Source organism: Rosa chinensis, chromosome 4 (genome assembly GCF_002994745.2).
Source record: "Rosa chinensis cultivar Old Blush chromosome 4, RchiOBHm-V2, whole genome shotgun sequence".
Taxonomy (NCBI): domain Eukaryota; kingdom Viridiplantae; phylum Streptophyta; class Magnoliopsida; order Rosales; family Rosaceae; genus Rosa; species Rosa chinensis.
Window position 1 is genome coordinate 66,952,350 of NC_037091.1, and position 131,828 is coordinate 67,084,177.

The 131,828-nt window shown below is 40.6% G+C and overlaps 17 protein-coding genes and 1 long non-coding RNA gene across 28 annotated transcripts; 12 read left to right on the forward strand and 6 right to left on the reverse strand.

Annotated features, from left to right (window-relative positions):
• Nucleotides 1-3,019: 3,019 nt before the first annotated feature.
• On the forward strand, nucleotides 3,020-4,887 carry LOC112197727 (protein ASPARTIC PROTEASE IN GUARD CELL 2). The gene has a single exon (XM_024338531.2). It carries the CDS (start codon nucleotides 3,174-3,176, stop codon nucleotides 4,629-4,631), a length of 1,458 nt encoding a protein of 485 aa, XP_024194299.1. The 5' UTR covers nucleotides 3,020-3,173; the 3' UTR covers nucleotides 4,632-4,887.
• A 1,246-nt stretch (nucleotides 4,888-6,133) lies between these two features.
• Nucleotides 6,134-13,726, reverse strand: LOC112197065 (helicase-like transcription factor CHR28). 7 transcript variants are annotated; one of them, XM_024337598.2, is made up of 14 exons: nucleotides 13,580-13,666; nucleotides 13,324-13,371; nucleotides 12,703-12,915; nucleotides 12,417-12,615; nucleotides 12,133-12,323; nucleotides 11,776-12,054; nucleotides 11,016-11,087; nucleotides 10,856-10,933; nucleotides 9,846-10,746; nucleotides 9,277-9,407; nucleotides 8,361-8,582; nucleotides 7,563-8,141; nucleotides 7,058-7,267; nucleotides 6,134-6,576 (listed from the first exon to the last, which is right to left on the reverse strand). In XM_024337598.2, the coding sequence occupies exons 3-14, from the start codon at nucleotides 12,811-12,813 to the stop codon at nucleotides 6,472-6,474; spliced, it is 3,078 nt and encodes a 1,025-aa protein (XP_024193366.1). In that variant the 5' UTR covers nucleotides 12,814-12,915; nucleotides 13,324-13,371; nucleotides 13,580-13,666; the 3' UTR covers nucleotides 6,134-6,471. The 7 variants fall into 7 exon arrangements, with proteins under 7 accessions (XP_024193366.1, XP_024193362.1, XP_024193363.1 ...); XM_024337594.2 differs by having other exon boundaries at nucleotides 12,703-13,050; XM_024337595.2 differs by having other exon boundaries at nucleotides 12,703-13,055.
• Nucleotides 13,727-23,462: 9,736 nt separating this feature from the next.
• Nucleotides 23,463-25,308, forward strand: LOC112197314 (high mobility group B protein 7). Its single transcript, XM_024337934.2, has 8 exons — nucleotides 23,463-23,752; nucleotides 23,920-24,002; nucleotides 24,092-24,146; nucleotides 24,233-24,340; nucleotides 24,432-24,489; nucleotides 24,579-24,623; nucleotides 24,740-24,823; nucleotides 24,931-25,308. The coding sequence occupies exons 1-8, from the start codon at nucleotides 23,631-23,633 to the stop codon at nucleotides 25,024-25,026; spliced, it is 651 nt and encodes a 216-aa protein (XP_024193702.1). The 5' UTR covers nucleotides 23,463-23,630; the 3' UTR covers nucleotides 25,027-25,308.
• Nucleotides 25,309-25,492: 184 nt separating this feature from the next.
• Nucleotides 25,493-28,400, reverse strand: LOC112197311 (MDIS1-interacting receptor like kinase 2). Its single transcript, XM_024337931.2, has one exon. It carries the CDS (start codon nucleotides 27,532-27,534, stop codon nucleotides 25,669-25,671), a length of 1,866 nt encoding a protein of 621 aa, XP_024193699.1. The 5' UTR covers nucleotides 27,535-28,400; the 3' UTR covers nucleotides 25,493-25,668.
• A 238-nt stretch (nucleotides 28,401-28,638) lies between these two features.
• LOC112197312 lies at nucleotides 28,639-30,258 on the reverse strand. Its single transcript, XM_024337932.2, has one exon. It carries the CDS (start codon nucleotides 30,004-30,006, stop codon nucleotides 28,792-28,794), a length of 1,215 nt encoding a protein of 404 aa, XP_024193700.1. The 5' UTR covers nucleotides 30,007-30,258; the 3' UTR covers nucleotides 28,639-28,791.
• Nucleotides 30,259-30,618: 360 nt separating this feature from the next.
• Nucleotides 30,619-37,486, reverse strand: LOC112197310 (protease 2). The gene is made up of 11 exons (XM_024337929.2): nucleotides 37,012-37,486; nucleotides 36,637-36,920; nucleotides 36,323-36,517; nucleotides 35,659-36,005; nucleotides 34,874-35,165; nucleotides 34,242-34,400; nucleotides 33,061-33,426; nucleotides 32,457-32,522; nucleotides 32,197-32,245; nucleotides 31,440-31,563; nucleotides 30,619-30,872 (listed from the first exon to the last, which is right to left on the reverse strand). Exons 1-11 carry the CDS (start codon nucleotides 37,313-37,315, stop codon nucleotides 30,782-30,784), a joined length of 2,277 nt encoding a protein of 758 aa, XP_024193697.1. The 5' UTR covers nucleotides 37,316-37,486; the 3' UTR covers nucleotides 30,619-30,781.
• Nucleotides 37,487-37,711: 225 nt separating this feature from the next.
• On the reverse strand, nucleotides 37,712-42,747 carry LOC112197313 (phytochrome-associated serine/threonine-protein phosphatase). Its single transcript, XM_024337933.2, has 10 exons — nucleotides 42,514-42,747; nucleotides 41,747-41,893; nucleotides 41,579-41,646; nucleotides 40,841-40,898; nucleotides 39,786-39,896; nucleotides 39,602-39,652; nucleotides 39,043-39,186; nucleotides 38,860-38,955; nucleotides 38,700-38,771; nucleotides 37,712-38,146 (listed from the first exon to the last, which is right to left on the reverse strand). Exons 1-10 carry the CDS (start codon nucleotides 42,592-42,594, stop codon nucleotides 38,063-38,065), a joined length of 912 nt encoding a protein of 303 aa, XP_024193701.1. The 5' UTR covers nucleotides 42,595-42,747; the 3' UTR covers nucleotides 37,712-38,062.
• Nucleotides 42,748-48,529: 5,782 nt separating this feature from the next.
• LOC112196770 (G patch domain-containing protein 8) lies at nucleotides 48,530-51,564 on the forward strand. Of its 2 annotated transcripts, none has more exons than XM_040517820.1 (7): nucleotides 48,530-48,721; nucleotides 48,807-48,860; nucleotides 49,382-49,501; nucleotides 49,897-49,974; nucleotides 50,070-50,123; nucleotides 50,507-50,627; nucleotides 51,172-51,564. In XM_040517820.1, exons 1-7 carry the CDS (start codon nucleotides 48,668-48,670, stop codon nucleotides 51,300-51,302), a joined length of 612 nt encoding a protein of 203 aa, XP_040373754.1. In that variant the 5' UTR covers nucleotides 48,530-48,667; the 3' UTR covers nucleotides 51,303-51,564. The 2 variants fall into 2 exon arrangements, with proteins under 2 accessions (XP_040373754.1, XP_024192966.1); XM_024337198.2 differs by having other exon boundaries at nucleotides 48,534-48,721; nucleotides 49,870-49,974; nucleotides 50,507-50,626; nucleotides 51,174-51,496.
• Nucleotides 51,565-51,747: 183 nt separating this feature from the next.
• On the reverse strand, nucleotides 51,748-58,145 carry LOC112196769. Its single transcript, XM_024337196.2, has 10 exons — nucleotides 57,829-58,145; nucleotides 57,038-57,272; nucleotides 56,818-56,904; nucleotides 56,494-56,666; nucleotides 55,874-56,013; nucleotides 55,491-55,668; nucleotides 54,810-55,398; nucleotides 54,106-54,218; nucleotides 52,791-53,031; nucleotides 51,748-52,177 (listed from the first exon to the last, which is right to left on the reverse strand). The coding sequence occupies exons 1-10, from the start codon at nucleotides 58,008-58,010 to the stop codon at nucleotides 51,947-51,949; spliced, it is 2,169 nt and encodes a 722-aa protein (XP_024192964.1). The 5' UTR covers nucleotides 58,011-58,145; the 3' UTR covers nucleotides 51,748-51,946.
• Nucleotides 58,146-58,168: 23 nt separating this feature from the next.
• Nucleotides 58,169-60,243, forward strand: LOC112196771 (mitochondrial intermembrane space import and assembly protein 40 homolog). Of its 2 annotated transcripts, none has more exons than XM_040517821.1 (4): nucleotides 58,169-58,347; nucleotides 58,821-58,852; nucleotides 58,966-59,091; nucleotides 59,825-60,243. In XM_040517821.1, the coding sequence occupies exons 1-4, from the start codon at nucleotides 58,242-58,244 to the stop codon at nucleotides 59,855-59,857; spliced, it is 297 nt and encodes a 98-aa protein (XP_040373755.1). In that variant the 5' UTR covers nucleotides 58,169-58,241; the 3' UTR covers nucleotides 59,858-60,243. The 2 variants fall into 2 exon arrangements, with proteins under 2 accessions (XP_040373755.1, XP_024192968.1); XM_024337200.2 differs by having other exon boundaries at nucleotides 58,186-58,347; nucleotides 59,743-60,243.
• Nucleotides 60,244-62,127: 1,884 nt separating this feature from the next.
• Nucleotides 62,128-65,148, forward strand: LOC112197362. The gene is made up of 6 exons (XM_024337993.2): nucleotides 62,128-62,680; nucleotides 62,764-62,862; nucleotides 63,101-63,278; nucleotides 63,703-63,800; nucleotides 64,412-64,473; nucleotides 64,635-65,148. The coding sequence occupies exons 1-6, from the start codon at nucleotides 62,237-62,239 to the stop codon at nucleotides 64,735-64,737; spliced, it is 984 nt and encodes a 327-aa protein (XP_024193761.1). The 5' UTR covers nucleotides 62,128-62,236; the 3' UTR covers nucleotides 64,738-65,148.
• A 144-nt stretch (nucleotides 65,149-65,292) lies between these two features.
• On the forward strand, nucleotides 65,293-68,521 carry LOC112197361 (lipoyl synthase, chloroplastic). The gene is made up of 5 exons (XM_024337992.2): nucleotides 65,293-66,216; nucleotides 66,364-66,521; nucleotides 67,564-67,735; nucleotides 67,901-68,011; nucleotides 68,246-68,521. The coding sequence occupies exons 1-5, from the start codon at nucleotides 65,713-65,715 to the stop codon at nucleotides 68,318-68,320; spliced, it is 1,020 nt and encodes a 339-aa protein (XP_024193760.1). The 5' UTR covers nucleotides 65,293-65,712; the 3' UTR covers nucleotides 68,321-68,521.
• Nucleotides 68,522-73,850: 5,329 nt separating this feature from the next.
• On the forward strand, nucleotides 73,851-74,267 carry LOC112199818 (DNA-binding protein HEXBP-like). The gene has a single exon (XM_024340779.1). The coding sequence runs from the start codon at nucleotides 73,851-73,853 to the stop codon at nucleotides 74,265-74,267; it is 417 nt and encodes a 138-aa protein (XP_024196547.1).
• A 4,769-nt stretch (nucleotides 74,268-79,036) lies between these two features.
• LOC121052669 lies at nucleotides 79,037-79,942 on the forward strand. The gene is made up of 2 exons (XR_005809760.1): nucleotides 79,037-79,199; nucleotides 79,654-79,942. It is a non-coding gene; the product is annotated as an uncharacterized LOC121052669 (long non-coding RNA).
• A 1,148-nt stretch (nucleotides 79,943-81,090) lies between these two features.
• LOC112197359 (pyruvate kinase, cytosolic isozyme) lies at nucleotides 81,091-84,922 on the forward strand. Its single transcript, XM_024337989.2, has 4 exons — nucleotides 81,091-81,299; nucleotides 81,377-81,678; nucleotides 82,328-82,789; nucleotides 83,772-84,922. The coding sequence occupies exons 2-4, from the start codon at nucleotides 81,421-81,423 to the stop codon at nucleotides 84,582-84,584; spliced, it is 1,533 nt and encodes a 510-aa protein (XP_024193757.1). The 5' UTR covers nucleotides 81,091-81,299; nucleotides 81,377-81,420; the 3' UTR covers nucleotides 84,585-84,922.
• Nucleotides 84,923-86,757: 1,835 nt separating this feature from the next.
• On the forward strand, nucleotides 86,758-90,575 carry LOC112197360 (alpha-galactosidase 1). Its single transcript, XM_024337990.2, has 15 exons — nucleotides 86,758-87,220; nucleotides 87,792-87,850; nucleotides 88,031-88,087; nucleotides 88,187-88,221; nucleotides 88,317-88,420; nucleotides 88,544-88,619; nucleotides 88,717-88,775; nucleotides 88,902-88,967; nucleotides 89,058-89,141; nucleotides 89,289-89,353; nucleotides 89,460-89,542; nucleotides 89,641-89,731; nucleotides 89,815-89,864; nucleotides 89,951-90,091; nucleotides 90,183-90,575. Exons 1-15 carry the CDS (start codon nucleotides 87,006-87,008, stop codon nucleotides 90,273-90,275), a joined length of 1,278 nt encoding a protein of 425 aa, XP_024193758.1. The 5' UTR covers nucleotides 86,758-87,005; the 3' UTR covers nucleotides 90,276-90,575.
• Nucleotides 90,576-104,986: 14,411 nt separating this feature from the next.
• Nucleotides 104,987-107,460, forward strand: LOC112197363. The gene is made up of 6 exons (XM_024337994.2): nucleotides 104,987-105,319; nucleotides 105,413-105,665; nucleotides 105,806-105,865; nucleotides 106,752-106,873; nucleotides 106,972-107,043; nucleotides 107,168-107,460. Exons 1-6 carry the CDS (start codon nucleotides 105,045-105,047, stop codon nucleotides 107,268-107,270), a joined length of 885 nt encoding a protein of 294 aa, XP_024193762.1. The 5' UTR covers nucleotides 104,987-105,044; the 3' UTR covers nucleotides 107,271-107,460.
• Nucleotides 107,461-109,095: 1,635 nt separating this feature from the next.
• LOC112197356 (katanin p80 WD40 repeat-containing subunit B1 homolog KTN80.3) lies at nucleotides 109,096-117,604 on the forward strand. Of its 3 annotated transcripts, none has more exons than XM_024337985.2 (19): nucleotides 109,096-109,236; nucleotides 109,360-109,534; nucleotides 109,707-109,837; nucleotides 109,939-110,056; nucleotides 110,233-110,459; nucleotides 110,637-110,739; nucleotides 111,939-112,009; nucleotides 112,146-112,220; nucleotides 112,291-112,434; nucleotides 112,531-112,762; nucleotides 112,950-113,465; nucleotides 114,276-114,335; nucleotides 114,415-114,530; nucleotides 114,815-114,949; nucleotides 115,488-115,562; nucleotides 115,711-115,823; nucleotides 116,602-116,718; nucleotides 116,843-116,911; nucleotides 117,055-117,604. In XM_024337985.2, exons 2-19 carry the CDS (start codon nucleotides 109,507-109,509, stop codon nucleotides 117,116-117,118), a joined length of 2,394 nt encoding a protein of 797 aa, XP_024193753.1. In that variant the 5' UTR covers nucleotides 109,096-109,236; nucleotides 109,360-109,506; the 3' UTR covers nucleotides 117,119-117,604. The 3 variants fall into 3 exon arrangements, with proteins under 3 accessions (XP_024193753.1, XP_024193752.1, XP_024193754.1); XM_024337984.2 differs by having other exon boundaries at nucleotides 109,101-109,260; XM_024337986.2 differs by having other exon boundaries at nucleotides 109,101-109,260; nucleotides 117,058-117,604.
• Nucleotides 117,605-131,828: the final 14,224 nt, after the last annotated feature.

The window sequence follows — 131,828 nt, forward strand, 5'->3', positions numbered from 1 at the left end:
ATCGAGGTCGGAGGAGGTCGAGGTTGCAGGTATCTGGGCAACGACCTCACCTGGAACTGCAGGTTTCTGGGCAGCGCTGCAACCACGTCGCCGGCGACTCCACTGACTGCAAACCGGTCCGTCCGACCCCTGGCCTCCTTCCGGCAAGCCCCGCCACTCCGTCGCCCCCCGAGCTGAGCTGCAGCTTCGACGTCCGCACTTTAACAACAGTGCGGACATCCTCTTTGGAACGGCTCCGTATATATATATATATAAATATATATATATATAGAGGCCCGTTCTGAAGCGGACGTCCGCACTTCGCTAAAGTGCGGACGGCGATGCAGCGGAGGAGTTCCAGGGTGCGGCGGCGGCGCGCGGCTTGCAGGAGGCAGGCCGGAGGCATCTTGGACTGTTCTGGGCGGAGTTCAAGGTCGGAGGAGGTCGGGGTTGCAGGTTCTGGGCAGCAACCCGACCTGCAACTGCAGGTTTTCTGGGCAGCCCTCCAACGACGTCGTCGGCGACTCCACCGACTGCAGATTGCTCTGCCTGACCCCTGGCGTCCTTCCGGCAACCCTCGCCACTCCGTCGCGCCCCGAGCCGAGCTGCAGCAGCGCCGTCCGCACTTTAGCGAAAGTGCGGACGTCCTCTTTGGAACGCCTGCGTATATATATATATATATATATATATATAACCTCAGTTTCTGTTGATCGAACAGACTCTGGCACCAAATTGTTCACACGCCACTCTAGCTAGTTCGTCTATTCAAGCTATAGCTATTAGCTACTGCAGGTGGTATGCGAATCAAAATCAGTACTCAATTCTTTTGATCGGTCATTATTTGATATTCAGAATTTTGTGCTTGTGAAGCATGCCGGAAATTATTGTCTGTTTCTCACGTAGTAAGCAAGTATCCCAAAAATCAAAAAGAATTACTGAGTAAGCTAGCTAGCTATACGAAGTCGACCTTATTCTGATGAAATATATTACCTCAAATCTTAATTGGAAGATATTGTACATTCAAAAGCTAGAATTGTACGTGCCAAACCCCAAAAGAAAAGAGTGAGCTCAGCCGCCATTATAGATGTTAGGAAAAAAAAAGAAGATTATATACTAATACATTAATCGTTGCTTTTAAACTAACAATCCACTCATGAGGGCGAAAGGTGGTGGCTATTTATCGTATTAAATCAACTTCAAATGTTTGCTAGCTAGCTGGAACGTAGTTAACTAATCCATGTAAAAAAAAAAGAAGCTGAGCTTTTCTGAGGTAGCTAATTTGATTTGATTACTTCTTTATTGCTTAACTTCTAATCCTTTTTGAAAGATTCTGCACTCACGTTAACTCTCGTGGAGAACTGAAAAAGAAGAAAAGAAACCAAAACCCGCACCACTCTTGCGCAGAATGCTTACCAGCCTCCGCCACTTTCTTCAACGCAATTGCTTATCAAATAAATAGACCAAGTATTGTTAAATGACATGATTTGACCTATCCTAAATAACATGATAGCCAAGGATCGTTGGAAGAGATTAATTGTGGCAGGTCTAAGTCATGTAATTAAGAATTGAAGCATATCCATGGGTTATATTACAGTATATCATTTTCACTAGCTATATGGAGTGGCTAGGTTAGCTTAGCAATGAAAAGTAATCTTTGTAACAAGAACAATCAAATTTATAGAAACACGCCCTCATTTAAAATAACAAAGGGAAAGGCTGAACTTTGATAAAAGGCTCGAAGGTTGGTCTTACTATATCACTATGTTTATTAGTAGTGCACGTAATCTTTGTCTCTGTATCGAAAGAAACCAATAGAAAAAGGAAATCAGCATAATGAATCAATAAAACTTACTTTTAAGTCGACTGTGTGTGTATGCATGTGTGTGTGTGTACATGAGTGGGGAGAGAGAGACATAGAGCCTGAACCCCAGATTACAATAAGCATAAAGAGAACATCCTAAAATAATACCAAGATTCTCTACAATATCTATATATGATTATATTATAACAAGCACTAATTAACAAAAAGTGCACGAATAGTTACTCCATTTACTTTGACATAACGGTGACATACTGGAAATATAACTCTATAATGAAAAAACATCATTACAAATAGCACAACTTTCCCACTATATATATACACGTATAGATATGTACTGCGACTTTTTTAGTCTTGGACTCTTGGTTGTGACTCTTTAATTACCAAGGATATCAAGCAAGTATTGATACTTTACGTACCGACAACGATCGTGGACTATAATATAGTACTGCTTTTGGTTTGGAGTACGTACCGCTTCTGCTTACAACTTCAATATGAGGTGCACTTTAATTAAATTGCTTAAGTTGATAGATGGATTGATATTTTGGTGAAATATCAGTGCTCCAAAAGGGCAGAGGAAAATAAAGTTGAAGAAATAAAAGAATAGTGCTAGCCAAGCAGACTCCAGGCCGATCGAAAAGAACCACTTTAGCCTTCATATTCAAAAGCCTAGAGGTACGTTCTCCTATTAAAAATGACCCTTTTAGCAACCATACGAGGCTCGATCCTCGTTCACATTAATTATTAGGTTTACTCCTTCCACGACTATAAAGAGGAAAACAATAGTTGTCAAGAGGAAAGTCCAGACCAACTCTTATAGGAAAGAGCTGGATAACTAGTTACAGCCTAAACCCTAAGAGGGTTCATTTGGCCGGCAACTGTTTTTCTAGGAAGTGTATTTGCTCGATAACATTTCAGCTATAAGAGCGTCTTTTGGATCGGAAGTGGATAATTAGCATACTAGTGTAATTCGTTAAAAAGCAGTTGAAAATAAGAAGTACTTATAGAAACACTTTCAGCGCAATATTAGACTAGGAAAATAAAAAAACACTTAATTTGAAAGCAACCTGACAAACAAGCCCTTGATTGAGAGGAAATTTCGCATTCATCAATCCGAAAACAAAGACAAAAACATGAGGACAGGCTAGTGATGAATTATTATTCCAAAACCCCTTCCTTTCACCTTTTCCCCTCCATAATACCTTTATATATTCCCCTAAACCGAAACCGAAACCAAATTCTAAATCCCACCCCACACTTAATTCCAAACCTTACCCTCTGCAAACTCAAAAGTTTTTAGTAGCTAGGTTCCACTTTTCCATAATATTGAAGTGGGCGGCTACATTAATCCAAAAACCATTGCACCTGGGAAGCCATGGAGGGGATACTATTACTCTGCGTGGCTCTAGTCATAATTACAGGTTTCGGTATTAGCGGCACCGCCACCACCATCACCACTTACCCCGATTTCCAAGAGTTGCACGTCAAACAAACAATCGCTTCTGCTTCTGCTGCCACCAAGCTATACAAGGAAGAAGATGATGATGGTGGTAGCGAAAGCGGAGGAGCAAGATGGAAGGTGAAGGTGGTTCATAGAGATAAGATATTCCCGCAAGCGCCATACAACAAGAGCAGCGGCAGCAATTCACATCATCATCATCTGTTTCATGCACGCATCAACAGAGACGTGAAAAGGGTTGATAGCCTTATGCGTCGCCTCGGAAATAGTAAACTAGTCGTCAATTCCGCCACGGACTTTGGAACGGAGGTGGTTTCGGGGATGGCGCAAGGCAGCGGTGAATACTTTGTTAGGATCGGCGTTGGCAGCCCTCCCAGAAGCCAATACGTGGTCATTGACTCCGGCAGCGATATTGTGTGGGTCCAGTGTCAACCTTGTAGCCAGTGTTATCAGCAGTCCGACCCGATCTTCGACCCGGCACACTCTGCTTCTTACTCCGGCGTGTCTTGCACCTCCACCGTGTGTGGCCGCCTCCAGAACCCGGGCTGCCACGCAGGTCGGTGCCGGTACGAGGCTTCCTACGGCGACGGCTCCTACACGCAGGGCACTCTCGCCCTCGAAACAGTCACCTTCGGCCGCGCTCTCATCCGCAACGTGGCCATCGGCTGCGGCCACATGAACCGGGGCATGTTCGTCGGAGCCGCAGGTCTTTTGGGCCTCGGGAGTGGGCCCATGTCATTCGTCGGCCAGCTGGGCGGCCAGACTGGCGGTGCATTTTCCTACTGCTTGGTCAGCCGGGGTGACGTCGGCGACTCCACCACCGGCTCACTCGAGTTCGGGCGTGCCGCGATGCCCGTGGGTGCTGCGTGGGTCCCTCTGATCCGGAACCAACGGGCCCCGAGTTTCTACTACGTTGGCCTCGCGGGCCTTGGTGTCGGAGGCATGCGGGTCCCAATATCCGAAGACGTGTTCCGGCAGACGGAGCTCGGTGACGGAGGCGTTGTTATGGACACCGGAACGGCCGTCACCAGGTTCCCGACGTTGGCTTATCAGGCATTCCGCGACGCGTTTCTTCAGCAAACCGCAAACCTCCCTCGGGTCTCCGGAGTCTCCATCTTTGACACGTGTTATGACCTGAACGGCTTTGTGTCGGTTCGGGTACCGACCGTTTCCTTTTATTTCTCGGGCGGGCCCATCCTGACCCTTCCGGCAAGGAACTTTCTGATTCCGGTGGATGACAAGGGTACGTTTTGTTTGGCATTTGCTCCTTCCGCTGCGGGGCTTTCCATAATAGGGAATATTCAGCAAGAGGGCATTCAAATCTCATTTGATGGAGCTAATGGTTTTGTAGGATTTGGACCCAATGTCTGCTAGCTAGCTCCTACTTATTTTCTAAACTTCAATCTTGGATGATCATATATTTATATATGTATGCTAAACTAGTATAATTAATCGACTAGCTAGATATTACAAATTCATATGCATGAATTTTGGTAGCTTAATTAGGTAGTTAATGTTCATATGTATTAATAGCTGATGCATATCTAGTATCAAACCGCCAACGACCGGCGAGCAAATAAAACGTTCATCAATGTAATGTGAATCATGTGGCTTTTGGCTCTTCACTTTTCACTTTGACTAATTAGCTGGATCAAGATGATGAATGTGCAAAAATATTCGGTTTATTACTTTATCATGCATGCTCATGATTTTCCTCAGATCAAGAAAAACGCAAAGCAAAGTCTCTTATTAAAAAAAAAAAGGATGATGTAAAAGGCTCAAACATTCCCAAAAGAAAATTGAAGACGGTCAAAAGATTTCTTTGCTGTGATAAGGTCCGTCATAAACACATAAACGTTCTAAGCATGCTAACGAAGATGGATCCAAGAGAGCCCTTTACATTTACTAGAGGCTATTTCTTGGCGGAAAGCCAGTCTCCCGATGACCCTGCACAACCCTAAACCCTCGTTTTATTGTCTCTCAGTCGTATATATTGAATCACGACTCCAGGCAAAGCTGCAGTAGTGGTGTGGTGTTCGAATCATGATCATGAGCTAAGGGAGCCACCACCGTTTTGGACATGTGAAGCAATCAATCAACACTTCTTTTGGTGTTACCCTAGTTGGAGTGCATTCAAGCAATGGCTTTTACAAAGGCATTGCCTTTTTCGTCTTTAGCACCATCTGTGATCAAATAAGGTCACTTTTTGGACCCTTTTTCAAATTCCGGAAATTAGCAAGAAAATTACTACTTTGTATTTCGACTTGGAGAAAAATATACTATTGATGTTGATTTACTGGGTCCCTGGCTTAGATCACTTTGTATAATAGGTCCACACAGGTCAGAATTTGTTGGTCCAAAGTAAAGGAATCTGTAAAAGCAATATCATTGACTGATTGTGAGCTTACTCAGAAATTAGTATCGGGTGGAATATACATACAATTTTTTTTTTTTTTTTATCAAATAATTGTATTTATACGGAAGAAGTTATAAGTAGTACCTCTAGAGGTTAATGCTCTCAATGGTGAACCGACCATTTGATATAAATAATACAAGCATGGCCACTTACAGACCACTTATAAGTTATATAACAAAGGGTCTGAACATAACTTCCTAATAGAGCTATTAGATCTACGACACCATGAGGCAAGAAAGACGGTCACACCAACCAAAACGACTCAAAATCCAACTAAGTGACAACATCATTGGTAAAGAAATGTCGGCATACCAACAGTGTTCAGCCGGGAGAGAGAACTCTATTTGTGTTTTTCGCTAGGGGCGTTCTATGTGTTTTTCGCTAGGCGCGTTACCCGCTTAACCAGAGCCATTGCTCACAAGTCGCACCCAATAAATCGAAATAGATGCAAACAATTAAATTAACTGATAAGGAGCATTATTCTATATATTCACAAAGATGAAGGGAACGGCAATTACATAATCATCTTGTGTACAATAAATATGGATTAGAATATTTACAGCCGCCCAATGCTTGCTATCCCAGCAGTTGGTGGGAACAAAATGCCTTGTTTCGCCTAGCAAGTCAAAAATTGATGCAGGTTATCACGCAAATCTAGCTACACCCAGTCCCTTCCATGAGGAGCTCTGCCTCTACTTTCACATATTTAAACTACGAAATTTGCTTCTAGACAAGGCTTTGAGCAAGCACAAAAAATACTAAAGCTACAAACACGAAAGTGAATGCCCTGGTTGTGTTCTAGACCATAAATAGGTATCTGAGATCCTCAACTGTCAGACGAGCTGCAGAGCCCCCACTATTGTCTTCACCAAAAGCAGATGCAACCATTTTTCTCTTCTCATCCTGCAAAAACAAAGCATAAAGACAAGTTTTCATTCTGAAATAGAAGGACAATTGGTCAAATCACTTTGTATGTTAGGACTTGGGAGTATGAACATATCCCCCTTAATGTTAGGATGACATTTAACAATAATAATTTAGATCCTTTTGAGTTCATTTGACTCCACGCTAAATTTCATTTGTCTTCATCATTTTTCCCTCATCATATTTCTACCTCTCCTCTATACATCCAATGCACTTGTACTTTTTAGTGAATCATTTTCTATTTGAACTAACACAAAACTAGACATTATAGAAGTTGATAGCAAAGGATATAAGAAAAACAATCAACAATTTGTTAGTCCTGGAATTCAATTTTGACACTAGACAGAGAAATACAATCTTTTTTTGTATCTGATACGATTTTAAAGAGCTCACAAGAGAAGCGAAAGAAAAAAGAGAGAGATCAATTCTGGGTGGCACGACTAGTAAGTAAATATCATACCTGTAGAGCTAATATCCTGTCCTCTACTGTATCCTTAATAGTAAGTCGAGTTACAGTAACAGGCCGGGTTTGTCCAATTCTATGTGCCCTATCAACAGCTTGATCCTCAGTTGTTGGATTCCACCAAAGATCCAAAAGGATAACATGACATGCAGCAACCATGTTTAGACCAAGGTTTCCTGCCTTTAGTGACATAAGCATAACAGTGACCTGCAACAATTACGATCTTGAACTTAGTTGCCAGATTGAGGCAGTAAAGAAGTTAATCATTAAGTGCTAAAAAAATTTCTCATAACAAAGTAGTACAGTTTACACACATTCAGTCAAGTGATATTCCAATAATCTCAGATCCATGGATTGGCATTCATAAAATACTAAAAGTAGCATAATTAGGTTCAGATTTCTAACTTGCCCATTTAAGAATAAGAAAAAGAATGATGATGGGAAGGAAAACATTTAACCAGTCATGAACTATTTCAGCAATTATCAAGGTAACGACCAAAACCTCAGGATCAGTGTTGAATTCTTTGACAGCCCTGTCTCTTGATGTCAGAGTCATTGTACCATCAAGCCTTCTGTATTGTATACAGTACTCGTTCATTGCATTCTCAACTAAATCCAACATCTTAGTCCATTGGGAGAAAATGATTGCTTTAATTGGTCCATCATTTGGCGAGTTTGAAACTACGGTTGTGCGCTTTACAACATTGATGTCTGAATATGGGTTTTCATTTTCAAAAGAAGAGTCTCTATTGCATCCTGTAGAATTATATTGCTCCAAATTTGGGCTGTTTAACCTGCAGTGTGACTGTATTATCTCAATAACAGCTCTGACTTTAGATGAAGTGTACTCATTCTGTACCACTACTGGTTTCTCAATCAACTGAGAATTCGTTGAACCACCATCAAGATCCTTAGAGAGGCAACTTATTAGAGTGGATTCGGAGAAAACCACATCAGGACCGACTTGTTTTTTGCATTCAATTGCAGGGCACATACTGTCATCACCAGTCATATTTTCTGACACACACTGATGGCAGAAAACATGGCCACACATGGTAACAACAGGGTTCTCAAGTACATCCTGCCAAGATCATCAAATACCAGAAGAATTAGATAGGACCCCCACATTCCCACACTTTTCTTTTACTATTCTGACATTGCAAAGAGAGTAGCAAAGGAAAGCAACTGTTTAAAGTTGAAGCATTGTCGTCTAAAGACTTTTTACTGAAATCAATACATTTGCATCTATCTCTAGTTTAAGTAGTAATATCCAGCAAGGAAAAGTTTCAAGAAAGCTCACATTGCATACACGACAAATGGCCTCGGAACTTTCCAGGGCATTCAATAGATTGATAAGCATCTCTCTAGAAAGTGTACTTGCCATAGCCACAGAATCTTTCCCAACGCAGTCAGTGTCATATCCTTTAACAAGTAGAGGGTGATCACAAGCCTGCCGAAGGCGCAAAAGCATCAAAAGAATATTTGCATAGTTTTGATTTACTGTGCCAGCAGCAGCATATGCCTGCAAGAAACAATAGAGTTCAGCATCAGAATATCTATAAAACAGCAAAGAATCTTCAACAGGACCGGGGTTGGTTATAACATGGAATTACAACTGTAACATTTCTCAATAGATATATCAACACAATTCGCAACAGGTATTTCAGACTTTTTACTGGCAGATTTAAATTATATGAAAGAAAAAAGGGGACATTATTTACTTCCGTTCTGTCCTACTTCAATAATAATAAATAGATGCCAATGCTGTACCATACATATGTCTTGATGAAAGTCTTGAACTAGTTGACACAAAACTTATACAAATGAGGTTACTATCAGTTGCAAAAGGTGTCTGACCAATAATATTTCAGTTAGAGCATCTGCTTACTGGTCATTTCTACAACATCACTTGTACCGTACGAAAAAAAATAATAATAATAATAATTAAAAAAAAAAAAAAAGAAGCTAAAATCTGTTGTCCCAAACATTCCTTTTAACCTAATTATTCTTGATTTTGAGAGTATCTTGTTCTGAGGTGATACATGGTTTTGCTTTTCAGCTATTGTTATTGTCCACTTTCAACAAGTCACTGGATAATCTATCAAAGAGAAACAAAAACTTCATCTTCTCTCTTCAGCAGACAACACAGAAAAAATCAGATGGATAGTCAGATTCCACCACCTCAAGCAGAATAAATAAAATAAAAGGCAATGCACCTTGAATTGAGAGCGTGAATCAGCTTCTAATTTGGTATAGAAGGCCCTCTCCTCAGACGAGAACTCCACTTTACTCAGGTTAATTGTTTTTGGTGGTAAATTAATTATAGGTTGCCCATCAATCATTGTTCCTGCAAAAAAAGAAATGATGATCAACACGAAAGAGTTCAACGAAAGATAAAGTACACAAGCACATTCACATTCACATTCTTTCACAGCATTACAGCAATAACATTACAATTTATAAAGAGATCTTAAACCTATAGCTGGGGAGGGAAAAAAAAAGGCAGAGAGAGAGAGAGAGAGAGAGAGGGTAATGGCATGAAGGAAGGGAACAAGATCCTCTTTCTCAATATTGTATTCCAAGATCTAACAGGTAGGGATCACCTACTTCAACAAGGGAAGTCACATATACCCAAAGAGACAAACAAATTGGAGAGTCATGTTATATCATACACATTAGTGGGTAATATTGGAAAGCATCCATCCATTCTTATAATGAACATGTTAAAAAGCAGAAATAATTACCAACTATCCAGTAAACCAAATAACAAGGACAAAGCATTCACCTTTTGTCCGGCGCAGCATAATAGCTCTCAGAACAGCTTGGAGCTTCTTGTAACCTTGGAGTGAATTTCTGGATATTGGAACCTTAATGGTAGTGTAAAATGATTTATACACAGCGTAAGGATCATATTTCAGAAATCTGAAGTAACTGTATAAATCATCAATTGCATTTTGTATTGGTGTACCAGATAGACACCATCTTCTTTTGGCTCGAAGGCTACAGCAGGCCCTAGCCACTTGAGTTCTGTGATTCTTAATGGTTTGCGCTTCATCTAGTATCACCCTAAACCAACCGACCCTTGCAAGTGGCCCAGAACCACAGTCAAAAGGGGAAGTGTCAAATCCTTTCCTACCTTTCTTTCCCTTCTTACTAACAATAGAAGCCTTTTTCCTCTTCTTGTTGACAGAAAAATCAGAAGATAATCCATACTTTTCCACATTTTTTTCATCCCCTTCATCCTCATCAACTAAAGGTTGTTTTGGGACTTCATTAGTTACAATAGCATATGTAGTGAGAACCACATCATAGCCAGCAAGCTCTTCGGGATTCCTTGTTCTGCTGCCTCCATGATAAACAAGTACAGACAATTTTGCTTCCTCTGCAACCTTCTCATCCAGCTCCCTAGCCCACTGTCGAAGAACACTTGCTGGACAAACCACCAATGTACCAGCTGCTGGCCTCTTCTTTTTGAATGGCTGTGCAGAGGTACTAGCTTCTGGAGTTGATTTAAGATCAGATTCTTCAGTGTTGTTGACTTTATCCAAATCGCAACCACCATGGTCCTCATCATCATCCAAATTCAAAGCTTCAGTTTTATTGTCCAAGTGTTCAGGTTTTGACTTCGATTGCAAAGACCTCTGCATTTGTATAAGTGCAATCATTGAGATTGTCTTACCAAGGCCCTGTAAGAGAAGAGCATTAAGAATCCAAGTGAACTTACAAAATAAATTTTGTATCCAAGTTTCAAAGGATAGGCAAGAGCTACAGGTCATAAGAATATTCTTGAGAAACCTGATCATCAGCTAAGATTCCACCTAGACAATGCAAGCTTCTGGTTTCCTTCTGAAGCATCCATGCCAAAGCAATTTTCTGTGAAGTAGAACTGATTTAAGTTCAAAAACATGCAAGGTGAAAAATGACGGAACCAATTCTAATAAACAAAGAGGAACACCTGATGTCGTAGAAGAGAGACCGACAAAAGACCATCAGGTAAAGTAGCTTCAAGTTTTGGTTGATTAAGTTCCTGCAAAACCAAACTTCTTTAGGACTTCAAATAATATCATAGGCGTGCAGCTCAAGGGAAATGTTATTAGCACTCCGAGGAAGTCAATTAGCACTACTCTGATCTCACTCTGTGAATGTCTAGAAATAATAAAAGATTAACTATGCAGTGCAGGATGACTTCCTGGGGAGCCAATAACAGCTCCCCAATCGAGCATGTACATTTTACATAATTAGAGCAGACCATGTCCATCAATAGAGCCCACAACCAGCTCTGGCCTTATCTTAGCCAGCAAAATGAAGATCTCTAATCACAAACGAGCCATTAAACCACTAAGTCACTTATGATAGCGTAGATTACAAAATAGTCGAATTAAGAGCATCTCCATCAAGCTCCCTAAATGAGCTTCTAAGTAAAATATTAGGGAAAAGTTAAAAAAATCTGCTCCAGTCATGCTCCTAATATATATCAAAACCTCTTGAAGCTCCTATATCTGAGAAGAGATGGCTACTGGTGAAATAATCAATGTGTTATTCTGTGTTTCATATTCAATATGCCAAATAATTATTTTGGTATATAATTGCTGATTTAAAGTAACGAATTAAAAATATTTATAACTCCCTAAAACAACATTGCAATCATCTTTAAAAAAAAAGAGAGAAGCACGCATGATTGGAGATGCTTTAATCTATTGAAAAGCAAGAGATACCTCTAGTGCCGCTTGATATATCAGCCTCTCGTCACTGTCAGCAACCCTTTCTTCACCTATTCCCGGAAGGTATTGAGGCTCACTTGAACTAGGAAATTGGGAGTTAGACGATGACTTTACAAATGGAGGCATTCTATCATACATATGTTCATCATTCCCCCTGATTGAATGGTCTCTCATAAAACCCTTGTTGGTGATATCACGGAACTGATTGTGGGCCCTGTTATCTACTGCAGGGTTTAGAGCCTGCATAGATAATGGAAGGGTCCTCTTTAGGGCCTGTCGAAGTGAAATATTATTAGTATCTGTAACATAAATATTAGCAATTCAAGAATTGACGTTTTGACGCTGACCCACATTTCCATTTTGAGAGAAATACGTAGAACTATCTGCTCGGGCAACCTGTCGATTTGACGCTCTTATGTCACCACTTGAACTGGGATGAAACTTATCTAACACTTGTCTGTGGTGATTATAATTAGGAGATATTCCATTAGAAGTATGTGCTCTTCTAGGAGAAGGCACCTTTCTAGACTTGTCAGCATAGTCTGCAAAATTGATCGATCATGTCATATGATTTATGGTTAATACAAATCAATTTAAACATGGGAAGGCTCTACAAACACAAAACCCAAGCTAACCTTTACTCCTTGAATTTGAACCAGAAGCAGATGCAGAAAATGAAGGTGGAAGAGTTCTTCTACCAACAGGCTCTATCTCTTCTAAATCACTGTCAGATGAACTAAGATCTATATACGCCGTTTGAGACATGAAGGTTGAAAGTTGATGCTCCCTTTCTTTAACCAGTTTAGAAAGATAGTTTCTTGATTGTAAGGCAGTCTGGAATTGAAAAAGTATTGTCAACATCTCATTGGGCAGCTCCATAATCATAGGATGTAAAAATGTAATGTATATAAACAAACTCACCACATCTGTGCAATGCTTCGATATTAAACTGCCAATCCATCCACGTAAGAAAGAGCAGCATCTCCAAGTGGACTGAAACAAATCATGAAGGTGATCCACATCACCAAACATCTAACCAAACCACATCCCCCTCCTCCTCTGGAAACAGCAGATTAAGGTGTAGGTGCAAACTTGATTTTGGAACCCTGGTACAGGGGAAATAAAATAATAGGGCTGCACAACAATCGATGCGAGTTACTTTATCTAGTTTCCTTGTGTGAAATGATAGCCTTGATGATGGTTATATGCAAAGTGCCAAAATACTGACTCGTACTAATGCAAGAGCTGTTGGATCAAATCCTAGGAAGCCTATCCTACAAATAAACTTGATATAATAAGGTATCACAGAAAGCAAGTCTAAAGAGGAAGAGATCAATTATCACAGTTCCAAAGACATTCAGCATTAAGCATAAGATAAATTAAGTTGTTCTGTTTTCGCATTTATCTCAGAACTACTGGTAAATCAAAGGCTAACACTTTATATTAAGGAAGTAACTTGTCAAATCGCATTACTACACCTACTTAACGATGGAACGACCCACTTGATCCTTTCACGATTTTTCTTAAAACTACACTCAATACCTTCAAGAATTCAACGATTGCTACAAAATTTGTAGACATATATTGTAACTGGGAAGAAAATAAAGGTTAGACCCAGAAGAGAATGATGAATTGCAAAAATAGAGCATGGAATCGGTGACGGTGACCCTAAAAAAAAAAAAAATACAAAGTCATCGGTGAAGACGAAGACTCTTGGGTTGAATACAAAGCTCGCGATACTGAACCCAAGTTTGAAACTTTAACATCGAAACTGTAAAATGCAAAACGAAAAGCGTACCTGCGAAGCTGTAATGTCCGATTATCTCTCCTAACTGTTTATAGGGTTTTTGCTGGGAAGAGAGAGACTCAGAGCCAGGTATCCAACGGTGGCGTTTACAACGATGGAACAGATCTTCTAGTACGAGACTAACACTATAAATTTTTCTTTTTCTTTTCTTTTTTTTTTTTTTTTTTTTTTTTTTTTTGTTAAAAAACTGCAAAGTATTTTGAATTCTCAATTTCTGCTAAAAATGTCTCAAAAAAAAAATTGTATATATACCTCAAAAAAATGCTTTCGCCAAGTTTATTAAAATTAAAATGAATTTTAACAATTTTTTTATCGATTTTATTCAATTTTTACTTTTTTTTTTTTTTTTGAAATAGAAGTTGAATTCATTAAATCAACAGTCAAATGCTAAAGTCCACTATAACTTACATAAGCAAAACTCGACAAAAAATCCGAACTAAATTATCTAAGCTAAACCAGATCATTAAAATCTCTAAGACGCTCGCTTTTATGCTTGTCACTAGAAGACGACCTATTCTTACTACCAATAGGTAGCCCTCTCTTTCTCTTCATACTACCAGAATTAGCCTCTGCCTGCAGTACCAGGTCTAAGCCAAGGTTTTCATAATCCAGAATGAGGTTTCTCTTGCCTACAGCCATACCAACTTTAACTTCTTAAGGGATATAGTCAAGCCATCTTCGCGACCTCGACTTTTGCCAGTTAGTCGCTCCGAAGTTCCAACTGTTTCATGAAGGTCATGCACCGCCACCTGCTGCTTCTGCTTCGGAAACAAGACACCCAATGAGGGCTCACCAGCTGGACCAGGGACTGGAGACCGAAACACCAACGAAGGGCACGGGGTAGAAACCCTAGCCCTCATACCAGTATTGACCCCGCTGTTGCTAGCAGTGATAGAAGTTGACCCACATGTATTCCTATGCACCAGCACGCCACCACTACACGCCTCTGATACCATAGACTGGGACCCAGAACAGTCCATCCAGCACCGTCATCATCCTCATCCAGCACCGGCCTTGAGCATGACAGTCCCACATAAGTTACAAGACCACAGTTTGAGCACTGCCCAAACAGTTTGTCATACTGAAAAATGCATCGAAACTCAACCTCATCCTCCACCAAATACCATCGCTTGAATGGCAAAGGCTTGTTAAGCGGAATTTCAACCATAATCCGGAGCTTCCCGACCTTCTTGGCATTTTTATCGATATCTTGGAAGTCCCTTAATGTGTATCCTATCATAGTCATGACTCGTTCAGATCAGAACGCCGGCGGGATCCCCTGAAGGGTAATCCAATACGACGCCATAGTCAAGGTAACTTTTTTAACCGGCATGATGCCATCATACCAAACCAACGCGACCGGAGCATGGTTATAACCCCATGGCATACCTCGCCAGATCCGAACCCTATAAGCAGGATCCGACAGCGTGAAGAGCACCCTCTGCTCCTCCACTTTCTCCACCTGCAACGCTCCATTAATCCTCCAAGCGTTGCGAAACACCCCTATGAATGACTTGATGTTGAAATCACGGGCTGTGAGAAGTTTGCCCACGAAGAACACATTTGCTTGTCTCAAACCCTGGCCTTGTGTTGGGCGCAAATCGATCTACCTCTTGCCTTCAGCAATAGCAAGAGAGGAGGCTAGTCTAGCAGCGCCAAAAACTTGTTGTGAAATTTTAATTAAAACTCGCAAGCGCACGAATCGTCGTTAGTATAGTGTGCAAGTACGAGGTCGTTCCAACTAAGAATTGATAATCAATTTAAATCTAACTCAATTAATCAAAACACAAAAACACATAAACAATCAAACTAAAGAAGATATGGTTTTGAGGTTTTTGACAAAATAAATAATGTGAAAATTAAATAAACAAACAAATAATGATAAAACCTAAGGTTTCAGAATCAACCACTAACAATCCTATTTATGTTTCAATACAATTAACAGATTCTTTTGTTTCTCTAGATGATAATTCCCGTATCTAAGTCATTCTCAGATACTCTAGACCATAGTTTTCCTTAAGTGTATGATGCTCTCCCTCTCGGGTAAAGATTTTATATCCTAACCATGCAGTTTATCCTTCTCAGGTATAAATTTAACATGCAAGACTCATTACGCTTTAGAAAACAAGGGAATCAAGCAAACCATTAGTCTTTCTCAAGTAATAATGTAATTTACCACACTTAATCACAATAAGCTAATCAAATTATATTGCATCTCTGCTTTAAATTTGTCTTCCAATTACTATATGCAAAGCCCCAAGGTGATCAATCAAAGAACTTAAAACATAAAGCATCAATTCAAATAGTGATTAAGCATTCATCATAAAGAAACTATAAATCCATCAATAAAACATCAAAGTACATAAACAATCATGATAAAGCATCATCCTAACCCTAAAAAAGGTTTAACAAAAGATAACTAAGTAAAACATAGGAAAAACGTAAAAAGAATGGAAAGGGAAAAGAAGGGGAAAGATGGATGAGTTGTCTCCGCTCCTTAGGCGTCTACATTGTGCTCCGAGACTCTTCTAATGTAAATTCGTGCTCCCTTATATAGGGAAGATTTCTGCTCATCTTTGGCTTCATGTTTCCTTGTAAGACTTGGGTTTAGATTCCTTTCTACATTTGAAATGGGAAAACCTTGAAATATCTCCTGTAGAAGTAGGAATACATGCACTCTTTGAATTATCATCTGAATTAACTTCCTTGAAACATTAGGATTGACTATCTTGTGCCACGAAACTTGAGTTCTCCACGAATGGTTGTAAATTCCCGAGTAGGTTTCCTGTCCGACCTATCTTCACTCAAATAATCATAACTTTCTTCAGAAGTATCTAAATCAAGATCCGTCAAATTCTACAGAAATTAGACATCCGTAGCTTTCCATGCATATTAGGGTCATTGTCTGATTTGATCTGAGTAACTCCTAGTAATTCGGCGAAGTTGGGTGTTCTGCACAGACAAATTATGGGACGTGGTATTGCAATAACCTTTCAATCCTACTTAGCTCATTCTAGCTTCTTTTCTTATTTCTACGAAACAAACCTACAAAAACACTAAAACATGTAAATGAATCATAAATAAGGAGAACTAGACATAAAAACCAAGATTAAGAGGCATAGAAATATAGGAAAATATGAGCACATCACAGCCATGACATCAATAGAGCTCATCTTGTTGACAAGGAGAAGCAAAGAAATTGAAACCCTAACCCTAGTTTGAGAGAGAGAGAGAGTTGGCGGCTCTAACTTAGCATTAGAATTGTTTGTTTCCTGACTATTTGTTTAATTATGATCAACTTTTACCTCATGTCATAAGAACATCTTTAACAATACTAGCATAAGTTGTTTATTTAATTTTGGAGTTATTTAATTTCTAATCTCTTGCGCTTAATCAAAAAATGTGGGTGTGGTGGGTAGTATGCTTGTTTGAGGAGTATGCTAATGTAGTGTGCTTTATGTAATGGGTTCCCTATGCTATTGTAGTGTGCTCTATGTATGGTCCTCTGGGCAAGTCGTTATTGCACTGCTTGCTGGAATTCATAAATTGATGACCTTTTCAACTCAAAATATATAAAAAAAAATACTAATCATTTTTTAACTGAAATAGCTAAAAGTTAATTTAGCTAGCCAGTTCTAAAAAAATCATATGAAGTAAACTTTTTTTTTTTTATGCATTAAGAAAAGAAAAAAAAATCCTCAAAAATAAACTCAATCGATCATTAGGGCAATTAAAAATGTACTTGCCAAAATGTATTTGTTTAACAAAATTTAGTGAACAATTAAGACCTCCAATTAGTGATTTTTTTATAAATTTATACTTAAGATCGTATAACTTGAGGGAGGTAAAATATTGAAATGGCTTTAATAAAAAAAAATGTAAATTAATCAGGAGTTGGATCAGAGGAGATGTAGTCCAATTTGTTCAAGAAATTCCCTCGAAAACAAATCCACTTAGAATGGTGGATTTGGAAAAGGCTGAATTTGATTAAGTCGACAAAGGTGACCCAATCTATTTGAGAAATTTCTCAAAGTGGATATGAAATTCGGATAAGACGAAATCAGCCAGCATGTCAACTGAATCCATAGAAAGTGGGAAACCATCCTCCACATGATTCCTAAGTCTGCGGGTCTAAAAGACAAACCCAGTTTGTGATGTTATGAATTCACTAACATGTGACTTGTAGAATTTACACACCACTACGCGCATTAGCCAAGATATCAGCTTAAACTCACTTATAAATATCTGGTAAGATGAACAACCAAGCTAAGCAATTAATATCAATTACACTTACTACCACTTAAACACTCACTAATTTAGGCATCAGAGAATCTTTTATAAGTACCTTACATGGGGGTGGAAATTTCAGGAATGGTTTTAGTCACAAAATGGACTGAAAGAAAAGCAACCCAACTTGTTTAAGGAAAACTCTTCTAAGTGAATTCCTCTAGAGATCAATTCAAGTAAGGTGAAATCCCTTTAAGGCGGATTCAAGTGAGGTAAGTTCCCTTGAGACCAATCCAAGTAAGGTGAAATCTCTTCAAGGCTGATCCAAGTTAGTGAGGTAAATCTCCTCGAAGCCAATCCAAATAAGTAAAATTCTTTTAAAGCCGAACTAAGTGAGGTAAATCCCCTCGAAGCCAATCCAAGCATGGTGGAATTCTTTCAATGCCAACCTAAGTGAGGTAAATCCCCTCAAAGACAATCCAAATAAGGAAGAATTCTTTCGAGACCGACCTAAGTGAGGTAAAATGAAAAGACAAGCCAATCTATTTGGGGAGCGCTAAGAAGTTCATATCCCATTTAGGAGAAATCCTCTCGAGATGGATCTAAATAAAGCCAAACTAGTTAGTGGAAATAGTCAATTCAACCGAATCCATAGCAATCAAGAAGCACTTCCCACCATTGTCTTAAGAGTGGTGTAATGGATCCACTGACATATGACTTGCAGACCAATCATATCACTATGCACATTAGTCGTGATATTCACTCAACCTCGCCTATAAATACTTTGTGAAGTGAAACATTTGGGGTAAGCAGTCATTCCCATTTATACCTTCTACACCTTAGACAATCACTGACTCAGGCATTGGAGTATCTTTTCCAGGTACCTCATTTTTCTTCCAATTTGATTTAATTTGGCTACACCGATCCAAATTTCTAGAGCTTGAAGACATTGACCATGAAGCTTTCACTCTCACTTCAATCAGTAAAGTAGGTGAGGAGATTTTTTATTAAATTTTTCCGCATCAACAAACCCCCTCCCCCAAATCTTCTAAACTAACTTGCCAACATCGATCCAAATCCCGACGGCGTCAAGACAACCTCTTGAGTAATAAGTCTTCACTCTTACTCTATTCAACAACAAAGCAGATGAGAAGATTTTTTATCGAATTTTTCCTCACCAATATAACTATTTCTTGGAGTTTTTATTTTATTATTATTATTATTTTTATAACTGATCACATTGGATATTTCTAGTAGACTAACTATTTCAACAAAAAGTCAAATTTTTTGACTAATTACCATTCCAACAAAACACCTCCATGAACGTCAAATTTAACTTTTGTTAAAATCTCTGCCTAAATTTAGTTAGAGATGAGAGATAAAATAATAAAAAAGTTAAACAGTCGCATGTACCATTCTTTTTCGTTTATCTTAGAAATAGCTAACATTGTTAATTTTTTGAATTGTTTAAGAAGTTTCATGTTAAGTTAGACTAAAAAATGTAATAATTATTTCTTCCCAGTTAGTCATCTAATTGTGAGAGCCATTATCCGCTGTGGACACAACTCCTATACCTCGTCCATCACCATAGATGAATCTACAGGTCTTGGCCTGCCATCTTTTTGTTTGTTTTCTTTCGCTGGGGCTGATGATTTGTGGTGTCAGCTGTTGCTGTGGATGAGTTTCGATGGAGGTTTTACTATAGTGGATGTGATAGGAGCATAAAATGTGACAAATATAATGTGCAATCCTTTTCACTTAGTTATTTTCTTTAAAAAGTCAGTTTTAACTTTGTTTTCTTTTTAGGTAGTTCGTGAAGCAATTCAAGAGAAATAGGAGCTTAAAGGGAGCAACGAAGCCATGGATTATGAAGTACTGATGCAAAGGACCAAGATTGATCAACCTTTTGGCTGAAAATTACAAGGGAAGCCCATGGAAAACGTTGTGCAAAACAGTTGCTGCAAAGCAGGAAACTGCAGTTTCAGAATCAGCTTTCTGGGAATGGTTTTGAGGAGCAATTCTTGCATTCTGCCAGCTGCACCTTTGCAGAAAGGGCCCGAGATCCTTGAAGACATGATGTTATACTTCAATAAGAGCCAAAGAACTGGTAAAAAGTGTCAACGAGGCAGTAGGAAATCAAGCTCAAAGTAGGCTTCCCGATAAGGCAGAAACTGTCAGCTTTTCACGAAGTTTTTTGAGAGATCATTTCCGACGACTTACTTGGAGTTTTTTTAGAAGATTTTTGATCATTCTAGAAGATATGATCATAGAACACGTAGGAGTCAAGAACCATCCAGAAAAGTGGCGAGAGAAAGGCGTTCCTTGTCCAAGAAGGAAGCTTCAGAGACAGAAATTGAATCCTAGTAAAAACATGGCAGTTTGGCAAAAATCTTCTATGGACGGATTTTGGGTACATTTTTGGAAGGTTGTTGATGCTGCAAATTACAAGGAGAGTCCTAGAATGATTCCTCAAGATTTTGGAAAGATTACTAAGGCTTGAAAATCATTTAATTGTGCACCAATTAAAGGAATCCCCAAGCAACTATGGAAGGTCTTTAAAGTAGAATTGGAAAAGGAAACTTGGGTTGTGCTCATCATATATATAGAGGCTCTGAACACGTTGAAAACCACCACCCTACAGCGCCATCTTCTGTCTCAAACCCTAGTACACAAAGTCTTGAAATTCCCAAGTCCTCCAAGAGCAAAAACCATGCACACCATCATCCATGTTCCATCAAGTTTAGCCGTGAACCATCTTGAAGGAGTGCTTACGTCCAAGGCTGCCTAAAAGTGAATTTGTGGCTCTTATACCCTCCCCTTTTACGGTTTTTATCCTCTTGTAATTCAATACTCATGTTTTTATTTGTTGAATTTAAGACGATGTGTGACTAGTCACTGTTTGTTAGGGGCGAGGTTTGAAGCCCCAATTATGTAGAACATATATTTGTTTAAATTTAGTTTCTTGATCTTTGGTGTGAATTGGTTGTTTATCTCTGCTTGATTGAAAACTTTTGCATGTGTGTGTTTTATGGCCGCAAACATAGGATTTATGCATGTAATTGGAGCTAGGTTTAGAAAATAATTCACCTAATCATCTTATTTTCTAATCCACAAGTATGAAAGGCTTTGGACAAAAGCTGATGTTTTAAACAACCAGAAGAGCATGCTAGGTAGGCGTTCCACACTAGACTGCAACTCTATAACCAATTGTTTCCATGAGATCTTAATGCTTCAAATATGTTGACACTATACATGTTGTTGATAGGATAGCGTTCTATACCTTGATTGCATGTTTGATAGGCTTAGCTATTGTGTGTTCACGTAGACTAAGTAATTAGGGAAACATTAATAAGGGACATGATCTGCTCCGACTTGTTTCTTGGTTGGCTTCTGTTCACACCTTAGTAATTGAAACTAGATTAACTTAACATTGTTTGGAAGTAATTGGTGGTGGATTTCCGAGTCTCCAACATGTTCTCCATCTTATTTTCTCAAAACCAAAAATTAAAATCGTTTTCCTTTTGTGTTCTCTTTTATTTTCATTAAAAACCAAAAACCCCAAATTATTGTTCTTATTCAGGATTGCAACGCACCCTTCTATCGCTTTCTGTTTCCTGCCATCTTTTTCTCTCTTTTCTAGTGTTTAGCGTTTTTCTTTAGTGTAATTTCATATTTTGTTATTTGTTTTATGTATTAATTAGCTTAGTTTTCTTTTGTGTGAATAATTTGTTACCCTCAATCTTTGGTATCAAATGATCCTTACTCTATATTGTTAATGACTACATCTTGCAGGGTTAAGTTGAGCGTCTAATTTGGGCATATCAGGATGAACTGGCGTCGATCGTCTTCTGGTGTTGGCATGAGGCTAACCGTCATGGTGGTGCGGGTTACGGTGGAAGCGACCTCAGGGGATGCGGTATCTGACATTTTAGAAGGCTGGAAACAAGGTCCTTCGATTAGATGTTAATTGCTTGGTTGTGTTTTGGTTACGACTTAATGGTTGTGATGGAGATGCAATTGAGGTAGAGGTAATGTCGGACTCGTCTTGCATGCGGTGGAATTGGGTGGTAAGCCACATGTATCGGGTCTGGAACCAGAGCTAGAGGATCTATATTAGGCCTCATCATTTAGCCCTTTGACCCTAAACCCGCCCGACCCTACCCTTTCTCAAATAGGGTAGGGTAAGGGTCATGCAAATGAAGCCCGGCCCTATCCTACGGCCCGGCCCTACCCTACGGCTCGGCCCTACCCTAAAATTTATGTATTATTTTTATTATTTTCTATTACATAGGTTTTGTTTTCTTTAACTATTATTTTCCTTAATTGTTACACAATAATTAATATTGATAGATTTAGAGAGATAGTTAATTAAATATAACCACCTTAACTAAATTAATAAATGTTATAAGTTGATTTCTATATATATGTGTGTGTGTATTAAATATGATCAACAAAAAACAATGAGTCTTGTATTACCTATATAATCATTTAGCCACATTTTGAGGAAAAATACAATGTTTTTTTTTTTTGGTTATACAAAATAAGGCCATTTTCGGCCCATTTTGGCTCAATTAGGAAGGCCGGCCCTACCCGGCCTTTTTTTCGGTCCTAGCGAATCGGGCTTTTCGAGTGAGTAAGGGTTAGCATATTTAAGCCCTGGACCGACCCTAAATTTTGTTGATTTTGACTAGGTCAAGCCTGATCCAACCCTAAGCCCTAAAATTTAGGGTAGGGCCGGCCTGATGACCCCTAATCTATATTTAGGATCCGAGCAGGTTGTGGGCTTAGAGTCTGACCCACTCTCAATGTTAGGCTTGGACTCTGGCCCACTCTTTTTGTTGGGTTGTTTTTCAATTTTTGGAATGGCTTGGGGCCCCACTTGTTATTGGTATTGGATTTGGGACCTGGATTTATGGTATTTGTTCGTGAAAGATCATAGGTCAACATGGCCATGTTCTGACACCCTTAGTTGGTTTTGATATTTGGGTGGAAGATTGCCTCTATTATGTGTTGAATTGACTTTTGTCATTTTATGCGTTGGATTTGCATGGATAGTCAAATCACCGACTACCCAGTTCACTGCACGGTATATGTAGTGTAAAATCAGCTATGCGTTTAGACGTTATTGCTCTTACTATATTAATATTTCCTTGTATTTTTTTGCATCTTTTTCTTTCGTACTGTTTATTTCTTCCTTGATGTATTTTTTCATCGCATCGTTGTATTTTTCAATTTTAATAGCGGAATGACCTCATTTTACTTAAAAAAAATGCTAGCACTATTAGAACAAAAGTTAAAAAGACAATTTGACTCAGAAACTTTACCACGTACATTGAAGGTGAGTTTCTGATGTCTTATGAGTTCATACCAAAAAAAAAAAAAACGAATGCTAATGCTTGGATTAAAGGGGGGCAAAAAAAAACCAAAACAAAATGGGCCGCAGAATAACACCGAAAATGTGGAGAAGCCCGCTGTAGATGCATGAAAGAAAGAACTTGATGGCATTCTGAGTCCAAAAGGCGAAGGCTTGTTGGGTACGAAAAGCCCAAGGCGGAGACGTTAAATCTAGACCGTTAATAGACACAGAGTGGGGAAAGCGCGATAAGAGGAGTGTATGGATCGGCGGGAAACGAAATAAAAGGCGGGTCCTCAAAGTCGAATGAAATCCCAAAATTTCCCTCTCTGGGTTTTGTTCCAAATTCAAACCCGAATATGTATGCATTATATATAAGCTAATACCGGTGGCTTCACTCTTTTAAGGTATTTACAACTAAGCATTGATTCATAGTGATAGAAGAAAAGGAAGAGTGAAGAAATGGGAAGCGGGTCAATCAAATCGAACCCAACAAGGTCGAGGAAGAGGGTGGAGGCCACGGCGGAGGACTCGGCTGGGCCTTCTCTCCTTCGCGGCAAAGATGGCAGTGCTTTTGCCAGATGGTATTCACTCTCACCCCCTTATAATAATAAATAATTATTGATTTAGCAGAGCTCATGTTTGCTTATATAAGAAAGTAATTGATCAATTCAATGATATAGATCTGGCTCTTACTATCCAGATGGGTACCTTACGTAGTTAGATTAATCAAATTCATTTGCACTTGCAGCGATGGGTGCCAAAAGAATGTCCCAGTGGCGCTCATAAGCTTTCACAATTGTAGCCTTGATGCCAAAATCAAGACCAACCTGGGTGAGTTATTTGGATTCCTTCCTTGTATGTATGTATGTATGTATGTATTCAGTTTGCCTGTGAGCGTTGCTTATTATTTTTATGTTCAGAGGCTCAAGTCGTGGAAAAGCCCAGTGAAGTGACTAAGAAGCCTCCCACAGAGAGGTATGATTCCTCATGAATTTCCACTTGCTTTTTGGGGGGTTTGGTGGATGTATGTATCTTCTGATTTTGATTCCTTTTCTGTGCAGGAAGAAATCGTCACAACCAAATGCCAAGAGAGCCAAGACTGACAAAGTGAACAAGAGCAAGGATCCAAATGCACCCAAGCGCCCCCTCACTGCCTTCTTCCTTTTCATGTAAATCTCACTAAACCTTTTGTCTCCTCTCTGTGTAGAGTGTAGACCCACCAGTATGTGATGAGAATGTCTGGTTTTGCATATTTTTCAGGAATGATTTTAGGAAAGCCTACAAGGAAGCTAATCCTGATTCCAAGGGTGTTAAGATGGTAAACTCTCCTGCAATTTTGCACTTCATTATTGTATGTCATTGTTGGAGTATTTGGGAACTTATTTCGATCCTCCTAATTGAGTTTAGGTTGCAAAGGAGGGTGGTGAAAAGTGGAATCTTATGACTGATGAGGTTAGTGTCTAGTTATTGCTTCTGGTTTCCTTGGCCTCAAAACTGAAAACTGTTGGGGTATCAGACTGGAAATCATCAATCTTGTATATTCTCAATCTTTCATATCATGTGTGTAGGAGAAGAAGCCTTATATGGACAAAGCTGCTGAGCTTAAAGATGAGTACAAAAAGACCTTAGAGACTGAAGCTGATGATGCTGAAGTAAGTCTCACTATTGTTCATTCTCAAACCAGTCTGCCATTCTTTGATGTATTATTCTGGTTGCTGTTTTCTTATTCTTGTTTTGAATTTCTTTTGTGGTTATTCAGGGTGAGGCTGAAGATGTTTCAGAAAAGCAAGTGCCAGAGAAGGAAGTAGAGGAAGCTTCAGAAAAGGAAGTGGAGGAAGCATCAGATGGGGAGTAGTATATTTTGTCTTCTTAAGTTTAATGTCTTCTGTATTTGAAAATGAGTAAAATGCATGTTTGGGTGCTCGTAAATTCTTAAGCTAGTATTGGTCTCCTACTCAAGGGTTATATCATCTAGTCTAGATAGTTACTTGGGCTGCTCCCTGAATCATTTCTGTAGTCACTTGATTCCTGAATATTGCTCATCTTTTCCATTGTTTCTTGGCTGCTAATTTACTAGTTGGCATTTCATCCAATCTCTCTTTGTATGTAATGGCAGTTTTGTTAGTCCTATGCTTTATAATGGAATGTTTGGGAGCTTAACTTGCATCAACACATGGATTGGAATCATTATGAAAAATGTCTGTTGCCATGACGCGATCATATATTTTGATGCAAATTGAGTGTGATTATTTTAGGTCATGGTCACTCTGCTGGCCCCTTATGGGGCATTTCGTGAATCAAATTATTTCTATATTTATTCTCCTCTAATGTTTGGAAACAATTTGTCTTAGATTTTCCTTAAATTAAATGAAGAGATGAAGGCAATGAATAAGATAGCTATAAATATGGATAACAGTTGACTAGCTCTTGCTTATATCTCATCAACAAGATGCTCCAATAGTACTGTGCGCAAATCTTGGGCAAGTGAGTCAGCATTTTACTGGCTCATTTCTATTTCTGGAGTCATTCTTCTCTGCTTGTTATTTTGATTCTTTCCTCTGCAAGGTGGTAGAGGCTTGCCACATAAGCACAAATTGTGGAGATAAGCAGCTGCAGGAAAAATGTTGAATGGTCTCCCTTCTGGGATCTCTCCACATAACTTATTTGCCCTGAAGCTTGCATGTCTCAGACCTTGAATACCCAACAAGCTTGTTGGGATTTTTCCAGTGAGTCCATTGATGGAGAGGTCAAGCCATTGAAGTTTCCCCAACAAACCCAAACTTGTGGGGATAGTGCCTGTTATCTGGTTTCTTGAGATATCAAACCTTTCGAGTTGAATCAGGTTTGAAACTGAAATGGGGATGTGACCAGCAATCTTATTGCTTCCTATGTTGACTACTTTAAGCCTCAAGCCTTGTCTAAACTCTGGAATGCCACCTGAAATTTGATTGTTTGATACATCTAAAACCTCCAAAAAGCTAAAGCTGCTTCCCCTGTTACTTAAGATCCTCGAGAGAGATCCAACGAGCTGATTTGAGTGTAAATCAACTAGAGAAATGGTGTCTGGCAATTTAATTTCTGAAAGGTCACACTTGAGTTGATTGTTTGAGAGCTTGAGGCTCTGCAAGCTTGACATGCTAGTGAGGTTGAGCTTTGGAATTCCATCAGTAAATTGGTTATGCGACAAGTCTATGGAGTTCAAAGACTCGGGCTTTGTGAAGCTTGGGAGGGTTCCTCTCAGTTGACAACTGGCAAGATGAACATCTCTAAGTTGCCGGCTTCTGATCCAATCTGGAACAGTCCCTAGACTGAGATTGTTGTAAGAAAGGTCTATTGACAACAGAGAAGGGATGCCCCTAGCAAAAGTCTCTGGTAAAGGACTTGAAAACCCATTTCTGGATAAGTTGAGGTGCCAAAGGTTCTGCAAACTTGAAATGGATGCTGGAATATGACCGTTAAGGTGATTATTGCTCAAGGAAAGACTCGTAAGGGATTTGAGGCCTCCAACTTGGACCGGAATGATCCCTGTCAGTTGGTTATGGTCCAAGGACAAGTCCAAAAGGTTGGGCAAACTGAAGAGGGAAATAGGCATTTGACCAGAAAATTGGTTATTGGAGAGGTCAATGAAGGTAAGGTTGTGAAGATGCTGCCCTACAAAACTTGGAATGAGCCCAGAAAACATATTGAAGCTGAGATCAAGATACTGCAGAGCATGAAAGTTTTGAAAAGTGGGTGGAATTGGACCTGTGAGGAAATTTCTTGCTAAGTTGAATTGGACAAGATTGGTAAGACGCCCCAGGCTTGGCGGAATCTGACCCCTGAAACGGTTGCCAGCGACTGTGAGGCTCTGGAGGGAGGACAAACGGCCTAAACCCGAAGGAATGTTCCCTTGGAGGGAATTGTCCTCGAGGGCCAATTGGGTGAGGTGAGCAAGATTGGAGAAGGTGTCGGGAATTGGACCTGTGATTTGTTTCAAGCCACTGATTACCATTACCTCCAAGAAATTCAAGTTGCCGAGAGAAGGGGAGAGAGTGCCCTTCATGTACCCCCTATTCGCAGGGCTCTGCAACTGCAAGACAGTAACCCTTCCAGCTGGGTTACACTCGACACCTTCCCATCCTCCTGCGCAGCAGTCTGTGCCTGTCCATGAAGATAGAATGTCGGTTGTGTCCTTGACGATTCTGACCTTGAAGCTCAGAAGGGCAGCTCTATCTGCTTGTGAGCACACACCTGCTGCTGCTTCTTCTTCCCTCCGCCGCGGCAACGATGAGGAAGAGGAGGAGGAGGAGGAGGAGGACACTGACAATATCAGCAGAAGCATTATTACCCATCTCAGGGAAGTCAGGCTCAGAACAAGTAACATTTTGGAGTGTAGAATATCGATATCAGGAATCAGGAGAGAGAAGAATTTGCAGACAAAGTGTCATGCAATGGAAGGGAAGGGAAGGAGTTAAGTTGGGATCTGAGCTGACAGAGCTAGCTAGATGGAAAAACTAAAGTTGCTGATGGAAAAAAGCAGCGACAGAGAAAAGTAGCAAAGCGAACAAGAAAGAAACATGGTAGTGTGGGTTTGGTTTGTTATATTCCTTGTGGGTACTTCACTTCACTTCACTTCACGTAGGGAGCAAGGGTTAATGATGAAGATTACATATGAGAAGGAAGTGTGTCTGAGGCTAATTATAATGTGGTTGTAAGACCCTCAACACTTTTGTCTCATATTTATAGTAACAATATGTGATGATAGAGTAGAGTAGAGGTAGAGTGGAGAGCAGAGCCGGAGCTCAACCGATTTAAAGAGATTCACATGCAAAATCGAATTGTGACCGTTTGATGATCACGAGGATCCTAGTCCCAGTTTGAACGTTGGAGCGCACTATATTCAAAATCTATCTGCTACCTTGCTTTACTTTGTTAGTTTGGTATTCAAACACAAAGTGAGAAACTGAGAAATTGCTACTTTTGCTACCCTTTCGTCCACAAGTTTCATGCCGCCGACTGATCCTGGGCCTGGGCCTGGGCCTGCTCTTGGGGCAGGCCACGTAACGGTGTCGTAAATAAATTTGTCACTTAATAGTATGAAAAGACCATATCTAATTGACTGCAGAATGCTCGTCACGAATGGTCATATGGTGGGGGATGAAGATGAACCTTTTGGAAGAAGTTTGTCAAATTTGATGTCTGCAATTTTCTTTTATTTGACTTACTTGGCTCCTTTGTTTTGTGGCCGATGACTTATTAGAGTGCATGTTTAGTCTCTACCTGTGCAAGACTTTGTTTACCCAATTTCATGTCTTCTTTCAAAATCTTTAATTTAAATCACTGTTTCTTCTCGATCACTTCCCAACTCGATAAATGTTTGAAAAGTGGTTGCAATCTTGTCAACACATCACTCACTACTCGCTAGCAATGAGGCTAAAATGACAACTTAAATGACAACTTAAGGCACTGGGTGTGGACCAACACAGCAAAATGCAAATGGGACCTGGCCTGATGCATCATATATAACTACGCAATTATTTCTTACTAACAGACGAAGAAAAAAAAACAGAACTAGACACCAATATTTATGGATTGATGTTGACTTATTCATTGCCAGCTACTAGCTAGCCAAGCCAGGTAGCTACTCGACGAGGCCCAAGTTGAGAATGCCCCAGGAAGTTTGAGGCCATGATCTTTCTCGGGCCTTCATCAGCAGAACCCTGGCCCAAGCAATCCATCCTTGCCAAGACATCCTCTTGTCCCAAGAACTCGCCCATTCCAGCAGAAGCCTCAGCCCTGTCTCAGCTTCTTTCTCAGCCTCCTCATACTTTCGCTGCGTCAAATAAGCCTGACCCAACACCACATGCGGCTCTCCGATGAAAGGGTTTTTCTCAATGCAACTGTTGAGCAGTGAAGCAGAATCGTGGGAATCAGAATCACAGACAGCTTCCCAATAGAGGTCCCTGGCAGCTAATTGCTCCCCAGCATCCAAAACCCTGGTGCAGTTCTCAAACACTGGCGGCACCACGAGTTGGAGATTTTCATCTCGAGAAATGTTAAGGTTGGCGTCACCTCCTCTCTCCCGAATAAACACTTGTTCCTCCCTGACGAGGAGTGTGTAGAGTGCAGCCATCCTTGAAATGGAGTTCATCCAGAGCCCCGGCTTGCCATCGCCAGGCCACAGAGCTCCATACTTGTTCCCAGTGAACTCGAGCCGCCCGTCTCCGTTGTCAAACAGCGCGTCCTGGAAACCAAACAGTTGGTCGCTGAAATCTGCCATGGTCATCATCACAAACGTCGCGACGATCCTCCTCGAAACCAACACATCTTCGCCCGTCTTTATGTGCTTCACTCTGATCCCATCAGCAGGAACCAGACTCTGCACTTTCTTCCTCCAGTTGCAGTTGCAATTATCATCAGAATCTCCAGAAACAGCCGCTTCGGATTGCTTGAGATGGTCGCGGAGCTCGTCGTCGGTGTAGTGGAAGAGAAGGTCATCGTGGATGAGTGGCTGCCTTGGGACGATGCAGAACAAGTGGATCAAGCGCTCGGCAGCCTCCCCGACATGGCGGCGAACGACGTCGCGGCCGGTGGAAGGGTCGAATATGGCGAGGTTGACATAGGAATTGGAGTAAGCGGAGTGGAAGAGGCCGCAGAGGCAGACGGAATCAGGGGCCTTCCATATTTTGAGAATGCGGTAGATGTCTACCAGGTGCTCCAGAAAAGTGCCGTGCTTATGCCAGCACTCTCCGGCTCCAACAGACTGCAACACTTTCACAAGTGAAGGCAGATTCTTGTCGATCGACTCCAGCTCACCGCGCAAGAATGGACGGGCAGACTCTAACAGCTTTCCCATCTTATCTTTTTGGTTTCAAGAGACGTCCCAAACTTGTAGTGCTTGCTCCTCGTGACCAAGTTTGACTGTGAATGAAAGACCCACTCTCCTGTTTGGAGTGGAGTTCCTGCTGTTGTTCTTTTGCTAAAAAGATGAGATGTTCCTGCTGTTCTTCTTTTGCTAAACGATAAGATGTTATCCTCAACGAGACCGTCTATTCTTGTGAAGTACTTACGTATTCGTTCTTGTTTGTTGCACACACGTGGGACATTTCCTACCTCGTGTAGCTTGGATAAGATTTACATTTTCATTCGTTTACATGTATTGATTTGCTAATCAGTTGGTAAATACGACCAAGCTGAGCACGATGAACTCCGGCCTGATTCGGCAAACGAATCATTACACGCCAGTAATTCGACAAGAACAACAAGGCTTAAGAGGTTAGAGCCCAATAGAAGCAACAAGAAGACCAATGAGGTATGATTAGAAGAGAGCCCCATGGGGGCTGGGCCGCTGGGCACAGTCGGCCTGTGGAAAAGGGACCTCCAAATCCGCGCAGGAGCCATATGAGTCGTATGACAGCAAGAGTGTACTTGGAGGTGGAGTAGTAGCCTAAAAAACAGTAAGAAGCAATTTTCCAAAACTTACAATCTTTCATTCGGATCCCAGATTTCAATTTTTGAGAATTTAAATCTTCACTATTGTCCTAGTAAAGTTAGGCGACAGAAAATGTCACCAAGAACATAAAAGCCAATTCAAACTTTCAAACACAATAATGTTACATAATTTGTAAGAATTATTTCTTCGCAGACCCTAGGTCAGGAATCAAATCTAGAGCCTTCATAATGAAGGAATAAATGAAGGCATCTTCTTGAAGCTTCTCAAATCTGTACCAAACAATAATGGTTGAAGAAACCAGAGTTAGTTCAGAACAACGAGCATACTGAAGTACTTCAGTTCCAATTTTTTTGTAATGACAAATAAAGTGAACATGCAGAAGTAGGCTACCAGCAGCATACACAAATCTAGCCTTTCATATTGGGTCTCATAACAAGTTGAGATTTACTTAGTAATCTGGATACTAGAAGTAGAAATTCAGTCTTATAATAGGTATTCGGAATTGCCATGACAATTATGTTAGAAAACCTTGATCCATATAATAAACTTTAACACATACAAAATTCTAGAACTTTGCACACAAACTGTCTTCAAATATTTAACAACGAAAGGTACCTATAAGGAGGTCATTATTGTTATTATCAGAAAAGAAAGAAGTTCATCTTGACAATGAAAGGTAGATATTAGTCACCTAACATGCTGCGGTTTCGTTATAGTCATACTCATACATGTGCATACTAAGATATTGTTATATCCAAAAACCAAATAATAAAACATATCAAAAAGAGAAGACTACCGGTGAATAGCTTCAAGTATGATAACCAAAAGAATATTACCTCCCTGACTTTGAAAAATGCCCAGCACCCAGTTCACATTTAAACAAAAGGATGTTCTTATCAGTCTTCATATCTCTTAATTTTGCCACAAATTTAGCAGGTTCCGAGTACATAACACGAGGATCTGTTTCAATAAAATCCAGTATTTCAGATGGATTGGTATCAGATATGAAATAGGAGAAGAATACATCAGTTAGATGTGATATAATTATTTGTAATCTTCTTGTCCACTATAAAGGGAAGCCTCATCCATGGGATCAGACCGTCCAAGAAGCCCCATTCTCAGATATCTAAGCATTATTGTGCTGAGTTGCTGAGGAAGAGTACTATTATGTTGCATTTGCAAACAAAACCTTATTTTTCAGTTTTTTCTGTTCCTTTTTTTAGAATTTTCTAATCCATGTAGTTTCCTTCTGTTTAGCTTGTAAGGTATTTATACTCTATATAAACCGTCCTAAGGTTTGAATATAAACAGTCCTAAGGTTTGATTAATGCATCACATTATCTCCCCTAATTATCAAGAGACCTAGTTTTCTTAAACAAAAAAGAGTTCCTTTTACCATACAGCAAGTATTATGTCTCAAGTGTAAAGGAATTGTCTAAGGAGGATGTCCTCTTTCAAAAAAAAAGAAAAAAAAAATTACTAGATTATGGGATATCTCCAAAATGTATAATGTGAAAGCGAATCATGCCTTGCATTCTCATAATGAAGAAACTAAAGTTCACATGGGCAAAAGTGTTAGGATCTTGTGCCTACCATTTAGACCAGCAGTAACAAGAATGTTTGGATAATTTTGAGCCTTAACCTGCATGAAACAATGCCAATAGATCACCATGGTAACAAAAATAACTGAAGCTTACAATTCATGACATAGAAGTTTGAGGTGATTTTAGCTAGTAGAGGAGAAAATAAAATATCACTATTCTTCTTTTTTAAATATAAAAGAAATGGGAAACATACTTCAAATGATCATACTATGATGCCAAATGATAGTGAAAAAATTATATTGTCCTCACATTATCAACAGGAGAATATGACTTCATGTAATAGTAGAATTCTTCTCTACGTGGATCACCCCATTCCTGCAGAAACAGAATTTATCAGTGGATAGGTGAATATAAAAGCCTGCAACTCATAAAGACACTAGCAGCAAGCCCAGAGACTGCAGCTGATGAGAGCTGATTGAAATTTATAAGAAAATGGGGATATAATTTCAACAAACTGTCCATTGTTTGATGAATTCAATGATTAAGTGATCTCTAATTTGATTGAGTCTTTGCAAAGACAATCTTTAAAGAGTAATTTAGAATATGAACAGTTCCGATCATGGAGCTATGCCACGCGATGGAAAAACTAAGAGAGTTTGGACTTGTGTCCAAATTGATTTACTTTCCTGTTATAGGTAGATGTGTGAAACCAAAAGGTATTTTAAAAGTGTTTGTCAATAGAAGTCCACACAAAGAACCCATGAAGCGCAAAAAAAGAAAATTACATATAAAGTTACAGGATCTAAAATTGGAAAGAATATTAATAACCAACTGTTCCGATATAATATCATAATCTCTTTCAATCTGAACATATAGCTTTTAGTTTGGATCTCATAAGGGAAAAGAAGAGTACCTCCCACTCTGAAGTTGTGAGAGGGATTGTTGGGTCAAGCATTGTAGTCAAAACATCAACAAAAGGCACTCCAGCAACAGCAGCTTTGAACAAATCAGGTCTCATATTAAGAACAGCACCAATGAGCAATCCACCAGCACTCCTTCCATCTATACTTAATTTTTCTTTTGAACAATATTTCTTTTTGATCAAATATTCAGCACAGGCAATAAAATCTGTAAAAGTATTTTTCTTCTTCAGTAACTTCCCATTCTCATACCATTTCCTACCCATTTCACCACCGCCACGAATATGAGCTATAGCATAAATAAAACCCCGATCCAACAAAGACATCCTTGAAGCTTTAAAACTGGCATCTACGCAGATCTGTAGACAAGATAAGACAGGAGATTTAGAGATAAAGGATTCCAAGTGAAAAACAAAAAAGAACTTCCCACCAAATGGCTGCAAGGATATTGCCTCTGCTGTAATTTACATGTAAGCACTAAAAGCGTTAATCAATTATGAATATACAACTAGACATACATGCAATCAATAAATAAAGACAACTTTAGCAACCAACTAAACTAAATTCTCCATGGTTTACCCTGAATAAATGCAACAACTTGTTAGTTGTTACAAGTTACACTAGAATGCTGTTAGTTAGATGCCAGAAGAGTATGCCCAGACTTCTGAGCTGCCCACACTGTGCCTTTAATTAGGATTTTTAACTTTTACTATAAAGAAATAATAATTCTAAGGATTTCTGCAAACATATACAAGACAAACACCTGGACCAGTGACAAACTTCAAGATAGATAAGAATTCCTAAATTATGATCAGAATTACAGATCACATGCCAGAGACAAAAATTCTGCATGACCATAGCAAGAAAACTTTTAAGCTTTTCAAGGAGACGCCTGGGGTTCAAAAGCATACAATTTTCTCTTCACATCAGTACTATAATGCGGGAATGACTTCAAGGGCAAAGATGGTTCGGATTAGCATTAAGATCTTCAGATGCCATTTCTTAATTGCCCACTTAAAAGTCCTCATTTTGTATTTATGAAGATCTTGCATTTTGTCTTTAGGATATATGCTTTTCAATATAACCAGACTAAAAATACAATGATTGCAGTTTAAGAAAGTTAAAGAAAGAAAAAAGAACTGTGCATATTTTAATATATGAATTCTTTTGTTACCTCGTAAGAACCATAGCCATAGAGTAGCAATGGATCAGATCCATCAAGCTTTATAATGTCCTTCCTGTAAACAATTGATATTGGAATCTGAGTACCATCTGGAGCACTAGCCCATTTCCTTTCAGTAACATACTTTGATTCTTCAAAACCTCCCAAAACCTGAGAATACAATAGACAAAATACTGAATAATACAATGGGACTGCATTATGATATAGAAATTCAAGTCTAATTAACAATAAGAAAGGGGCAACAATAGACCAGATGTCAATTATCTTAGAGTTAGGACAGTGATTTACAGCCCAATCATTTCCCTAACACTTGTCTTTCCAACTCTCTCTGTCTCTCACATGGGATGAATCCCATTGTATAATGGATCTTATCACAGTGACAATATTGGGATACAAAGAAATAAGAAAAGTAGTTTAAGTATCTACCAATAACTTCATCAATATTCCAAAACGAAATGATAACAGCATTGAATTGGAAGTATAAAAATAAGACTTTATAATAATACGACATTGTAATTAACACTTCCGGCGGCCAGGATTTAATTTCTACTTTCCCATCTAATCACATTATTAAACCAATAACGTAAACAAGGCACAATAGTAAAAACCAAAATGCTACTTACAGTTTCAATCTTTTTCAAAACAGAAATGCCAGTCTTCATATCATAATCATATACAGAGGGAGGTGTTTTCATTGAGCTATAAGAATATCGTAAAATGCTGGAACTATATTCTGATTCTGATGGATCTACAGAGTACGTGGGATCCGAAAAATTAACAGCTTGACCACCCTGAAGTCTTTTAAGTGGTTGTCCAACATCCGGCAGGTGATAGATAGTGACTTTTGGTAGGCCGTCTTCACGCTCATATACAACAAGGTGATCACTAAAAAGACATAGATCCTGAATTTTAACACTAAACAAAATTCCAAATTAGAATGTTTTCAGTGACAGAGAGATCATGTCTGCTAAGAATAGCTAAGGTCAAATGTCTTTGGTCAAATAAAACAAAAATATTGCCCATTCTGAGCAAAAATGCTCGAACAGACATGCATGTGTAAGCAGTAATTGGACAACATGGCATCTGAAGGTGATAGATAGTGACTTATGATACACCCCCTTCATGGTCATTTATATCAAACTGATCACTGAAAATATGTATTTCCTGAATTTATACACTGCAGGATATTCTAAACAAAGAAGCAACAAAAAGATTGCGGATGCTAATAATATTGAAAGTAGAAGAAGAAGGAAGAAGAAGAAAAGGGGGACTGAAAACATCTCACTCGGTCCGTCTTTAGATATCTCTTTTAAGAAGTTTAAAGATACAAAAGAAAACATAGGAAGTGATATTATGCTGCCAGTGCAAACGAGTGACTAAAGATAAGAATTCAAAATTTGATTATTACCTCTCCCTGTGGGGAAGAAGAACTGTAGTTTCAGATGTATTTTCCACTGAACAGGCAACAACTTCAGAATTGAAAAACTGATCACTTCTCCTCTTTATAAAAAAATGATTTCCTCGATGGCTAACATATGTATCAATGCCATCTTGACGAGGAGTCAGAACCACAAGCCCACCTTCAGGCCTCAAAGCATCAAGGTAAAAGTTGAATCTTGTAGTTTTACTTTGAGATGCAACAAACAAGAACTTTTTGCTCTCGGAAGATTGAAGGTCAAGAGAAAACATATCGTCCTTTTCATGATAGAGGCAGGAGTCACTTGACTGTTCTGTTCCCAACTTATGTAACCATGCCTGATAAAAAGAAAGCAAGCTGTAAGCTAAGGGGGAAAAATGATTAAACAGTACTATACTAAAAAAAAAAGGAAAAAGAAAAAAAGAAAGTGGAACAGAGTGTGTGTAATGATTCTTTTCTGCGTGAAGCTGTGAGCCAGATTAGATATTATTAAGGCATAGCCTCTTGGCACACCACAAAAAGACACCGGAATAAAGTAAAGGAAATTCGTGAGTTAAATATCTTGCACAACCGCTTGAAAGCAAGTGGAGTAGCTGTATGAAACATGGCATCTCAGGAGAAGAAAGGAAGGGGGTTTTAAGTAGAAGTAGCAGACCTTGTCAGGCCGGAGAGTGGCATCCATTGTGATATAAGCCAAAGCATCATCGCCAGCCCATTCTAGATAGGAAGTTACATTGACTAGAGGTTGACCCACAGGAGCTCCAGTGTCAGCGTCAATGACATAAACTGTATAAATTTCATTTCCTTTGGTATCTTCTGCATATGCCACCAATTTGTTATTTGGACTAACCTGGAGAAGAATTTACAATAGCAGTTAATAGTACTCAATCAAACAAACGAGCAGCAGCTCAGCTTCTACGGAAATCAATGCAATACAGAGAAACGGTTAAAGCAAGCAAGCAGGATTACCTTAAATGCACCAATGCTATAATAGGCATGAGTTTGAGCCTTGATATTCTCATCCAAGATTACATGCTCGGGAGGAGCATCAGGTCCGATGGGCATGGTATCATGTACAGAATGAGGAGCCTCATTGTTTGGTACTAGGCGTCGACAATGCTGACAATACTCCTTACCTAGCAAGGTCCTTGTATAGTAATAGTAGTGACCTTTTCGCTCAGGTGCGGATATATCATCCTCCTTGATCCGCCCTCGGATCTCAGCATAAAGCTCTTGTTCAAATTTCTTAGTTCCTAATAATAATATAATGTGCAGTTAGATTAAATGTGCAGTCAAGTCAAAATGAAACAAACAAACAAACGAATGCGAGATCCGAGGGGATACCGGACATGAGGAAATTAGTGTAATCGTTCTCCTGTTGAAGATAAGAGAGGACGTCAGGGTCGGAGCGAGAATCGTCGCGAAGCCAATAGTAGTTGTCTACTCTCACGTCGCTGAACAACTCCATCTTATGCTCCACCTTCTTCGCCACCGGAGGAAGAGGAGTCTGGTGGCTCATCCTGACTGATGACGACGTCAAAGGCCGGACGGGGACTATTGCCGACGACACAAGCAGTACTGAGAGTGGGAGCTTCACAAACAGGCTTGCAGAGCTCAATCCACTACGCCACAGATGCGTTCTCCTCATCACTCCTTCCTTCTTATTATATACACATACAAACTTTAACCTCGAATCTAATTCCTTTTTTCTAATAATACGGCAATACCTCCGTCGACCTTTCCATTTTTTTATTCGTGGAGGATTGATTATCTTGCGTATTTTCTGGTTGGCTTACAATGCGCCAATAAAAAAATGCAAAGTTCCATCTATTTATTGGGGGCTAATAATGGTTTATATGTTGGGGCCCCCTATATTATTAGTTTATAGCGTCTCCTTCGACCTCTTGTTTGCAGCCACAGGCCTACACCTTCACAATCTTTCCTTTTGTTTTTTAAATACAATTGCACCTCCCCATTTCAAGCCACATAAATGCGTGCTCTCTATAGTTCTAAAAATTGCTCTCAACTTTGAGAATTCAAGTCATGAGTAAAACTGTACAAGCAAATTCTCAACTCCAAATGGTGCCAACTAAAGAACAAAATGCTAGTTTTGCTGCGTAATTGAGCAAGACATGATGAATCCACAGACAAAGTAAACAAAGGAATGTACCGGGAGATTGATTAAGAATTGAATAACAATTAGCAACCTAATACACAACCGAGGAATGTCAAAATGTCAATAGCAGCCAGACCAGATGGGAAACCTCCAGCCAAGTAGAAGGGAGATCCACCCGACAGTGACATATTCAAGGCTCCTCTGTTACAGTGCTCTCAACCACCTATACCAATACTTCAAATAATTATACAAATGATGCAGCCATTCAACTCCAAATGATCATAAGAAATAAGGTACTCCTGTTCTTGGTCCTCTCATCTGGTTGTTCTCCTCTGTTTCAGTGAAGAACTTCACTTCTCTCTCCTGTTTCAAACCACACAAGATTAAGTATCACCAACGGCAAAGAGTTGCATAATCCACATCATTAACACAAGCTGGGTATACTTGGTTTGGCCTTTAATGCAGGTTAATGAAATTTTCTTCCTATTGAGGGAATCTTATCATTACGGGCATACCTACGTTACATGCTTATATAAATGCAAATATAACAATAGACACACTATGAGCAATCTCTCATAATAAGCCCTCATAACTAATACCGACCTGAGGTCTATAACAGAGCACTGATTACTACTTATTCACTTGATGAAAGTTATTCTCATGTCATTGCCACATGGAATGTGAATATATCTCATTAATAGGTTTGACTATAACAACATATGTAGTGATTTATTCACATTTTCAAAATGATCGATAACCAAGAATAGCTAGTTTGGAAAATTAGAAGTGGTAATAGCCTGTGCTAATGATGGTAGAAGACAGATATCCTAAATATCATACAAGTGTGAATCAGAAAGTTCCCTCAATTCACCAAATTTTTTTAAAAGAAGGTAGTTGATGAACTTGAAATGTTTACCATATTCTCGTTAAAACTTAAAATAGAAGCTACATTCCCACAGCGGTAACAGTAATTTGGCGCAGACCAGACCTGCACAATTCAAGAACCGAACCAATCAATTGGTCTATCATCTAAATTGTTTACAAACAACACAGTTATAAAATGTTCAGAATCTCACAGTTACAAGGCCTTTATCTTGAAACATGTACTTAAGACCTTCTTGAACGAGTTGGTGTGCTCGACAAACCAGATCAAGATTATTTATGTGGTTGAACTGCATGAAAGGAGCAAAACTATTTCTGTGAGGCGACTTTTAAAAGGCAGGGAACAATCCTAGATAATTTGAAATCAAGTTTATTACCTCAGAAGTGACTCTGGACCCAAAAAGCCAACCTGCTCCACGTGGACTTACCGCCCATGTTTCAATATCTTCAGGATCACTCCACATGAGATCACAAAATGGCCCCTCATGTGGAATTTCACAATTTCGCTCAATGACCCTAATCTGTCAGAAATAGTGTATAAAAATCATGATGCACATATCATGGGAATAGATGATTAGCATAGGCAACCAAATTGAATACAAAAGTATAAAAACATATATTTGAAGACAAAGCCAAATATATGATGAGCCTAAAGAATGACATAAATTGTGCAAAAGATAGTTTGAACACGCAAACCACATAACTAAGGAATTGTTAATCACATCCTTGCCAGAAGCCCTTATGCTTCTTTCTTCTTCTTTCTCTCTCTCTTTTGTGTGTGTGTGTGTGGAGACAGGATTTAATTGACATAATGAGAAAGAGAAATCAGCAACTGATAGAGCACCAGCAAACACAAAAATATAATACTAAAAAAAAATAATTGCAGCAGTTGCCATACTAATGAAGTTTATATATACAAACTTGAGAAGAAATTACCTGATCAATTGTTCGAATGTCAGGAGAAAGACCACCATGGACACATAGCACCTGCAATGACAATCCAAATACACTTTTACAATTAAAAAAAGTACTCATGCAACCAATATCTACACATACAGCCACAGATAGAAAGCGAATTATATGTGCATATTTATAAAGAGAGAAGGCGGGAGAAGTTTACAGTTCCATCTATAATTGCTGATAGCGTCAGATAGTCAAAAACATCTGTACAGTAGCGCCATGCATTAGCATTTCCATACTTCCTCTGGCATTCATCATAAAAACCATATACCTAGCAAACATAGAAAATATGTATAAGATGGATCAGACAGTTAAATACATCTGATAAGGGAAGAAACCACCTAATAAAGTCCCTTGTCTGAACATAAGGAAGAAAATCATAAAGATGCCCTAACCTCCAACAGAGAATTGGAATGAGAAAAAAATGCAATCTCTGATAGCAGCATTAATAATCAAATTCATCATAGCATCTCCAATCAGACCAGAGGCTCCAATACAATTAAAGGTTTCATCGGCCCCAAGGGATCGTAGAAGTAAATCCCAGAGGGGTGTGCTACTATCTTCCCAAATAGAGTGATGAAAACAAATGACAGAATCTTAGATTTTCAGGAGTTTCCTCCACCCTAATTCCTACATCTATTAGGAACTCTGGGAGATTTCCCGTTCTTCATTTATTCCTTTTACCTTTCTCAAAGTAAACAAATTATATGAAAGCAGAAGTGTTCCCAGTGCAAGAGGATATGCAACGAATATCGCTAGAAAAAACAATTAAACGTAACAAAGGAAAACCCTACGATGGCAGAGCAGTTAACGTGGAAGCCCAAAGATGCCACTTATAAAATATGAAAAGCTAATGACTTAACTGCTGGACTGTATTCCTTTAATCCTTAAAGGTCATACCGATCCTCTCCTTCATACATCTTGTCCCTTTGCAATTCCACATATAATTTAAAGATGCTTTCTTAAAATAAGATACCAATTTATATACTGAGATGTAATTCATTTCTCAACTCAATGTTTTCCACACAACACATTTTACAATTGTATCCATTTTATTATGCCTCCACAAATGGTAAACTTGTAATCTCTTTGCATTCAAATACTTGAGTAATGCCTCAAGAAGCTCTCATGTCCATCAAATTTCTGAAACCAAAAAAGTATAGACTTCGTTCTAACCATCTTCAGAAACAGTATACAATCAGTATAAAAGCATACCTGGGTAAGTTGTCTGCTTTCATGATTACCACGCAAAAGCGTAATGTTAGCTGGATATCTACAGAATATCAACAATAAAAGGAACATTAGTTTCTTGAATAAGCATGTATCTGTCATATATTTTGATTGCGAAAACAAGGAGAAAATGGACGAAGGTTAAAAGTTCATGTCTAGAGCACAAAAGTTAGTCTACATGACATCTAGAGCTTCCCTTCTCAGTTAATGATACTTGGCAGTTGGAATATTTCTCAAGCACAAGTCCTTGTTCAAAGCATGATCGTTATATGTTTAAATTTTTATAACCACACAGACCTACATCAAACAATGCCACCTTGCAATAATGTGCTCAATACAAAATCCACATTGCAATTGCTCTACAGCATAAAAAGATAATAATAATCCACAACATGAAACATGTGTTTCTGTATCTGTAATTATGTATGATTCTTTTCCCCCAGTTATTTGTACAATAGAAATTCCTATAAGTTATAGGTCTCAGAACTCTTTCTTATCATTCAAAATTTATTACTCGACCAAATGATTTGTAAATTTCTAACACAAATTTTTAGAAGTGGTAGACTTCTGGGTCTCTTTCTTGTTACTGAAATGGACAATTCAATACTGAAATAGAAGACAACCTGAAGCCATAAAAATATCAATAAAATGATGCAGGATAACAAGAACAAAATAAATAAAGGATTATATGATTGAAGCATGTGCATGACAGGATATACATACCTCGCCTTAAGAAGCAAAAGGATAGTGAAAACTTCAAGACTGTTGTAACCACGATCCACAAAATCGCCCTGCCAAGAATTGATAGAAATATTAAACACCTTAGGAAACATGTAAATTGATGATGCTGTGTAGAGATGCAATCAAACTAGAGAGAATAAAGAAGCATACCATGAATATGTAATTGGTCTCTGGTACATGGCCTCCAGTCTGGAAAAGTTTCATTAGATCGTGAAACTGACCATGAATATCACCACAAACAGTAACTGGACTGTTTACAGGCTGCACATTGGACTCCTCAATAAGGATCTCTTTTACCTGTGAAATGTTGCAGTGACAATTAAGGATGTTATAAAGAAAAAAAAATAATAAAACCTGAAACTATACATGGAATCGTTCACAGTTATTCTACGAGCAATCACCAATCACAGTATAAAGGTATAGATAATTGCTAATACCAGATAAGTAAATAAGGTTTTGCCCAACTATAAATACGGCAAAACTAGTATCTATGCAGGCACAATTGGGTTTATTATGAGTAAGAGAAGTGATTAGGCATTTCAAGGTGCCAAAAAGGGTTGTTTCTGTCAGGTAGAGAGGTAGGTCATGAAATGTCATCGAACAAACTTTGTTACAGCTATTGTGAACAGGTTGCAGAAGAATGTAAGCAGTGAAGAGAACAAAAATAAAAATTATTGTTTCAGTTTAAACATATATATAAGGAGCCCATGCCTGTACTAGTACTAAAGCTGAATCAACGGTAGCCAAAAATCATTTCAGCTTCAGGTTGTGGTAATTATGAGAAAAGAAAACAGTAACATTGAAATCGGATTTCGAATTTATAGAGAAACAAGACCAAGCAGGGAGAGAGAATAATGAATCCCAATCTGCGGCTGCTTTTAAACCCTAGAAGTAAAGAAAGGAAGAGAAATACGAACGTATTCACATAGAAGTTGAAGCTCGTCCTCCAAGAGATGCTGTCCTTCCTTGACCTTTGAGATCCACTGGTCCAAATCCATCTCTTCCCTCTTCTCTCTTCTCTCTTCTCTCTCTGTTTAGGGTTTTCAGCAACAAACCCAAAAGAGAGACGACAACTGTGAATTTCAGAAGCAGCGTGCGATGGTGGTATCAATAACAAATTACCAAACAAACGGATGAGATGAGATCTGCCCTTTCTTTCTTTTTTTTAATTATGAATATGAATGTGGTCTATTCACTATTCTATGTTTGTGCTAATGACACTAATGCCCCCTACTTTCATGTACCTCCGAATATTCAACAAATTCTCATTTAATTTGTCCACTTTTTTTTTTTAATATATTAAATATTAGGGATTTTATCCATTTACCTCATTTCTATAGATTTTTTTTCCCACTTACACCCATTAAATTTTTTTAATTCCCTCTTACCCAAAAGTCAAAACACTCTAAAGAGGTCTTCCTAATACCCCATTAAGATTTTTTTTTTTTTTTTAATAACATTTTACCCTCACCTTTGTTACTTAGAGAGAGAGAGATAAATCATAAAGGACTTCGCCGGAGCCCCGTCACCGGCCTCTAGAATTATGCCAACTTTCACAGGATTCCGGCCGCAGGAATCCCATTACGGGCGGCAACCCGCCGGATTTTTTTGAAAACCTCACCGGAAAGGTTTTTTGCCCCCCAATAGACGTCTATCAGCCATGTATTGCCCCCAATAGAACTTTCGGTAGTTGGAATAGGAACTAATCTTCTTAAAATTAGACAAATAAAACTTTGATTAAAGAAAAAAAAAATGAAGAAATTATATAAATTCAAAACGTCTATTGCCCCCCCAGTAGACATCCAAAACTTTAAAATGAGTAGATTACATCAATTCAAAACGTCTATTGCCCTCCAATAGATGTCTATTTGACCCTCAATAGACATTCAAATTTTTTTTTTCTTTCTTTCTGTCCCATTATGTTTATACCTACACTAGCAAGCTAGTTCTCTACATCACCAAGCATAAGTAACACTCACTTTGGGACGTCCACGAGACATGGCAAGGCCCAATCGAGACATGCATCTTGTAGCCCTATGTTCAAGCTACGCCACGGTATCCGGAAGAGGCAAATCCGTCGCCGGGAAGCCACCTTCCCGGCCTTGCCAACATGCCCTCACAAATAGGCTTTCTAGACTAGAATAGTGGGTTCTTGTCCCACATCTAAGAAAATGTAAAGGAGGAGCATTCCTTCACCTATAAAAGGAATGCCTCCTCCCACTTAAACACCATTCAACACACTCCATTACACACTTTGTAATGCACTTGGGCCGCAAGGCTCGACACACTAGTATAAGCTTTCAAGTGGACGTAGTCTCCCGCTAAGGCGGGAGGTGAACCACTATACATCTTGTGTCGTTCTCTCTCTCTCTTACTTATCGTTAATTAGATCCCCACGGATCCAAGCATTAACATTGGCGCCGTCTGTGGGAAGCCAACACAAAGGCTTCGTCACCTACCACGAACTTTGACCCGAAAATGTCGAGTCAACACTCATTCAACATCAAATTGGAGTCGGTCAACGCCCGGCGGAGTCGGTCAACGCCCATCAAGGCTTAGTCAACGCTGACCATATTGGTCAACGCTGAACCTCCAAAAAAAAAAAAAAAAAAATGGTGTGCCTATTTACTGTGGACACCCAGAAATTCACTATGGGCACCCAACTCTTCGTCACCATCAGCTCTCTGTCAGCAACCTTCATCTCCGCCGAGCTCCGCAATATCAGAAGGTCTTGCACCGCCAACCTTCATCATCGGCACTTCGTCAAGGACTCGAGACCATCTTCTGCTAGCAGAGTACCGCCAGCAACAGCGGCTTCACCGGAGAAATTTCCGCTGGGCAAACTCCGCCGAGCTTATCCTCTGAGTTTCACCGCTTGGGGTAGACACCGCCAGGCCTGGAAACTCCGCCAAGTCCGGCAGCAGCTTCCGCCAGGAAATCCTCCGCTAAGCACAGCTAGCGGCATATTCTTCCGCTACTCTCTGACTGCAGCAGCTTTCTCCCGCTAGGCTCCATTAGCGGCAACAAATCGCTGGAACCAGCAGCAGCCTCCCTAGCACTCCCGCTAGCAACCTCCGCCAGAAAATCTTCCGCCACACTGTACACCGCCACTTTCAACCGTTAGCAAGCTCCACTCCACCGTCTAAGAGCTCCGCTGGCAACCGGCAACCGCTGGCCACGCTCCACAAAGCTACAGCCGGCAAAGCTTTCTCCGCCGGACAACTGCCGCCAGCCAACCGGCAAGACCGTCCACCGCTGATCACACACCACTGATCATGGTCCGCCGGATGCAAAACGAGTTACCGCTGAGCACCAAGTCCTCCGCCGCTAGGAGCAACCGCTGTCATGTTCTTCTTCCGCTAGCCACCTCCGCTAGCAAAGCTCCGCCAGCCACCATGTCGCTAGGAGCAAGGCTTCGTACTCACTTGACCCACAAGCTCCGCTGACCCGCTAGACTGTACACCGCTGAACTCCTCCACTAGCTATCGACGTCCCAGAACCTCAACCTCTGGCCACGACTCCGCTGTGTCACCGCTGAGCATCGCCGCTAGGCATCACCGTCAACTTAACTTGACGAGCTCGTCAAGCTTTGGATTGTTCCGCCGGACTCCGAGTCTCCGCTGGACACCAACTCATCAATAGGCAACTTCCGCTGTACACCACAGTATTCAGGCAATTGGCCACCGCTATCTAGGCCATGTTCTTCAAACCCAATAACCGCCGATATGCTCTGGACACCCGGCGTGTGGCTGTGTTCTTCTTCGGGCACCCAGAGGTCTTGCTTGTTCGAGCAAGCAGCTCACGCTCTTCTTTGCGAAATCACGCTCTCCCTGCACGTTTCAGAGAGAGGCTTCAACCAGATAAGTACTTGTGATTCATCATCTTTGGTTGATTGATAGCCATGTGCGCTTCACCGTACACATATACTGTCTGCACATGACTGCAAAGTAGAAGCCCACGACAGCATATATATTATGTCCTCCTTGGTTAAACTGAGCAATCAGTGCCCACACACAAACCAACATTTTATATCTTTGCCATGTCTTCGTATTTGCATAAAGTTAACTCAGTCACAAATTGGCATGTGTCATTAAAACCAGGTGTCAAGACTCGTTAACACCAGCTCATTCCTCCGAGTTACTACAGCACACACACTGACCACAACGTGGTTAGCCATTGCCACTGCAATTTGAATCATTCATGAGGAAGTTCTAAAAAGCATAGTTGATATTTCATAACTCGCTTGCTATTTATGTTTTTGCTGTGCACAAATAAGCCACACACATATTACAAGCATGCGATTGTCTGGGTATACATTGCTTGGTCACCATATTTCAATTTACCATTACACTTTAAATTATGCATATATCCCTACTTTAGGATATGCTTGCTGGTTCTTAAACAAATCCTCTATTTATGTCACCTACATGACAAAGGTGCTAATCATTTCTCTTATCTCATGTTAACGAGGCACAAGCACCGTTTCAATCAACGAGATCATTAGCCTTCTACTAAGGAATGTCACCGGAGCAATGAACCGTCACGCTCGGCCAACTCCGCTAACATCCAAACCGGCATAAGATAAGTCACTATTTCTTATCTTTTCCGCTCTTGCGATTAGAGCTATTGCCATGCATTTACATGCTTCCATGACCCTTAAGCATGCCTACAAAATGTTATTAGCAACTTTACTACAAGTACATGCTACACACATACATGCTTAAAATTCAATTACTTGTGACATGCATCTAAAAGCTAGTGACACTTACGACTTAATTAAACATGCTCGGATAAACGACTTGTCCGGGTTACGACTCGCTTGGGTATCGAGTACGGCCACGACTTGCGCTTGGGCCACGCCTCGCATGCTCGCACAGCGCCTACACTCTCAACTACACCCAACTTGCTCGAACAACCCAACTTGCTCGATCATGTCCAACATGTTTTACTTAAGCCTCAAGTTCACAAACGCTTCATACGATGTCACCGGGACTACTCCCACAATTTTATATGGACACCCATTACACTTACCACTATCTATTGTGCGTGTTATATGGCCATAAGATCCACATATACAACTACCAATATTTTACATGTTCATACACATTAATGGAATATTGAATTCTTCTACAATTTGTTATTCGCTACAAATCGAATTCTTTTCGCATTCCATTAATACGAGCGGTAACCAATACAACAAGCATTCTACATATGCGCGTTTTTGTCTCATTGTGTAGGTTAAACGAGTCCCTTCTTTCTTGCGGAGCTCGGGGACTTGTGGGGGCCGTGCGCCTCTCGGATATTACTTATGCTTGATGACTTCATGATTTGAACTCCCCAACCAAGAAGCTACTCTTACTCGGGGACTTCGGGGACTTGTTTATACCTACACTAGCAAGCTAGTTCTCTACATCACCAAGCATAAGTAACACCCACTTTGGGACGTCCACGAGACATGGCAAGGCCCAACCGAGACATGCATCTTGTAGCCCTATGTTCAAGCTACGCCACGGTATCCGGAAGAGGCAAATCCGTCGCCGGGAAGCCACATTCCCGGCCTTGCTAACATGCCCTCACAAATAGGCTTTCTAGACTAGAATAGTGGGTTCTTGTCCCACATCTAAGAAAATGTAAAGGAGGAGCATTCCTTCACCTATAAAAGGAATGCCTCCTCCCACTTAAACACCATCCAACATAACTCCATTACATTTCTTGTAATCTTGTTGGGCCGCAAGGCTCGACACACTAGTATAAGCTTTCAAGTGGACGTAGTCTCCCGCTAAGGCGGGAGGTGAACCACTATACACCTTGTGTCAATCTCTCTCTCTTTACTTATCGTTAATTAGATCCCCAACGGATCCAAACATTAACACATTACTTAAAAAAAAAAAAAAAAAAAAAAAAAAAAACTGATTTGGGCACCCATGTCTTCACTGGTACGAGAGTACAGACGTTCCTATTGGTGCAGGTTGGGGATGAGTTCCAAGAGGTCGTGGTCCAGCGCCAAAGCTCGCCTAACCTGACCGGAAAACTGATTGTACAAGTTGAAGTGGTGCCTCACTATGACTTGAAGTGCATAGAGGTGTAGACTGTGGTGCAGCCTGCCCACACCAGTGGAATATGTATTCCAAGGAGGGCAGCTCCTTCTCATCCTGGAGCCCCATCATTTGTCATATATACTCAAATTCCAAGCAGTCTATCCTCCGCTATATTTGCTTATCTTCAAATGCCTTTTACGTCAAAGGAGAAACGTATTGCTTCTATCTGTCGCTTAGAAGGAGTAAAAGAGAATGCACTTATAGTGGTGGAGGAAGCGGTGGTACCTACCGCAAAGAAGCAAAGGGGACACAATAGTGGTGGTACTCCATCACTTAAGAAGTTACAATCACTATCGCTACCCTACTATGAAAGTCGAGGCACTAGGACTTCAGGAGTCTAGTGGTGCAACTGAGGAAGGAGTGATCTTGAAAAGAAAGGTTGGTCGACCTATTGGCGGTAAAATTAAGAAGGCAAGAGTCCCAAAGAAACAAGGTATTGGATCTATGCGTCTCACTTACCCCTATGCCAATGGTGGTATGGATTGCCCTAGAACGGAAAAAACATATTTCTTTTCCCTATAGAATGGACTTTAGATATTCAATTTACTTGATTTTTAGTTTTTTCTTGTATACAATTGAGTTCTTTAGGCGATTGAAATTGATGTGGTGAGATTTTATAAAATAAATTTGTTTTTAATGAGCTGTACCTGGCCATATTGGTAGTTTACTTGGTCTCTAAATATTTAATCGAGGACAAAAATTGATGTATATGCGGTTATGGTATGGCTGTGATAAGAGAGAAATTATCTGATTGGTCAAGAAAGTTTAAAAAATAAAAGTACTTATTATCACCAATTTTTTATTGTTGAATTATACGGTTATAAGTAAGAACGGTTCACGCTGTTATTAGGCGTCAGGCGATGACGAAAGAAAAAGAAATTCAAGTTGTGGATTGCAAAACGAAATTCGGAACGATATAAATTTGATTTGGGGATTGAAAAAGAGAGAGAGAGAGAGAGAAGAGGAGCCGGTGATGATGGTGGACTCATCTTCTTCGGCCATAGCCTCTTCGAATATCGGGTTCCAGGTACCCCCTTCTAGTTCTAGCCGTAGGGTAGGGTTTCTACAGATTTCGAATTACCATTTATTTATTTGTTTCAATTTGGATGCAGCTTTTGAAGAAACATGGGTGGACAGAAGGAACGGGTCTCGGTGCTTCCGAGCAGGTCTGTAATTCTCAATCTTTCTTGCTCTACTAGTTATTGTTGTGGAAAGAATTGAAACTTTTAGATGAATAAACTTAATCCTTGACCAAAACAAGGATACAATACAGCGAAGACTAGTAACAGGAGCATATCACATTCAAAGAAACAAGTCCATTAGCTCTTGAAAATTATCAACTTCCTCACAATCACTTATGTTTCCTTACAATTCCCAGTAATATCTTTTAGGAGGTATTGATCTGGTATTGTTAGATACCTTTACTCTAGTTAGATTCATATTTGACAGCAACCTCTCAGCTAGTTCTGGGATTCTTGTCAAGTGTCGCCTCTTCTATCAGCTTTCCTTATTCACTTGTAACTAGCCTACTTTTTCCACAGCTTTTCTCTTTCTAGGTTGGAGTATTATAATTTATGTGATTACATACACCATACACACATCCTTGTCTCTGTGCATACGTTTTTCCTTCTTTCTTTCTTCTTTATTTGAATATAGACTGAGTTACTAAGTTTATTGGTGTTAACAGGGTAGGTTAGAGCCCGTGCAAGCTTACTTGAAGGAAAGCAAACAAGGCTTGGGAGCTGATGCACCAAAAAAAAGATCGTTGCAAGTTTCAGAAAATGAGTCTAGTGGAAAGTCCGCAAAGGTTTGTATTCCAAATCTTCATCTCTCTTGCTTTTCAGAATGAAAGCCTGATTGTAGGCTGGCTGTTAACAAATTGTACATCAGTAAAGCGTAAAAACAAAACACAAGGCCTCACCACCCCCCCCACACCCAAAAAACAAAACTTTGGGAATATGTGTACAAATAAGCAATCTAAACAAGACCATATTCCATAGCTAAATGATAAATGTTGAAAATGATAAACTCTTTGCAAGTCTACACGGAAGAACAGGAAAGTTATGCATGTAAAGGAGAATTGGCAAGAGGAGAACATAATCCAGTACAAAGCCCTTGGAAAGCTGACAGCCTGACAGCTTATTTAAATCAGTCTTTCTTTTCTTTTATCTGCAGAACATTAACTTCACAAATTGGGTTCAGGAGGAAGAAAGAATAAGAAAGGATATGACGGCTTCAACTTCATCAACAGCCATTAATTCATCTAATATAGGCTTTCAGGTATCTACCATTTATTTTATTTTATATGATTTCTCTATTATTTTGGGCTTTTGGTTTGATGATGTAACCATTTACTTGTGACTGGGGGTATGCAGCTTTTGAAGAAACATGGTTGGAAAGAAGGAACTGGTCTTGGCATTTGTGAGCAGGTAATTATATTAATATCATTCTTACCTTTCTGTATTTACTTTTTATTCTCTATAAATTACTTTTGGTAAGAAACAATGCCTCATCATAGATGGAATCTAGGTTTTTGTCACTATACAAAATGAAAGGTAAAAATTTCAGTGAAATCCAGACCTAAGTTTTTTAAGTTCATGAAACCTGGCCTTTGTTTAAAGCAATAATTTTTATCTCTTAAATACAACGATCTAATGAATAGCACCTAGGCCATCATATTATACGACATGTGAAACATATTGAAGTACGATGAGGGGTTTGCTTATATTTTCTTTGATTACCTTATGTTTGTGCTAAATGTTACTAGTTCTCTAGATTGAATGTCTGACTAGTTAGTTTAACATGCAAACAGGGAAGGTTGGAGCCTGTACAAACGTACTTGAAGAATAATAAGCGGGGACTGGGAGCAGATAAGATACGGAAGGCTTTAAAGCCCCCTGATCCTCCTGCCTTGAATCAAAAAAATGACCAGGTGAGTTCATCTAAATGTGTAGCATATAGCAATAATTATAAATAATTAAATAAATAAAAATTTGCTTGTTTTGTGCTCTCGTGGCAATGAAGTTATCTAGAAAGGTATGATGTGCTATTGAATTCGATGAAGAAGTATTAGATTGAGAACAATACTTAGATGAGGGAGCTTCTCTAGAGAGGATCAATTGGACCATGTAAGAGGCTAAAAATATTGATGCAGTATACAAAAATCTTCTGCTAAGGACATGTTTATCGGTAGCAACAACAGTTCTAGAATTACTGAGAAAAAATGGAAATTTTTTGGGTATAATTTACTTGGGCCAAGATCTTGGTCATAGAAGGAAGAACAAAGTTTATATGACCATTTTAACTGGCTACACTCTATCGTTCAATGCCTTTTATTTGATTTTATTTATTTATTTAAAATTTTGTTTTTCTTTTCTTTTCTTGTTCAAAAGGGAAATCAAAAGATGATTCTTGAATCTATTGTTTATACCTTAACCTGCATATGAGTTGTACTTATTTACAGTTGTATTGGTTTTCAGGAGCTGCATTCAAAAAAATCCAAGGGACTCTCAAAGAAGATGAGGAAGATGCGGGAGTTAGAAAGCAGATTGCAAGAGAAGGAATTTGAGCGGGTCTTTTTCAGGGAATTCTGGCCGGATAATGTCTGACATTGCCTTCTATACAGATTCTGTAACAACTTGCTTAGCAAATTTAGATTTTGTACAGGGATTTACTTTTTCCTTCCTTTATTTTGTAAAATTTATTTTCCATTCTATTAAATCTGCAGATAATGGCAATACTATTAAGTCTGCCTGTTATACAGATATTGTACAATACTATAATGCTAAATGAATTTTGCCACCGTAACTTTGCCTTTCATTGTTGAAACTTGAAAGTACATAGTGGCAAGAGGCATAATTCTAAAGCTCATTTTGGCCTTTGCACGTATAGCAGAAATTCAAGTTGCCAAATGTAGTTTGTTGTTTTTGTTCTTCTAAGTTGAGTTTGGTTTGGGAAGAATGGAAGATCAACCCAAAGCATTCCAACAACTTCTGCTTGCTGAAGTGGTTTCTGTAATGGGGGATCAATTGCACAAATATGCTTACACAACTGTTTAACTAATGAAGAAATTTTTTATTTATGAACAAACTAATAAATAATGCATCTCCCTGCATGAAAAGGTTTCTCAAACAAGCAAAACAAAAAATCTGGAACTAATCTATGTAAATACAAAAGGACCCTGTGTCCCAGTACTAATGTTCTGGAATCTAAATCCATTTAGCCATCTACAATTAGATAGCATTAGACAGGGTTATGATTTCTTTTTCTTGTTATCCTCAGGTTTGATGAGCTGGACAGGAGCTGCTGGTATGCGAATCCACCATTCTCTAATCCGCCTTACCCACCTGTCACTGCTTTCTTTCCTATATGGCATTTCCCTTGTAAAAGCCTCCAGAAATACTAGCAGGATTATATATCGTGGAGGCACGAATGCAAACATTGCTGCCATGAAAACCAGCAGTATAACAATCTTGTCCGATGCCTGGCAGAAAGACCAATCAGGAAGGAGATAGTAAAGCAACCGGTCAACATTTAAAATCAAATGAGATATCTTAATACATGTTGAATCTGTTGATGTAACCTAGTGGGAATACTCATAATTCAATCTATAATACAAATGTTTAGCAGCTGAAGATTAAAGGGAACACAGAAATTCAACGGTTTAACTGGGTTTTGTCTACACTAGAATGCAGAGACCTTAAGATGCAGTTGTCTTGTTATCTTTACTAATGTTTTGCTAATTGCCATATTCTTTACTAATGTTTTGCTAATTGCCATATCTATCAGATTAAGGCCAATAAATACCAAACAATCAGTTCTGTTATTTTCTTTGAACAGTTACTTCTGTTTGGTTTTATTCAGGAGGACACACCTGTCCTTTAAAACTTTGTGACTTGCCTGAAGAAGGAAAGCCATTGGAAAGACCTTTCAAGGGCCTCCCAGGATCAAAGTTTGACTGTATTTTGCCTCGATCTTAATGCAGAGAACTTGAAAGGCAGTTATCTAACATTACTGTTTGATACATTTTTACAACATTCATATCCCTTTTATTCCAGTTTTCTTTCAAGGTGAACAAGCGTGAGTCGGACACATACCTGAGGAAGAACTGCAAACAGGAGGGCTCTTATCTTCAGTAGGATAATATTCCCAGCTCGAAGTAAAGCTTCAACTTGAGTGATGGCTTCTTGTAATGTCAGCAGCTGCTCTACTGCATTGTTATGGGGAGGTGTAATCCTGAATGGTTTTAATGGTTTCCCTTTGTTGAAATGCCTGCACCAGAGCATGACAACTGCTACCAATACAAAAACGGAGGGCAATACATAACTGAACCAGCCCCTGTACACCAAAACAAACAGCTTTATTAAATTACTTCTGTTTATCCAAACTACTGCTATTCACTTTCAAGAAATGTGGAAGACAAAATTCAGATACATGAAAATTCAAATGCCAATCATGATGAGACGATATATACAAGGTTCAGCGCATAAGCCTACTACAAAGTTAGAATGCAGGGAAAATGAGCTAATTTGAAAGAATAATGTCAAAATTTAAAAGGAAATTCCAATGGGGCCACAACTTTAGACCAAAGCTATGTCTGCGTTGCTGACCATTTGGCACAAGTGGTTAGGAGATCAGATCCACACACACAGCAATCCACAGCAGGAGTTACCTTCAAAAGAGGCAACATTATAGTACTGCAAAAATGTGACCAGACCGACATGGAATATGCAAGGCAAGCATACTCATTGTCCTGAATAGGTTTTGTGCATTATTATACCCCCCACATACTCTAGTCAATAGATTAAAGCATTGATAAGTATGTTTCCAAAACATTAATAGGGTAAGTCAACTCGTCGGCAAGAACATTATAGTTCAGCAAAAATGTGACCGTCTACACATGGAATATGCAAGCCAAGCATACTTATTGTCCTGAATAGGTTTGGTGCATTATAATACCCCATACATTACTAATAGATTAATGCATTGAAAAGTATGTTTGCAAACACTTATAGGGTAAGCCAACTCGTTGGCAAGAACACTGTAGTTCTGAAAAGATGTGACCAGACATACATGGAATATGCAAGTCAAGCATACTCATTATCCCGAATAGGTTTGCTGCATTATAATACCCCACACATACTCTACTCTGTATTAATGCATTGATAAGTATGTTTGCAAACCATAAATAGGGTAAGCCAACTCGTCTCTGTTTGCAGCATCAAATTGAGGCGACTTAAATACTGCCCTTTAACGATATGGGTGATTAATACAGAAGCAGATTTAACAGCCAGCGCTCTATTTGTACCGCAAATGGAAGCAAGCATTTTCCCAGTAGGAACACTAAAAATATTAAGAATACCATGGGGACCAGGAACTGAGAATTGTAGTAAAAGATAAAAGACAAGTTACCTTACTATAAAGAAGCAGGTCAACACCAGAAAAATTGTTGACTTGTAAGGCTTTTCCCATGATGCCAAACGTTGAGCACAATTGGCTAATTCAATAACCGGAAACAGTAACTCCTACGAGTAAATAATCACCTTTAAATAAAAGAATAGGAAGTCAAACATATCAAAAGTCAAAGGTGTATGCTACACAAACATTACATCTCTGGAAAAGAATAAAACCACGTAATAATGCACTTTTAAAGAAACAAAAGCCAGCCAGAAACAAAACCTCAACGGTTGTGTCTAATCTATTTAAGACTATCCTGTCTCTCTAATATTGGTACCACCTAACTAAGATATCAAGAACTGGTCATAATGCAATAGTTATAACATCAATATGGCTTTGCTAGTAGTAGTTAAGTGGTTCAAAAAATTTATCACTCTTGGTTGAGCAGGAAAGACAGTATGGTTATCACCTATTCGCAATGAAATTTAGCAATCAGGCTCCCAGTCCAAAGCAGGTAAAGTCCCTTTTTCTTTTATCCATTATGAAGAACAAAATAAATGTAATTTGGCTCAAACATAAAAGCATACCAAATTGGTTCATTCTTAAAAAGCACTTCTAGACATTTGTATGCACTTTCTTTCTCTACCACAGATTGGAAAAATGGTATAATATATGTTGGCTCGCAAAACCCAATTTAACATGTGAAGTTCAATACTAACCTTCATTATTGCAACATTTGTATCAATCCCATCCACTTTCACTTGGTCCACAGTTGCCTGTGCAGCTTCAGCCCTTCCAGTGTCCAATAATGACTGTTTCACTGCCATTTGCAAGGGGTTAATTTCACCAGCACAAACCTCTCCAACTATTATTACCTCTCCATCAAGGTTGACTTCCTTTTGCAATATGAATCCAAGCTGAGTTAGTGCTATAAGTGAAATTGGAGACAATTTCGCCTGCCGTTTTGAATGTGGAGAAACATCATGTTGGGAAGCACTGGAATTCAAAATAACCAATCGACTAGACAAAGTTTTCAAAATCGAGTCTCCTCCCGGAAGACATTCAGCAAGGTTGAAAGCAAGTAAGGTTTTATAATGGGATGAAAAGAAGTGGAAGGCTTCTCGAACTGCACGATATCGCCAGATGCCTAAAATAGCCCTTGCCAGTACTTCTGATTTCTGAATTGCTTTAAGGTTGTTTTTCTGAATGAACCTGTGAGCACGCAAGATTTCAAGACAAATATCCAACCAATAATCTCGGCGAGAATTGCCTTTGAACTCAGGAAACTCCAAATGGACTGGCTCGTCTCTGCAAGAAAGATTTGAATAAAAAAGAAGATAGGTCATGATCCTTATAAATAAATAATTTCCCTGCCATAAATATATCAGCAGATAACTTACACAGACGTCGATTTGTACATGATGGCTTTATCGAAAAGACGAGTACCCAACGGTCCAGTCAATTCTGGTTTTATGACCTGCTTCATATCTGTTGCCAGATCATATCTAACAGCTTTGTCATACAAACCAACTCCCAATGATTCAAAATACAGCGCACTATTGGTCAGTGACAGCCGTCCTGGATAAACAGATATTGGATGAAAAACACTTCTTGATTTCTATAATGTGAAAGAACTGAAATACATTATCATAGCCGAGAGTGATTGGGATCATGACCGAATTAGTCAGAGCTGTTTTGGGGGAAAGAAGTCCATGTTGTAAAATAAACTGACCAATTTAAAGCGTTGGTGCATTTGATCCACCTCTAGGATACAATCACTTACCAGGCCACATAGACCTGCCAATATGTTTGAGCACTGGTTGAGTGGGAACTGTACCATCAACATCAAGGATGATTTCTCCCTCAACGAGCTGAAGATTTCCAATGGAAGAAGCTAATGTACTTTTGGAAGCCTTAATAACCCTGCAGGGTAGTACTTTCTGTTTATGAAGTTAAAAATAAAAATAAAACAAAAGGACAAGAAACAATAACATTGAGTCACACAAGTATAGTTATATCTAATAAAAAGTAGGACCAAACCCACATAGAGATTTTCAATATTGCCAACCAACCCAAATATCCTTCAACACTAAACAGAAATAGACTCAACGTAGTTGGAGCTTAGTCTCTCTCTCTCTCTCTCATCGAACAAATGATTTGCATGTATAGAATAATTCTTCAATAACAGTTTGTTTCAGTGATTTTGTTAACACACTCAAAATCTAAGCAATTTAGCATTCCATGCAGAAGGATTGGAACTTAAAAGTGACATCGAACCAAAGGTGGGGGACTGATATAAAGCCATGCCACAAGAGTTTAAGCATATGTGTGATTGTGGGTAACAATTTCACTACAAGGAAATGGAAGTCAGAAAATAATAGAAATGAAGGATAAACATAATACTTGTCTAGGCTTCTTATGTATTTGTCATATACAAGGAAATGAAGTCGATGATGGCCTGATGTGGTTGTGAGTGCATCATAGAGGTTGTGGACAGTTATTATATCTGCAACAGCAGCACAACCAGGTGCTATTCGTGCAAAGGCTTCGGGCCCAACAGTTTTTTTGTCATCAACCTGAAGGGCGAAAGCAAAGAACCACTATTAGTCGTTTGTGGGCAATGACAGAAGAATATGAAACTAACCATCCTGTGCATATGACTAAACAACATCAGTATATTGTGCTATTTGCAGATAAAGAAACAATGAAATTGATGAAGAGAAGAACCTGGACAGCCATATTCGTAGAACTAGAATAAAAAAGCGACCAACCATCTTCATCCTCTACTTCTTGGTTACTGCTAGAAGCGGTTTCCTGCAATTGAAGAAGGCCGGTTCAGGCAGCATTGTCAAGCCAAAGTAGAAGAAAGGAGGAGCTATACTTTGAAGTTTCTGACTGAATCTTAGGAAACAAAAGAAGCTCTGGTATCTTAAAAATATTGCCTCACTTTGTGTAGTTGTATATTCTCAACACAAGGTGATTCCCATGCAAGCATCATGTCAAAGGTCATATGACGAAAGTCCTTATCACTCAAATAATCCGGGCGACTACTCACTACATGGAGTGCTTGGTAGGAGCAAAATTCCAAAAAGTTCCTAGCATAAGTCAGAAGTTCCTTTACACTTTCAGGTAGCTGTGTGTCAAAATGATGCTGTAAGTCTTCAGTAGGGATCCGAAGAATCCTGCAGCAGCATGAAACACATTTAGAGGTGGCAAAATTACTAAGAGAGATTGGCATAATTGTTAGGGCTTGAAATTGCAGGTAAAATTTATATTTTCTATTGTGTACAGGGATTTCAAGATGTATCAGCGTGCAATGCTCTAAACCAATTAAGGATCCATTTGCTTATGTGGAAGTGGAACACACTCAATGGGCATTATTGAGCTAAAAGGAAAAGTAGTTAGTGAAACCAGAGAGACTCAAAATTTAGACATAAACGCAACATGGAGCATCCTAAAAATGAAATTGGCTGATAAGGTGATGCGGAAACTGGAGCACCCACCATAATGATTGCACATTCATAAAATGCAAAAAAGTCTCAAATATAAAGAAATTCAGAATGGTATGAGATAGCCAAGCCAAGCCGGGCGTTGTAAAATCAAATAAAAATGGTAAAGCTTCATCTGGAGGTGGCAAGTGCAATCCGCAAAGGGCAAGTAGAGTGCCAACGCATTGAAAAGAAAATGCATGCAAAGTAAAGCATATAGAGGTGAATGAAGAGGAAAAGAGAGAGGGACTTGGAACAGCGAGAGACGACGGAATTGGCGAAAGGAGAGAGGTGAGGAATGGGTTTGGGAGAATTGGCGGCAGAGGAAGAGGAAGGGGAGTCGTCTTCGGTGCTGCTCCGCCGGAAAAGAGATTTCAGACTCTTGTGTTGGCTTTTCGTCAAGAAACCATCCAACATTTTGAAGTTCTCCATCTCTCTCTCTCTCTCTCTCTCGCTCGCTTCCAATTCCCTGCCTCTGTTTTTGCCTTTTCACTTGCAACGCTTATTGACATCTGGGCTGGACCTCAACACACAAAACAGGCCCAACTTCGTAATGTTAAGGCCTACTCGACTCCAGTTTACAATTTTGACCGATGACTCCATATAACTTGGACTACTGCTAGTCCTCTCCTCTCTTCTCTTTCAGAGACTCCAAGAGAAGAGATGGGTCAAGTTCAAAGCGAGGCGGCGGCGGCAGCAGCAGCAGCAAATGTGGATCGACAAGGCCACGCCGTCTCCTCTGCTGCTTCCATCGACTCTCTCATTTCCGGTAACCCTTTCTTGCTGATTAGTAACAATTAGGGACTGGCCCCTTCTTCTATTTAGGATATTTTTATTTTTTAAGCTCCATCTCCATCAAGTGTTTGTTTACATTTCCAATTTACCATGAATTGTTCAGGCTAAATTCACCGTGAATTGTTTACTTTTCCTCATCTATTCTGGCAACAGAAAAACCTTATAAAGTTCCACTTATTATTGTCCAACAGAACAGAATGGTGCATCTCTTACTACTTTACCATTTTTCTTTACTTTATTCACTTATTGGATTACATGATGTAATTGAATTGACTTGAATTGATCATGTTTGCGGCCTATCTACACTCTCCTCTATATTGCTTAGCTCTCAGATACCAACCACTGTTTTATAGAGTTTTTAGTTTCTGATACTTCGATTCCTTTATCATCTGCCAGTTTTTTATGTGGACAATAGCTGATATTCCTACCTTTGTTGTGCATTTACAGAAGCTGCATCATATGGCAATGATGGGAACGAGGTTGGTCCATTTTAAAAACACAAGCTCGTTGTTATCGTGCAACATGGGTGTGTTGTCTCTGTGGTTCATATTCGCAATTAAAGGAACTGAACTATGCATTTTCTGATTTTCAGTCTCTTGATTTCAAGGCTCAGAAGGCCCTGGAGTGCCCTTGCATAGCCGACTTACAAAAGGGCCCTTGTGGGCTTCAGTTTTCTGAGGCTTTTGTTTGTTATCTGAAGAGTACTGTGGAAGAGAAGGTAGTATCCAACTTTGCCAAAATATAAATTATGGGGTTTCTTTTCTTTTACTTCTGGATCCTTGCTGTGCAAATTGGCACACAACATATTTACAACTCTATTTTGCTTAATAATATGTAATGGAATAGAACATGTAACATAATATATGTCATAACTATAAGCTGCCAACACTAAAGAGGAAAAGGAAAAATTATCACTGTTGACCTGCATTTTTAGACTTTCTTCTTATAGTTATTTAAAGTCGATTCACCTAGGTTGATTTTTCATCCGGGTACCAAACAGACCAGAGATTTGGAGATTCATGACAAAAATTGATTGATGTTGTTTTTCACCATCTTTTGCTCTTCCTTCTGCCAAATGACAAGTTCTTGAATGGATTTTGCTAATTCTGGTTATGGTTGTCATTAGATGCATGTACTTATTGATAATGCAATCCAGTTGGCTGCAACTATTACAATTTGTATGCTTTTTTTGTTTTTGTTTTGGCTGATTTGATTTTGATGGTTATAAGTTGGAACTCCATAAAGTTTACCATCATTAAATAAATGGTTTGGTTTCAGGTTGAAGTTTATATTTCAACATTCTTGTATAGAATCACTAAATTTTCCCGAGCAATTGACGTAAATTTTTTGTTCTCTTTCTCTTTTGTAGGGATCAGACTGTGTGCATCCGTTTGTAATTTTGCAGAATTGTATTAAAGCTAATCCAGATGCCTTTTCTAACAACATTTCAGAAGAAGATGGAGTTAAGAAAGAGGAAAAGCTGACCCAGGATTACAAAATTATCCCACCCTCGTGGTCCAAAGAATCCCCCAGTCCAAAATCCAAGCTGTAGGAGAAGATCAGAACCAACCACATTTGTTTCTCTTAGGAAACAGAAACTATGAGTAATATTTATAAATGAAGTTGCCCTGTTACTGAATATCTCAAACGGATCCAAATATATTTGATAAAAAAGAAGGGATCTGACACTTGATGCTACTTACTGAATTAGTAGTAAGAACTGATAGGGGTTCGAATTTTGGTGCATGATTTCTGTAGTGAAAGCACTTGTGTCCTATTCAGTTTTTTTCCCCTTCTGTACTGTTAAAATCAGTTTAAAGACCAGTGATATTTATAGAGGCTAGAAAGCCAGTTTGCTCCACATGTAATTAGCAGAAATCCAACCAAACTTCCCATTCAATTCCCTTCCGACAACGACTTCGTCACCACCATCTCCTCCGTTGTTGTTTTCCAGAACCGCCGTGACTCCTGCCTCTCCCACCTCCACAACCTCAGCTCTAAGTTTAAGCATACAAAATGTTCAATGCGATTTCGATTTCAGCTCAATCCAAAGTTCCAAATTTTGCTAAAGCAATGCTCCATTAAACCAAAACCCAATTCTCTAATCACAACCAAAACCCAACAAATTGCCAAAACCCAGTTCTCCAATCACAACCAAAACCCAACAAATTGCACACAAACCTTCACAAGGGTACGAAGCAAATCACAATCAGAGAGATCGCCATAGAAATCGCTAGCTACAGGAAGACACAAAACCCAAACAATTAGCAATCAACACAATCCATCGACGCCTCCTTGCTTCTCCACAAGAAACAGATGAACAAAATCGCGATGATTACAGAGGAAACCTCCATCGCGTCCCCGACGTGCCTCGCCAGTGGCTTATGCCGAACCCCAAATTTCAGATCGAGATTTATGGATTGGTATTGGTATTGTGTTTTTCAAATATGGGACAATGATCGAGCAGCCCAAATCTAAAATCCAAAAAATCGATAGAACGGAGTCCAGAAACTAATGGATACGGTGGATTCAAAGAGAGAAAGAAGAAGAAGAAAGGAAAAGGAGAAGAGTCCCACGGATGCGTTGTTCATCTGGGTTTATGAAACCCATAATTCATCTCCAGCTCAACCTTCACTTCTTCCTTCTTCAGTCCGGGGAAGTCCACCTTGAAGATATGGGCATCCGGGGTCTCCTTCCAGTCGATTCGGGTATGGGCCAAGGCAGAGGTGTCGCCGGCAGTGGAGGAGGAGTTGATGAGAGAGCCTATGAAGGGCTCCCAGATGTCAAGGGAAAATGGGTCGAAGACTTTGCTGTGTCGACCGGTGCCAAAGAAACAAAGAGCCATTGTTGATGGGCTTGCTAAGGTCTTCGATTTGCTGGTGTAGGTAGGTATTGGAAGACTTGGTTGCTTTGGATGATTCTGATAATGGAGGAAAAGTGGAGGTTTTGATCGATTAGGATGCATTTTAGGCAAAAAGACATGTTTGCCCTTTTTTTTTTGCCCACGTGCTTGACACGTAACTTTTTTAACGGAGCTGTCAGCAAAATCTGACGGAAATACCTTGTCGATAGCAAAATATGGATTCAGGTATCACATTGATATCATTGAGAGTGTGAGTATCAAATTGGCCGGTGCACAAGAGTTGAGGCACTGATGGTGCATTTTTCTCTTTTGGTAATAACTGAACTCTATAAGTTTGGAAAAGTTGGAGGGTTGAGTTCTTGATCACCAACCAAACCACAAGGCAAGTTCAGGGTAGTTTTGGGTAATATTTAGTATAGTTTAGGGCAGTAGGTCGATTTTTTGTGTGAAAATATCACACTCTCATGACGTGTGAGACACTAATTCGTTCACTTCATAGAATTGGAGCATTAAGACATAAAACTGGAATGCACAAGGAAGTGAAACATTTCCCCTACAGAATGGAGTTCAACACTCTTCTTTTTTCCTTGCTCTTTCCTTGTACTTATTACTCATTTTTCTAGCATTTCCTTGCAGTTAATATTTTTAAAGTTACCGAACCCCGAAATGAAAAATCATTGGATGGGTTGATTTTTCGAAAAGACCAAAATGTAGTTTTTTGTTTCCGTCGCTTTTGTCTAAAGCTTCGAATGAGACATCACATATATCCGGTGTTTGCAAAAATGTCAGAGAGGCCCAAGTAGGAATGGAAAATGGGCCGTTACGGACTTCGACCCAATAGAAACTTACAGTAGTGGCAGAAATCAGAATAGTTGGTGATTGATAAGCCCTCGCCCTCGGAGCGGCAAGCGAAGTGAGGACTGAGGAGTGAGGACTGAGCCGAAATAAATTGAATTGAATTGAATTGAATCAGTAGTAAACTAAACTAAACTTGTTGCTCATGGCTTCCGCTTTGGCCACTTCCTTTGCTTCCCAATTGCTCCCTCGCGCCCCACCCAAAGGTCTCCCTTTGCTTCGTCCCACAGTAGCACCTGTGTCTGTAGCTGTGAGAGTCCGAGCTAGCAGGCCGTTATCCGCTGTGGCGGCGGCGAAGAGTAATTCCACTCCTCCGCCGACGAGCCCTAACAAAAGCAGTAAAGCAGCAGCAGAAGAAGAAGCCGTTGAAGAAGTGGAAGAGGATCTACCCTGGATTCAAGAGAAGGCCTTGGACCTGGTGGAGTTCACCGGCTCTGTCACGCAGGCCATTCCTGGACCCAGAGTTGGCACCAGCTCTCTCCCTTGGATTTTGGCTCTTCCTCTCGCTTATGCCGGTCTCACTTTTGTCATCGCCGTTGTCAAGACCGTCAAAAAGTTCTCTTCCCCTCGACATAAACGCAAGAAACTGGTCTGCTTTCTCTTCTTTTTTTCTGCTCAATTGATTTACAGTTTTAGGGTTTAAGACTCAGAGGTCCTGATTTCTTGTAACAGGTCAATAAAAATGCTATGCTATGCAAATCAATAGACGAAATGTTTCAGAATGGCTCCGACCAAATCACGCCTGATGCCCTGAAACAACTCGTGCAAAAGGTGACATTTCGTATCAATATATGCATTAGTTATTTTATAGTTACAACTCAGCATACTTACATTATCATCTCACTGCTGGACCAAGGAAGTGAATATATGCATATTACTGAGTTGCAAAGTGGGATCATTTCAACCAAAAAAAAAAAAAAGATTCATTCAATTGGACTATGCCGTGCTCTTGTAGCATTTCATATCTTTATGAGAGTGATTTTGACAACCGTCTCTAATTTGTATCCAGACAGGTTTTGGCATGGAGGAGATTTTGCGCAAGTACATCCGTTATACTTTGAATGAAAAGCCATTCAACCCAGACATGGTTTCCAATTTAATTCAGCTCAGGAAAGCTTCTTTATTTGATGATTCTCAGGTGGCTGAAATTCTAAATGAAATTTCAAGAAGAATTGTGCGAGACAAAGGTAAAGCATTGACCTACTACTATCATAACTTGTATGATCTAATTACACAATACTCCCTTTTCCATATAAAAATAAAGAATCTGATAAGGACATGTAGGCGGTGAACGTATAACACCTCCTCCTACCTCCGATTGTGAGTTACAGAAGAAGGATGCTTGTAATGTGCTCATAAATGTGTCCCGCATCTACTACTACTTCTTTTCATGACTTCTCCATATATCATTCTATGGTCGTCATCTGTTAATATTTTGGATTTTTTGTGTTGTTAGCAAGGCATTGCACTTAATTTGATACGTGTATTGCCAAGGTACATTGTACTATTTGCTCCTTTAGCTTTCTAATAAACATATATGGAATTAAAAGTCAGAAAAATTCATTGCAAAATTGTGCTATCAGTTGCTAACGGCTTGTTTGCAACTTGCAGGCCCAGTTGTAATGGATATGGCAGGTTATACTGAACGGGGTTTCAAAAGAAAATTAGCCGTTCAAGCCCTATTTGGAAAGGTGTTCTATCTGTCAGAGGTAAGGGACCAAACAACCAAAATGACTTTGACCAACTGCCTCTATGGTTCATTTTTATTTTTTCTTTTTATTTTGTTGTTAGAAACTACCTTGATTCACATCATAAGAAAATACGACTGGTACCTTGCTCCTCTCATTTACGTTTCCAAGCTAGTACTTAGTTGTCCTGCCTTGGAGAAATTCTGCATGCTACTGGCTTACACCCCTTCTCACAAAATCAGATTCACCACTCACGTGTGAGTTATTGTGAGATGTGCTGTAAAACCCTGTTGTATGCATCAATTTTCTCTTGCCTCAAAGGTCAAGCGGGTATTCCGCACATGAGGATTATAAAACATATGTCCCAAACATGGGACACCACGGGATAAAGTATCTTTTAGGCCTTCAGAATGTATATTTGTACAAATGTGTTTAAGTTGCTCAACTGTGGACACCATTTTTTTTTTTTTTTTTTTTTTTTTTTTTTTTTCTGAGAAACACACAGATTCTAAGTTCTCACTTGCCGATTGATGTTCACTTTGTTGTTGGCTTATGCTTATTGCTTCTTACATTTTCATTAACTTGTGCACTGTTCACCTAAACTATGTTTCTGATCTTGAAAAATTTGGCAGCTCCCAGAGTTCTGTTCGAGGGATAGCTCCTTAATTGTCAAAGAAATATTTGGTGTTACAGAGTAGGCCCTTATCCTTAATTTCTTACTCAATTCATTATTGTAAGAGAATGTAGGAAACAGAAATGCTAAACTATAAGTTTGTCGTATGATTGCACAAAATTTTAGAATCAATGTTTTTCATATTCATGATTAAACTTTATCTTCTTTTCTCTTATTCTCAGTGAAGATGCAGACAGATTACGGATACATACAGCCTCTGAAGCTGGGGATATAGAATCACTGAAAGAAAAGTTTGATGTTTCAGATTCAGAAGATTCTAGCTAGGGCTCTTCTTGGATAAGATGCATCATACCGATGGAGTTCAGCTCAGAAAACATTAGCCATATCAAAACGTTATCTTTTTTTTCTTTGGTCTTTTCTCGGGAGCATGTGGGCTTAAAAAATTTTGTGGGAGCATCTGTTTGAATACCGTCACATAAAGTGTGCATCAACCGCATTTTCAAATAGACTATGTTTGTTTTATCACCGGAAACTGTATATCTGTGGAAGTATCATAGTGTACCTTCTTAGAGGTACTATCCAAATAAATTGATATGCCATGAACGCAAGAAACTCTTCTGCCAGGCCGCTGTCCAACTAATGAGGTACTAGCAGGGGCAGTTTTAGACATTTTACTGTATAATAGACTGACAGAATGTGTATTTTACATAGGGTAAAGTGGAGGTGTTCAGGTTCCATTTGGGTTTGGACGTTGGTGGTGGTTGCGTTCAACAACCCCTACCTTGCCATTCAACATTTCAACACTATTTATTTTATTTTTTCTTTTTGAGAATAAAAGTGTTGATTATTGAGAAAAAACCGATTTGATTAGTAATCTGTGATCCCAATGTCGCCGCACGTATCTCAGTTATCTTCGGATTGGAACCAGCCTTCATCCCTCTAGAAATCGCAAGCAGCAATTCCCATTGTCATTGATAACGCTTTTGTTTTGGTGACTAGCAAATCCAAATAACTGTTTTTTTTTTTTTTTCTTTCCACTTTGGAGGGAACATAACTACCAACACCAATCACCAACCGGACCAACCAAGCAACAAATGACGGATATTTCAAAGGGCAAGAAGGTTACAAGAAGATGGAGTCTCTCTTCATCAGAAAACAAGTTAGAAAGAAACCACAACCAACGTTCAATTCAGTCCTCTCTCTCTCTCTCTCTCTCCAAAACCCCTAACTAGTCCACAGTGTTGCATCGTGCGTGGGTTGAATTGAAAGACATCCAGAGAGCGGAGGAGGAGAATTAAAATGATGATTCAGCCATCCCAAATTTCGAGAGGTTCAATCCCGATTGTAAAACCAGCTATCCGGCGGGGAATACGATGTGAGGCCGCGGCGGTGGGGCCTTTCACTGGGAGAGACCCGAATGTGAAGAAGGCGGGATGGCTGAGGCAGAAAGCCCCACAGGGCATCAAGTATGAGGAGGTGAAGGAGACCTTGTCCCGTTTGAATCTCAAGACGGTGTGCGAGGAGGCCCAATGCCCTAACATCGGCGAGTGTTGGAATGGAGGTGGCGACGGCATTTCCACCGCCACCATCATGGTTCTCGGAGACACCTGCACTCGCGGCTGTCGCTTCTGTGCCGTCAAGACCAGCCGAACCCCTCCACCACCCGATCCCATGGAGCCCATCAACACTGCCATGGCCGTTGCCAGCTGGGGTGTCGATTATATTGTTCTAACCAGTGTCGATCGTGATGACCTGCCTGACGGTGGAAGTGGGCATTTTGCCCAGACCGTCAAGGCGCTCAAGGTAAGGTTCACCCTTCACTTCACTCACTCTTATTTGTTTGTTTCTAGTTTCCACTTCACTCATTTCCTTGTTTTCACTCCACCCACTCTTATTTGTTTGTTTCTAGTTTCCACTTCACTCATTTCCTTGTTTTCTCTCCTCTTGCAGGATCTCAAGCCTGACATCATGGTCGAGTGCTTAACTTCTGACTTTCGGGGTGACTTGACCGCTGTGCACACTCTGCTACACTCCGGCCTTGATGTCTTTGCACACAACATTGAGACTGTCAAACGCCTCCAGCGAATTGTCAGAGATCCTCGCGCTGGGTCAGCATCTTCTTCCATTTAACTTATCTTCTCCACAGTGTTTCCAATTACTTGTTTTTACATCTGCATTCACCCTCATTCATTTACACTTATGCCTACAAGTGTGCATAAATGCTCAAACTCATGTCTTTGCATCTACCGCTTGCTACTATGTCCTGTACAAGTTCCATTTTTGAACATGTTAACAGCCTCTTGGATTGACATCAACAAGCGCATTGCTTGAGTATCTAGTTCCTTCCCCTTCTTATCTGCTTGTTTACTTGGGCATAGACAGATAGATTTCAGGTCTAATTTGAATGATATTTAATTAGTGTTTGGCCTTGAAGTAGTTGATTTTGGAACCAAATATACTCTCATTGTTTGAACATGGTATGAGGTCTCAAATAAGTTGTTGCATTTTCCAATTTATGTGAAATATAAACTTATGACCAAAATCGTTAAAACATTTCTGGCATCTGTTCAGTTTGCTTGTTGGGAGGTCATGTGATGTCAGTTGCAAGTGAGGTCTTAACCTGTTAACCTGGTTTATTTAAGATCGTCTCCTATCCATTTTCAGGCAATTCATGCAATTAGTAGATGAACCTTCTCTAGTTGAAGAAATTAGTATGGTTGATTTGCCTAAATGTAACTGTCTATAGCAATCCAAATTCAGTTTAATCATATTCTTGCTTCTTATTCGCTGATTTGTTTGGACAAAGAAAGGCAGATAAGCCACTTTATTTACTTTGAACCTTGGTGTGGATAATACCATTCCGGGTTGCCCAATCAAATATCTTCACCTGCTCTCTGTGTATCTGTGCTTCTATTCACGAAGCTATAGATGTGTTTTTCACATTGTACCTTAAACCTTTGTGAGCTGATAAAGTGGCAAAGTGTGAAAATTTCATGTGTTTTTACTGCCTGGAAAATCATCATTTTCATCTAAAGGTATTTGGCCAAGTGCATGGCTATTTGTTTAGCTACTAGGATAGGTTGCGTGATCTGCTTGTCTGGATTGGTTCTTCTCGTCAAAAAAGATTCTTATACTTAATCTGCAATGCAGGTACGAGCAGAGCTTATCTGTTCTAAACCATGCAAAACAAAGCAAGAGGGGGATGATAACAAAAACTTCTATAATGTTGGGCCTTGGAGAATCAGACGATGAGTTGAAAGAAGCCATGGCTGATTTAAGGGCTATAGATGTGGATATACTGACACTTGGACAGTATTTACAGGTTAGTAATACACAGCTATATGTATTTAGCTTTGAGCTGTTTATATTTTCCATGAGCAACCAACTTCACTGTTTTGAGGCAATCAAGTGCAATCATCAAGAGAGGCTGTGAACTTATCATAGTTTGTGAAAGAAAATTTGATTTGAAATTGTTTGTTTGCTGCAGCCAACTCCACTACATTTGACTGTCAAAGAATATGTCACCCCTGAGAAATTCGATTTCTGGAAGGAATATGGGGAGTCTATTGGATTTCGTTATGTAGCCAGTGGGCCCTTGGTAAGATCTTAATATGATGTTTTATTTTGTTTCCTTTCTTGGATGAACACAGTGATCTGGTTTGGCATTACCCAAATCGAGTTGGGCTCTCATACTTCATTGTGTTATAGATCATTTTTCAACATAGTTTATTGATTATATATCTCTTAACTTCTAGTTTCTTTTATCTTTTTTCCTAATTTCTCTCAACATAGTTTATTGACAAGAGTTCCTTGTATTTGTTAATATTTTCAGGTTCGATCATCGTATAGGGCAGGGGAGCTATTCGTTAAGACAATGGTCAGGGAAAGTGCTGGAGGTATTCATTAAGACAATGGTTAGGGCAAGAGCTGAGAATAGGGGAAGTTATAGTTGTTATAGTTGCAAGCCAACGGCTGTTTGTTAAGGGTCTGAATTTCTACGCATGCTTTTTTGGCAAATTGAATTTTTGAGGTGCTGAGAAGTTGATTAATTGTTCAACATGATATAAAAAAAAATAAAGCTGGGGAATCGTTAATTAAAAACTTTAAACTCAAGTTTTGAAACTTTTGGTATCCTTTCACCTAAATTCCTAAAAGAAAAGGTCAGTAGCCGATATACTAAAATTAAACATAGAATATGAGTTGATCAAAGAATGATGAGACCATATATTTTCAGAGGTTGCAAGTGAACCCAAGGACAGTGGTTAATCAAATGCCTTCGGGTTCCATAATCATGGCGGTGATGTCAATGACCAGTCGTCCACGATAGCTCTCAATCTTGGTGGTGGTTGGGCAAGGAATATGGTGGATCTATCGTCTCAAATGGATGCAGATTGCTGGCACTGGCTTAGGTGAGGCTAGCAGTGGCGGCGAGGAAATTATGCTCTCCTAGCGCTTGGATTGAGCTCATTTATTGGGGTGGTCTTTTGGGTTTGATGAGAAGTGTATGTCACTCGGCCTGTTATGTTCCTGCTCTATTTTAGACTACTAGACTTAGGCTATGTTTGGGGGGGCTTTTTAGCTCCCCCGCTTATAAGCAACGGTGAGAGTGGTGTTTGGTAAATCAGCTTCACGCCAGCTTCTTCCAGAAGCCAGGGCTTTTAAGCTGGAAAAGCAGAAGCCAGGGCTTTTAAGCTGGAAAAGCAGAAGCCAGGGCACCCCTGCTTTTGGAAGCTAGAAGCAGCAGCGCCTACTGTAGCGCGGTATACTGTAGATTAATGATACTTTGATAATACCAGTGATTGCCCTCCCTTCCTGGAAGAAATTACATGCGGCCTTCCTCGATCCCTCTTCAAATCCAATTACAGAGACAACCCAAAGCCACCAAATCCATCTCCATGTCCTCCAAGACTAGCCTCCAATTTCCGCTCCGCCGTCCTCGAATGCCTCGCTGCTAGTTTTTTGGGTTTGGGTTAGGACCAATCGGGTATGTTAATGAGCTAGATGCTAGTTTGATTTTCTGTATTTAGCTAATTGGGTTAGGACCAATTGGGTTTGGGTTTGTTCATGAGCTAGCTGAACAGCAATGAAGTTTGATTTTGAATCTTGGGGTTTCCAGGTCTGCAATGTTTTCGAATCTGGTTGCTTGGAAGAGATTGGATTGGTTTGCAATCTGGGTAAGCTAGTTATGCTACTCCGATTTAATGGTCAGGGCTAGCTGCAGAAGATTTGGTGAGTGACCATTTCTTTCATTTTGTTGGATCATTATGCTTTCAGGGTCGGGGCTATGTTGGACTGCTGTTAATTGATAGTTATCATGTAATTAAAGTTATTGGTGTTTGTATTTTGTGATACCCCGGAAATTCATAATTATTTTCTGAGGATTTTCCAGAATTAATTTTATAACTATTGGACGGTTTCGTGGCTCGTGGATGGAGCGGAAGTGTTTCGGGCGAATAATTAATTGAAGGATATGGTTTTAGGGGGGGTTGCCAAAGGTTGACTTTTTATACGTTGGGATTCTCCGAAAACTTCCTTCACGAAAGTTGTAGAGCGCGTCGATACGAGTTCGTGGATATGTAGAACGCGAGAATCGGAGTTCGTATGAGGAAGTTATGGTCATTGGAAGGAATTTCCATTTTAGTATAAATAGAAGTTTCCCGAAAGAGAAACTTACTATTTTCATTTCCTTCCATTTCCGGAAACTCATTTTTTCTCTCCCTTTTTCTCTCTCGGTCGATACCTTCAGTATCGAAGAAAACCGTCTGACCCGACCCGGACCCGGTCGATCCGACCCGACGTTTCCGGCGAGCTCCGGCCATCTCCGGCGACGAAATTTTCCAGACAGGATCGTCTCCGCCGTCTGGTGGTCCCTGTGGTGTTCTCTAGCGCCGATTCTCGGTGGTGGCGGCGGTAGAAGGCGGTGCAGCCTTGTGTTTTCGGACCCGGCCGGAAAACACAACTCCGGCGACTTCATGGCTTCAACGATTCCTTGGTTGAGCTCAGAATAGCTTCGCTGATCGATCCTTGGTGGTTGTTTGGATCGATTCACGTGAAACTTCGATCAACTCGGATTGGATCACTGTTCACGGCTTGTGAGGTAGTTTTCGATCCCTTAAGCTTGTTTTCTGACTTCGATCCAGTTATGAAAGTTCACAAGCATGCTTAGATGAAGCTTTTTGATGTTGGGAGTTTTGTGAAATAATGAGTTTTTGGCCGGCGGCGGTGCACCACCGTCTGTGGTGGCGTTCCGGCGGTGTTCCGGCCATGTAGGGAACTGTTTCTGGTATTATATGTCTTGTACTCGTCGATACGAGCGTTTCGATATATAATATGCAAATTTTGGAGTTCGTATGGAATTGTTATGATTTTTGCAGTTTCATACCGATCGATTTATTCGATCCTTGAGGATTTGAGCATCCGATCGACTTGTGATTTTGACATATCGATCGTATAAGTGTTCCGGAGACATTAGATGGTCTCGGATGTGGTTTCGCCTCATTTGGCGTCACCTTGGGAATTTTGGTTCGATTTAGGGTTTCGAACGTTATCCCTTGTGATTCATTGACTGAATAAGAGCTGTAATTCCATAGGTACGTGACGTAGTAACCCTTGGACAGCTATTTTGTGGATTGGTTGCCTTGTTCTAAATTGAAGACGCAGCGGGAGTTTCGAGGTGAGTAATCTCACAAGGTTCATTTGTGAACGAATTACCTTTATCGTTGTTGGGGAAATCTCACGATAACTGTTATGAGTATGATCGATATGTGTTATGAGCAGGATCGATGTTTGTTATGAGTAGAATCGATATTTGTTATGAACAGGATTGATATTTGTTATGAGCAGGATCAATATTTGTTATGAATATGATCGATATTTGTTATGAGCATGACTACCCTATTGTCTTGGAGTTATTAGGTTAACTACGACTATAGTTGGTATTAGTGGCATTTCTGAATGGATGACTATGTGTGTCTATATATATATTATGGGGTATATATATATACATATATATTCATGTATTAGTGACTTCGTGGTGAATCTTTGTGATGATTGTCATGAAAAGCTTATGTAAGAATATTTGTGTAATGAATCGATGACATCAGGATGGTGAATCTTTGTGATGATTGTCATGTAAAGCTTGTATAGAAATATCTATGTGATGATCGCTATCTATGTGATGACCAGCGAAATCTACGTGATGATCGCTATCTATGTGATGACCAGCGAAATCTATGTGATGATCGCTATCTATGTGATGACCAGCGAAATCTATGTGATGATCGCTATCTATGTGATGACCAGCGAAATCTATGTGATGATCGCTATCTGGGCGATGAGTGGCGATATCTGCGTGAATCTATGTGATGATCCTTGAAATCTAAGTGATGATTAGTAGGATGATGCAAATCTAGGTGATGATCGGTGGAAATCTGTGCGATGATCAGTGTGATGACTGCTCGGTAGCGGAGCTGAATTGTTATTAAGTTAACAAAGATCGAGAGGACTGCTGTGATGGTTGGGGTTACCTACAGACGTCAGAGTGTGGGACTTCGATGACTACCTTGTCTTGAATTGTTTGACTTAGTGTGACCTCCTGAACTAAATTATATGCAGGGGTTACTATGAATTGTTTTGCTTGTTTTGATATGTGATTGCCTTGATTTCTCCTTGATTGTATTGATTGATGGTTTGATTTACATTAAGAGCCATAGCGGTTATGAACTGTACTCTGTAGTGAGGATAGGAAGGTGATTCATTGTTCTTCACCTTTGATGTCATGTTGATGTCAAAAACTCCTAGGGGGGAAATGGGAAATGAGTGTGATGTTGGAATTCGCCGTAGTGCGTTAGGATGGCGTTAAACATTTCTTGAGGAAGTCTTGTTTGACCGAAATTTGTGTAATTGGATGCTAGGATTGAGGTTATGAGCAGAAGGCTTTTGTGAAATTTGTGTAATTGGTTTTGAGTTACTCATACGAGCTTCATAAGCTTACCGGGTTTGTTGTGTGGAACCCGGTGCACTATTCAATGGAATGGTGTAGGGGTTAATCCTGCAGGTCGAGGAGATCGTGGCTGAAGCTGAGGTGATGCCTGTGCAGCTTTATGGTAGGAAGCTATCTTTGTGACTTTACCGTTGATAAGGACTTCCGTTGTATAGTTACTCTGAGCTGCATTTACGTTTTATTTTGTTGTTGACAATTTAATTCGTAAGCATTGTAATATATAACTCTATGGAGCGAGTTTATATTAACTTTGAAGGTTCAGGGCATCAATATCTGTGTAAGTTAAAGGAAAAAAGATTCCAGGTATTTTGTATTGATGACTGGACGTTCACGCATATATAATTATGGGGTTATATATATCGATTTTCATGTGTGTAAAATCAGGGGCGTGACAGTTTGGTATCAGAGCGTAAGGTGCATATTTGGTGACAATCAATACTCCTCGAGTGATGGCCCGTCTGCAGCGGATCCCCATCTGATGCTCTTCGGTATTGATATAGTCATTGGGTATGCAATGAGTGTTGGATTGCGAGTCATCAGGGTAGTGTTAGCTCAGTGAACCAAGTGTAGGAGTTTAAGGTAGCTTCTAGGAGTTATAATCTTTTGAGGAATGAGGACCTTTAGATTTGACTCAAGATTTACGTAGGGGATAGAATTGTATCTTCTGACGTAGTAAGGTGGTTGATTTAGTCATGTTGTTGACTTATACTTGTAGTTGGAAGTTGTACAAGTATTAATCACAGGTTGTTATGCTTCTTAGGTGATGGATTCACAAGGAGGCCGAGCTAGGGGTCGAGGTAGACCCAGAGGCAAGGGTGGAGCCCGAGGCAGGGGCAGGATTCCTCCTCCTGTTGAGGAGATGTTCGAGAATGATGTGGAGGCATCAAATGTTGAGCTGCCTATTCCACCTGTTGTGGAGGTTGCAAATGTTGTAGATCCCACTCGTTTGTCGAAGTTGGCAAAGGAGATTTCGAGATTGGGAGGAGTCCCATTTCAGGGAGGTACGGATCACATGTTGGCAGATCAATGGATCGAAAACATGAAGGCCTACTTTGAGATGGTCGTCTGCGACGACATTGAGAAGAGAAAGATTGCCACATTTATGCTCCAAGGAGATGCACGGGTGTGGTGGAATGGCACACAGAGGGTGATGGACGTGTCCACCATGACCTGGAATGAGTTTGTGGAACTGTTCAGGAAGAAGTACTTTCCGCCTTCAGTGAGGGAGCAGATGGAAAGGGAATTCATCTCGTTAGTCCAAGGGACTAAGAGTGTGAGGGAGTATGAGGCTGAGTTCTCAAGATTGTATCGCTTTGTGCGGCAGATGGATGCTGAGAGCTTAGCTATGAAGTTTCAATGGGGACTGAATGCTTCAATCCGGCGCGATGTCGCTGTTCTGGAACTGAAGACTGTGGAGCTCATTTTCGTAAAGGCTATGGCCATTGAGCAGGAGAACTTGATTTTCCAGGAACAGGAGTCGGCTGACAGGGACCTTCGAAGGAAGGGAAAGGCAATTGTTGTGAACAATGAAGGGACAGATAATCAAGGTGGGTTCTGGAAGAGGCAGAGGACTCATCAGCAGGCTCCAGGTAGAGTGGCAGCTGCACCTGCTGGGGTGGCACCCTTAACATGTTATAACTGCAAGGAAGTGGGCCATATGGCAAGGCAATGTTTGAAGCCGAAACCTAGGTCGTGCTATAATTGCGGACAAGTAGGGCATTTGGCTAATGAGTGTACCCGACCTCGGGGTATGAGACAGAGGGATCAGCAGAGGCAACATCCTCAGGGACATGCGGGGGTGATTGCTATTGGCCAGCAGAACGCGGGGGTGCAAGGTACCTTATCTGCTTGATACTAATCTTGTGTAGATGAAGTGCTTATCTGCTTGAAATTAATCTTGTGTAGATGAAGTGTGATAGTAGAATACCGCATCTCTTTGTGCTAGTGTAGTGATGGGTTTACCTGACATCTTTAGTTAGACCTTTGTGTGTGGTATCTTTTGGGAAGGAGTAATTGTTGAGCATTATGTATTGCCTGTTGCATATTTCACTTTTGTGGTAGTTGAAATTCTTTGCAACCCTAGGTGTGCGCAATACCATATGACGATTCATGCGTGAGTAAATCTCACAAGGACCTTTATGAACAGAAATACCATTATTGTTTTGGCGTTAATTATTTAACTGCAAACTATAGTTGGTATTAGTGGGCATTCCTGAGCGAATGACTACATATATATATATATATATATTTAGATGAAATATATATATATCCTTGTGAATGATTGTGATGAATAATAATATGCATGATGGTGTTCATATTATTGTTAAATGCGACTTTTCAGGAAACGATATTATAGAAAAAGATGTTTTCTATTGTTTGGAAAGTATTGAGCTTGATGTTACATTTTGAGTCAAGCGTGACTCATTTTAGATGTATTGGTTTTGTATCAAGGGTCACAGATGGTGAGCAAGGATTAGGAAAAACCGAAACTAGATGTTGTAACGTTTTTAAGTCGGATGCGACTTACTTAACGTTGACCTTAAGACCAGGTAGGGTCTAAGAAGATCTTATGTCACAGATGGTGATAGATCATAGATAGTAACAGGTTGCAGACGGTAACCTTGATGTTTGACTTCATGACCAGATGGGGTCTGAAGGTCATGAGTCACAGACGGTGATAAATGGTTGAGCTGAGACCAGATGGGATCTAAAGATTATAGGTCACAGATGGTGACAGGTTGCAGATGGCGACCTTGATGTTGATTTCCTGACTAGACGGAGTCTGAAATCATATGTCACAGATGGTGACAGATCACAGATGGTGATAGACCACAGATGGTGATCAAGGCAGGGAATAGGTAATCACGTCCTTAGTAGGACGAGTGATTACAATTTCAATAGGGTTCTAGTTTATCTGCCATGATAGCTTATGGGAGTGACGGTCGAGGTTACTTGAGACTCATAGGTATGCAGCTTGAAGGAGAGTTTCGATGGCATTCTTCTTTAATTGTCTAGATGAGACTTGAATTGCTACTTGATGGTTAAGTTAGCAAATAAATCATGGTCATAGTGGTGACTCATGTTGTCCTTTCTATGGAAAGGATATGAAACGTTAAAAGGAAATCATGGCTGCATGTTTCCTTAAGTAGATTGATGTGAGTTGTTGATTGATGATTGAGTTGAAGTGATGCTGTCATTTCAATTCTAGGAATGCTAGTGTAGCGTTATCAATGTATTGATGCTGATACTATTGATAACAGGATTCTGGACCCTTGTGTGATCTGTGTGTAGTGTTGCGGTCACAAGAGTTTTAGTGGGCAGGGTACGAGGATGGGAATTCATAAAATGATTGGATTACCACCAAGTGGTGTGGTAACGATTCCTACTGTTGAGATACTAGGTGAAGTACCTGTATCCACTATTGATCGAGGTAAGTCGTACTTTGAGAGGAAGGCATTCTTACTGGGAATGAAAATTTGGATTTGAGCTTGATTTACGCGTACTTGTGGGAATAGCACGTGTAAATTTCGGGACGAAATTTCTTTAAGGGGGGTAGAATGTGATACCCCGGAAATTCATAATTATTTTCTGAGGATTTTCCAGAATTAATTTTATAACTATTGGACGGTTTCGTGGCTCGTGGATGGAGCGGAAGTGTTTCGGGCGAATAATTAATTGAAGGATATGGTTTTAGGGGGGGTTGCCAAAGGTTGACTTTTTATACGTTGGGATTCTCCGAAAACTTCCTTCACGAAAGTTGTAGAGCGCGTCGATACGAGTTCGTGGATATGTAGAACGCGAGAATCGGAGTTCGTATGAGGAAGTTATGGTCATTGGAAGGAATTTCCATTTTAGTATAAATAGAAGTTTCCCGAAAGAGAAACTTACTATTTTCATTTCCTTCCATTTCCGGAAACTCATTTTTTCTCTCCCTTTTTCTCTCTCGGTCGATACCTTCAGTATCGAAGAAAACCGTCTGACCCGACCCGGACCCGGTCGATCCGACCCGACGTTTCCGGCGAGCTCCGGCCATCTCCGGCGACGAAATTTTCCAGACAGGATCGTCTCCGCCGTCTGGTGGTCCCTGTGGTGTTCTCTAGCGCCGATTCTCGGTGGTGGCGGCGGTAGAAGGCGGTGCAGCCTTGTGTTTTCGGACCCGGCCGGAAAACACAACTCCGGCGACTTCATGGCTTCAACGATTCCTTGGTTGAGCTCAGAATAGCTTCGCTGATCGATCCTTGGTGGTTGTTTGGATCGATTCACGTGAAACTTCGATCAACTCGGATTGGACACTGTTCACGGCTTGTGAGGTAGTTTTCGATCCCTTAAGCTTGTTTTCTGACTTCGATCCAGTTATGAAAGTTCACAAGCATGCTTAGATGAAGCTTTTTGATGTTGGGAGTTTTGTGAAATAATGAGTTTTTGGCCGGCGGCGGTGCACCACCGTCTGTGGTGGCGTTCCGGCGGTGTTCCGGCCATGTAGGGAACTGTTTCTGGTATTATATGTCTTGTACTCGTCGATACGAGCGTTTCGATATATAATATGCAAATTTTGGAGTTCGTATGGAATTGTTATGATTTTTGCAGTTTCATACCGATCGATTTATTCGATCCTTGAGGATTTGAGCATCCGATCGACTTGTGATTTTGACATATCGATCGTATAAGTGTTCCGGAGACATTAGATGGTCTCGGATGTGGTTTCGCCTCATTTGGCGTCACCTTGGGAATTTTGGTTCGATTTAGGGTTTCGAACGTTATCCCTTGTGATTCATTGACTGAATAAGAGCTGTAATTCCATAGGTACGTGACGTAGTAACCCTTGGACAGCTATTTTGTGGATTGGTTGCCTTGTTCTAAATTGAAGACGCAGCGGGAGTTTCGAGGTGAGTAATCTCACAAGGTTCATTTGTGAACGAATTACCTTTATCGTTGTTGGGGAAATCTCACGATAACTGTTATGAGTATGATCGATATGTGTTATGAGCAGGATCGATGTTTGTTATGAGTAGAATCGATATTTGTTATGAACAGGATTGATATTTGTTATGAGCAGGATCAATATTTGTTATGAATATGATCGATATTTGTTATGAGCATGACTACCCTATTGTCTTGGAGTTATTAGGTTAACTACGACTATAGTTGGTATTAGTGGCATTTCTGAATGGATGACTATGTGTGTCTATATATATATTATGGGGTATATATATATACATATATATTCATGTATTAGTGACTTCGTGGTGAATCTTTGTGATGATTGTCATGAAAAGCTTATGTAAGAATATTTGTGTAATGAATCGATGACATCAGGATGGTGAATCTTTGTGATGATTGTCATGTAAAGCTTGTATAGAAATATCTATGTGATGATCGCTATCTATGTGATGACCAGCGAAATCTACGTGATGATCGCTATCTATGTGATGACCAGCGAAATCTATGTGATGATCGCTATCTATGTGATGACCAGCGAAATCTATGTGATGATCGCTATCTATGTGATGACCAGCGAAATCTATGTGATGATCGCTATCTGGGCGATGAGTGGCGATATCTGCGTGAATCTATGTGATGATCCTTGAAATCTAAGTGATGATTAGTAGGATGATGCAAATCTAGGTGATGATCGGTGGAAATCTGTGCGATGATCAGTGTGATGACTGCTCGGTAGCGGAGCTGAATTGTTATTAAGTTAACAAAGATCGAGAGGACTGCTGTGATGGTTGGGGTTACCTACAGACGTCAGAGTGTGGGACTTCGATGACTACCTTGTCTTGAATTGTTTGACTTAGTGTGACCTCCTGAACTAAATTATATGCAGGGGTTACTATGAATTGTTTTGCTTGTTTTGATATGTGATTGCCTTGATTTCTCCTTGATTGTATTGATTGATGGTTTGATTTACATTAAGAGCCATAGCGGTTATGAACTGTACTCTGTAGTGAGGATAGGAAGGTGATTCATTGTTCTTCACCTTTGATGTCATGTTGATGTCAAAAACTCCTAGGGGGGAAATGGGAAATGAGTGTGATGTTGGAATTCGCCGTAGTGCGTTAGGATGGCGTTAAACATTTCTTGAGGAAGTCTTGTTTGACCGAAATTTGTGTAATTGGATGCTAGGATTGAGGTTATGAGCAGAAGGCTTTTGTGAAATTTGTGTAATTGGTTTTGAGTTACTCATACGAGCTTCATAAGCTTACCGGGTTTGTTGTGTGGAACCCGGTGCACTATTCAATGGAATGGTGTAGGGGTTAATCCTGCAGGTCGAGGAGATCGTGGCTGAAGCTGAGGTGATGCCTGTGCAGCTTTATGGTAGGAAGCTATCTTTGTGACTTTACCGTTGATAAGGACTTCCGTTGTATAGTTACTCTGAGCTGCATTTACGTTTTATTTTGTTGTTGACAATTTAATTCGTAAGCATTGTAATATATAACTCTATGGAGCGAGTTTATATTAACTTTGAAGGTTCAGGGCATCAATATCTGTGTAAGTTAAAGGGAAAAAGATTCCAGGTATTTTGTATTGATGACTGGACGTTCACGCATATATAATTATGGGGTTATATATATCGATTTTCATGTGTGTAAAATCAGGGGCGTGACATATTTACTTTGATAATCATGCAGCTATGGTAGACATGATAATCATTACTGATGGCAATTGTATTCATGGCCTAGGTGGCTAGGTGACCTTGGAGCTCTTCGAACTGGAATACCCATAGGAAAATGTGATATATATGTTGCTGCAGCTGAAATTAATTCACTCTCTGTGCTGCAAGGTTAGGATTTGCTCTTAATGATATGGCATGGCATGCATGATTTATCGATGAACAAATTTATATCCTTAGTGTAAAATCTGAAAAGTAAATTTGTAAACTGTGCTAGGAATTTAGATCCAGGGAAAGATTATTGTGTTTATTATAATAAGTTGGTTAGTTGGTGGAAGGAATGGTGTGAAAAGCATAGATTGTATCACTTTTTCTTTGGGTCTCCCGAGTTGGGGTTGAGTTTGAGCAGAATAATCTGAGAAGGGTGTGTGATAATGGAATTGGTTGCTTAGAGATGAACAATACAATTGAAAGGGTATTGGACCTGCAAGTAAAGGCTTTGACCTAAATACTTCCGGGACAAAACCTGCTTGTTGCCATCCCCTGCTTTTATTTTTCATCATTATCCTTCATTTTCCTGTGTTTTATATTGAATGTCTCTTGGTTTCTTTTCCTACTGGCCTAGGTGACCTTGGAGTTCTTGGAACTGGAATACCAATAGGAAAACTTGATATGTATGTTGTTGCAGCTGGTATTAATTCAGAGTCACTGGGAGATCAAGCGGAATACCAAGCAACGCACCAAGTTATATTATCTTTCATGATGTAAAACTTAGCTAGGAAACTTGAAAATTAAAATGTATGAATGTGACAACAATGTTACTTAAATTCAGTATTTGATAAATTGATGTATCACAAGGCTTTTGGTACAAATATTGATCATGGTTTGCATTCAATTTGATTTCCAATTGATTATTATTGTGCATTAGGTAAAATGAACTAAAAAACTAGAATTCGGTTATCTAATATTAATTCACCATGATTTATAAAAATTAAAAGTTCCATAATAAAGATTGAAATGATAACGAAAGCATTTGAATAATATTGTATTACCAAACAATTAAGGCAAAATAATATTTCATGTCCAATTTGGTCATTTCACAAATAAAAAGCACAAGCCAGTTTGAGTTTACCAAACACTGCTTTTGCCACTGCCAGCACTTATAAAAAGCCAGTTTACCAAACACTAAGCTAATTTGCTTTTCAGCTACTTATTCTCAGAAATAAGCAGAAGCCAGCTTTTCTGCGAAGCACAGCCATACCAAACATAGCCTTAGTAGTTTCCTTGGGTATTCTCACTCTGCCCAGGGTGATCCTAGGGTTTCATGATAAATTAGGGTTAGTGCTTGAGTTGTTTCGGTTCTGGCCTTAGTAGTATCAAGTTACTAGTTATTTGGAGCTTAATCCCTTGGTGATTTTACAGTGATATTACGTTAGATAGCTCTAGGGTTCTTTAGACATTGCTTAATTTTGTCTAGCTCTTATAGGATGAGTCACTGTGTAACATTATCTACCATTTCACCCCATTCACTTAAAAAAAAAAAAAAACATAAAATATGAGCTAGAAAAACCTGTCTCTTCCAAAACTAAATATTTTATTCAATTATTTGACATTTACTGGGTTACGATGGGTAAAAAATTTGATTTTATTGATTCTGTTTTCTGGCCTGAAAATTTATATTTATTGACATGACAAATTTTAGGATGTATGCTGATAATATTCTGTTTTGAACATGCTGTTTTTCACTTATTTGGCTTTTGGGAATATGCCGAATAGAAGTCATGATCACCTGGTCACCTACTGACTAAATATTATTTGGTCAGTCACCGTTCGATTGACATCGGACGGTTGACAGCTAAGTGATGAAATCTGAGATGAGAGCTGTCAACCGTCTGATCTCAATCGAACGGTGACTGACCAAATATCATTTGGTCAGTCGGTGACCATGTGAACGGGGCCGTTTGGTAAAAATGGTTCCTGGCTGGCTACAATGAGTCTTATCAGCGTCCGGTCCACTGGTTTCAAAGTTGCCCACGGGTTACTTATTACACATTCACTCTCATTGTGCTTTTTGTTGTCAGCACCGAGAGAGAGAGACTGAGAGAGAGACAGCACTACAAAAATTCAATCTCTCATATTTCAGACATTGCGACTCTCACTGACTACTGTACGCACTTCTCTCTCTCTGTGGTAGGTAAGCCAAGGGAAGGTGTGGTGACTGGTGAGCAAAGCACGAGCTCGAAGCTGGCTTGTACTTAAACCTTGGCGGCGGTGAGTAGTCCTGAGCTCATCTCTCTCTCTCTCTCTCTCTCGATTGTAAATTGATGGATCTGAGTTTGTGGTTACAGAATTGAATCGAAATTAAGTACATCTAGCTTGAAGATCTCGATATATGGCGAACATAGACATAGAGGGAATACTGAAGGAGCTGCCCAACGATGGGCGTATCCCGAAGACGAAGATCGTGTGTACTTTGGGTCCTTCATCTCGGTCGGTGGAGATGTTGGAGAAGCTGCTGAGGGCTGGCATGAATGTTGCTCGCTTTAACTTCTCCCATGGCACTCATGACTACCACCAGGAGACCCTCAACAATCTCCGCACTGCCATGCACAACACTCAGATCCTCTGCGCCGTCATGCTCGATACCAAGGTCTCTCTCTCTCTCTCTCCCTGTTCTTAATTAGTTTCTTTCTTTCTATTTTATAAATAAAATACCCACCATTACCAACCATTCTTCATCAGCAAACATACTCTGCTTCCCATTTTTGTCACATATCATATACACCGTGTTTTCTTTTGGCTGCCTCATCATTTTGCATAATATCATTTTCCTGCATGCCTACCCTCACACTCTTTGATCTATACAGGAACATCGACATGTATATGATCGATATTGAGTCATTGACTTGTGCGTTATCTTTTCATACCGGCTATCATATTTTCCAACAGAAATACAAACTGAGCAACTTATCATTGAGTTTAAGATTTCTAATTGCTCTTGTTTTTGGGCTGTATGTATCCTTGTTTTGGCATAGATAATGTATAGATTCGTTTGATTGCACCACTTTCTTTGCTGTCACTTAAACCTTTTGGTGGAATGTGGTAAACCAACAAACTTTATCAATATATGATGATGGTCCTAGAAGCTAAGGCTTTTTTTTCCCCCTCTCCCTTTCTCTGTGTGTTTTATGTCATGAACAAGTTGTTTTTATAAGGCCCTGCCTTTGTGCAACCTTAAAAGTTCAAAATAGAGGATTTTATTCATTCTACCATCGAATTCCCATCATCTTTTTCTGTAGGGACCTGAGATTCGGACTGGATTCCTCAAGGATGGGAAGCCTATTCAACTTAAAGAAGGCCAGGAAATCACCATTACTACTGACTATACCATCAAGGGTGATCCAGAGACCATCTCCATGAGCTACAAGAAGCTGGCCGTGGACTTGAAGCCTGGAAACACCATTTTATGTGCGGACGGCACCATTACCCTTAATGTGTTGTCTTGTGATCCAGCGGCTGGTATTGTGAGGTGCCGTTGTGGGAACACTGCATTGCTGGGTGAGAGGAAAAATGTCAATCTTCCTGGTGTTGTGGTGGATCTTCCCACACTGACAGAGAAGGACAAGGAAGATATTCTGGGATGGGGTGTTCCCAACAACATTGATATGATTGCTCTTTCATTTGTACGCAAGGGATCAGATCTTGTTAATGTCCGTAAAGTTCTTGGACCCCATGCCAAGAACATACAGTTGATGTCAAAGGTATGTTATTTCCCTTTCAATTTTTAGTATTTGCAAGAACAGAAGCATTGAGAGATCAATAGTTTGACCTCTTGCGTACATCCATTGAACAAGAAGATAAAAAATTGAAGAATGATTTGGTTCTTCCACAAACTAAAAATAATCTCTCTTCTCTGAATTGAGAATCCAAAAAGTACCCAGTCTCACGTCACCTTTGCTGCTCCATTTTTTTCTTCCTTTCTATCTCATCATTCTGTTTCATTTTATTTGTTATGGTCCCAAAAGGAGGCTCAAGCTCATAGTTGCACCAATTCAAAGTTATGATTAAAACCAATTTGTTTTTAGGGGATAGTTGGATGGGCATTACTTTAGCAATACATTAATTTCGATAGTGGTAGACTACCTCCCCACAGTGGTGGATTTAACTCTGTGCTGTTGTAGTTTAGCTCCTTGCCTGTATGGATTTCTCTACCATATGGAGTTATGTATCATTGCAAATAGCTGGTCTAATATTGGTACTGACCTACTGTGATTAATGTAATACATGTAGTGATCAGGACCTCATGTTATGGGTTACATGTAGCTTCATTTTGTTACAAGCGTATGCATTATAATTATTAATCAGTCAAGCCTGATGTTTTTCTTTTTAGCACCCAAGCACTGAACATATTACAAGACTAGAAATTTGTTAGTGTAGAAGTGAAGTTTTGATTTAAGAGCATCAAACACTTTAGAAGTGCTCATGTGACATATCTAATTGGTTTGCTTAGTTTCTGATGCTGTGTGTTATGGATATGCATTTTGTCTATGCACATGTGTGTTCCCTTTATGGATGGAGCCATGTGCTTTGCATGTGTGCGCCAGTACGTTTATGTTAATGCATGGCAATGTTTATGCAATATCTTTAATAGAGATCAAGATTTTGCTTTTGTCTAGACCTGGGTTGTTTTCAGTGGTTAACTAGTGAATTTGGGTTCACTTTTTGTTTTTTTTTTCTCTGAAGGTTGAGAACCAGGAGGGAGTTATCAACTTTGATGAGATACTGCGTGAGACCGACTCATTCATGGTTGCACGAGGCGATCTTGGTATGGAAATCCCAGTTGAGAAAATTTTTCTGGCACAAAAAATGATGATATATAAGTGTAATCTTGTGGGCAAGCCTGTTGTCACTGCCACACAGATGCTTGAATCCATGATCAAGTCTCCACGGCCAACGCGTGCTGAAGCCACAGATGTAGCTAATGCTGTCCTTGATGGCACTGATTGTGTCATGCTTAGTGGTGAGAGTGCAGCTGGGTCCTATCCAGAACTCGCTGTGAAGATCATGGCTCGAATATGTATTGAGGCAGAATCGTCCCTTGACTATGGGGCTATATTTAAGGAGATGATAAAGTCTACACCGCTTCCAATGAGCCCATTGGAGAGTCTTGCATCCTCTGCTGTCCGAACAGCCAACAAGGCCAGAGCCAAACTCATTGTTGTGTTGACTCGTGGTGGGAGCACCGCAAAATTGGTAGCCAAGTACAGGCCAGCTGTTCCTATCCTATCTGTAGTTGTTCCAGTTTTGACCACGGACTCGTTTGATTGGGACTGCAGTGATGAGACTCCAGCAAGACATAGCCTGATCTACAGGGGTTTGATTCCTCTATTGGCTGAAGGATCTGCAAAGGCCACCGATTCCGAATCCACTGAGGTGATCCTGGATGCTGCTCTAAAGTCGGCAACAAAGAGGAGACTGTGCAAGCCTGGTGATGCTGTGGTGGCACTTCATCGTATTGGAGTTGCCTCGGTCATTAAGATTTGCGTAGTGAAGTAACGTTGAGGATGCCCGCATTGCGTCCTAGGGGAAGACTTTGCTTTCGGGTTTCTTTTATACTGCTATGGTGTTTTAGCTGTCAAAGCACTGAACAATCTAGTATCTTCATTTCCTTATGTGAGGGGCTATGGGGACATCTAGTTCCTGTGTTGAGTTAATGCTGTGTACTTTATCAGCTAACTTTTATTAATCGTGATTGATTTTCCCCTACCCCGGGATCCTGGAATAGGAATAAGATTCAGGAAACCCTACCAGTATCGATCAATCGTGGTCATAGTAATGGTTGATTGATCAGGCATTGCTGAAATGAAATATGGTTCTTCGATACCTACTGGCTACTGCTTGTCTTAAATGTCTCCGCAGGAAGTTAATTCCCAAACATTAGAGTAGACATGCCACTGCCCATTGGTATTATACAATTAGTCAGCTTTTGGCTCAAGCGCGGTGGGATCCGATTGGATGAGATTAATGGCAATGAGAAGATTAATGGCAATGAGAGAATAGCGAGCATGCACGAGTGGTGATAGCAGTAGCAGATCACCTGGCCAGAAAGTGGAGGAAGAATCAAATTGCCTGGGCCAGAATGGTTTCAGAACACTGGAGTATGGACCAAAAACAAGGCAAACTTGGGAGTATGCACGTGTCACGCATAAAGCATGCGCCTTTCAGCTACTACATTTCCTTTGTCGTTTACTCTATGGCCTCGTCTGGTTCACAGAAGGAAAATCGATTCTCTTGTCTTTCCCGTGGGGAAGGGAAACTAAAGTTGCTGTCAGATTTCATTTCCTGTGTTTGGTAAAGCAGGGAAAGCATCCAGGAAAGATCATTTGATTTCCTTTTCGATGTTTGGTTGGTGCAGGAAAGGAAAGTAAAAATATATCAATGTTTCAATAATACCCTTCTATTTTAAAATAAAAACAACCTGAAATGAATTTTCAACACTACCAAGGGTACTCAAGTAATTAATGCTAGGGTATTATTGTTCAAAATTATTGCAATTAATGCTGGGAAATGGGATCGGAAACTCAATCCCATGAAGTTTGAGTGGAATGAGTTTACCCTTAACTTTCCCCTCAGGAAAACATTTCCGGACTTTGTGGTTACCAAACAAAGGAAATGAAAGTTATTCCTTTCCCAAGTCCTCAAATCCGCGAAACAAACGAGGTCTATAGTATTTTCTTAAGAGTGTGTTTGTATGAGGGAAAAAGTGATGGAATTTAATTGAAAGTAAGAATTTCATAATTCTTACAAGTTAATTCCCTCGTTTGGCATTTGGACCTCTCAACTTATTAAATCTCTAACTTGCTTTTTCAAAAACCTAATATACTAACTACACGGTCTACACCTCTCTAATCTCCCTAAAATGCCCTTAACCTGAATAAAAACTAAAATTCTCCCGCAAGCAAGTTTTCATTCCACTCATCCTTTTACCCAAGGAAGCGGATTAGAATTGCCTTGTAGTAGCTTGTTTTCTTCCTTCGTGTTTAAATGGCCTAGTACATAAACAATCTAGAGCTTCAAAGTTATTAAAAATGCCAATCTTTTTTTTTTTTTTTGACTTTGTCAAGGGGAATTCAAAGGGTTCCTAGGCCCAAGATAAATCCCTTCGACGCGTGTGAAATGCTCCCACAGTGTCTGGCCACTTTGACAGCTTCGGGGTTCGAACCTAGGTTGGGAAGTACACCCAATTAGGCAAGAACCACTACGCCACTTGCAGTGGTTTAAAAATGTCAATCTTGCTTATTGATAAGCTATTAACATATTGATATCAAAACAAACGAATGAATTTATTATTTAAATTCATTATTTAAATTCCCCACTTCAATTTTCACAAAAATAGGTGTCATTTATGAATTCCTCTGCAATATTCAATTTTCGTTTCCAAAACAATATTTTTTTCTATTTTATTTTTTTATTTGTTTTAAACTTTCTTAATTTATTATACATTTCAAATACTAAATAGATACAACCAAATAATAGAAATTACAATTAATGGAATTATAGATTGATGGAGTATGAAATTATAAATTTATTACACATTTATAAATTTATACGAATTTCATAATTTTCTCATCTAAACGCACCGTAAGAGTCCTGATATGGTATATACTTATATTCGTATCCTTATCTTCTTCTATTTCTTCTTTTCCGGTTACAGATTTCCAGTAGGAAATCGTTATCTTTTAAAATTCAAATATTTCGATCATATATATATGAATTTGGGAGGCATCAACGCCACGTTATCAAATTACATCGAGAGTGAAGAAGACTTGACTATAAACTCCTATAAGTAAGCGACTCCTTTTTCTCTATCTCAATTATACTACTGAAGTTCCACGGGGCACGGAGTACTGCGCTCTTGGTAAAGAGATACATACTCCAGTGATAAAGAAGAACTGCTGCACTAACAGAGAATTACAAATGGTGAATATGAGGGGGAAAAGTGGCGGTGATGCTGCAGTAACAACGAGGATGATTGTAATGACGGTGATGATTGTATGCTCATTCATATCACCACAACCGATGTTAATGGGTGTTTGCGCTTCACCGATAACAAGAATGATGGTGGCAGACACCAAAGAGCAACAGAGACGAAATCTGCTTGCTAATGGGCTTGGAGTGACTCCTCCCATGGGGTAAAACATCTCTGCATTCTCTCTCTTGTTTTAGTGCTCACAGCTTCCATGCGATATAAATTCTTGGATTCTTTAGTAGTCAGATTAGAATATCAGAACCATAACTTAGTAAATTGGGATATTGCCGTTCTCTAGAAAAATAGCAAGGAAAAAAAAAAAAAAATCTGTTTCGTTCCTTTAAGAATTGTTTTTATGGAAGTTTTTGCATTGTTTCTGGTTAATGTCAATCCTTGAATCTCGAATTCCTATGGCGGTATAAGAAGAATAAGAATATTTTTTAATTTTTTTTTATCACCTTCTAATTATGTATGTTTTGATCTCCTTTTGCTGTCATCTCTTTCTAGTAAGACCAATATCTCATGTCTATAATCCCTGGTTTAACTTTTACCGTGGAATACTTGGAGTTTTGGATATAACATGAAAACCGTTTATTTTGTGCTAAATTCTTAAGTTTCGATATCCTACCCATCGTTAATATGTGGAACTTCAACTATCTTTTTCCTAACCTTTTCAATTCGTTCGAAAGGACTTGTCACTTGTGGTATTAATCAGTTCTCTTCTCTTTGCTTAGGTGGAATAGTTGGAATCACTTCAACTGCAAAATTGATGAGAAAATCATCAAAGCAACTGGTAATTTGACCTTATGCTCAGTCCAAGTTTCACATACTAAAGTCAGTACCCCAAAGGGTTGGCAGTTAGTCAGAAACCCTAAACCCTAGTCAGAAATGCGTCTATCAAGATGTGTTGGACTGACTTGTTGGTTATGTACATCAGGGGTTAATAACAGTTCTTGTTTTTCTGGTTTGACAGCTGATGCTCTGATTTCCACTGGTCTCTCTAAACTTGGATATACCTATGTTAACATAGGTAAATTGTCAGTCTTTTTGCTATCTTTTTATATTTTATAATCATTTATTCAGTACTCACAAGTGAATGATGGAATACTTGATTTCTTGCTATCTATAGATGATTGTTGGGCAGAAGTAGCTCGTGATGACAAGGTATTTGTTTCTCCTTTTCATTTCAACCACTTCACCACTATAAAAATGATTTAAAAGCATAGAAGAGATTTCTAAACATAAGATTTCCTATTCAGGGTAATCTAGTGCCCAAGAAATCCACATTTCCATCTGGCATCAAAGCTCTTGCGGATTATGTGCACAGCAAGGGACTAAAGCTAGGAATCTACTCAGATGCAGGGTATCATGACTCTTACTCACTCATACAAATATATGCAGCACAATTGTGGTGGAATGATGATAGATAGCTATATTTGTTTCAAACTTACAACTGGACAAATAATCATGCACTTGTACTTCGCAGGTACTTTACTTGCAGCAAAACCATGCCTGGTTCACTTGGTCACGAGGAACAAGATGCCAAAATTTTTGCTGCATGGGTATGATATATTCTAATCCCTTCAATCACAGGGAGATAATATCTGTTAATGATGATATTTTATTATGGAATATCAAAATGCTTCCTTTCTTTTGCAGGGTATTGATTATTTGAAGTATGACAACTGTAATACTGATGGCTCCAAACCAACTGTTAGGTAAATATAGTATATGTACCGTGATATGGTACTACCGCTGCAAATTGATTGCTATCCTCGCCTGCACTTTTGTTTCCCGCTTAGTATCCATATACCTTCTGTGAATATTTCTATATCTTCTTGTAGATATCCTGTCATGACTCGAGCACTGATGAAAGCAGACCGTCCCATATTCTTTTCTCTGTGTGAATGGTAATGTTGAAACAGCCATATAGTTTTATTTTGCTTGTGATACTATTCTTTTTGTTATTCACTTGACTTTATTCCCTGTCTCGTTTTTAGGGGAGATTTGCATCCTGCTTTATGGGGTGCTAAAGTCGGAAACAGCTGGAGAACTACTAATGACATTTCTGATACATGGGAAAGGTGGAAACTGTGTTCTTCAATTAGCTCTCAAAATTAGTATTTTATCCATCATTTTCTTTCTGACTTTGTGTGTGTATGTGTGTTTATTTATCACGGAATGCTATCAATGGATCTCACTGATTACTCTTCTTGCATATTCCTTGGCAGTATGGTCTCCAGAGCAGACATGAATGAAGTTTATGCTGAATATGCTAGACCTGGTGGTTGGAATGGTCAGAGTCCCCTAGTGCAATGAAACCATGTAACACTGTCTTTAATTAGCCTCATTCTGTATGTTTATCTAAGAAAGCTAAAGAGTTTTTTTTTTAATGTGAACAGATCCTGACATGCTTGAGGTGGGAAATGGAGGAATGACAAAGGATGAATATGTAGTCCATTTTAGCATATGGGCCATATCTAAGGTTTTCGTTCTGCTTGATGATATTTGCTTGGTTGTGTGGAATATGAATTTTGGGTTATCTGTAAACGATTACAAATAGTTAATACTGTACTGCTGCAGGCTCCCCTTCTTATTGGTTGTGATGTGAGGAATATGACAAAAGAGACTATGGAGATCATCGCAAATAAAGAGGTCATCTCTGTCAACCAAGGTAGTTACGACCTTTGGCTGAAAAAGAAAAACAATTTGTTTCAGTTATAGAACTCTGAATTTTGTGTTGATTAACTGTAACAGATCCACTTGGTGTCCAAGCTAAAAAGGTTAGAATGGAAGGAGATCTTGAGGTAAGATTGAAAATGGCTGCGACCCTGCTGTTGTGCTTTAGTAAAAATTCTGCGACCCTTTTTACTAACCTCCCATTTTCCGACAGGTTTGGGCTGGGCCCCTTTCAGGCTACAGAGTTGCCTTACTCCTTGTCAACCGAGGCCCGTGGCGAACATCCATTACAGCCCACTGGGAAGACATTGGTATCCCCCCAAACAGTGTAGTTGAAGCAAGAGATCTTTGGGAGGTAAGATTACATGTTTGATATCATATGGTGGGCAGCTCTGGTAGTGCAATATCTTCTGTTACTAATGTCTGTCCCGACTAATGAAATGCAGCACAAGACACTGAAGAAACGATTTGTTGGAAACTTGACAGCCACCATGGACTCCCATGCATGCAAACTGTATGTGCTGAAGCCAATCTCTTAGCCTTGCACCGTTGCACGAGTGTTGTACTGTTTCGCAATTGGCATGTCATTAATTCTTGACTTGCAATACTAATGCGAATGGTTATTCAAAATAATAATGACAATGTGGATTTTTTTTTTTTAACAAGAGAAGAAAATTGCATAACACAATGTGGATGAGCCGAATAATCGGTCTATTTTTACATTTTTTGGTAGATAGATGTGAAGGAATGTGTAAATCTTGTACAACTGTTATCGGATATTTCTCTACTATTGGTCTACCTCCATTCTAGTTAAATTGGCATGCCCCTCTGTTGCTTAACGAGAGAAAGTTTTGGTATTTGTTGCTGTTGCACCACCTTCACGCTAGGCTTTTAGGTCTTAGCTTTATCGTTCATGTATGACTCCATTTCCAAATACGTCACCATGTTAATAGATGGAAATTTTGGTTTCAGTGTGTTGAATTTGAGTTTAACCATTTTTACAACTTTCGTCGGCTTCATCATTTTTGACATGAGAAAAACGAAATGTACTTCTCAAGAGTCAAGAGTAAGTAGATTGTTATCATCTAATGGTAAAAAGTTTAAATACGAAATTGAGAAAGTTAAAATGAGAAATGTTTTTACCACTCTTAATCTCTTATCACACTCTGAGTGACTTCTATCTAATTCTCTTATGCATGTCAAAATAAGAAATTGACCAATGGGTGCGTCTATTGTCACCTTACCATTTTCTTAGTTCACCCTATAAATATTTGAATTATTGAAAGACTATATTACCCAAGTGTAAAATGACTATTAAGTACATTAATTTTCTAAAATCTAAATTTGTAAGGAAAAATAAATAAATAACCAATGAATTAAATAGAAATATTACTTAATTTCTCATTAGATAACATTAATCTTCATCTTCGCCACCCAAATTTGCATTTATTACTATTTTTTTGTCTTTTTGTTACCTCTTCATCTTGAATTCATTATTTAATTCACAAAATCATTAGTATCAACTACATCAAAATCTTTATAATATCTTTTGTAAACACTAAAAGTAAAAATCTCAATAACTTCTTCATTGCTCATAGTTGTTAACTAACTAATATTTTGACATAGATTGAAACAGGGCCCTTCTAGTGAGGGGTCCCTTTATTTGGTCTTTTCTAGGGATAGAGCATTAGACCAACTTTTCAATCATATTTTCACATCTCAGCCGTTCAGTTTTTACATCCTAATGTATAGATCACTTATGTAAATTTTCAGCCAATTTGATGATCGTTAAGGCATCCAAAACTGCAATTTACCATTATAAACACGAACGGTTCCGGTTTGACAGATTTGGTCCGTTCGTGTAAATTGCAGTTTTGGATGCCTTAACGATCACCGATTTGGCTGAATATTTGCAGAAGTGATCTATACATTAGGACCTAAAAAATGAACGGTTGAGATGCCGAAATATAATAAAAAAGTTTGTCTAATGTCTATCCCTGTAAAAGACCAAAAAAAGGAATCCCTTATTGGAAGGGCCCTGTAGATTGAAATAGATGAACATTGAAGCAAAAAGAAAAAATTAAAAAAATGGAAGTAAATTAGATTATGATTTTGTTAGGAAACTTTAATATATTAGAGTTTTTTTATTGGTATAAATTAAATGTGAGATTTTCATTAAAAAAAATCTCTTTTAATTGGATATGTCATATAAGGATATTCTAGGAAATAGAAATGGGTTACAGAAGTAAATTTAATAATTGAAATTAAAATGTAGGGTGTAATGAGTAAGCAGGGTGAACAAAGAAAATGACAAGGTGGAAATAGCAGCACTCTTAACCAATTTACGGAAGTTATTTATTAGTATACGCACTTTCATTCATGAGAGTGAGTTTTTTAGCCGCACCCTTGACCAAAAACTCACTCTATCATTGGTCAAGGGTTATTTATTAGTATACGCACTTTCATTCATGAAAGAAAGAAAGAAAGAAATGTGGGACACGAACTTTATTTACTTATCAAAAACTCACTCATTGTACAAAAACTCTCGTAATAAAGTTTGATAAAATGAAAAAAAAAGGTATAAAATTTGTGGGGAAGTTATGACAGGACCCGCCCCAGATTTCACCCTGAAATCCGAAGAGGCCCTGCGGGGCCCACCTTAGAAGAAATTCTACCAAAAATTTGACAAAACTTCCCCTAAAAATGGACAACCCAAAACCTGTAGAAAAACAATTACACTTCTAAATCATCCATCCTTATTCTCCTGGAGCCACCCTGCTCCCTATATCACAACATCACACATCTCTCATTTCATAAACCATTCTGAATTTAAGAATATTAATCTCATAGGTTATCAGAGCAATCTAATGTACAAGCGAACAAGAGAATAGAAAGCAAGATAAATGACCGATGCTTTTATAATGCGGAAGCTATGACAGCTATGCCTCAACCCCAAGTACGCTCGACCTCAAGCTAAACTGGCTTGCAAACTGGGCATTTAAAACCGAAGGGCCCAGGGGAAAACATTTAAAATCCGTTAGAGTGAGTGGACGAAAAATAAGTACTTTCAAATGTATAAGTAAAACTTAATGCTTTCCCAAGTTATTCTCTAAAATCTCGCATGCAGTAACAATCTTGAAAACACTCTTAATCATCCTCTTTACTGAAATCTCAAACACGTAACAAGAACATCTTGAAACCTCTTAAAATCTCATCCTCAATCCTTATAAAAACATCATTTTCATGAGGCTCGTTTGATGACTAGAAAGGACTGCTGTCTAGTCATCTCATGCCATCTAGGAGGGACTGCCACCCAGATGACGCATCGGAAGGGACTGCCAACCGAAATAGGAGGCGGTGGATAGAAGGGACTGCCAACTAGCCACAAGTAGTAGACGGGACTGCCGACTAACCATAGGTAGTAGACGGGACTGCCGACTAACTACCTCATGTCATCTGGAAGGGACTACCAACCAGGTGACGCATCGGATGGGACTGCCAACCGAGCTGTAGTCTGGAAGGGACTGCCAACCAGACTATTACCTAGAAGGGACTGCCAACTAGATAAGATACGCATACGCCAAAACTGGTCTCCTTAATAAACTGAATAGCCTCCTCAAGAAACTAAAAATAACCTCTTTCAATCACTTGCTTTCGAAAAGAAACTCGATATTACCTCAATAAATCAATAATAATTCACCGAAAGCATAACTCAGTAATAACTCGCTAACTCAAACCTCAATATCTCAATAAATCCTCGAAAGCATAGTCACATACTCTATAATTCAATAATTGCTTTCGGAAAGAAAGCTCCATCTAACCCAAGTCTGATAAGTGCGGAATTCAAAACCCAATAAATCTCGATAAATCAATCATGCTCAAATATTTGCTAATCCCTCGCACTCGTATATCTGCATAAAAACTGATATTCGAAAACAATAATTCTGATAATATTTTTCCGAATCAGTCACTTCCCGAAAATCATTTCTCAACTCAATAACTCATGAATGACTATCTCAAAAATCTACTAAAAGCCCTCGGGAAGGAATTTCAATACTAATCTCGTAATCCATAAATAAATCTCGATAAACTAAATCTCAAATATTCAAAACATAATTAAATCTCATTTGGAAGAAAATAATAATAATACTGCATGCAGAATTAATTTAAAAACAAATGTCCACTCACAGTACTATTTAGGCGACCACGCTACCGGTTTCCTACGTCGAGCAGTAGCTCGGCACGTCGCCCTGTACACAATTATAATTCGCGAATAACAATCCGGAAATTAAATACAATTCCCACATCAAATCCTCATAAATCAACATTTTCATTTCTTCTCCAATTTAACCCAAACTTCACCATTAGTACCAATTCATTAATTGAAGGTTTCTAGGGCAAAACTGAGAGATATCCGATAGTGGAATTTCTCATAAACCAATAACCAAACTATTGAACTTCGGAAATTCTGATTAATATCCAAACCTCCTCTAATTTCCACCAAACACATATCCATAAATTCATAACAATATGTACTAGTCAATAGACCAAAACAATTCACCAGGATCGGCCGGACGCGCCCTCACGCGCCACCACAGGCAGCTGTGCCTGGCCCACGCGCCGCCGGTCAACCACCATATCTGGCTACCAAATTTTACCAGCATCAACAACTCAATATTCTAAGAATCTTTCATAACTGTGGCCAAGTCAGAAAATACCTCTAAGTGGCCGAACAATTAAGCAAACCGAAGTAGAGTAAAATTTTCTAATTATGCTTTCTTCCTCCATGCTGCAAATCGCTTCAAGATATTTGGGGAGCTTCAAGTACGCCTCAAGACGCTTCTAAAAAGCCTGTCTTTGTCGCCGGAGGTGGCCGGAATTCGGGTCAACGGTCACCTGTTACAGTAAACTTCAAGGACCCGATACGTCGTTTTCCGGCCGAGCCGCCGTGAGCCACCACCGTAGGGGCCAAGAGGAGGTCAAGACGAGTCCGTAGCCACCGATTTGACGCTTTTTGGTGGTCGGAAAGAGAAAGCAACCGGAGTTGCAGAGGAGAGAGAGAAAATGCGCAGAGGAGAAAGAGAGAGCGTGCGGGAGGAGAGAGAAGGAGAAAAGAAAGTTACCTGGCCCAACAGTAAAAATTTCAAATATATACTACTTACTGTGAACAGTAACTTTCACATTTTCGCGTATAACTTTCGATATGAGCTCCGATTTTTACGTACCACATATGCACGCGCCTCGGTTTAACATCCACTACAACTTTCATGAAGGAAATTTTCTCAAATTTTGACCCGAACAAAAAGTCAACTTTTAGGGCCCCCTAAAATGTCGAAACGGAGCCAAAAAGTAAATGTAAATGTCGTTTACCCATCGAAAGACTTGTAAACTAGTAAATTCGGGTTCGGGACGTCACAATCTCCCCACCTTATAAAAATTTCGTCCTCGAAATTCCATACTGTTGAAGTAGAGATGGGTGCACACGCCAATCCATAGTAAACAGTCACGAAGATGAATAACACATCAATCGTACGGCCGTGGCGATGATAAGGCACAGAAAAGATGTGCAAGTCTGCTCAAATCATGGAGACATTACCTTTAAAACTGATCCAAAACTTGACCAATTAGAACATGGAGATCAACCCTTATAAGAAACAATTCTCTAGCTGAAATCTAGTCAATTATTGCGATCTGAATAATTCCCACAGCGTTCTTACTAAATTCAGTGTCTTAGTAGGTAGATTTACTTCCACTCATTACTGACAGTCCTTAACAACTAAGGGAGAACATCGTCAAAGCATTATGTTTGAAGCAACCTGTAAATGGTTCAACTATGTGAGCAGAAACACCTACTAAAATTCTCAGAATTGTACATACCTCCAACAATATGGAGTATTTACTACATCACCAAGCATAAGTAACACCCTCTTTGAGACACCCACAAGCCATGGTTAGGCCCAACCGAGACATGCATTTTGTAGCCCTATGTTCAAGTTACGCTACGGTATCCGGAAGTCGCAAATCCGTCGCCGGGAAGCCACCTTCCCGGCCTTGCCAAGTTGCCTCCACAATATGTTTCTCTAGACTAGAATAGTAACTTTGAGTCCCACATCTAAGAAAATGTAAATGAGAGAGAGCTTCCTTCACTTATAAAAGGAAGCTCTCCTCCCACAACTCAAAGGATCCCATCACAACACACTTTGTGATCATGTTAGGCCGCAAGGCTCGACACACTAGTATAAGCTTTCGAGTGGACGTAGTCTCCCGCTAAGGCGGGAGATGAACCACTATACATCTTGTGTCAATCTCTCCCTCTCTCTTACTTATCGTTAATTAGATCCCCCACGGATCCAAGCATTAACATTGGCGCCGTCTGTGGGAAGCCAACAAAAAGGCTTCGTCACCTACCACGAACTTTGACCCGAAAATGTCGATTCGACGCTCATTCAACATCAAATTGTGGCTGGTCAACGCCCGGCATGGCTGGTCAACGCCCGGCGGAGTCGGTCAACGCCCAACATAGCTTGGTCAACGCCCGGCGGGGTCGGTCAACGCCCAACATGGCTGGTCAACGCCAGCTCAAGTAGTCAACGCTACACCAAAAAAAAAAAAAAAAAAAAAAATTTTTGCCGCTCACTGCTCTGGACACCCAGAAAACTTCTCTAGGCACCCATGTTCATTCTTCGAATCATGCATCAACGGTACATTTCCCGCCAGCTACTCCCAGCAGAAGCAACATCCGCTAGCTTCCTACTCGCCAAAAGGAGCTCCGCCAGTCAAGGCTTCACCGCCAGCAAGCTCGACTGCTACCTCCAGTAGGCCATCCTCCGCTGGAAGCGGATTGCTAGCCAACCTCCGACAGAAAATCCTCCGCCACACTGTACACTGTACACCGCTAACAAGCGGCAAGTATCCGCCACACTTCTTCAGCGGCCAAAGCTCCGCTAGGAAGCAAGCTTCAATCATCAGTGCCCCCGCTGACCACAGTTTCCTCTGCCGAGAGTTCTCCGCCAGAGAACCATCTCCGCCAAAGCTCCCAGCCAAGCCAAACTCCGCCGGCCACGATTGCTAGGCACACCACCTCTGTTGGCCATAGCTACCGCCGGCAGAGCTTTCTCCGCCAACCATCGCTGGTCGCAGTCCGCCGGCCAAGAGCTCCGCCGTCCATGACCCTCTCAAGTCCGCCAGTCGACCACCATGCAAGCCTCCTCCGCTAAGCATCATCAGCGGGAAGTTTCTTCCGCTAGGCTCCATCACCGCAAGCTCTCTTCCGATCAACGTCATCAGCGGCAGTTTCTACCGCTCAGCTCCATTAACGATCACATGCTGTCACTTACCCAGCTCCATGTACACCCAGCCTGTCAAGGGCATCAACTGCAGCGCCATCCGCTGGGCTCTACCGCCAAACTTCTTCAGCGGCACCGCTGATCTCGGTCAGCGGTAACACCGGTCATATTCCGCTGGTCTCCACTACTGGGTTTCACCGCTGAACATCCCCCACCAACCTACTCCGCTGGCGAACACCACCACTGACCAAGTGCTCCGCTCCGCCAGCCTCACTACCGCTGAGCTACCACTGCCAATCTCTACCGCCAGGTGGCAGCTCAGCTGGCCAAGCAAGCCCCGCTGAGCAACTCTTCCGCTAGCCACCTCCGGTAAGAGCTCCGCTGAGCTCTAACCCCTGGTGTAGACTCAATTTTCTGGGCAATCTTACCTGCACACCTAGACATCTGATACGGACACCCACTGCCATCCTCTTGGATCAGCGACCATCATCCAAACTTCTCATATGCCGGAGGATACTGCGGCGGACTCTGCCTTCATTTATGCAGTCGAACTGTGGGTTTCTATGATGGTCAGAGCACAACCAGCAAAGCCAGCCATCAAGATAAGTATTTCTATCTCTTTATTCCTTGGTGCACACGTGCCTAGTTTTCACGGGTGAACTAGCTTAGCACAGTTGGTCAACAGGAGCATGGTTCATAATTCAATGCCACATATACCTAATTATGCTTTTCCCCTGTGCACACTTTCTATACATAATTATGCATGTGGTTATTAACGTGCTGTAGTAAGACCATGAGATCATATACTTGTTATCAAATAACATGACCCACCATTATAGCTATGCTGCACGTATCAACTACAGTACTTGTGTGTCACATGCACATACATAGCCTCTCATCTGAACGCATGTCTACGCACACGTACACCACACATATTCATTGCACCATTGTATATATATATATATATATATATATATATATATATATATATATATATATATATATATATATATGCACAGAAATGCTACGACTGTTGGCCACATGCCATCACGTTTAGTCAATTGACAGAGACACGCACCGCTGTCGAGCAGTGCATCTGCAACCTTTTTAGTTAAATCACAAGCTGCCACTTAAGTCCTAAAGAAACAAATGCTAAACTAGCTTGCTGGCTACCTCCTAGTTTACCCATATTAGTTTATATTGTTGCACATACTTTTGTGGTTACCCACACCCAGCGCACCGCAATTTTACTTGATAGATAATTATCTCGTGCACTATGCTCAATCCATTCCTCAATATCATGCATTTGATATCAGTAGTTTTCTGTGATATAATATCACGCACCAACCACAAACTAGATCATAGTTCCATGCACAACTACTTCTGCATCCATGATAATGTTGCAGGTGCCCTGCAGATTTATTCAATGACACGGGATGGGTACATGTACATATTAAAACAAACATGCACATTACCGCTGCACGGCATGCATGTCAAATGGTTATCTCACTTATACCATATGATTATTACATTCGTATATAAATGATGAATTTTTACCATCACCACCATGCATGTCTCAATTGTTATCGCACATAGTCAGAGTTCGCATGCTCCCTGCAAATTCGACATTCAAAATAGATATATATGCATGTTATTTGTCATCAACCACCACATTTGCTCATACACTTTGCTTATAATTTTATCAAACTACATATGCAAATTATTGATGTTGATTTTACAAATCTACATATTCATCATCTATTTTGTTTCAAGGAAATTCAATTATTTCTATGGAGCATTCAATCTCAACTACGAGTTGACGTACATTATCGGAATACTTTGTCCACCACAAGCAATGGACCGCCATGCTCGGCCAACTCCGCTAGCCTCCAAATCGGCATAAGATAAGTCACTATGTCTTATCTCTTACGCTCTCGCAATTAGAGCCGTTACATGCTTTCACTACTTTTAAGCATGCTTATAGAATATCACACTTGATATATCTTTACATGCTTCCATAAACTTTTAAGCATGCCTACAACATTTCGTAGATTTGGCAACACTTTCTAGACCTCACATACTAGATATGCCATGCTTCACATACCGGTCTCAATGATCCTTTGGCATATCTACAAAAATGCAAAAATGATATCAGCATCCACATTACAACTACATGCTATATACATATGCCATGCTCCTGTTTAATTGCAACCCAATTAAATAAACAGGGGACATAAACAAAATATTATTCCTTGCTCTATGTGTTTATCATTTTTCATACAGATACAAACTTTACGAGTCTATGTTCTACGACCAACCGCCAGGCGTTAAGGCAACGCCTCATAATGACAATGACCGCTATGCGGCATTGCAGTCAAGTTTCTCTTTCGAGAAAACAGCTAGGGACTAGTTAACACAGCCCACGGCAGCCATTGATCCGGCAGTTAACCCCGACGCTTGGGTATCTAAGATTGGGCTCGCTACCCAACACCCTCTGCTCCGCGCAGCTCCCCTCATCAAACAATTTTCCGACCATCCGGAGGTCTATAGCCAGGAGTGGGGGACTCCTCGCAGGGCCTAGCAGGGGCCCACCCGAAAGGGCAAAAGCGTTTGCTCCAACCAATTCTAGATGGACGACGCACTCGCACTAATTATGCTTGATATACGGCACGAAGCTACGCTTTGGTATCAACCCGCGAGAACACCCTCCTTGACTGGGGACTTCGGGGACTTGTACATACAGCCCAGCATAATTAGCAACGGCCACGCTCATGCCTCAGGGCATCACCTTCGAGCTACCCGTTAATGCCTTCCCGGCACCCCGAGCTCCCGCTCATGCCTTCCCGGCAACCCTTGAGCTTCCGCTCATGCCTTCCCGGCACCCACGAGCTTCCCGCTCATGCCTTCCCGGCACCCCGAGCTTCCGCTCATGCCTTCCCGGCACCCCACGAGCTTCCCGCTCATGCCTTCCCGGCACCCTGAGCTTCCGCTCATGCCTTCCCGGCACCCCGAGCTTCCGCTCATGCCTTCCCGGCACCCCACGAGCTTTCGCTCATGCCTTCCCGGCACCCCCGAGCTCCCGCTCATGCCTTCCCGGCACCCTGAGCTTCCGCTCATGCCTTCCCGGCAACCCTTGAGCTTCCGCTCACGAGCTTTCCGCTCATGCCTTCCCGGCACCCACGAGCTTCCGCTCACGAGCTTCCCGCTCATGCCTTCCCGGCACCCCCGAGCTTCCGCTCATGCCTTCCCGGCAACCCCCGAGCTTCCGCTCATGCCTTCCCGGCAACCCACGAGCTTCCCGCTCATGCCTTCCCGGCAACCCCGAGCTTCCCGCTCATGCCTTCCCGGCAACCCACCAACTTCCCGCTCATGCCTTCCCGGCAACCCCGAATGTTTCGCTCATGCCTGCCCGGCAATCCTCGAACTTTACACTCATGTCTACTCGACACACCACACGTTAATGGAACATTGAATTCTTCTACCATTTGTCGCTTGTGACAAATCGAATTCTTTTCACGTTCCATTAATACGAGCGACAACCAAACAAACACAAGCGTTCAAGCATTCAACACTCACGAATTACAAACGCTTACCTCCGCAACGCTCATACAACTTACATTTATCGTATGCAATCCATATGCTCACACGACCATACGCGTTCTCGAGTTTGTACGTCATAAGCGATCGTACTCGGTGCCATTCGAGTGTATACATCAACATGTATCATGCACCCCGTACGTTCGTATATGCCAACGCATATAAGTGCAACTCACATTTGTTGCCCAATGCAACGAGAATCCTACATATGCCTGTTTTTTGTCTTTGTTTTGCAGGTTCACGAGTCCCTTCTTGCTTACGGAGTTCGGGGACTTGTAGGGGCTCCGTGCCGCCCGGTTACTTATGCTTGATGACATCGTGGTTATAACTCCCCAACCAAGAAGCTCCTCTTACTTGGGGACTTCGGGGACTTGTACATACCTCCAACAATATGGAGTATTTACTACATCACCAAGCATAAGTAACACCCTCTTTGAGACACCCACAAGCCATGGTTAGGCCCAACCGAGACATGCATCTTGTAGCCCTATGTTCAAGCTACGCTACGGTATCCGGAAGTCGCAAATCCGTCGCCGGGAAGCCACCTTCCCGGCCTTGCCAAGTTGCCTCCACAATATGTTTCTCTAGACTAGAATAGTAGCTTTGAGTCCCACATCTAAGAAAATGTAAATGAGAGAGAGCTTCCTTCACCTATAAAAGGAAGCTCTCCTCTCACAACTCAAAGGATCCCATCACAACACACTTTGTGATCATGTTAGGCCGCAAGGCTCGACACACTAGTATAAGCTTTCGAGTGGACGTAGTCTCCCGCTAAGGCGGGAGATGAACCACTATACATCTTGTGTCAATCTCTCCCTCTCTCTTACTTATCGTTAATTAGATCCCCCACGGATCCAAGCATTAACAAGAATAAAGACTCAAGGCTAAATCAAGGTCGGTTACTTGAACGAACCACACCTTGAAACTGCATAACGAAAATCAAATCTTCTTTGGATTAAGTTTTCCCTTTGCAATCTTAAGTCAACGACTGGAGTAGCTGATAATCTCGACAATCTCGATTACACAAGCAACCAAAAACATATACTTAGAACCCCAAATGTATCAATGTTCCAAGTTGGATACCCTTGTCTTACCTAACTATGTAATAGTACATACTCACAAGTACACAACTTCGATGTCAAGAAGTTTAGGTCAAATAATAGTTCAGATGACTCATGGTATCAATATCACAAACTATTCAGTTTGAATAGTAGCATTCATACTCTTTTTCATACAACTCGTACAGTGAAGATCCACTTTGTTCACCAACAACATGATGATAATACATTTACCCACACTTAATACAATTTCAATTCGTACATGGGTTTATGGAAAGTCCAACAGTTAATAAAACACCACAAGTTGCTCACTGATAACCCACATGTCTGAAACAACCAATTTCCTTAGCAACCACAAAACCACACTTGCTTTTTGTCTGTTTGTGCTTAAATTTTTGATCGAATGTCGTGCACGTAGAGATCCCATAGTCGCCAAGCATATCAAAGAGTAGCCTCGAACCAACCTATAAGTTCTTAATCATGCATGTTATGGGGCCACTACACTTTCATTGCGCTACTTTGATACCTGACTAAAACATTGATCAAAGCCTTGAGATGACATCTAAGTTAACTAGAGAAACTTCTTTGATATATACCCTGCTGGCCATAAGGCGACACATTTCACACACCTGTTTATGTTCAAAATTTCTGTACCAGACTGCTAGCAAGATAGTCCATTCTTTCTTCTCTACGTTACCACACCATAATATTCCAATAATCAACGTCAAACTTGCAAGTACTTGAGTATAGCGAACTCTCCTGGCATGGCTCAAAGCCGGTATCCCCAAGTGACACTGTCATCGCTAAACTGAGGATAAAATAGCTGAAGATCCACCCTCTAACAACACTTATTCAATAATATTCCAGCTACAACAACAATTTCAAAAACTAATCTGCGCTAACTAAGATTGCACCAAAATTTCTCAAATCTCATCTCGCTAAGCATAAATCCAACAACATAACTCAAGCATAGTCACTCAACAATTTAGTACTTCAAGTGTCAGTTGAAACCCTTGATAAAACCCAAGTCCAAACAAACAATTTCCAAACTCAACTCCAACATTTTGCCAAGTCATCGTACCTATAAACCCGTGATGGTGACCGAATATCAATCGTACCAACAACTTTCTATACTTCTCCAATCAAGGGCCACCATACAGTAGAAAGATCGATCAAAGTGAAAACTAAATTTCAAACTGTTTAACCCATTACCACCAATAACGGTACCAAGGTAGTAAAACTCATTTAATTCCTCCAAGGCAATCTGTTAATGTACGTATTCAACTCAAGCAACAACCAATTTTCCTAGATGATAAAACACCGTTCACAGAGTCTTTCCTCGAACAACAACCTTGATGCAAAACAGACACCTGTCCAACATCTCATTTCACACAAAGCGGTACCTAGATATGAAATTAATCCAACCACCTGGCGATCCAATTCCTTCATTTAATCGCCATCGACATACGCCACTGTACAGACATACCGCATTACGTTTGACCCACATATAACAAGAATTCTGGTCAAACCTTAATCTGAAATATTTCCGGAGCCAACTGAGAAACTTATTTCCTCAAAGTTATTCCACTAACCACTCTTACAAAATCACAATCCAACTGTCTAACAAAAGCTTCACCAAGAGTCTATCACAATTAATCTTCAAGGCTCCACAATTTATAACTCGAATCATACTCTGTATCACAAGTAATTCCACTTGCACCATTGTGAATACCCAACGAGATCACTACCACTATTCTCCAATTTTTAGGTACAACCATTTCAACCAAAACGGATAACCAATTGAGTACACGCATAGGCACAATCTCATATACAAAAGTTGTTTCTAATCTTCTCAATTAAATACTGGCAAAGATCATAACTTGACTGTAAAGCTCTATGCGTCCAACTAAATACTCAAGTTTCAAACATAAAACTATATCAAACTTAAATTCTGTCTATCTCCTTACTCAATACGATCCACAACTTCAAAAGGATCAATTATAAGTCAATGTATCAAAAATCAATTTCTTTCAATCCGAACAAAACAAAATCTAAATATCATGGTTAGGTCAAAGAGCCAAGATAACCAGTCATGATTTCCAAGTAATCTCCAACAACTATCAATGATATCACAAATGTCACATACATGCCATATCACATCACGTAACACATCTCCTGAAACTTGGTTCAACGTCAGAACCACTAATATTACTAGTTCCATTTCCATCAACAATTCTGATTCTAAAGCAATTTATAGCAAACTGAGACAACCCAAATCTATGCCCACTCAACTCTAACAATCAAACACGAAATCGAACTCCAGTCTTGCACCTTAAACCTTACCCCAACAAACTTGTTGGCATCGAGGGAGAGATAACCACCACATTCCCTCGGATCGCATTTCGTAGCATAACTCAACCCTGTAAGGTAATCTAACATCACCATCACCATGAAAAGGTGCAAGACACTTAAACAATCTGATATGCAGACAGATCCCTATGAGGTCGGCGTATAAGAGGCATAGCACCTGAAGGAAAATCAACTAACCACGTACCTTACATACTTGATGAATACTTCAGCACCGAAGAGTAAACGATGGGGAACCGCTGCAGTCAGGCCATCACTCGGGAGGTACTGAGTAACATCAAGCATATAAGGTAACTAGATCGAAACAAGTCTACAGAATCTTACAACCTAGTGCTCTGATACCAACTGACAGGACCCGCCCCGGATTTCACCCTGAAATTCGAAGAGGCCCTGCGGGGCCCACCTTAGAAGAAATTCTACCAAAAATTTGACCCGAACAAAAAGTCAACTTTTAGGGCCCCCTAAAATGTCGAAACAGAGCCAAAAAGTAAATGTAAATGTCGTTTACCCATCGAAAGACTTGTAAACTGGTAAATTCGGGTTCGGGACGTCACAAGTTAAGCCTAAATACAAGAACCAAGTTCATTTACAATGGAAGGTGACGCGTAGCTTATGTCCGGCTCTAACTAGAAGCAAGTTCACCTGTTGGGTCAGTAGGTCAGACATTGTTCACTATTTTTTTTTTTATGTTTGTTTGCACTTGTTAAGTTTGAGTCACTGACCCAACGGGTGGAAACAAACATAAAAAAACAGTGAAAAAGTCTGACCCAGTGACACAAACAGATGAACTTGTTAAGATAAGACAGTGTAGAGTACTAGCACTAGTTCTAGTGGGCTATAAGTAGAAGTTAAGGCCTAGGGAATGATCCTGATAGGAACACAAACCCACAACACTAGTTCTGAGTTGGGCCTGAGAATTGGGCTTGGAAGTCGGATTAAAACATTGAAATTGGAACGAGGGAAGGGTGAAAGTGGGGGGAGAGGATAAAAGAAGGCGGCAATGGCGATGGTTAGAGGCGCGGCCAACGGCGGGTTTAGAATTGATTCGGAGGAACATTCACGGAACAAGAAAACGATGTTTCCCTATTCCTTTTCCTTGTTTCATCAGGTAACCGTACAGCCACCTCGCCGTCACCGACTAATAATAGTATGTGCAAGCTCCGATGGGGCGAAAGGTTCAGGAACCACAGCCAGAGGACGGAGACTCGTCAAAATTCGTGAAGATAAGAGGAAGCGCGAGTACGAGCGCCTTCACAACTATCCTGCTTGGGCCAAGTGAGAGTCATTTCTTTCTTTCAAATTCCAATTAATTAATTAATTGATTTCTTTCATTAAAAAATGAAATTGCTGACTGACTGCTGAGGAAAGAGTGTTAGAAAACGCCTGCAAAGACGATGCTGAGCTTAGAGCCCTTCTGGGAGATAGCATTGGAAACCCTGAGCTCATGAGGAAAAGGGTTGAACAAAGAGTTCGTCAGAAGGGTAGAGACTTCCGCAAGTCCAAAACCGGTTCACTCCTTGCCTTCAAAGTCTCCTTCAGAGACTTCAACCCCCTTGATTCCTACATTTGGTTTGAATTCTTTGGATCACCGTCTGATCGTGATATTGATCTCTTTGGTAGTGTAAGTGTGCCCTATCTTATTCACTCCACTTACTTTTCAACTAAAAAAAAAAAAAAAATTGCCAACCAAAAACAGACATCATCTTCATCTTCTGGGATATTTATTTATTTCTACCTAATTTATTGTGAAAACTTATGCAGGTTATTCAGTCATGGTATGTTATGGGACGCTTGGGTGCCTTTAATTCTACTAATCTGCAGGTTTGTTCACTGTTTTCCTATTTTCTTTTACTTCGTCTGCTATCTATGTGACTGCCCCTTCCCTCTTATGCTTTACTTCATTATAACATATAGGGAAGATCCTTGAATTCATAGACCAAAGGGGAGGGGGAAAAAGGATAATTTGTATTACAACTTCACTGAACATGTGCAATGTGGTATATTGGTTTTGCAAAATATATAGCCATATTTGTTTTATCTCAAGTAGCCAACTACTCCTTTTTATTTTTATTGTTTATCTGTTACTCCTGTACTCCCCTGTGTTCTCTCTCAGTTTTAATTAAAGTGATTTGATTTTGTTGAGGGAAAAAAAAAAAAAAACTGCAACTTTTTTGTTGTCTTGTCAGAATAACAATGGACAACATTTACAAAAATTAGAATTAGCACAATCGTGAACGGTTCATAACCTTCAAAAGAAGAACTGTTTCCTCTATGCCTCCACGCGGTTTTACATCTCATCCTATTTAAACAATGCTTAAAATGCTGAGAATTTGGGAGGAAAAAGATTTGCTGATGAAAAATTATCGTTCTTTACCCTGAGGATTTGGTGTAGACCAGTACAATATAGAATTGATCTGGTTTGTGAAGTGAACAATGAGGTTTGGAACCCAAGACCTCTCCCCTACCAAGGATTTGATATCATTTTGGACGCCATTTACCCAGCTTAAGCTTTTGGCTAGTGGATCAACAATGTAAATCAAGCTAAGATTTCCAAATACAAGAGCCTATTTGTATTAGGTTCTTCTGCTGTATGAAATATTTGTGGGATGTTTGTGCCTCATCTTGTCCTTAAGTATCATCTTTTTATTTTCCAGTAATGCAACTGTGTAAAAGGACTGAGAGCACTAATATAATTTTGATGTGGCAGTTGGCAAATTCATCTATGGAGTACAATCCCCTCTATGATGTGGATAAGGGTTTCCAAGTGATGCCATCTTCATTTCATGAGATCAGTGACATTGAGTTCCAGGATAACTGGGGTCGTGTTTGGTATGCCGCACAGAACTTATCTGAATATTTGATATAATATACATTTCAACTCAACTCTTATTTATACGTATGAGAGCTTGCATATTATTGTATAACAGGGTAGACCTGGGTACAGCTGACTATTTTGCTGTTGATGTACTGCTCAACTGCTTGACAGTCTTAAGTTCAGAGTAAGTTTGATTAATCTGAAGTAAAACAAAGGAATCCATTCTTCCCGATTGTCTTCAATTTTCCTGTTCTACGTGTACAGCTTGTCTAATTACTGCATTGTTCCTTGCCTTCTTTTGGTGGCAGATATATAGGCATTCAACAGATAGTTTTTGGTGGTCAGAGAATCGGTGATTGGGAAGAGGGGATGACCAACGCAGAGTATGGATATAAGTACTTCAAGATTTAAAATTGAATCATCTATATATTTGTTTCTAGAAGTTCTTTACTGTTGAAGGGCTTGGAGACTGATCATTTTGGAATATGTATTTTACTGCTTTTCCTGTACACCATTTATCTGCCCTGTAATTACATCTTCCGTGTGTTAAGAGTTAACAAGTTAGACCACGTGCTCAGAAGTTAAACAGTATATTACTATATTTCACTCATTGTGCTTTTTCTTTTTTTAATTAAAATATAAAATGCATGAATTAAGCCATTAAGGACAAGAAATCCAGCATGATACAGACAATCCAAATGGGTTAACAGCACAAATCTCCGAGACTTGACACTAGATCCCATAAGAGGGTACAACTGTACAAGGAAGGGCCCAAAGACTACAAGCTCAAAACCCAAATGAAGGACTAAATCCCATCTCATTCTCAATCTCTACGAGCTTCATTTTTCTTAGAGCGTCTCCAATTGTAATAGTTATCTTCATAGCTAAAATTAAAATATAATTAGTTATTTTTTGAATTTTGTTCCAACAGAATACATGAATCCCAAGTTAAATTTAAGTTTTAGTTAAATTCTCTCTACTCTCTAGCTAATATAGCTAAGTTTCAAATTTTATTTTCTTAAAAAATTAAGTATTATGTTAGAGATGTCCTTAGCCTGATTTGCGTACCACCAATAGAGGAGAGTTGACAAGCTTCGTCGGTGTCATTCGATGGATTTTTTGATAGAATACCCGTTTCTTTTTCTCAGCCCGAAAGAGGTTTGAATTATTGTAAGAGTGTAAAGAAGATCTCAGTCTCTCGCCATTAACAAGGCTTCAACTCTATGGTTGTTGTGATGATTGACAAATGTATCGGGAACATATACAACCGCTCAAGAAAAAGAAGAGAGGAAAATGCAATTGACCATCCAAAAGAGAGCTTGGGTGGTGGAGGAAGACAGTGAAAAAGAATGTGGTTTTCATCTGGTGAAGATAATGGGAGAAAGTAAAAATTGGATTGGAGAAAGTAGACAAGTAGTAAACAGAACTATGTGCTTGAATAGGGAAACCACCCTCCTTTGCAAACTGTTGATTAAAGGGTGGGGGATGAACGCAATTTTTTTTTCCCCTTCTTCTAGATAGAGACATGAGGCTCTCTCTCTCTCTCTCTCGTATATCTAATTGATCTTTCAAAAGAAATCTAATTGAATTTAAGGAACTATGGTGAACATTTTTGGTTTTGTCTAAATCCATACCATTTTTATTTAAAAAAAAATAAAAAATTCCATACCATTTATGACATGTTATGTGAAACAATGAAATTCGTGCATCAAGTTGAACTCATGAAGACGGGTGGGGTGACTAGTTCACGTTGGTTAAAAGGACTTACGCACATGCAAGCATATGCAAGAAGGCTAGTAATATAGAAATGGCAGAATCTTCTAAATTTTGATTGTTTTCTTATTTATTATATATGAAGAATATTAACTTCTATAAAAATAACAGATGAATGACGTTTCAAAGAATACATTTTATGGGGTTTCATGTAAACTTGAAGGGATTAAGAAAAAGAAAAAACAGAAAAGATTAAAATGTAAAATCAGTGAAAGAAAAAGAAAAAGAATCAAAATCAAATGGAGAGAGCGGCCTCTTTCTTTGAGTTTGATCGAGCAACCGACAACGAGATATATTGCTTCGTGATGGAGTGATGGGCCATCCACTCTGGGAAATGAAATTGAATTTACCTCGACAGTAACTTCCTTCCCTCCGACTTTAATTATCTTCTAAGAATACTCTATTACGCTACTGTTTTCCCGTATTTTCAGTTTTTCTCCTTTTATTGTTTTTAGAAAAGAAAAACAAAAAAGAAACTTGAACAAAGACGCCAAAGGAAGTAGAAACTAGAGAGAGAGAGAGAGAGTTGCTTTGCTTCAGCGAAGAAGAAAGAGAAATTTGAAAGCAAGAAGCATTTCCAGCCAGCCAACCAACCAATACCAATGTACCTCCTCTCCTCTCCTCTCCTGTAAGCTTTCATTGTCCTTGAACAGCTTTCTGATCTATATTCTATATTCTATTTCATCATCATCCATTTTTATTCAATTAAATTTTGAAAAATTCATAGAGATCTGGACTGAACAAGAGGAAACGGGCATAATCGGGATTTGAATGTCTGGAGACGAGAGCTGTTATCGCTACATTTCTTTACAGAAAATTCGACCGTAAAGAAATTTGCTAGGGTTTCTTCTGCTTATCTTCCGTTCCGTTGCTCATGACTACTAAGCGCGCTTACAAATTACGTATCCTCCTCCTTGTTTTTTTTTTTTTTTTTTGATTTAGTTTTAGTTGTGGTGATGATTGATTGCAAAATCTGAATGAATTAATGAATGCCCAGGCAGCTGTATTAGTATTATATATGGAAGAAGAAGATTACATGGAATAGTTTGAGCCTTGACCTGGTTTTTGTCTCAGAGGAATTCGTAGCACATACTTCCGCCGTCAATTGCCTCAAGATTGGCAGGAAAACTTCCAGGGTTCTTGTTACTGGCGGAGAAGATCACAAGGTCAATCTTTGGGCCATTGGCAAACCCAATGCCTTACTCGTAAGCTCTTCACTCTTATCACTTAATTCATACTCGTCCCATTTTTCCATCAACATTGAATCTCTATCACAATTAATTATTAATATACTCTCAACCTGCAGAGTTTGTCTGGACACACCAGTGGCATTGATTCAGTAAGCTTTGATTCTTCAGAGGTCTTAGTAGCTGCAGGTGCTGCAAGTGGTACAATTAAGCTTTGGGATTTGGAGGAGGCAAAAAGTATGCTATCTTATCTTTATTCTGTCATTTATACCATTAGATTCATAACAACAATAGACCAACAGGGTGTAAATCTGATTTACACCCTCTACATATTTATTTTATGTTGTAAAATGGTCTTTTAGATTTCATTTTATGTTTTGATTAGTTGCTTTTGCAACATGTCTTTTGTCTAGTTGTTCGCACCCTTACTGGTCACAGATCCAATTGTATATCTGTCGACTTCCATCCTTTTGGAGAGTTCTTTGCATCTGGCTCCCTGGACACAAATTTAAAAATATGGGATATCAGGAAGAAGGGGTGTATTCACACATACAAAGGCCACACACGAGGAGTCAATGCTATCAGGTTTACCCCAGATGGACGTTGGGTTGTTTCTGGTGGAGAGGACAACACTGTGAAGGTTAGATTTTTTTTCTTTCTTCATTTAAGATATGAAAAAGATCAGATTCTATCTTCGTGGAACATAAGTACATAACACATGTCAATTGTCAGATAATCTGTAAAAAGAGAACTAAATCATTGTCTTTTTCTTTCTCTTTTCTTACAAGTATATAAATCCACATCTTATATTTAACAGTTGTGGGATCTGACTGCTGGAAAGCTCCTGCATGATTTTAAATGTCATGAGGGCCAGATACAATGCATAGACTTTCATCCCCATGAATTCCTACTAGCAACAGGTTAGTGATACTATTTCTTCTCGGCTAATCGGTTCTGCAGTTTTTCTGGCATTATTGGCTAAATATTGCAGTGTCATTATTTCCTTTGTCAACGGAATTGGGTTAGTATCTTTGTATCCTGATACTACCTAGAATTAGTGGATTATTAGTTATATGTTAATGCATCATTTCGTCATCCTGTAGCTGAACATATTCTAGGTTTTATCTCTTATCTTACTTGCAGCTAGTATACAACTATTGCTGTTTATTTTGTGGTTTAAGATATGCATGTAGAGCTTTTAGAAAATCATGACGCATTCCTTTGTTCTGTTATGAGGTGAGAAGATGTCTTAGACTCCAGAAGGGTAGGCAATTTAATTAAAGTTGACTTCATCCATCAGACTGTTTGATTCTCTATTTTCTTGTTACTCTTAAAGTTTCTTAGTAGATGTCCTGTTTCCCATTAGCTCAATCTTTCTGAAGCTAAGGCTGAATTTGGAGAACAGTACAACATTAGCTTCTTGCTAGTTCCCACTCTTTAGCATCAATGCAGAAGAGTATTTGACTTGCCTTATATTTTCATATGTTCTTTGTATATTCAAAACATTCAGATATGCCTCTGAAGTAGTAACGTGCCTAATCCCTTTCTACATAAATTCTTAATCCTTTCTGCTTTAGTTCTATAATTGTTCATGTAATTAGAAAATCAGTATTATACTCTTCGACATAGATTTGTTTGCCTTAAGATTTTCATAGCAGGGCTTAAAGTGGTGTATAAATTTGGATCCACTAGCTTTTATAATGGTCTGCTTTTTAATGCTCAGTGTAATCTATTATCAACTGAAAAATTTATGTGGATTTAAAAGAACATGTTTGCCCTGGTGTTTTTGAGGTGCATCTAAACACCATCCAAGTGCGTTTTCTTGCATGTATCCTATTTGAATGGGATCTTGATTAACACCCAAAGTTCCCAGAAATGCTGTGTCACTCCTCAAAATGTGTGCTTTAAAAAAAAATGTTTATAGCATGCTGCTCAACTCATACAATGTAGTAATGTACTTATGACATCTGCTTCTGCTATGACCTGAAAAAAAGAAAGAAAAAAAAGCCATCTGCTTGTGCATCGCACTCTAAAAATGAGTTATCAATTAAAAGTGCACATCTCAAATATATTAATCTCAAAGATAACTCACTTCTTTTTTCTTCATCTTTGCTTTCAGGTTCGGCAGATAGGACAGTTAAATTTTGGGATCTTGAAACCTTTGAGCTAATTGGCTCCGCTGGACCTGAGGTACTTATATGTCCCACTCAGCACTGCTCTTGGTTCTTAACTAATATAACTAAAGTTCCATATCAGCGTCTTAAATTCTTTTGGACTTTGTTTCTTCAACTGTAATATCTGTTTAACTTCTGAGCTTCTAAATCAGACAACTGGAGTGCGTTCTTTGACTTTTAGTCCGGATGGGAGGGCCCTACTCTGTGGATTGCATGAAAGTTTGAAGGTAAGCTCTTGCAATCCTTTATACCAATTATAAGCCATAAAATATGCATACCCATATTTTTATTATGTAGGTATTCTCGTGGGAACCAATAAGATGCCATGATGCCGTGGATGTGGGATGGTCACGATTGTCAGATCTTAATGTTCATGAGGGGAAGCTTCTTGGATGCTCCTACAATCAGAGTTGTGTTGGAGTGTGGGTTGTAGACATCTCGGTATTTCTCAGTTCATCTTTGTCCTCACTAGGGGATTTTCTTGCTTGTACCTGGTGGTAGTAGATATCCATTTCAAACTGATGTGTTTATTGGCAGCGCATTGAGCCATATGCAATCAGTAATGCTAGCAGATTGAATGGGCACTCAGAATCAAAACCATTGTCTGGTGGTAATCTGTCAGTACTCAATGAGAACGCTGCTAGATCTAGTTTGGGCCGGCTCTCTGTTTCCCAAAGTTCAGATTCTCTAGTGAAGGAAACAAAATCTCTTGGAAGGTTATCAGTTTCCCAAAATTCAGATCCCGCCAAGGAGCCAAAATTTTTGACATGTAGGCAGCTTTGTAACCCCTGAACTTTTTAATTTCTTGTTGGAATATTTCTGTGTATTTATTGTATTTGAAATTCACATATCTGTTTTATCACAAATTTCCTCATGGCTCTTTTACAATTGTGTTTGCTATTAATTCACTCTGATGTTTAGACTTTTTTATGCATCATTGTCGGTCCTGTATGAAGCCACTGGAAGTGTTCCTGGTACTCCTCAAAGGATCAGTCTGAACTCCAGTCCAAAAACTATTGTTGCTAGTTCAGTGTCAGTTCCTAGTGCAACAACCCTGAAAAGGAATTCCGTCAAGACCAGTGTTCCGACCTTTAACAAGTCGGATGTCATACCTGTAATTGTGCCTAGAACTAGTGTCAGGTCAGAGCTGGCCGCCGAGTCTAGAAAAGAAGCCAGTGTTGCTGGAAGAACAATGCCATTCTCTTCGCAGTCAAAGACGAATGATTTCCGAAAGTTTTCCAATACCAGAGAAGAAGTGGATAAGCCAACTGTCTCTATAGTTTCTGAATCGACGACTTCTAAGGCTAGTGAGTTAAGCAGTGCTGTAGATGGGAGCGGTTTCTCAACAGTTATAAGCTCAAGCCAAGGAATCGATACCGAAAAAAACATGAAGGATGACAGATGCATTGGACCTGGGAAGCAGGAAACAAGTTCACTGATGGAGCCAACTGCTAGCTACCAGCATGAAAGTTGTATGTGTCTAATCTCTAGTCCTACACTTTCCACTCATAGTTTTTCTAAACGAGAAACATTGACGATGTTTATATTCCTGACTATACCCCATAGCTACAATAAGATGTTTTTAGTCTCAATTGGAACACAGGATTGCCCTTATTTTTCATGCATCAACTACTTCATTTGTTAATTGTTTGTTGGACTGAGAATGACATGTAGCATATGTACATCTACCACAGGCCATAGGACGAAACCTAACAAATCAAATATAACTCATGAACCTGAAAGATGACAGATTTGTTGGACATGAGAATTTTTTATTACAGAATTCTAGATTGGGAATTCTAAGACTTGTACTGCAATATATAAGGTGTTGAGCCTCTCTACCTATTGCCAATTGGTTTTAAGAGTGAGTAACCCATAACCCACGTGTTCGGCACCTCACTTATTTAGTTCTTCCACATGTTTGACTCAGTCATATCAATCAGGAGGGAGGGAGAATATAGATTCTCATTTTTGGAATTTTACACCTTGTGACATTTGGTCATAGGCCTCTCCACACATGACCAATTAATTTTGCATTGGGTTCTCTTCAACAAGAATGTTGAGTGTACAGTTGTTTATAGGCTGGTGTGGTGGTAGCCTGGTAGTAATGTCAGTTCATTTAATTTCATTCCTCGGGTCTCACCAGGGTAGTTTATTATTGAGTGATTACTGGGGTATATATGAAAGTTTATCTATTTCTTATCTGAATATTACTTATGAATTTGTCTTTACATTTAGCTCCTTTTCTTTCCTCCTTTCATCTTTGCTTTTTTCTTACTTAGCTGAAACTCGAGGGCATAAGGTGATGAGAGATGCATACTCTGCTGAAGGTCAAAGAGGAGGTATAGCTCTTTTCAGTCATGCTTCATTTCTATGAATAGTGTATTGAAGTATGACCCAAGTTATATATGGTGTATCTAGGTAGAATGAGGTCAATTGCTGTAAATTTTGAGAGAAGAGATAGATATTCTAACTATGAGGGACCTACCTCCGATTCTACCATGGTAACAGCATCTGCAATGAACCCTTTGAATGCGGTATGGCTACATTTCATATATCTGTCATGCTTTTTTGTGCACCTTTCTTTCATTACATCCTTTATATAAAGCATTTAAGAAAATGGTTCATGATTGTTATTTTCTTTTTAAGGATGGCATCTGCCATAAGTTAAATTTAATTGCAAATTCATTGCCCATTTCTCGAAGTACTTTTTCCTTCCCCATAAAATTATTTTGAGCACTGATGATATACGATATACCATAAACCGGCCTATGATAGAAATTTTAATTTATATAATTTTTTATTTATTTTTTGATTGAAGGTTAAGCAGAGAGGCTATCCTACATCTACTGAAAAAGAAACGGTATCTGCTAGTGATGAGGATGCTATTGCAGATCTTTTGGAAAAACATGACCAATTTGTTAGCTCCATGCAATCTCGTTCAGCCAAGTTACAGGTTATCTTTATTGATTTTGGGATGCTTAAGATTTTGTGCTGTGCTATTTTTCTTGTCTTTCTTTATAGGGCCTTTAGGCATCTTTGAATTGATGTGTAGCTCAGTGCAGCAATTTTTGTTAAGTGGGGTAGTCAATTGTGCTTTGATGAACTTCTTGTCCCTTATTTATTGGATTCCATCTTTCTTTCTTGTAACAAGTTCTAATTTCCTATATCAAAGAAGCACATGAGTTGTATTTCAATATTTCTTTTCTTTTTTATAATTAGGTTTGTTTGAGCATTTCCTGTTTGCATCATTCCGGCTACGAAGATGCAATCTCTTTTAAATTGTGGTAGAAGTTAGAGAAATGTTTTTGATGCTAGCGTTAAAGATGAGAGAAATGGAGGGGATGAAAGTAGTGTATGGTTTGTTGATGGGTTTGAAATTAATTGTACTACTCTTTGAAGTGTTGCTTAGTCACAACAGTATTTTTAGACAGAATATGCCTAATTAATCAGTAACCAGTAAATTGCTGAAAGTGGTGGGTAATTATTTGCAGGCAGTGTATAGATATTGGCAGAGAAATGATGTTAAGGGGGTAATTGGTGCGATGGAGAAGATGTCGGATCATGCTGTAAGTAATTTCTGTGGTATTGTCTGAATTTGTTTATTTATTTATTTATTTTCAGTTTCTAAACTCTAGAAATTAGAATGCAGAACATATGGCCTTTTAATGTTAATTTTTACTTATTTTTTTATTTTTTTGTGTGCTGTTAATCCAGGTCATTGCTGATGTAATTAGCATTATGGCGGACAAAATTGACATTGTCACCCTGGATGTATGCACTTGTCTTCTGCCACTCCTCACTGGCCTTCTAGAAAGCAACATGGACAGGTAAGAACTGATAGCATTCTCCTTCCTTTTTTTTCTTCAGTTTTGTTGCTCCTAAGCAGTTTAAAGCAGGAGTTTTATGTAAGCAACATGGATAGGTAAGAATTGATTGCATTCTCCTTCCTATTTTTCTATAGTTTTGTTGCTGCTAAGCACTTTAAAGCAGCAGATGTATGTTTGTTTATTTGCTGCATGAAACATCAAAAGTCCACAACAAAAACAAAAATATTAATTTTTTAAATTGGCGATCTTTGCTACCTTCTAGCATAACTTTTGTATTTCTTAAGTTGAAGTTATGGTTTCCCCAACCCCAGTGCTTGCGCAGAAAATACCCTTGATGATTTGTTGTCGTGTCTTGTTAATTTGATACGCATCTTCTTGGCATTTTCTCAGCACACACTTCCGGGATTGTGTGCTTATTTCTTATAATTTTATAAGCTTTTGACCTTCATTTTTTTTTTGTCAACCTACATTGTTTGGAGACATGCAGATTTTTTATTTTTGTCATTTACTTATCACTTGGAATTCCATGTGGTTTTCCAGTGCTGTACGGGCACCATATTTGTCTGGCCGAATATTGACACGTGGCACACCATGTGATTAAAATCATGTCATGTGATAAATTTGTTTGTAAGATTTAAAAAGTTAAGATAGTACCTCGTTGCAAGTGAAATTTCACCTTACGAGAACAATAGCGGTTGCCATTGTTGAATTTTTTTGTTTAGGTTTTCTTTCAACTGCAAGTTTTCTTCTCATTATATGACTAACTGATCGTATCCAGGCATTTAGGCATTTCTTTAGAAATGCTGCTCAAGCTGGTTAGAATATTTGGTTCTGTTATCTATTCAACATTATCAGCATCATCATCTGTTGGTGTAGATATTGAAGCCGAGCAAAGGTATGCTTTGCCTTGCTCTGATGTATATTTTTCTTTACAGTTCTTATATTCTTTTTTATCATCTTTACCTTTATGTATTTAGATTTTAAGCACTAATCAAAGGTACATTTATTGGCTATCATAGGCTGGAGCGTTGCAACATGTGTTTCATGGAGCTTGAAAAGGTCAAATGCTGTTTGCCTGCTCTTACCAGGTGCCCTTTTTGTAGTTTTGTGGGCTTGGACCACTTCTTTTCTTTTCTTTTTTTCTCATTTTCTTTGCAACTACTCTTTGCTTTGCATTCTACTTCATTTGCCGGAGATGCCAATATCCTTTTGTTCATTCTTTTGCCCATAGAAGAGGAGGATCAATTGCAAAGTCTGCACAAGAGTTGAATTTAGCTCTTCAAGAAGTTTCATGACTGAGAGGACTACATAGTTAATTTATGCTGTTTTCGAGGGGGTTGCATTTTGGAGCAATGAACCCATCTTCTTTCAACACCTGATGATTCGATCCTTTGTCTTGCCTGGCCCTGGCTTGGGCACACCCTTGCTGTACATTAGTGCTAACTACAAGCTGGCTCTAACTATTCACTAAAAAAACGAGAGGCTAATTGACATGTCACCCTGCATCCTGTTTGCGCAATTTGCAAATACCATTCCATTTCTGCTCGTGGAGAAGAGACTACCGATCCATTCCTCGCTATTTAGTATTTACAAGTCCGCTAAGTTAAATTGTATTTTTTGGCCACCTTAATGCTGATTTATATGTCTTTCAGTGTAAAATATTTATGTCCTAATGCGATAGATCTGTGGGCAGTGTAAGATATTTCTGTCGGAGGTATTGTATAAAACCTTCTGGTGTTCAAGGCTTTGAATTTGATTTTTTGAAGGCCTTTTTTGCTTTATATATACACCAGCCACTTGACACGCGTGCATGGAAATCTAATGGATTGATAGTTGAAATCATTGAATGAAGTCGTGGATTGGTAAAAAATTAGTAAAAGTCTTCAAATTTTAAAAATAAAGTTCTCTTTAGAACGGGGCCTTATATAAATGTACACACATGGCTCTTCTAGTGAGGCCATGAGGGATCTCTTTTTTTTAGGCCTTATATATCATGTTAATAAGATTTAAACTTGTTACCACAACATTTAAATAGGGAATGCAAGTAAAAGGAAAACAAAAAAATAGAAAAAACAAAATGTGGAACAAGGTATAAGGTTTGTAATTATACCATGTACCCCTAAACAAATCGTACAAGTTAAGCATGAATATTAGAAACAACAAAGCGAGTCAAATTTCGGTTTTCATATAGTAGAGTGGAAGGAGTTGAAACCCTAGTTTTAGGGCTTCACGCAATCAGTGGCGCTTGACTGACTGTTCGACGTCGGTCTAGGTTAGACTAGGCTTTGGGTGTCATTCTCAGTGCGTGGAGTGAGGTTAAGGAAGCTGACTAGTTGTTCTCTTATTTTGATTTGACGAGTTTGGGATCTCGGGTTGTGGGGGCGGTCAATTATTTTTGCACCCCTCATTACAGCAATTAACTCCATAGTTAGTATGGTGATAAATATCAATCATGAAAGCGATGCTTATTGCGGTCTTAACTACGACAATAACTACGTGCAATAAATACGACTATGAATGCGCAATGAATGATGAAACATTTACGACAGTCATTCATTACGCATTCATAGTTGTATTTATTGTGATAAATATCGGTCATGAAAGCGATGATTATTACGGCTTTAACTACAATAATAACTACGTGCAATAAATACGACTATGAATGCGCAATGAATGACAGTCGTAAATGTTCCATGATTAACCACCGGTAATGCAACAATAATTGTCGTCATAAATGTGTAACTAAATGCAGTCATAAAAGCAAAAATAATGGCGGCTTGTCCCCCAGGTAAGTCATCGTCTATATAAAGGAGGCTTGTCATCCAGGTAAACATCTCATTCCAACTCTTTCAACTCTATTCGACTAAGAAATGTATAGACTTAAGCATTGGAGGGTTTTCTACAGGTACCCCTCCTCGTCTTGGAGCTGACGGTCCAACTTCCGAGTCAACGCTCAAAGGAAGATTCTCGGTTATTCCTGGTCAACTCCCGCTCTAATCCGCATTCATTGGCGAGTTGATTTACCCTTTGTGTTTCAGCTGTCTCGGGAAGAGTCTTATCGAGCTAAATCACAGGGTATCTTGGTCTGCTACTATTGCTATTAGTCTCGCTTATCTGTAAAACAAACAAAGGTCAGAGGGAAGACCGGGTATACCGGCCTTCAACGCTCCGATGCCTAAGTTAGTGTCGTTATAAGATAATGATAATGGAAAGTGATAGTAAACAGTTACCTCTTTGGTTTGTTAGAGATGACCTTAATATAGCAGATTTGTGGGAGCTTGGTTTCATTTCCTTTGGTGTGGGACTTTGGGGTTCCCGATATCTCCCCAAGGGGTATGGGGACCCCTAGCTAGGAGCTCTTTCTTTACTCTGCACTTGTTAGGCGAGTCTTGTGCTTCCGATACTTGTGCCTGGGAGGTATATGCATACCAACAAGTCCCCCAAGTCCCCGGTCAAGAATTCTCTTAGGTGGGGAGTTTGTCCTTGGTAAAACTGTAGAAGTATCGGAAGTGCAAGGCGAGTTCCTGCCACGTGGCTTCCGTACAATCATTACCCCTAGTCCCCCAAGTCAAGTCCCCACCTAAGAGGAGTATTGGTGGGGGTGAGGAGGGCATTCTTTTTGTTGTCATTGTGTAGCTATCGCATATCCGTGGTGGGGTTTCATGCGTATTTTGGAGCATATGCTATGCCCTGGTGACACGTGTGCTGTTGTCATTCTTTTTTCGTATGCGGGAAGTCCGGTGTCCTGAAGTCCGTAACATGTAATAATGGCGTAGTGGTAAGGAGTTGAGGCGACGGCGCATGACCTCTGTAACGCTTAGAGATGTCGGACACGTGGTGGGATTTGGTTTCGTCGTCCTTACACGTCCAACAGTCCCTGTACTCTCGAGGTCCCTATATATAGACAGAGGAGGGAGATGGGGGTGGTTACTATTCCTGTGCTTTTGTTGGAAACTCAGAGAGAGGTGAGTAAAGGTAAAGTCTTTAGCGTTCGGAAAGCTTGAATCTTTCATTTGGTGGTCGAAATTCTGGGTTGTTGGCGTCGTTGTTTGCGTTTTTCGGTTGGAGGAGTGAACAGGTATGCTGTCTCTCGACTTTCCTGGGTTTTGTCTGGTAATATTTGTGTGGAGTGTGGGTTTGCGGGGGGTCTTTGGCCAGAGTGGAGAGTTGCCAGTAGGTTTTGGGTCGTTGTGGGTTCGGTTTGTCTTTAGGAAGGGTAAATTTTGGGTTTAGTCGAATTCCGGGTTGCAACTCTGAACAGGTCTGTGGGATCTTGAATTTTTGTGGGGCGGATCGGGGAAGACGATAAGTAGGGATTGATTGACTTATCTTGGGTGTCATTCGCAGTATGGCACAGGAGCATCGTGGTAGCGTTAGGTGAGAAGGTTCTTCTCGTCGTGGTGTTGTGGAGGCGCTAAGGGCTTTTCTTGTGGTGGCGTTGGCGCTTCTCGTGGTGGTGTTGGCACTTCTCGTAGAGGTGGTGAGGGTTCGTCTCGTGGGATCCCGAGTAGGGTTGAGCGTCCCGCGAATGTCGTGGGGCTTGAGGTTCCCGAGGCGGGGAATGTCGAGGTGTTGGAGATTCCTCACTCGCCAGGTGGGCGACTGCTCCTTGGCGATATGCCCATTGACCAGTCGGGTCCGAGTATGACAGAAGAGTAGATCGCCGATATGAGGGCGACTTGGGGTATTCCGAACAATGTACTATTACGCCCCTTGAGAGGTGGCGAGAGCTTTAGTCACCCCGAGATAGGGTGGGCGTGCTTTTACAAGTATCAGTTTAAGTGTGGGTTGACGGTCCTGATACCGGAGGAGTTGCAGTATTTGCTGCTTGTCTCAACATCTCTGTGGGACAGATATTGCCGAATGCGGTGAGGCAATTGATGGGAGTTTTGTTAGTGTGGAAGCTCAGCAGGCTGTAATGTCCCAGCATTGGTGAGTTTAACTCCATGTTCAAGATGTAGTATTCGATGAAGGCTGGGGACAGCGGGTGTGTGAATTTTAGAGCACGCGGTCGCGTGATTATCGAGGACCTTCCATCAAACATTTATGCTCGCTGGAGGGGCAGGCCTTGCCTGGTTGGGGCCTTGGGGGCCCTGGAAGAACTCGGACATGGTGCATCGGGCACCCACTTGTTTCCAGCCTATCTGTGAGTATCATGATTGCATTTTTGGTAATTTTTTTTTTGCCATTGGTGTGCTAACAGCGTGTCTTTGTATCGTGGTGAGGCAGGAGGCTATCTTAACCACGCTAGAGCAGAAGCGTGTTGCAAGGGTTTTGGGCGCGTTCCCCAAGGGGAAGAAGGGTTTCTATCTCTTGGGTAGGCTTCCGATATATGAGAGGTTTGAGTTAGGGAGGCGTCCGGGTGAGGGTTTTTGCATTGTTGTTTACAGTATGCGATCGTTCATTCATTTATGGTCTCGCTAACATTGTTTGTTCATTTTGTAGCAGATATGCCTAGTGAGGCCGCCAGCAAGAGCGATGCTTCATATGCCGAGATTGACACCGATGTCATAATCATGGAACTGTTGCGGGAGTCAGAGATGGCGAGGCGATGCAACGTCGAACTTCTTGACAAGGATGTGTACGTGACCGATCATCGGGTGAATATACAGTTGCCTGATTAAGTATACTTGAGGTTTCCCGAGAGTGTGTTAGAGTACCTTAACTAGTGAGCCGAGGAGCAGGTGGGTGCTGAGGGGCACGTGGCTCGGGGCCACCAAGAACCAGTGTCGAGGAGGCATCTCATTCTTGGGAGCAGGCGGATGAGGCTGGTTAACTTTCCCAAGTACTCGCCAGGGAGTGCCAGTCCCTCGAGATTCAGGAAGGCGCAAGGCAGTCCCCCCGAGTCTCTATAGGAGGGGTGGAACGTGGTGCCGTAAACGATCACTCGGAGCCCGGGGTTGAAGTGGAGATCTCCGTCGAGGAGCTGTTCAAAGAAGCTAAAAGGCGCCAGACTAATACCAGTGCTAGGGCTCATCTAGTGCAAGATGCTGTGTTGGAGCAGCTGGATATTGTTTTTGGTGACGATACCGATGGTCCGGAATCGCGAGAGGTTATCACTATCGATAGCGGGGAGGCTGAGGTTACTAGCCAGGCCGTTGGTGGTGCGATTCTGACTATTGAGGTTCCGGAAGCTCAACAGGAGGTTAGAGAGGGCGACTTCAGGGGTGTTCAGGTTGGCGAGATGGTGGCCCTAGTTCGATCGGGCGAGATAGATGGGAACCAAGTGTCGGACACTTGTGCTCGTATTGACTGAGCTGGGTCGAGGAGGAGGGCTACCTAGCAGCTTCGTCTTGGGAGTCCCCCGGTGGGAGTTGCCGATGATCCTCTCGGGGGAAAGAGGTCTCTGGTTGATGGTGCAGCGTGCTCGAGATCTACAAGTGGAGGTTCTCAAGGTTCTCAGGATGAGGTTGCTGGGGGTCTCGCAAGTACCCTTGGCGAGATTGGGATTACGGATGGTGCCATTTTACATATGGTTGCCGATCTGCGCAACTGTCATCGCGATCGCTGCCGTGTGAATGCCGAGGATCCTCGTCTTGGGTATTGCGAGGCTCAGGAAAGATTGATGAGGGTACGTATCGCGATTACCTTGCATGCATTCCATTTCCCTTGTTTTTATTTTATTTTTAATATTCTGATTGTTTGGTGTGCGATGTAGGTTGTGAACATGAATTATCAAGCCTCCGCTGAGTTGCTCCCTCATTTTGATCGGGAGATCGCTCGACTGCAACGGGAGCTGAATGCCGAGAAGGAGGGTGCAAGTGAGCTGCAGGGTGCGTTAGATCGAGGCCAAGTGGAGCGGGAGGAGATGAGGCGGGCGATTGACGATGGGATCGTAAGAAGGAAGGAATTGGAGCGATCGATTGCTGTTGAGGAATCTCGGCGGTAGGAGGAGGAGGATGCTGTTTCCCCCTTGAGGGAGTCAAATTTGGATCTGACTGGCAAATTGTAATGGGCTGAAGTTGGTCTGAAGGCCTTGGAGGAGCTCAGAACTCAGGTTGGCGTTGTTGAGGAGTGTCTGCAAGAGTTGGAGAGGCATGTCCAGGAGCGCGATGCCAAGTTGGAGCTTCGTGGTGCAGCTTTGGAGACTTTGGCTCTTTATCCTGATTGTGTTGTGGAGTTGGAGGGGCAGGTTGGTGCTTTACAAGCAGAGGTTGACCGCCTGAGGGTCATTGAGCGTCAAGCTGGTGAGAAGGATGCAGAGTTGGAGCGATTGAGGAAGGAGTTTGTTAATGTTGATGACCGAGGGGTCTAATTAACGTCAAAGATAGAAAGTAAGAGAGAGAGAGAGAGACACAAGAACTATAGTGGTTCATCTCCTGCCTTAGCGGGAGACTACATTCATTTGAAAGTTTAACTAGTGTGTTGGGCTGGAAGGCCCAAGAGGATTACAAGAGATGTAATGGTATGATGTTTAAGTGGGAGGAGGGGTCCCTTTTATAGGTAAGGGAACCCCTCTCTTTTACATTTTCTTAGATGTGGGATGCAAAACCACTATTCTAGTCTTAGCAACCATATTGTGAAGGTAACTTGGTAAGGTCCGGAAGGTTGCTTCTCGGCGACGTCTTGGCTGCTTCCGACTACCACGGGGTAGGTTGTATGTCGGGCTATAGTATGCATGTCATGGTTGGGCCCCACTATGGCTTGTGGGCCCACAAAGAGGGTGTTACTTATGATTCGTGATGTAGCAAGTCCTCCATATTGTTGGAGGTATGTATAAGTTCCCGAAGTCTCCAAGTAAGAGGAGTTTCTTGGTTGGGGAGTTATACACATGATGTAATCAAGCATAAGTAATGTCTGAGAGGCGCCTAGCCCCTACAAATCCCCGAACTCCGTAAGCAAGAAGGGACTCGTTAACCTGCACAATAAGGACAAAAGCGCACATATGTAGAATGCTTGTTGTATTGGGCAACGAATGTGAGTTGCATTGATATGTGTTGGCATATACAAATGTACGAGGTGCTTGATACATGTTGATGTATACATGTGAATGATGCCGAGTATGATCGAGTATGACGTATAAACTAGAGCACGCATGTGGTTGTGTGAACATATGAAATGATAAATGCGTGATGCGCGTAAGAAAACAAACAATGTCGAGTTGACGAGGTTACGCTCGGTTTAAGTTGCATGAGTGCCATGAAGGCTAGTGTTTGTAATTCGTGAGAGATGAATAAGCGAAAGCGTGTGTTTGTTTGGTTTTCTCTCGTATTAATGGAACGCGAAAAGAATTCGATTTGTTGCTAACGACAAATGGTAGAAGAATTCAATGTTCCATTAATGTGTATTATGTTGAAGGGCTGTGAGTGTAAAGCTTTGGGAATGCCAGAAGTCAAGAGCGTGAAAAATCGGGGGCTGTCGGGAAGGCCTGAGCGGGAAGCTCGATGGGTGCCGGGAAAGCGTGAGAGGGAAGCTCGATGGGAGCCGAGAAGGCATGAGCGGGAAGCTTGATGGTTGCTCGGAAGGCACGAGCGGGAAGCCCCTGTTTGCCGGGAAGGCGTGAGCGGGAAGCTCGATGATTGTAGGGAAGGCACGAGCAGGAAGCTCGGGGTTTGCCGGGAAGGTGTGAGAGGGAAGCTAGGGGGTTACCGGACCGGCGTGAGCGTGAAAGCTAGGGGTTGCCCGGAAGACGTGAGCGAAAGCTCGGGGATGCCGTAAAGGCATGAGCGCGAAGCTCAAGGGTGTCGTGGAGGCGTTAGCGTTAGAGCTCTTGAGCGGAAAGCTCGGGGGTGCCGTAAAGGCAAGAGCGCGAAGCTCGGGGGTGCCGTGAAGGCGTGAGCATTAGAGCTCGTGAGCGGGAAGGTCAGGGATGCCGCGGAGGCAGTGGGTCTTAGGTAGTGAACCTAATCTTTGATACCCAAGCATTGGGGGTTAACTGCCTGATTAATGGCTGTTGTGGGCTACGTTAACTGGTCCCTTTACTCTTTCCAGGAGGAGGAAAGTTTGACTGTAATGCCGCGTAGCGGTCATCGTCATTATGAGGCGTTTGCCTTACTGCTTGGTGGTTGGTCGTGGACCACAGACTCGTGGAGTCTAGACCCTTTTAGGTCTCTTTCCCGTGGAGAGGATTTGACAAAATATGGTGGCCAAGAGGCTAGACAAAATATTTACATATAGTGTACATGTATGTACATACCTCCAACAATATGGAGTATTTACTACATCACCAAGCATAAGTAACACCCTCTTTGGGACACCCACAAGCCATGGTGAGGCCCAACCGAGACATGCATCTTGTAGCCTTATGTTCAAGCTACGCTACGGTATCCGGAAGTCGCAAATCCTTCGCCGGGAAGCCACCTTTCCGGCCTTGCAAAGTTACCCTCACAACTAGGCTTTCTACACTAGAATAGTTATCTTTGCTTGTCCCACATCGAAAACCATGTAAAGGAGATGGCTTCCTTCACCTATAAAAGGAATGCCTCCTCCCACTTCAATCGGATCCCATTACATCTTTTGTAATCCCCTTGGGCCGCAAGGCTCAACACACTAGTGTAACATTCAAGTGGACGTAGTTTCTCGCTAAGGCGGGAAGCGAACCACTATACACCTTGTGTCAATCTCTCTCTCTCTCTCTTTACTTATCGTTAATTAGATCCCCAACGGATCCAAACATTAACAATGTAAATCTTGCTAATTGTGTGAACAATAAATAAGAATGGCATAGTTTGTTTGACTGTCACATGTTTATTTAATTGGGTTGCAATTAAATAGAAGCATAGAGTATGTGTATACCATTTTTACATTGTTGTAAACATGCCTAAGGATCATGGAGACATAAAGCATGACATATCTAGCATGGTAGACGTACTAGTAACATTGATACCTAGTGTACGCATGCTTAAAGTCATAGAAGCATGTAATTGCATATCAAGTGAGATATATTGTGGGCATGCGTAGAAGTAGTAAAAGCATGGCATTGACATGGCACCAGCTCATATTGAAAGAGAGTAAAGGAAGATATAGTTAGTTGGAGTTGGAATTGATGTAAGTACCCAAATCATGTTGGAGTTGTCCAAGCATGACTCTCCATTGCTTTGGTTGGCCAGCGGAGGGTGGCTAGTGATGGATGACCATTGATGGATGACCAGTGGAGGATGGCCAGTGGAGTGGCGCCCTAGCGGAGCTATCTAGCAGAGGCCACTGGTGTGTTGAGCTTACTAGCGGAGGGTGGCCAGTGGTGGATGACTAGTAGAGGGTGGCCAGCGGAGGAGGGCCAGTGATGGATGACCAGCAGAGGATGGTCAATGGAGGAGTGCCCGCGATGGATGACCAGCGGAGGGTGACCAGTGGAGGAGGGCCAGCGGAAGATGGCCAACGATAGATGGCTAGTGGAAGATGGCCAACGATAGATGGCCAGCGGAGGATGGCTAAAGATGGATGGCGTGTGGAGGATGTCCAACGGAGGGTGGCCAGCAATGTGGTGCCTTAGCGGAGCTATCTAGCAGGGGCCGTTGGTGAGTTGGGCTTGCTAGCGAAGGGTGGCCAGTGATGGATGGCCAGCGGTGGATGACCAGCGGAGGGTGGCCAGCGGAAGAGGGCCAGCGATGGATGACTAGCGGAGGATGGTCAGCGGAGGGTGGCCAGAGGAGTGCCAGCAATGGATGACCAGCGGAGGATGGTTAGCGGAGGGTGGCCAGCGATGGATGGCCAGCAGAGTGGCGCCCTAGCGGAGCTATCTAGCAGAGGCCGCTGGTGTGCTGGGCTTACTAGTGGAGGCCTTCCAGCGGAGGGTGGCCAGTGATGGATGACCAGCGGAGGGTGCCCAGTGGAGTTGTTCCTTAGCGGAGCTATCTAGCAAAGGCCGCTGGTGCGTTGGGCTTGCTAGCGGAGGCCTTCTAGAGGAAGGTGGCCAGTGATGGATGGCCAGCGGTGGATGACCAGTGGAGGGTGGCCAGCGGAGGATGGTCAGTGGGGGATGGCCAGTGGAGTTTGTCTAGCCGTGGATGTCCAGTTGTGGATAGCTAGCGGGGAATGTCCAGCGGTGGATGGCTAGCCAAGGATGTCCAGCTGTGGATGGCTAGCGGAGGATGTCCAAGCGGAGGACGGTTGGCCCTTGAGCAGCAGGCTGATCAATTGGTGTTGCTCTTGTTGTGATTACTTCACACTTGGCGGAGCAGTGGTTGATGATGACGGAGTTCGATCGATGATCATAGTTGGTTACTTGGCTTCGTAGAGCATGACGACTCAGAGAAGTTTGATCACTTGATGCCTCCCTTAATGTCGACAAGATACTCATGGGTGCCCAGCAGTATACTTCTGGGTGTCCAGAGTAAATAGGCAACTAATAGGTTTTTTTTTTGGAGTGGTGTAGCGTTGACCAACCTTGATCGACGTTGACCGAAGTTTATGGTACGTGACGAAGCCTTTGTGTTGGCTTCCCACAGACTGCGCCAATATTAATGTTGATGACCGAGGGGTCTAATTAATGTTAAAGATAGAGAGTAAGAGAGAGAGAGACACACAAGAAGTATAGTGGTTCATCTCCCGCCTTAACAGGAGACTACGTCAACTTGAAAGCTTAACTAGTGTGTTGGGCCTTTCGGCCCAAGAGGATTACAAGAGATGTAATGGGATGATGTTTAAGTGGGAGGAGGGGTCCCTTTTATAGGTAAGCGAACCCCTCTCCTTTACATTTTCTTAGATGTGGGATGCAAAACCACTATTCTAGTCTTATCAACTATATTGTGAAGGTAACTTGGCAAGGCCGGGAAGGTTGCTTCCTGGAGAAGTCCTGGCCGCTTCCAACTACCACGGGGTAGGTTGTATGTCGGGCTATGGTATGCATGCCGTGGTTGGGCCCTATCATGGCTTGTGGGCCCACACAGAGGGTGTTACTTATGCTTGGTGATGTAGCAAGTCCATATTGTTGGAGGTATGTACAAAGTTGGTCGAGGAGGGGATTCAGGCGATCGCCTTTGATGATGACTGTATTCGCTTGCGTGCCGCTGCCGAGATGCATTTTGACAAGCTCCATAAGGCCAAGCGAGATGGCGCCGCGAGGGCGGTGGACCACTATTTGTTGTCGTCTAATTTTCAAGAGAAGATAAATAAGGCTTTCTCAGATGGGGCCTTGCACTCTATTCGTGATGGTATCGCTACTGGCTGGACTGATCAAGATAAAATGGTCAGCGATATGCAGGCAAAGAAGGCAGCGAGATCGTAAGCCAGTGCCGCGAATGATGGTCGTGGCGGGGGATCGTTATCAGCAAACCGTCGACTGCCACGAAGCCCATCTCTAGCCATGCTGGCGAGCACGAGGTGGAGGGTGCTGATGTGGGTGAGCAAGGGGAAATACGAGTGGATGCCGAGGTCGAACAGCAGGGTGAGAATGTGGGGAGCGAGATCGGGCAGGGGAGCAGGTGCATAGTGCCGAGGGCGAGACATAACTTCTCATTGTATTTTTTCTTTGTTAGCGATAGGCTTTGTTGACATGTAAATGCTTTGAATTTTGTTGGAACATTGGTCGGTTGGTTTGTTTCTAAAACCTTCCCCTTTTTTGCGTTGGGAATATGAGAGATTTATTGCTGGGAGACCTTTTGTTGGGCGATAGGCCCGCGTGCGTTGAATATAATTACTCTTTGCTACTTTCGATATGTTCATAATTGCAGGTCATTAATACGATGCGACCGTTGGTCATCCTAGGGTGATTTATGGCGGTGGTTTTTCCCTATAAATAGGTAAGGTGAGTGTGGTGTACATCACATTCTAAGCATGGCATTCTCCTTGTTTTGTATTGTGCTTCTGCTCTGAAATCTTCTCTCCCATTTGTCAGTTTTTGCTTCCAAAATTCTGGGCTTTATAGCCTAATCTCAAGCGGGCTCGGCTCCGTCACCACTTGGCGGGTTGAACAATCGGTGCTCCTGCGGAACTGAGTCTCCATCCAAGTGAGAGACTCAAGGGCACCGATTGCTGGTGGTGCGGTGGGGCTACAGCGGTGGAGATCGGGTGACAATAAGGCAGAGAGTGGCACTGCCCCCCAGTCTTTCCCACTAGAATTTGACTAGCCCGTCAACCCCCGGTGGTAGTGATCTTCTTCTGGAGCTCCTCATATTCCAAAGAATCAGACTTGGTCGGAGGGGCGACGAGTAAAGGCATATGTATCACATTCATGTTTCTGGGATGCATGTCGCGTTTGTATGCTATGATGAATATCGCATTGGTAGGCTGGCATGTGTATCGTGTTTTTGTGGAGTAAAGATTGGAGTATAGCTATTGGCCGCAAAGCCGTTGTAATAAATTTCTTTTGTATAACATTCTTGATTAATGGGTGTATCGCTTGTCATTACATTATCGCCTTGCAATACGCTATTTACCTTTCCTTCTGTATCGCCCTTCATTGCGTTGGAGTATTCTTAGTATTGGGCGTTGCTCTTAGTTGCTGATATGTATCATTGTGCATTTCTTGCTGAAGTAGCTGTGCCGTTAGGATTTAGAATTGTATCGGAGCTTAGGGCAAGAGCGTGTTGTAAACTTTTGATATTCTTTCATTTTGCGTTCATTGGGCATTATTCGTTTACTGCGATGTATCGCGTATGGCTGACATTCATTATCGTTGATGAAAACATTCGTTTACTGTGATGTATTGCGTATCACTGACATTCATTATCGTTAATAAAAACATTCATTCGTTTACTGCTATGTATCGCGTATCGCTAGCATTCATTATCATTGTTCACGATTGGCAACAAAAGGGTTTGCGAGGGACAGTGTCTTGCTGTATCAGCAGAACCGGCCGCAAGCGATATCGCATTGACATTATATGGTAACGTTGAGGCAATAAGCTGGGATTGCTATGCAACGTGCCCATGCCTGTTGCGTGTTTAATTAGTGGTGGCCGGCGTAGGACCTGATCTCAATAGCGATGTGGGGATACAATATTTGACCATTTGAGGGTCGGATGGTGATAATTGTTAGCATCCGTTAAGTGTGATAAAAAGGTATGATAATCAGTAAAAGCATTTCATTCATTGTTGCGCCAAGGCAGTTTGCAGAGTACATTTGATTAAAGTGACAAAAAGGTGTGGTGATGGTGTTCGTGTTGTCTTGGAGCGGGGCGATAGCGAGGTGGAGCATGCCTGGCCTGGGTGTCTACCTCTACTTGGGATAGTAGTGGAGGTGTTGGGCGTTCCATGGTTGTGGGAGAGTGATGCCGTCTGCTTCCCTCAGGTGTAAGGTAGCAGGTCCGACGGCCTCGGTGATCTCGTATGGTCCTTCCTATGTGGCTTTCAGCCATGTTGGAGTTGGCATCTTTTCCTTCATCACCCAATCCCCGACGGAGAGGAGGCGAGGCGTGACCCTCGCATTGTAGTATCGGGCGATACGCTGCTTGTTGTTGATATTGTGGAGGTGGGCTGACTCTCGACGCTCTTCCAAGAGGTTTGAGTTGAGGTTCAGTCCTTCTGAGTTGGTGAGTGCGTCATAGCATGCCACTCTATGGCTTTGCACTTCTTGCTCGACCTGGATCATTGCCTCGGTGCAGAACGACATGCAGAAGGGGGACTCACCATTGGCCTCCGTTGGGGTTTTTCTGATATCCCAGATGACCTCGGGTAGCTTCTCTGCCCATAAGCTCTTGGTGTAGTCCAACCTCTTCTTCAAGTTCTGCTTGATGATCTTGTTGACTGCTTCGACCCAGCCATTTGTCTATGGGTGTGTGGGGGAGTCGTATCGAATCCTTGTGCCTTATTGGCAGACGAATTTCCTGAGCATATCGTTATCAAACTGTGCCCCGTTATCGGTGATGATTGTTTCAGGGATTCCGAATCGGCAATAATTGTTCTTCCATAGGAAGTTGATGACCTTGGCGACTGTGATCATGGCTAGAGCCTCGGCCTTGACCCACTTGGTGTAATCCACGGTGACAATGACGAACTTTAACTGTCCTGGTGCCGTGGGGAATTTGCCTATAAAATCGAGTCCCCACTGGCAGTATGTCCAAGGGGCGATGATGATTGAAAGTGGTACTGATGGCGCGAGAGGGGAGTTGGCGAATTGATGGCATTTGAGGCAGGCGCTAGCGATACGCTTGGCGTCTTACTCGATTGTGGGTCAGTAGTATCCCGTATGCAGTGCCTTGAATGCGAGGTTCCTTGCCCCTGCGTGGTTGCCACAAACCCCGCTATACAACGATAACAAAACTCACTTTCCCTCCTCGAGGGAGATGCATTTCAGCAGGGGGAATGACCTTCCTTTCCTGTATAACTTGCCTTCTCAAACTGTGTATAGTGTTGCCCTTTTGCAGAGCCTGGTGGCGATGGCCCTGTCTGGTGGCTCGATGCCCTTGGAGAGATAATCTATGAATGGGTCCATCCATGAGCGTGGACGCTTACTCTCTGTAAGGAATATCTCTGAGAATGGTTTGTCGATACTTGGCTTTTTCAGGACTTCCATCTTGGGGTTTCCGATATCGGTGTTTGGTGGCGATGTCGCTAACCTGGCGACAGCATCTGCCTTGGTGTTCTATGCTCGGGGGATCAAAGTGATGGTGTGGCTGGTGAGGCATTGCTGGAGTAAGGCCTTGGTGAGTGATTTACAATGAGATAAATGTGGTTCCTTGGCCTGGAAATCGCCACCGACCTGGTTTACGACAAGTTGTGAGTCGCTAAAGATTTCCAGGCTCATGACTCCTAATTCTTTTGCCAACTGGATGACGGCTATGAGTGCTTCATATTCGGTTGTGTTGTTCGGGGCTTTAAACTTGAACTGTAGCGTGTACTCATATGTGTGGCCTTCTGGGTCGTTCAAGACCACTCTGGCTCCATTGAGCTTACTATTGGAGGATCTATTGACGTGAAGGGTCCACGTGAGAGTGGTGCTTGGTCCCGATATGGTCTCATTTGGGGGCTCATCGTCCTCTCGAGGTATGAATTCTGCATTGAAATCTGCAACAGCCTGTCCTTTGATAGCTGTACGCTGCATGTAGTGAATGTCGAACTCACCGAGCTCGATGGACTATTTTACTAACCACCCAGAGGATTCTGGTTTTTAGAGGACCTGCTTCAA

Bases quoted from the DNA above. Each gene is read 5' to 3' on its own strand.
- LOC112197363 (XM_024337994.2), top strand. From the start codon at position 105,045: ATGGCGATGGTTAGAGGCGCGGCCAACGGCGGGTTTAGAATTGATTCG. The intron at 105,866-106,751 runs GTTTGTTCACTG...TTGATGTGGCAG, and splicing joins TTAATTCTACTAATCTGCAG to TTGGCAAATTCATCTATGGA. The intron at 106,874-106,971 runs GTATGCCGCACA...ATTGTATAACAG, and splicing joins GATAACTGGGGTCGTGTTTG to GGTAGACCTGGGTACAGCTG.
- LOC112197360 (XM_024337990.2), top strand. From the start codon at position 87,006: ATGGTGAATATGAGGGGGAAAAGTGGCGGTGATGCTGCAGTAACAACG. The intron at 89,543-89,640 runs GTTTTCGTTCTG...GTACTGCTGCAG, and splicing joins GCATATGGGCCATATCTAAG to GCTCCCCTTCTTATTGGTTG. The intron at 89,732-89,814 runs GTAGTTACGACC...TAACTGTAACAG, and splicing joins GGTCATCTCTGTCAACCAAG to ATCCACTTGGTGTCCAAGCT.
- LOC112197362 (XM_024337993.2), top strand. From the start codon at position 62,237: ATGGCTTCCGCTTTGGCCACTTCCTTTGCTTCCCAATTGCTCCCTCGC. The intron at 63,279-63,702 runs GTAAAGCATTGA...TGCAACTTGCAG, and splicing joins AAGAATTGTGCGAGACAAAG to GCCCAGTTGTAATGGATATG. The intron at 63,801-64,411 runs GTAAGGGACCAA...AAAATTTGGCAG, and splicing joins AGGTGTTCTATCTGTCAGAG to CTCCCAGAGTTCTGTTCGAG.
- LOC112197310 (XM_024337929.2), bottom strand. From the start codon at position 37,315: ATGAGGAGAACGCATCTGTGGCGTAGTGGATTGAGCTCTGCAAGCCTG. The intron at 36,006-36,322 runs GTCTGCTACTTC...TCTTTTTATCAG, and splicing joins CCACTCTCCGGCCTGACAAG to GCATGGTTACATAAGTTGGG. The intron at 34,401-34,873 runs GTAAGTAGCATT...TTGTATTCTCAG, and splicing joins TTTTGAAAAAGATTGAAACT to GTTTTGGGAGGTTTTGAAGA.
- LOC112197359 (XM_024337989.2), top strand. From the start codon at position 81,421: ATGGCGAACATAGACATAGAGGGAATACTGAAGGAGCTGCCCAACGAT. The intron at 81,679-82,327 runs GTCTCTCTCTCT...CTTTTTCTGTAG, and splicing joins CCGTCATGCTCGATACCAAG to GGACCTGAGATTCGGACTGG. The intron at 82,790-83,771 runs GTATGTTATTTC...TTTTCTCTGAAG, and splicing joins ACATACAGTTGATGTCAAAG to GTTGAGAACCAGGAGGGAGT.
- LOC112197313 (XM_024337933.2), bottom strand. From the start codon at position 42,594: ATGGATTTGGACCAGTGGATCTCAAAGGTCAAGGAAGGACAGCATCTC. The intron at 41,894-42,513 runs GTTCGTATTTCT...AACATTTCACAG, and splicing joins TTCAACTTCTATGTGAATAC to GTAAAAGAGATCCTTATTGA. The intron at 38,772-38,859 runs GTGAGATTCTGA...TGAATTGTGCAG, and splicing joins AAGATAAAGGCCTTGTAACT to GTCTGGTCTGCGCCAAATTA.
- LOC112197311 (XM_024337931.2), bottom strand. From the start codon at position 27,534: ATGTTACTTGTTCTGAGCCTGACTTCCCTGAGATGGGTAATAATGCTT.
- LOC112196770 (XM_024337198.2), top strand. From the start codon at position 48,668: ATGATGGTGGACTCATCTTCTTCGGCCATAGCCTCTTCGAATATCGGG. The intron at 48,861-49,381 runs GTCTGTAATTCT...TGGTGTTAACAG, and splicing joins GTCTCGGTGCTTCCGAGCAG to GGTAGGTTAGAGCCCGTGCA. The intron at 50,627-51,173 runs GTGAGTTCATCT...ATTGGTTTTCAG, and splicing joins TGAATCAAAAAAATGACCAG to GAGCTGCATTCAAAAAAATC.
- LOC112199818 (XM_024340779.1), top strand. From the start codon at position 73,851: ATGGCCATTGAGCAGGAGAACTTGATTTTCCAGGAACAGGAGTCGGCT.
- LOC112196771 (XM_024337200.2), top strand. From the start codon at position 58,242: ATGGGTCAAGTTCAAAGCGAGGCGGCGGCGGCAGCAGCAGCAGCAAAT. The intron at 58,348-58,820 runs GTAACCCTTTCT...GTGCATTTACAG, and splicing joins CATCGACTCTCTCATTTCCG to AAGCTGCATCATATGGCAAT. The intron at 59,092-59,742 runs GTAGTATCCAAC...TCTCTTTTGTAG, and splicing joins AGAGTACTGTGGAAGAGAAG to GGATCAGACTGTGTGCATCC.
- LOC112197356 (XM_024337985.2), top strand. From the start codon at position 109,507: ATGACTACTAAGCGCGCTTACAAATTAC. The intron at 110,057-110,232 runs GTATGCTATCTT...TCTTTTGTCTAG, and splicing joins GGATTTGGAGGAGGCAAAAA to TTGTTCGCACCCTTACTGGT. The intron at 113,466-114,275 runs GTATGTGTCTAA...TTTCTTACTTAG, and splicing joins TAGCTACCAGCATGAAAGTT to CTGAAACTCGAGGGCATAAG.
- LOC112197312 (XM_024337932.2), bottom strand. From the start codon at position 30,006: ATGGGAAAGCTGTTAGAGTCTGCCCGTCCATTCTTGCGCGGTGAGCTG.
- LOC112196769 (XM_024337196.2), bottom strand. From the start codon at position 58,010: ATGGAGAACTTCAAAATGTTGGATGGTTTCTTGACGAAAAGCCAACAC. The intron at 55,669-55,873 runs GTAAGTGATTGT...CTGTTTATCCAG, and splicing joins TGGCAGGTCTATGTGGCCTG to GACGGCTGTCACTGACCAAT. The intron at 53,032-54,105 runs GTAACTTGTCTT...TTTGGTGTACAG, and splicing joins ACCTGCTTCTTTATAGTAAG to GGGCTGGTTCAGTTATGTAT.
- LOC112197065 (XM_024337597.2), bottom strand. From the start codon at position 12,813: ATGTTTGGTGATGTGGATCACCTTCATGATTTGTTTCAGTCCACTTGG. The intron at 12,324-12,416 runs GTTAGCTTGGGT...TCAATTTTGCAG, and splicing joins TTCAAATTCAAGGAGTAAAG to ACTATGCTGACAAGTCTAGA. The intron at 10,934-11,015 runs GTGTTCCTCTTT...TCTACTTCACAG, and splicing joins TCTCTCTTCTACGACATCAG to AAAATTGCTTTGGCATGGAT.
- LOC112197361 (XM_024337992.2), top strand. From the start codon at position 65,713: ATGATGATTCAGCCATCCCAAATTTCGAGAGGTTCAATCCCGATTGTA. The intron at 66,522-67,563 runs GTCAGCATCTTC...TCTGCAATGCAG, and splicing joins GTCAGAGATCCTCGCGCTGG to GTACGAGCAGAGCTTATCTG. The intron at 67,736-67,900 runs GTTAGTAATACA...TGTTTGCTGCAG, and splicing joins CACTTGGACAGTATTTACAG to CCAACTCCACTACATTTGAC.
- LOC112197314 (XM_024337934.2), top strand. From the start codon at position 23,631: ATGGGAAGCGGGTCAATCAAATCGAACCCAACAAGGTCGAGGAAGAGG. The intron at 24,147-24,232 runs GTATGATTCCTC...TTTTCTGTGCAG, and splicing joins AAGAAGCCTCCCACAGAGAG to GAAGAAATCGTCACAACCAA. The intron at 24,624-24,739 runs GTTAGTGTCTAG...TCATGTGTGTAG, and splicing joins GGAATCTTATGACTGATGAG to GAGAAGAAGCCTTATATGGA.
- LOC112197727 (XM_024338531.2), top strand. From the start codon at position 3,174: ATGGAGGGGATACTATTACTCTGCGTGGCTCTAGTCATAATTACAGGT.